The sequence below is a fragment of the Prunus dulcis genome, chromosome 8 (assembly GCF_902201215.1).
Source record: "Prunus dulcis chromosome 8, ALMONDv2, whole genome shotgun sequence".
Lineage (NCBI taxonomy): Eukaryota > Viridiplantae > Streptophyta > Magnoliopsida > Rosales > Rosaceae > Prunus > Prunus dulcis.
In genome coordinates this window covers 18,544,855-18,666,750 of record NC_047657.1, presented here as the reverse complement: position 1 = coordinate 18,666,750, position 121,896 = coordinate 18,544,855, and the positions used below count along the sequence as shown (strand labels likewise).

General features: G+C 37.7%; 16 protein-coding genes across 31 annotated transcripts; 9 read left to right on the top strand and 7 right to left on the bottom strand.

Moving 5' to 3' along the window:
• Positions 1 to 970: 970 nt before the first annotated feature.
• On the bottom strand, positions 971 to 7,195 carry LOC117637825 (lysine-specific demethylase JMJ30). Of its 5 annotated transcripts, none has more exons than XR_004587228.1 (16): positions 7,084 to 7,195; positions 6,891 to 6,968; positions 6,278 to 6,361; positions 6,008 to 6,178; positions 5,700 to 5,768; positions 5,466 to 5,592; positions 5,083 to 5,155; positions 4,789 to 4,905; positions 4,546 to 4,665; positions 4,417 to 4,435; positions 4,010 to 4,094; positions 3,516 to 3,844; positions 2,715 to 2,830; positions 2,534 to 2,627; positions 2,306 to 2,403; positions 1,318 to 1,428 (listed from the first exon to the last, which is right to left on the bottom strand). XR_004587228.1 is itself a non-coding variant. In XM_034372850.1 (16 exons), the coding sequence occupies exons 1-15, from the start codon at positions 7,171 to 7,173 to the stop codon at positions 2,318 to 2,320; spliced, it is 1,662 nt and encodes a 553-aa protein (XP_034228741.1). In that variant the 5' UTR covers positions 7,174 to 7,195; the 3' UTR covers positions 1,318 to 1,428; positions 2,306 to 2,317. The 5 variants fall into 5 exon arrangements, 4 of the variants coding, with proteins under 4 accessions (XP_034228742.1, XP_034228741.1, XP_034228743.1 ...); XM_034372850.1 differs by having other exon boundaries at positions 2,306 to 2,407; XM_034372851.1 differs by lacking the exon at positions 2,306 to 2,403 and having other exon boundaries at positions 971 to 1,428.
• A 249-nt stretch (positions 7,196 to 7,444) lies between these two features.
• On the top strand, positions 7,445 to 8,877 carry LOC117637943 (transmembrane emp24 domain-containing protein p24beta3-like). The gene is made up of 4 exons (XM_034372997.1): positions 7,445 to 7,738; positions 7,984 to 8,170; positions 8,264 to 8,371; positions 8,513 to 8,877. Exons 1-4 carry the CDS (start codon positions 7,511 to 7,513, stop codon positions 8,644 to 8,646), a joined length of 657 nt encoding a protein of 218 aa, XP_034228888.1. The 5' UTR covers positions 7,445 to 7,510; the 3' UTR covers positions 8,647 to 8,877.
• Positions 8,878 to 17,212: 8,335 nt separating this feature from the next.
• LOC117637905 (protein SPIRRIG-like) lies at positions 17,213 to 35,674 on the top strand. 2 transcript variants are annotated; one of them, XM_034372954.1, is made up of 19 exons: positions 17,213 to 18,004; positions 19,014 to 19,083; positions 19,388 to 19,473; positions 20,147 to 20,282; positions 20,364 to 20,420; positions 20,671 to 20,847; positions 22,117 to 22,308; positions 22,449 to 22,514; positions 22,803 to 22,917; positions 23,100 to 24,274; positions 24,538 to 25,237; positions 25,317 to 25,419; positions 25,556 to 26,661; positions 26,794 to 28,444; positions 28,569 to 31,631; positions 32,215 to 32,523; positions 32,674 to 32,980; positions 33,308 to 33,454; positions 33,824 to 35,674. In XM_034372954.1, the coding sequence occupies exons 1-19, from the start codon at positions 17,802 to 17,804 to the stop codon at positions 34,997 to 34,999; spliced, it is 10,839 nt and encodes a 3,612-aa protein (XP_034228845.1). In that variant the 5' UTR covers positions 17,213 to 17,801; the 3' UTR covers positions 35,000 to 35,674. The 2 variants fall into 2 exon arrangements, with proteins under 2 accessions (XP_034228845.1, XP_034228846.1); XM_034372955.1 differs by lacking the exon at positions 32,674 to 32,980 and having other exon boundaries at positions 33,824 to 33,974.
• Positions 35,675 to 36,391: 717 nt separating this feature from the next.
• LOC117637519 (pentatricopeptide repeat-containing protein At3g63370, chloroplastic) lies at positions 36,392 to 39,798 on the top strand. The gene has a single exon (XM_034372424.1). The coding sequence runs from the start codon at positions 36,441 to 36,443 to the stop codon at positions 39,372 to 39,374; it is 2,934 nt and encodes a 977-aa protein (XP_034228315.1). The 5' UTR covers positions 36,392 to 36,440; the 3' UTR covers positions 39,375 to 39,798.
• Positions 39,799 to 48,110: 8,312 nt separating this feature from the next.
• LOC117636590 (calcium-transporting ATPase 12, plasma membrane-type) lies at positions 48,111 to 53,439 on the bottom strand. Of its 2 annotated transcripts, none has more exons than XM_034371165.1 (2): positions 53,009 to 53,439; positions 48,111 to 51,680 (listed from the first exon to the last, which is right to left on the bottom strand). In XM_034371165.1, the coding sequence occupies exons 1-2, from the start codon at positions 53,329 to 53,331 to the stop codon at positions 48,542 to 48,544; spliced, it is 3,462 nt and encodes a 1,153-aa protein (XP_034227056.1). In that variant the 5' UTR covers positions 53,332 to 53,439; the 3' UTR covers positions 48,111 to 48,541. The 2 variants fall into 2 exon arrangements, with proteins under 2 accessions (XP_034227056.1, XP_034227057.1); XM_034371166.1 differs by having other exon boundaries at positions 48,111 to 51,387; positions 53,009 to 53,177.
• A 3,593-nt stretch (positions 53,440 to 57,032) lies between these two features.
• Positions 57,033 to 59,379, bottom strand: LOC117638765. 4 transcript variants are annotated; one of them, XM_034373874.1, is made up of 3 exons: positions 58,537 to 59,379; positions 58,366 to 58,451; positions 57,033 to 57,458 (listed from the first exon to the last, which is right to left on the bottom strand). In XM_034373874.1, exons 1-2 carry the CDS (start codon positions 59,069 to 59,071, stop codon positions 58,438 to 58,440), a joined length of 549 nt encoding a protein of 182 aa, XP_034229765.1. In that variant the 5' UTR covers positions 59,072 to 59,379; the 3' UTR covers positions 57,033 to 57,458; positions 58,366 to 58,437. The 4 variants fall into 4 exon arrangements, with proteins under 4 accessions (XP_034229765.1, XP_034229764.1, XP_034229762.1 ...); XM_034373873.1 differs by having other exon boundaries at positions 57,033 to 57,440; XM_034373871.1 differs by having other exon boundaries at positions 58,366 to 59,373.
• A 533-nt stretch (positions 59,380 to 59,912) lies between these two features.
• LOC117637634 (calmodulin-like protein 11) lies at positions 59,913 to 61,050 on the bottom strand. Its single transcript, XM_034372566.1, has 4 exons — positions 60,898 to 61,050; positions 60,509 to 60,666; positions 60,338 to 60,415; positions 59,913 to 60,239 (listed from the first exon to the last, which is right to left on the bottom strand). Exons 1-4 carry the CDS (start codon positions 60,971 to 60,973, stop codon positions 60,105 to 60,107), a joined length of 447 nt encoding a protein of 148 aa, XP_034228457.1. The 5' UTR covers positions 60,974 to 61,050; the 3' UTR covers positions 59,913 to 60,104.
• A 1,158-nt stretch (positions 61,051 to 62,208) lies between these two features.
• Positions 62,209 to 68,377, top strand: LOC117638825 (peptidyl-prolyl cis-trans isomerase CYP63). 2 transcript variants are annotated; one of them, XM_034373969.1, is made up of 14 exons: positions 62,209 to 62,396; positions 63,390 to 63,473; positions 63,598 to 63,652; positions 64,043 to 64,131; positions 64,557 to 64,581; positions 64,694 to 64,732; positions 64,815 to 64,932; positions 65,100 to 65,260; positions 65,368 to 65,698; positions 65,804 to 65,949; positions 66,158 to 66,353; positions 66,487 to 66,828; positions 66,908 to 66,988; positions 67,648 to 68,377. In XM_034373969.1, exons 2-14 carry the CDS (start codon positions 63,396 to 63,398, stop codon positions 68,000 to 68,002), a joined length of 2,016 nt encoding a protein of 671 aa, XP_034229860.1. In that variant the 5' UTR covers positions 62,209 to 62,396; positions 63,390 to 63,395; the 3' UTR covers positions 68,003 to 68,377. The 2 variants fall into 2 exon arrangements, with proteins under 2 accessions (XP_034229860.1, XP_034229858.1); XM_034373967.1 differs by having other exon boundaries at positions 62,233 to 62,396; positions 66,484 to 66,828.
• Positions 68,378 to 68,497: 120 nt separating this feature from the next.
• Positions 68,498 to 70,782, bottom strand: LOC117638826 (2-methyl-6-phytyl-1,4-hydroquinone methyltransferase, chloroplastic). Of its 5 annotated transcripts, none has more exons than XM_034373971.1 (4): positions 70,672 to 70,782; positions 69,885 to 70,545; positions 69,148 to 69,454; positions 68,498 to 68,875 (listed from the first exon to the last, which is right to left on the bottom strand). In XM_034373971.1, exons 2-4 carry the CDS (start codon positions 70,448 to 70,450, stop codon positions 68,720 to 68,722), a joined length of 1,029 nt encoding a protein of 342 aa, XP_034229862.1. In that variant the 5' UTR covers positions 70,451 to 70,545; positions 70,672 to 70,782; the 3' UTR covers positions 68,498 to 68,719. The 5 variants fall into 5 exon arrangements, with proteins under 5 accessions (XP_034229862.1, XP_034229863.1, XP_034229864.1 ...); XM_034373972.1 differs by lacking the exon at positions 70,672 to 70,782 and having other exon boundaries at positions 68,498 to 68,691; positions 68,722 to 68,875; positions 69,885 to 70,641; XM_034373973.1 differs by lacking the exon at positions 70,672 to 70,782 and having other exon boundaries at positions 68,498 to 68,650; positions 68,681 to 68,875; positions 69,885 to 70,640.
• A 2,027-nt stretch (positions 70,783 to 72,809) lies between these two features.
• On the top strand, positions 72,810 to 74,596 carry LOC117638024 (ammonium transporter 3 member 1-like). Its single transcript, XM_034373109.1, has 3 exons — positions 72,810 to 73,397; positions 73,538 to 73,823; positions 74,055 to 74,596. The coding sequence occupies exons 1-3, from the start codon at positions 72,810 to 72,812 to the stop codon at positions 74,594 to 74,596; spliced, it is 1,416 nt and encodes a 471-aa protein (XP_034229000.1).
• Positions 74,597 to 75,675: 1,079 nt separating this feature from the next.
• LOC117637355 (guanine nucleotide-binding protein subunit gamma 1) lies at positions 75,676 to 78,689 on the top strand. Its single transcript, XM_034372226.1, has 4 exons — positions 75,676 to 76,070; positions 78,021 to 78,073; positions 78,222 to 78,266; positions 78,356 to 78,689. The coding sequence occupies exons 1-4, from the start codon at positions 75,912 to 75,914 to the stop codon at positions 78,438 to 78,440; spliced, it is 342 nt and encodes a 113-aa protein (XP_034228117.1). The 5' UTR covers positions 75,676 to 75,911; the 3' UTR covers positions 78,441 to 78,689.
• Positions 78,690 to 85,558: 6,869 nt separating this feature from the next.
• On the top strand, positions 85,559 to 89,915 carry LOC117637946 (protein LONGIFOLIA 1). The gene is made up of 4 exons (XM_034373002.1): positions 85,559 to 85,958; positions 86,072 to 87,505; positions 87,961 to 88,132; positions 89,024 to 89,915. The coding sequence occupies exons 1-4, from the start codon at positions 85,809 to 85,811 to the stop codon at positions 89,569 to 89,571; spliced, it is 2,304 nt and encodes a 767-aa protein (XP_034228893.1). The 5' UTR covers positions 85,559 to 85,808; the 3' UTR covers positions 89,572 to 89,915.
• A 3,271-nt stretch (positions 89,916 to 93,186) lies between these two features.
• Positions 93,187 to 96,457, bottom strand: LOC117637393 (beta-carotene isomerase D27, chloroplastic). Its single transcript, XM_034372271.1, has 7 exons — positions 96,042 to 96,457; positions 95,796 to 95,935; positions 95,389 to 95,481; positions 94,894 to 94,955; positions 94,546 to 94,652; positions 93,848 to 93,940; positions 93,187 to 93,761 (listed from the first exon to the last, which is right to left on the bottom strand). The coding sequence occupies exons 1-7, from the start codon at positions 96,319 to 96,321 to the stop codon at positions 93,718 to 93,720; spliced, it is 819 nt and encodes a 272-aa protein (XP_034228162.1). The 5' UTR covers positions 96,322 to 96,457; the 3' UTR covers positions 93,187 to 93,717.
• Positions 96,458 to 98,486: 2,029 nt separating this feature from the next.
• Positions 98,487 to 100,211, bottom strand: LOC117637169 (histone H2A variant 1). Its single transcript, XM_034371990.1, has 3 exons — positions 99,983 to 100,211; positions 99,269 to 99,394; positions 98,487 to 99,109 (listed from the first exon to the last, which is right to left on the bottom strand). Exons 2-3 carry the CDS (start codon positions 99,386 to 99,388, stop codon positions 98,813 to 98,815), a joined length of 417 nt encoding a protein of 138 aa, XP_034227881.1. The 5' UTR covers positions 99,389 to 99,394; positions 99,983 to 100,211; the 3' UTR covers positions 98,487 to 98,812.
• Positions 100,212 to 107,976: 7,765 nt separating this feature from the next.
• Positions 107,977 to 110,767, top strand: LOC117637186. Its single transcript, XM_034372019.1, has 4 exons — positions 107,977 to 109,171; positions 109,288 to 109,480; positions 109,610 to 110,424; positions 110,515 to 110,767. Exons 1-3 carry the CDS (start codon positions 108,725 to 108,727, stop codon positions 110,155 to 110,157), a joined length of 1,188 nt encoding a protein of 395 aa, XP_034227910.1. The 5' UTR covers positions 107,977 to 108,724; the 3' UTR covers positions 110,158 to 110,424; positions 110,515 to 110,767.
• Positions 110,768 to 114,602: 3,835 nt separating this feature from the next.
• Positions 114,603 to 120,938, top strand: LOC117638037 (guanylate-binding protein 5). 2 transcript variants are annotated; one of them, XM_034373119.1, is made up of 17 exons: positions 114,603 to 115,011; positions 115,816 to 115,918; positions 116,690 to 116,759; positions 116,892 to 116,930; positions 117,017 to 117,134; positions 117,228 to 117,285; positions 117,396 to 117,460; positions 117,568 to 117,574; positions 117,661 to 117,721; positions 117,883 to 117,942; positions 118,058 to 118,077; positions 118,161 to 118,226; positions 118,750 to 118,917; positions 119,087 to 119,344; positions 119,816 to 120,028; positions 120,136 to 120,407; positions 120,543 to 120,938. In XM_034373119.1, the coding sequence occupies exons 1-17, from the start codon at positions 114,923 to 114,925 to the stop codon at positions 120,682 to 120,684; spliced, it is 1,809 nt and encodes a 602-aa protein (XP_034229010.1). In that variant the 5' UTR covers positions 114,603 to 114,922; the 3' UTR covers positions 120,685 to 120,938. The 2 variants fall into 2 exon arrangements, with proteins under 2 accessions (XP_034229010.1, XP_034229011.1); XM_034373120.1 differs by lacking the exons at positions 114,603 to 115,011; positions 115,816 to 115,918; positions 116,690 to 116,759; positions 116,892 to 116,930 and having other exon boundaries at positions 117,020 to 117,153.
• The last annotated feature ends 958 nt before the right edge of the window (positions 120,939 to 121,896 follow it).

Here is a 121,896-nt window from a genome sequence, read left to right as displayed (position 1 = left end):
ATGTGTTAAGTTAATGGATCATTAGGTTGCAATTATCATTTGTATTTAACTAATCCATTTGTGCATGTCAATTGTTGAACATTTCTTTTTTCAAACACATGATGTAAGCGTTCTTTTCAAACATCTTTGACCTAATTAAAGGAATGGATCTTGTTGCTACAACCCAGTATATCCACCAAGAGAGAGAGAGAGAGAGAGAGAGAACCTAGGGATTAATGAAAGGAAGGGTTGGGTGGTTATGGTATATCCAAGCTTTTAGAAAGTTTATGTATAAGTTGCAGGGTTAAGGTACAATATATGCCATTTGCCTAGTAAAAGGGACTGCATCTTTTTATCTGCACAACCAGACAAACCAAAAGCTTCTCCTCCCTCTTCTATTCCCTCTCTTTCTTTCTTTCACAGCATCCTTATTCCCTTGCATATGTCATCTTCCACCAGGGAATCTCTCCTCAACAAAACCTCCTTTTCCCCTCTTTTAATTTGTCCTTCCAATTCTAATAATTACCCAAACCCCCTTTTCCATGCTTTTCCATCCTTTTTTCCCCCTGTGCTGCCAATTCCCATACAACTCCTCCTTTTCCGCAACCCTCTCACTTCTACTAATTCAACAAAGCTTGTAGAACTTAATACACATTTATATGTTTAGACAAAATGAGATCAAGAATTATTTACCCAAGAAAAAGTTGGATTAAGATTTAAACTTCCATGACAAGAATCCACCCTCCAACTTAAGTTTATGCTTGATTTTGCTCAATTGTACCCATTTCAAAGAAGAAAAAAAGGTCGAAAAATGCTACTTATCCGAATTAGATAATGCCGTGTAAGTTAGAAGAAAAATTTTCTAGAAATAGTTGGCATTGTATAAGCCTCTGAACATTTGCTTCTGGGTACTATACATGGACTGTTTGTTCATGTTCCCAGCACGCCTGTGGTCCTTAATTGATACTACTTTGTCAGTTACAACTAAGAATACTTTAATTGACCCTATCCCATCAATTCCATCGACACATAAAATACAATGTTTTCATATCAAATTAAGAAGGAAAAGGTCCCCTATTTCTTTTCAGCGACAATTTTTAGCTACTCTGTCTGTGAAGTAACGCAACATATAACTCAAAAACTGTAATCCGCAGAGCGCATCAGGAACCTAAAAGTTGCAGAGCATATGTAATCACATAGAATGTACAACCAATGATACAACCATATGCTTAAAGCTAGTGATGACTTGAATTCTAGGAGCCTGTGGATGAACACTTGTAAAGTACTCTTGAGAATTCAAGGGGGGGAAAAAGTTTCTGTAATGAATATGCATCGATTTGCTCCGTCAAGATACTATGGGACCAATTTCTTTAAGAAGTTTTGTCAGACCCCGGGTTTTGGCCCACCCCAATCCACTCCCAAATACTTATCTAACACATTCTTGTATGCCTGCAACAAAGAATACGGTAAATGAGAATTTACATCAATCTACTCCGTATGCATCATTGGGCAACTAGCAACATTTTATACCGTACCGACAAATTTTCCATTTTGCTCATTTACGAAGGGGAAATCAATAGTTGCATGGAGAGTTAAACAAATTCACCAACTCCCCACCTAGGTGATGATTGGGAAATGTAAAGAACTAGGGCAAGAACAAAGGCATTTCAAACGAAAAGTCTAAGAAGGCTGTTTAATTGGGGGAAAATAAGGTTGTCAGTGGGTTGAAAAAGATCACAAAATTCACGAATAGAACGCAAAGTTCTCAAATGAAGTGGATTCCAGCTGTACAACTGGTAAATAAAGGGAAAACATATACATCCAAAACTATCCAGAAGAATTACATACATAAGAAGGCCATGCAGCACGGCATTATTAACATGACAAGGACCCATGGCCCATCAGAAAACTTCCAGTAAAATTAGAAATGCTAAGGTCATGCAAGCAAACAAAATCAAATGATGAAGTTAAAATAATTAACTTTTTTCTTATCTCTGATCATGGAAAAGACGAGATTGAACCCTGGTTCCATATTAACAACTAACTTGTGACCCTGTTCCCTGCCTAGCTATAGTCAAGACTAGGTAATCTTAACAACATAATGGACAACAGCAGAGTGGCTTTCTCCACTCTAGGGACAACCAACAAAGAGTGCTTCAAATTTTGATATTTTTAAACATTTAAAATGACAAGAATATCAAACAGGACTATGTACTTAACTATAGTAGTCCGTGACATCAATTTTAACTAATTTCCAACCATTTAAGAATCTGCATCGACTATTCCAGAACAAACCAGTCTGCTTAGGTTAATCATGTTTTCATACCAGAGATGGTCATCATACAGAAGGTGAGCCAGTGAACATCTTACGCTCCGAATCATCCCCTACCCAATTTTTTCTTACAAACATTATTGAGTACCCACCTACCTAACACGAAAATATGGGAACAAATCAAGAATAATCCGTATGTGCACATTATACTCCACTATTTGATGACAGAAATAGATGTTATCATTAGTGTCAAAAGACATGTTTCAACATGCACAGCATTACCTGGAGTGCAAATAATTCTTTCCCGTTTAGAATTGCATCCATCGCAGCGAATTGGTCGTCAAATGCCCCATAGAAAACTTGGTAGAATCTGTTCCTGAAATGATGAATAAGAATAGCAGATTGAAGCTGAATACAGATCTTCACCTTGTCACAAAAGATTTAACGACAAATTAACAATTACCGATCTTCCTCAGTGATCTGTTGATCCATTTCTTCAAATTTACATGTAAGCACTTCTGCTCCCACTGGTGAAAGCAAGTGCAGTATTAAAGCCTCCAGAGTTCTTGGGAAATTTTTCTGCAAAAGATAATATAAACGTTGCTTGGTCGCTAGCTTGTAAACTAAGTTACCAATATATACAATACATAATGTGGCTGCAATTACAAAGAGATCTTTGATCAGAAACAAAAATCTATTCAATCAGAGCAGCTGCATTAGTCCCCTCACCACTTTGCCATGACGGCGTTACCAAAGGGTATAGCTTATGAAAGTCACTAAAAATCAAGGGTTAAAATGAGAAAAAGGGGGGAGGAGGGGTGTCCTGCCCAGCTGCATTCTCGCACACCCTTTAGAAGAAGAAAAAAACATACAGAAACAAGAGAAAAAGCAGTCAAGCCTCTTCAAAGGAGAAACTACCAAAGCTCACATTTCTGTTAGATGGGGCAATTTTCACTAGCAAAAGCATAGAGACATCATCATAAGGGACGAGCATCCAGAATAATAGACAAAATAGAGAATAAAGACGACCCATAAAATTGAAGGTCCTAGATGAAAATTTTCCCCTATCCAAGTAAGAAGACCTGCTCTTTGCTTCAGCTGTTACTATATCGTATGAAACAAACGCCTACTTAATGGAAAATGCCTTGCTTTATCACACTTTTTTATATTAACAAAGAACATCTCACATGAAACGAAAGTCTAGTAACCTATTACAATTTACTAGTTTAAGCTATATAGTGAAAGTAAAACTGTTCAAACTCACCACCATGGCCAGAAATACATTTCTAAAAGTGCACGGTTGAAGAGCCCAAATAATTTTAGCAACTGGGTCATCTTCCAAACTAAATGAATTTGCTCTCACAACTTTGGTGAATTCATCTTTCACACTAGCTGCAGAATCAGTTGTTGAAGTGGATTGCACTGGTTGTCTTAGCTCAGCGGCATTAACACGATGGTGAACTAAAGAAACAAGTTCATGAAGAGCATGGATAGCGAGGGGTTCCAGTTCATGCGACATGGTTCTTTGCTCTAGTTCCTTCCCTTTAAGATCCTTTCTCTCACATGCCTGATCCAAATCATTGTCATTCTGATCTGGGTGGGTATCATATCAAGTTATGGATGTCAGCAGAAAGAATTTCCAAGGCCATAGAGATTCACTACAAATTTCCTTTCTTTTCTATGATAAATAATTGGAATGAAGCAATACCTAGTAATCTTAATATATGATGATCTATCAGTGAGCTTATAGATACTGACCTACTCCTCCATTATTGAGCACCACACACGTATGCTTTTTCTTGTTCTCCATTTCAGCTAAAGAAGATTTAGGCAGCACTCGGTTCTGTCCTAAAAATTAAATATACTTATAGTGCTCAATTCTAAACTTCCGATTCAAAGATTTGGGGGGGTGGGGGGTGTTAAGGGGAAGAAAAGACAGAAAATATGACCACCATATTAAATAAACAGACAAATATATATCTACCTCCGTGTGTGTGTGTGTGTGTGTGTGTGTGTGTGTGAGAGAGAGAGAGAGAGAGAGAGAGAGAGAGAGAGAGTGTGTGTGTGTGTGTGTGTGTGTGTGAGAGAGAGAGAGAGAGAGAGAGAGAGAGAGAGTGTGTGTGTGTGTGTGTGTGTGTGACAGGGAGAGCGAGAGAGGTATGTACCATTTCTTTATCTGTCAATCTTTTGATGCAGATTTGAAAAGTAAATGAATCACAAGAGAGAAACAGAATCAAGTTAGCTGTTCTGGAAATGCTTTGCCTACTAGCTAAAATAGAAACTCTACAACAAACCTTCTTAATATTATACGCAGATAATATGCATCCATGTGTTCTGACATGTTTGACACTATGTTGGACCGCCACCAAAAGTTGACAGCAATGGTCAGATCATCACTGTCTACCTGGTGGAACCTGTGGCAAACAGAAATAGCCATTAAGAATATTTTATTCAAGTTATATATTACAAAAGGAGGAGGAGGGAAGGAAGAAAAGAGATAAGACTCCTAATGAACACTGATGGATATTAAACCTTACCAGCCTTCAGGAATGAAAAGTGCGTCACCTGCGTGAAGAATAACCTTCTGCGAGTACTCCATTAAACATTGTGCTCTTGGATAATTCGAAAAGTCTGGGTTCTCTAAAGGAATGGAACTGCCAAGAGGCCACAAGAGGGAAAAATAAAAACACTGAAAGGCTGCATATAGATCTCTTTATTGATAGAAAGATAGATAAATGAGTAAATAAATAGAAGCATTGAATTTTCATAATTAAACAATTAGAGAAGACATTTAATTTGAATTCATATAATTAATACAGAAAGTGCCATACCTATGATTTGATGCCTCCCCATATATTGGCATAGGGTATAACATAGCACTTGCTGAAGGAGGCCATAAAACCACTGCGAAGCATACAAGTTTCTTATTGAAAATTATTAAATAAGAAGAAAAAAAAACTATATTTTAGACAAAAATTGCGTGCAACTTCAAACCAAGTTTTCAGGATAGAAATAATCCTTAAATTTGTGGCCCTACAATAATAAGGCTAAACAATCACTTTTCTAGGAATGCAAGTAAACTATAAAAGCAAAGATCACTTCTCTTTCTTTGCATCATTCCGTGAACAAAGAGCACCGGTAATATACAAAACCTAGTGAATCTGAAGTTGGAAAAGACCCTATGCACTAAGAGGGCCATAGAAAGTGATTTGACCTTGTTTGCAGCCAGAAACTATGCAGAGAAGGTTATGGTGTGGATCATAGTGAGTGCTTGATCTAGCTTGAGCATTGTTCATCCACAGGTTTGTAGAAGCTAGTACTTTATCCTCCAAAAATACAGGCTACAGAAAACAATTGGTGTTCATTAGAAATCAAGGATGTAGAAAAGGATTCTTTAGTGGTAGCCTGTAGAGTAAACAGTAAGGACCAGTACAGGAAATTCACAAACCGTTTGGATATCCTCCCTCAAAGATTCTAATTGAACCCTCTCTTCATTTTCAGTATTCATTATTGGTACCTGAATCACACATGACAAAAGTTACATCCCAAAGATGTGAGACTATTACCCTTCAAACAAACCTAAAAAGTCTAACATACTACATAAAGTACATCCTAAAAAATATTCATCCAAATAAGGAACAAAAGTATCCTAAAATGACTAGTCATAGGCATGGCATTAACAACATTAATGAAAAGAAAATAGATTATACTTAAACACAAAGACATCCATCATCTTCAAGCCTTTGAATGTTAAACCTGTGCTAAATATATTTGTTGAGGAGCATCCTCATAGGGCTCACGGTCATACTCAGATACAGGCTCCAGTAGTCCACGCTGTTCTGATTCAAAACAAGCACCAGAACCATCCTCCGAATGACGCATGCGTTGCTTACATAGACCAATGAAGGCAGAAAATGGCAGCGGTACCTACAAAAGGAAGGGGTAGTAAACTAGTTAGGCCCAATGAGATCCAGAAGAGACAAAAATTCAAAGCTCCAGACCATTAGCAAACACCATATAGATTACCCTCTCATGGCTTCTAAGATCACCGTAGAATACAGGTGCAGAACTAGATAGCATAGCCTCCACAACACACAATCCGACTCGTTCCTAGTTTTCCATTCATCAGAATGATATCAAGCACAAAATTCAATTCAGTTAAAGGAAAGAAGTCAATAGTACATGCAATGAGCACATGACTAGAAACCGAAACAAAAATAACAGCTGATCCCAGAAAATATTATGCAGCAGCAGCTAGCTCCTTGAAGCATAATTCAGGAGAAAGAACTGGTTATTGGTTTAGTATATCATTATATGTATCTCAAATACGTTACGCGGAAGGCTGGTCCTCTCGGGTCGCGGGTCGCGGCCTGGTGGTGGTCGTCCCAGGGTGGAGGCCTGGTAGTGGTGGTCTGTCGTTAGAGAGAGAGAGAGAGAGAGAGAGAGGAGGCGACGGCTCGGAGGAGAGAGAGACAGCGTGAGGTTCTTTAAAGTCAGGAAAAAAAAGGACCCGACCCGCCTAGCGCCTAGGCCGATTTTTCGAACAAAGCTATTTTAACTACACAGTTCCTAATTTACTCAAATTTAGAAAACGAAGCAGACTTGAAGAAGAAAAATAAACTTTAAAAAACAGAGAAACCTGCAAATAGTCGAGGCCGCCATTCGATGGATTCCATTTGGAGAAAGCTTTCCAATCCTTAACGCAGCCATTGAAAACCTATTGAGAAGAATAAAGCAAGAACACGCGGAGCAAGTGAGAGCCAGCAATGCTTGTGAATAAGCAGGGCGCGAAGAAATTTGCAGTTTATTATGTGAAATAACAAGAAAATTACAGCGGGAACATTCGTGGATTCGATCCGAGACTCGAAGTCTCTGGCCGAAGGAGCTTCCTCCAACCTCTGAATTTGCAGAGATTCCTCCATTGCTGTTCTCACTGAGCTTCGGTTACTGACCATAGCAGAGAGACATAGCAAATAAATTTATTTAAAAAAATAAAAAATAATGAAAAATAATGTTAATGAGATAGGAAGCTAAGCCCAAGTTCCAGGCCCAAAATAAAGCCCAGTGGGTCAACCAAAATATGAAGCGATCAAAGTCATGGAGGGAACCCACGGATCATAACGAGTTAACCGAAATTTGAGCCCTTTTTATTTCACATTTTAGGAAGCACACAAACTCTCTCTCTCTCTCTCTCTCTCTCTCTCTCTCTCTTCCAAGATTCAGTGCAATGGTGAATTGAATTTCAGGGCAAAGATCAAAATGGAGACAAGAAAGAGATTTTCGTACGGGAAGATTTACGTAGCATATGGTTTTCTTATGAGCCTCATTGGCAATGGGAATTTTGCTACTGCTCTTTCAATCACTGTGACAGACTTGGAATGTGTCTCGGAGCAAGTTTTGTATGAGGGAGATACCGTCTCCGGAAACTTTGTTGCTATCGACCATGACATCTTCTGGAGCTCCGATCATCCTGGTATCGATTTCACCGTAAGCTTCCTATCACTCATTTTTATCAATTTCTTCTAATGTGTTTGTTGAAATTCCATTATGGGACCTTTGCATGTACTTTATATTGGAAAATCACAATATTTTAATTGCTAAATAATCTAATATTATGTTGTCAAACTGTGAATCAAATCAAGACCGTTGGTTAATAATTGAATTCATATAATAAAAAAAATATGCACGATTTGTTTTCAAATGGATGTGCAACTTTTGTGTGGTTTATGCAGGCGATGACTCCAAGAGGTACCATAGTGTTCTCTCTAAAAGGAACATCGGGGGATAAGTTTGAGTTCAAGGCGCCGCAGAGCGGAATCTACAAGTTCTGTTTTCGCAATCCGGTTTCAACTCCGGAGACTGTATCTTTCTACATTCATGTTGGCCACATCCCAAATGAACATGACTTGGCTAGAGACGGTCAGTTAGTTCAACGTGCTTTTTGTACCATGGTAGCAAAAATATGAACACTAGGAGACCAAATGATCTTTGTCTTTTTTATTTTTGGTGCAGAACATATGGACCCTCTTAATATTAAGATTGCTGAGCTGAGGGAGGCATTGGAGTCTATAACAACAGAGCAAAAGTACCTTAAAGCACGAGATGCCAGGCATCGATATAGTAAGCCTCACCTGCCCCTTTGCTAGCTCTCTCTCTCTCTCTCTCTCTCTCTCTCTCTCTCAAATTTAAACAACCCTAAATTTTCTAATTGTCGTGGTTTCTTTCTTAATTAACGTAATCTTGGTTTTGTGCCCTTAACAGCAAATGTTAGCACCAAAAAACGTGTGATCTACTTCACACTTGCAGAGTACATTGTGTTTGCTGCTGCAAGTGCTCTTCAAGTGGTGTACATCCGCAATCTGTTCAGCAAGACGGTTGGCTACAACAGAGTTTAAGCTTCCTCATTTTCCTTGATTAGTTTATTTTTCTTCTTATAAATTCATAATAACTATCTTGTTCTCTCTTTTTCTCGGTAGCTTTTGAAACTTCAGCTAAATAAGGCAAACTTTACTAGCACATTTCAAACACTTCAATACACAAATTTTCCTTTCCGTTTCATTTTCAACTATTAGAGTATGGTTGTATCAGAAAAAAAAACTTACATGAAACGGGTGTATATTGTTTAAGAGAGATGCACATATATAATACATATATATACCCGTGATAACTAAATTTTTCTCGTCATTCCAATCAAAATTCAACCAAGACACCTTGTATTGAATGTAACACAAATGAGTAAATGTTTTGAAGTTTGCAACGTTTCAGTCCAACTACCACTAGTACTACAAAGGACACAAAGAAAATGCCATAATAACAATCCTTGCATGTGTTGTCCTACTGGGACTACATGACTATATTATAGGAGAACATATACAACAGCCCTGCCTGCTTGAGAAAAAGGCAGAAAGCTGATTTGAACTATGATTGAGCATGATTTGAATGTACTAGCTCAGTAGGCATTAATTGTTTCTCAAATTTACCTGACCATAAGCACAGCAAAAACGAATTAATTTTATCTCAGGCACAAGAGATAATGATGCCTTAAATATTAATTTGTTGAATGCTCAATTAAGTCGTTGTGCGTTGAGATCATTTTAGCACTTCAATTGGGAGAGGCCCCAACAACGAAAACTTTAAACCCAGTTATTTCTTACCGATCAGTCAACTGGTCAGATCTGTAGTGTTCAACTTTGGCAAAGCCTTCAAGAAGCCAATTGCCACTTTAATTAGTAATTATATTTCAATTATTATTTATTTAGTAAATAATTAGTATTTGAAAAAAGCTAAGATATTACTTAATTACAAAAAAAGATAACAATATTGCCGTATAGCCTTTCGGCTATACTTTTAAACGTAAAGCCGAGCTGCCACACTGTCAAAATATTCGAATATATTTGAAAGGTATAGCCGCGCGGCTATACTAAAAAATGGCTATACTAAAAAAATTCTGATATATTTAAACTGTATGGCCGGGCGGCTATACTCTCATACTCTTTAAATATTCAAATATAGTTTACGAGTGTAGCCGTGCGGCTACACTGTATGATAATATATTTTATGCAGTATAACCAACCGGCTATACACGGTTTTTTCTTTTTTAAATGAATAGTATATAACCGACCGGCTATACACGGTTTTTTCTTTTTTAAATGAATAGTATAGCCGCGCGGCTATACTCGGTTTTTTAAAATGAATAGTATAGCCGCGCGGCTATACTCGTACACCATCTTCAGCCCAATTGGCTGATGAAGTTTCGGGAAAGGACAATCATAAAGTTAAAGAACTTGAAGCAGTTAAGATGTTGCAGGACATTTTCCTCAAAGCAGATAATAGGGAGTTGCAAGCAGAAGTTCTAAATAGGATGTTCAAAATATTTTCAAGTCATCTTGAAAACTACAAGTTGTGGACTGTTCCACTTTTCATCCTAAATATGGCCGGTTTTCCTCCATCTTTGCAAGACATACTTTTAAAAATTCTCGAGTATCCTTTGACCAGCAGTACAACAAGGTCCTCCGAGAAGTTGGTGTCCTGGAAATTTTGTTGGATGAGCTGAAGCAGCACAAGTTACTTAGTGTGGACTGTGAAAAGCAAGTCATACAATTATTGTTTGAACTAGCTCTTGAAATCGTGCTTCCACCATTCTTGACATCAGAAAGTGTTACATCCCCAGATGTTCTTGATTATGAGTCATCAAGTTTTTCAATAATGACTACATCAAGTTTTTCAATGCTGGTGCTGTTAGAGTTCTTATTCGTTGATTGAAAGGCTTGCTCGTTCAATCAGGAAAACCTCACCTCTGTAGCTACGAATCAAATAATTCAATGCTTAGGTTTCTAAATTAATCTCTAGTGTTCTCACTTTCTACTTTCTATTTTTTTTAGGTTGCATAGAACTGCTGTTGGAAACCAGTCAACCCTTTCTTTTGAGCTCATCACCAATACTTAAATATGCTCTGGAGATTGTGGAAGTTCTTGGGGCATACAGGTAGGAATTGCGTCATGTATTGGACTTATTTACTTTCTCTTTCTAGTTCTCAATGTGGGAATTGAGTTTTAGCAATTAAGGGTGGTGCGACTTTGTTAATTTTGTATAAAAAGGTTTGTTATATATGTGGTGGCAGGTTATCTGCATCAGAACTTCGAAATGCTTATTCGTTATGTGTTGCAAATGAGGCTGATGAAGTCAGGTCGTATACTTGTTGACATGATGGAAAGGTTAATTCTCATGGCGGATTCAGAAAATATTTCTCTGGCACCATAATGAACATGAGCAAGATTGGTCATGCTTCAATTCAGGTCTCTCTGGGAGAAAGATCATGGCCTCCAGCTGCTGGTTACTAATTTGTCTGCTCGGTTTTTTTCAATTTTTCAAAAAAATAGTATAGCCGCCAGCTATACTTATTTTGACACATAGGAGGTCCAGATTTTTTCCTTTTTTTTTTAAAAAAAAATAGTATAGCCGCCCGGCTATACTGAGTTTGACAAGTAGACGCCCAACAGCTAGGCCTGTCCCATATTTTTAAAAAAGTAAATAGTATAGCCGATCGGCTATACCATTTTTTTATTTTTAATAAATTGTATAGCCACCCAGCTATACATATTTTGACACGTGGACGCCTGACTGCAGGTCCTCCTTTTTTTAAATGAATAGTATAGCCGCACGGCTATACTCGGTTTTTTACCTTTTTTTTAAAAAAATCGTATGGCCGCCTGGCTATACTCTGTTTATTAATGTTTCTTAAAAATAGTATAGCCACTCGGCTCTACCCTATTTTTTCTAATTTTTTTTTACATAGTATAGCCGATCGGCTATACTCTTTATATAATTTTTTAGGATCCTTTTCTTCTTTTAAATTTTTTCCCCGATTTTCGTTTATCGATAAGAGTAGTTTAGAGCATTAATATTCGAGTATATTTTCGTTTATTATTTATTTGGTTAAATATCTTTTTGGTCACTGGGTTTACACAAAAATTCAATTTGGTCATTGAGAAAAAAATTTAGCCAAATTGGTCACTGTGTTTTCCAAAGTTTACAATTTATAGACATTTCATTAATATTTTGTTAAGTGCAGTTTTTATTTTTAGTTTTATAGAAAGAATGTTCAATCTTGTTCCCCTATTATATTTTGGTGCGATCAAATTTCTATATTTTGGTACTCTATATTGAAGCCTGAATAGATTAAGTGAGAACCGTATTGCGACTTTGGATGACAAGGAGACATAATCAAGGTGATAGAGCACCAAAATATATTGATCATAAGTTGTTGATTTCATTTTAATTTGGTCTAACTTTTTTATTTTCCTTAGGAAGAAGACTGAAGGTGTTTTCTAAAAAATAAAAATAAAAACTACACTTAACGGAAGATAACATAATGTCTATAAATTGTAAAGTTTAAGAAACACAATGACCAATCTGACTACATTTTTTTTCTCAATGACCAAATTGAATTTTCCTGTAAAATCCAGTGACCAAAAAAGTATTTAAACATTATTTATTTAGTGAATAATTTGCATTTAAATACTTTAATTAATTTCATAAAGTACTTAATAAATAGTAATTAATTATATTAAATTATCTCAAATAACTTTTTGGACTTTAAAATTATTTTTAATTTCTAAAATTATTTTAAAAATAGTTTCAATTATTTAAAATTCCTAAAAAATTTATTTTAGTATTCCAAACCCTAAATCCAAGTCTCGAACCAAAATTTCTAGCTTCCAAACTTATTCTGAAACCGTTCGCAAACCTCGAAACCTAATCCTAAGCCTAAGCCTTTGAGTAAAAGGCAGAAAGCTACTTAGCATTATGATTGGCCATGATTTGAATGTAATAGGTCAGCAGGCATGTAGGGCGTAGCTAGCTTGGCATTATTTCTCAAATTGACCTGACCATAAGCAAAGCAAAAAGGAATTAATTTGTTGAATGCTCAATCAAGTTGTCGTGTTCCTACTGTTCTGTTTATTTGTCGTGGGTTTATGCAATTTTCGCTTTATTAGCACTTCAATGCAGAGAGGCCCCAACAACTAATAATTTAAGCCCAATTATTTCTTACCAATCAGTCAATCGGGTTGGTCAGGTGACGGCCCAGATCTGTAGTGTTGAAATTTCCCGAAGCCTCAAGGAGCAAATAAGAAAGTTTGGGATGCAATTTGTCCAGGCAAAACACCAAGAATTGAACCTTATCCACTTATCAGCTCGGATAACTTAGGCTTCAAGTATTATGCATCATACAAAGTCAAAAAAAATAAAAGCAATTGAAAGATGAGTAACGCAGATTCTTTCTTATTGAAAAATAAAAGTGACCCAAAAAAAAGTTTCAGTCCACCTTAAAATTGATGGCTCTGTCAAAGGTTTTTTGGTATACACTTTGAATAAAAGTGAATTTGAAATCCAATATTTTATGTGGTAACAATAACCTTAAGAATTGTGAAAAAAGTAATTAGTATTTGTCATTCTTTCTTAAATGGGATCTCATAAATGTAAGATGTGAAATGCTAGATGCACAGACATACTCTGGTTTATTACGCTTAAATGAAATCTTATAAATGTAAGATGTGAAATACTAGATGCTCATACATATTCTGGTCTATTACGCTTTCACATCGAAATCCCGTCTAAATATCAGCATACTTTCTCATAAAATAAAAACCAACATATTTCAAATGTGAGATAACATAATATTGTTAGAGGCTAATTAAATGTCATGACCCTACTAGAAAAAGTGAAAAAAGAGGCATGAGATGTGATGGAAGAAGACGATGCATTTCAAATTTCAAGTATACATATCATGTTTTCTTTTTAATTTAAAAAAAAAAAAGAAAAAGATAGAAGAAAGAAATTTCAAAAGTCAGCAATTGGGAAAAAGCAAGGACCCGTACTACTACTACTAATATCATAATAATCGCCAAGTCCGCATCTCTCTCGCGTTTTATCGCGTTTGATTGAGAGATCAAAATGTGGGAGCCACTTTCACGCGGTCTGCGAGATGGCGGAGCCCACCACAATATCTGACTTTCTTTTTGGGCTTTTACTCTTATCCGCAGCCTACACGCGCGTCTTCAGTCGCAGCTTGTAGGCTCTTCTTCTTTTTGAAGTTTCAATTTTTAGAGTAACTTTTCTATTTAGAAGGGCAATAATATATTAAATTTATACATTTAGACTTAATATTCATGTCATGTTTATAGTATTTGTGTCAACTTAATTTTTTTAATGGGTTGACAAGACACGACCCTTTAAGAAAACGAGTAGAAAATATCAAACACAAATACTACTCATTATAATTCACGAATCACAAAAAACAGGTTGACACGAAATTAAAACTGAAATAAATAAAATGAAACCAAGCACAGAACCAACCACTGCGCAACCCCCTCTCCCATTTCTCTCCTCCTCTCCTAATCCTAATTACTCAATCAATCAAGAAGAAGAAGATATGGCTACTAAATCAATAAAAAATGCCCAACTCACACCATTAATCCCGACCACCCTCCAACCATCACCAACCCCACCCCAAAACTTAGTAACTCTGCCCCCATCCCAGCCTTCTTCACCAACCACACCTTCTCTCTCCCCAAAACTTATCATAAGCATGACTAATGTTCATCATAATTTCAAAGTTTCATATTTGAATCCCAAGCTGCAAATTTATTTTAAAAAATTAAATTAAAAAGATAAAAAGAAGAAGAGTATGATGGGGATTTTCAAAATTGAGTTGGTGACGGGGTGGTGATGTGACTGGGTTTGGCGATGAGGGTGTTGCTATCCGGAGCTCAAATATTGAAATTTTTTTCGAATTCATATCATGTTAACAAGTCGTGCACAATATTGTCAGGTCTACACACACTTTGCATGGATACTATAACTCAAATCCTAAATCTTATTTAAAAAAACAATTACTCCAGTTAATTGCTCTAGACCACTACATTAGTTGTTCTTTTACTTTCAAGTTTCAACTTAAAAACAGAAAAACAGTAAAATATGATAAAATGGTAGGAGATTAGTCTCGAATTTGATTGGATGCCGTTTCGGCCAATATTCCTATCCTTACTAGCAGGCAAGTAGGTTTGACCAAAAAACAAACAGGCGAGTAGGTTTGACCAAAAAAAAAAGGCGAGTAGAATGAGGACAGTTTAATTTAATTGTCTAAGCAGAGGACCAAATCACGGGATTGGCGGGAAAAGATTAAAACTCAAGCATTGTGCAGTTCTCGACCAATATTTTAATTTTAATTTTTAATTAATTAAGGTGTTAAAAATCTATTTGTATCAGGGAAATTATTACCTATAATATTTTTTTATATAATGATTTTGGACGGTGAAAATGAAAATGACACAAATCTTAGGTTCATTTCCACTTGCAAATTGTCTTATTTCGACTGCTTCCAAGCTATCATTAAAAGACTTATTCTACTCTCACCTAACTACAATTATTATTAATTTAATCACTTCGATAATCGATTGAAGAAAATATAATGTCAATCACGGTGCTGTAAATTGACCCAATCCTTTCGGCATAAAATTCTTGCACAATCGAGGAGGACAAAAATAATAAATAAATGAATATATGTATATATTGTCCCAAAATTAAAATTAAAATTATTACAATAAAGGAATTTACTCCCCAATTTATTTATTCTTTGTCTTGCATTTACCTAAGATTAGTTGCTATGTCAGAGTCCAGTTCACCTATAATATTCATTCGGTTTTAATTATGGATGACACAATTGTAGCTGGTGTATAATGCAAGCAAGACTGCTTCTAAAACAATTCTCATGTTTCCAACTCCAGAAGAATCAAAGGGCATGAAAGCCTCCAACATGTGCCAATTGAGCCATAAATATATTCAAAAGTAGACCAAATCAACAAATAATTATTTGGTTCATGTGCATAGTCTATATCTAGTTAGAGGAGGTTGTTATGCATTTAAATCGTATGAATAAATATTTATTATAACGTTGATTCAAAATATAAAAATAGAGAACGGACAATTATAATAATGGAGATTTTGGTAGTTCTAAATGTTAGTCCCACACAAATTCGAACCACTCCGTCAATAAAAATAATACTTCTAGAATAACAATTTTCATTAATTATTTGGTCAAGGTGACGCGAGCCAACATGCAAATTCTTTTTAGTCACGCACAATTTAACAGTGGCAACTCATTAAGCATGTTGTCATGGTGATGCTGTCCCCTTATTAGTATAGATTTGGTAAACGCATTAATCTCCTCTTACATACAAACCATATTAGAATGGTCAAATTAAGTTCCGTTTGAATATGAACATGAAACATGTCGAATCTGCGTTTCTATATGAGAATCATGCATAGGAAGATGAGATTTGTTATGTGATTTGGTATTTATATCACACACTCAAAAGTCTCACACAATACATCATTTAATGAAATACCTTAAAATCAGTAAATTTTTGAATACCATGGTACATTTTCTTATCTTTTAAAAGTCCTAATTGAATGAATGCCACACATGACATGCCTTTTATTCCTCCCTTCTAATGGAATGAATTCAACCTTTTCAAAAACAAAAAAAAAGTCATAATTGAATACCACCGGACTTGTATTGATTATTTAAAAATCTAAATTGAATACCACTAGATTTTTATTGATTACTTAAAAATCCTAATTGAATACCTCCGTACTTTTAAGCTTCAAAACAATCCATTAAAATCACAATTGAATACACCCCCCTAAAATCATGAGTAAAATCATATAATTACAAATCTGACTGAAATCCATTACATTAAAATCATGTAATTACAATCTATTAAAATCTCAATTGAATACACCCATCGAAACATGTTAGATCTGCGTTCCAATCATATCATAAGTTGTTAAGATATACCATCAAAATGTTCCTTTACAATCTAATTGTTGTATGGTGATTTTATCACTATTTTTATTTTCAAATAGAAATAACTTGATATTGAATTCAAGCAAACGCTAATTACGATTTATTTTAAGAATTATTCTAACCTCGCAATGAAGAGATATATGGATTCTTTCTTTGCCCATGAAGTAGTATTATAAGAGCAAGACCACACTTCAAATCGTAAGGGTAAGATCAAAAAGCTTGAAAAGAAAATCTGAAAAAATAAAAGAAAAGGTACACCATGAACACTTAAAAAAAAGGCTTACCAAGCTATACCTTTGCCATTAAGGCACAAACAAAAGCTACATCAATAATTAAATGCTTGCAACAATAAACATAAAAAAAATATAACAACCAACCTCTCAAAAGCGACTATTATTTGCAAAGCAAAGCTCCCATTTGTTTTGCTTTGTTGCACTCTGAGAGAGAGAGGAGAGGCAGTCACGTCTTGCACGTAAATCTCAAGACGCCACGTGGAAGGCTGGGAAACGTGGATCCCACGCTGACGTGGTAGAGGAGTGTATAAAATATACTGTTGTTTTTTTAATTTGTTTGAATATTTTAGAGAGAGAGAGAGAGCGAGAGAGAAAGAGAAAGGGTGAAGGATATAGAAAGGAGCGACGAACAAGGCGCGGAGAGGCCGTCCGAAAACAGGCACAGCACAGACAGAAAAAGAGGAGAGAGAGATATTCATTTTTTCTTGCCTTTGTTTCTCAACCAAAGTCCGCGATTCCGCGTTTTTCGTTTCTCAAACCCAAAAACCAAAAAAAAAACGAAAAAACAAAAAAATCCCGAAAAAGAATTGAACGAAATCCCGAAAAAAAAAAAATCCATTGCAGAACAGAAAGAAACGCGCAAGAAACCAAGAAGAGCAGCGAACACAGGATCATCAAGCTCAGAACCGAAATAACACGAAATCAAATTCAAGTTTCCGGATCTTGCTGCTCCGATTCCTGACCCGACTTCGATCGCTCCATTTGAATACATTTATTATTAGCTTCCTAATTATTTCATTTTCCGGGAAAATATTTTCCTGGAATTTGGGGTTGGATTATTTGGTGTTTTTGTGGAGGGAGGAATTATAGTGGGACCGGGAGGTTTTTGGCTGGATCAGATCCTTCTAGAGGAGCTTGGATCTGGTGCGGCGGATGAGAGAGGAGGTGCATGTTTCAGGGATCGAAAGGGAAAACAATGAAATGGGGAACATTGCTTAAGGACTTAAGAGAGAAGGTCGGTCTCACTCAATCGCCGTCGTCTTCTTTTTCTGCTTCTGCCACTGCTTCTTCTTCTTCTTCGTCGTCGGCGGCGGCTCTCTCTTCAAATAACAATGCTAATTCAGCTCTTCACGGCTCGTATTCTCCTTCAAGGTCTACTTATTTTCTCGTTTTTCAATTATTAATTATTTGAATTGCGGGTTTTGTTGGTTAATAATAATAAATTGGTTGGTTTTCAGTACGGCATTGGCTTTTATTTATTTACTTTTTTGTTGTTAATGTGGGGGGGTTTAATGGGTTTTAGGTGTTAGATTGAGTAATTTTTAATTTTGTATTATTTATTTTGAAGTTCAGAATCAACTATGATTATACTAAAATGATAATGTGCACTATAAGGAAGCTTTTAATTTATATATATTTTTGAGTAAGTGAGCGGCGATGAGGATTTGCTGAATTAAGGATTGCAGCTTGGTGTTTGATCAATTGCTTGACTGTTAGATTTGCCTCCTCTACCCTCACCCTTTGGCTGGTCTGCCGCTGCTGTCCATACAAGTTTTTTCTTTCACAATTAACTTATAATGTGCAGGAGTGGTAGCCTCTGGTTGCATTGCCTTGGCTATTGTTATATTGATGTCATTTTCATCACATTCATGGCACTATGTTGGCAAGTTCTAAGTCATTATAGGTTTTCCTCGTCTTGATGTATGATCAGCCAATGTAGCCGTCCTTGGACGTGTAGAACATAGCAGATAGCTTGTGTGCTAACAACTGGGGATTCGGCGGGTAGAGAAGCAAGTCTACACACACACAGAGAACATATATATGCACATAAGCTCATAAATAGTTCCTACGAAGTCCTATAAAAAACAGTATGGGTGAAGGATGCCACTGTCAATTTCTGCTTCCCACAACATGGTTGGATTGGAATAAGAAGTAACAAAAAGTTACTGCCAGCTTCTTGGACCAAAGAAAAGAGTTAATGATATCTTTTTCTAGCATATATATGACAGGGATTTTTGAGGGTCAGCACTAACTTTTTCTGACTTGCATGTTTTTATAAATCTTAGAACAAGGATGCCATGGTATCAGTTGTTTGTAGATTATATTTCAATTTGATACTGGAACATTAAATGATAATTAACATCCATGCCTGTGAAAGCAGAGACAAACATGAATTGGAATTGGACTTCAAGAGATTTTGGGAAGAGTTCCGGTCATCCAGCTCTGAAAAGGTTTGCTCTTCATTATTTACTCCTTGTGTTATCTTCTGTTTTACTGTGATGCACAACCAATAGCGAGAGAAAGAGGGGAGAGAGAGAGAGAGTGTGTGTGAAATAGAAGAGGGAGGAAAGGAGAGAGAAGAGAAAGAGCAAGAGGGAGTCTGGGGTTTGAAATTATATATGATAGTTAAGTCTGTCCTCAAATAATTACATCATGATCTATTTATAGGGCTGCTCCAAAAATAAAATCTATAATTAACTCCCTCATCAGCTTAAAGTTATGGGCTCTAATGTTTTTTCTTAATTGTACATGCAGGAGAAAGAAGCGGCCTTGAATTTAACTGTAGATGTTTTTTGTAGATTAGTAAAGCAGCATGCAAATGTAACTCAATTAGTTACCATGTATGTATTCTCTTCTCCTTTTCTTATCTGCTGCATTGATTAGTAGATAATTTCTCGGAAAAAATAACAAAAAAGATGTAATTTTATGATTCATATAGTTGCGATAACATTACCTCTGCTGTGGGTCAATTTTCCTCTGTAATAGTGATGCAAATTATGTACAAAATAGCTCCTTTAATAAGAATCAATTCCTGTCGATTACTTGTTAATCTCATTTATTGTTTATGTGTGTACTGAATTTGCTTCCTGGTGCCACTGCAAATAAAAAAGATCAGTTCCAGCATTTACCAGCAACTTTGTGTTGCTGAAGTTGGGATGGAAAATTATTGGCTGTTTACTCCACTTTATTTTCCTTGTATCACTGGTGCCATTTTACATTTGTTTTTCTCAATTCATTTCTTGGATTCCCTTTACCAAAATCTCTTTATGTCTAGTTGGAAACCTCTATTTGATTTTAATTTTAATTTCATGGAGATGCATGGTTTTGTTTGAATTTTTTAAGTAGTTTCTAACCTTAGATAATGAATTCCTGTTATAGTTAAAATGAAATTCTGCCACTTATATAACTGTAAGTTGCAATTTATCTTATTTTGAGTTTATTGAGCTTGTATCCTGGAAAAAAGAAACACAATTTTTGTTATAGACTAACATTACAAGTTTTGATGACTCACAGGTTAGTTGAAACACATATATTCTCATTTGTCCTTGGAAGAGCATTTGTAACAGATATTGAGAAGCTAAAAATTAGCAGCAGAACAAGATATTTGGATGTAGAAAAAGTACTGAAGTTTTTTTCAGAAGTCACAAAGGTTAGTTTTTAGATGTTTTAGTGTGTGCTGGCATTGTTTTTCCGATCTGTTTCATGAAGTCATATTCTTACTTCTGTGCAGGATGACATCAGTCCTGGTTCAAATTTGTTAACTGCTTTACAAGTCCTTGCTTCTGGGGTAAATTTTCTTAATTTTCACTAGATTGAGATATAAATCTTTGGTTGTGACGTTCTTAAATGATTTTTTTGTCTTTTCATGAACCCTGTCCTCAGGATGTAGTTGTATTCTTGGAGATTTTGAATACTTGTTAAATCGTTATTGTAAATTTGTCATAAAAATTTGTATGTGTTGGCTATTTAAAGGTTTGGGATCTGTTCATGCTTGTTTCCTTTTATTCACCACTGTACTCTATCTTTGGTGCTTTCAGCCTATTGATAAGCAATCTCTCCTGGATTCGGGGATATTGTGCTGTCTCATTCATATTCTCAATGCCCTTCTGAATCCTGATAAAGCCAATCAAAATCAAAAGGCTACTGATCGTGAAGAACCAACTTTAGCTGAGAAAAAATATGATTGTGATGCCAGTCAAGTCCGTCGGCTTGAGGTAGCTTTTACTTAATGGTACACTAAACCATGCATGTTTATGGGTATAAGTATATGCATGGATGTATGTGAATGCAAAGTTCAATTTTGAATGCACAATATAATAGGCTTGATCGCTGTTGTGCTGTGTTTGGTAGAAGTAGAACCTTGTAGCAATTTCAAGCATCCTGTTTTCTTGAACCTGCCCTGGTTTGTTGATGTTACTGAAATTTTCATTTTCCCTGTTTGAGGTGTATATTGCACATTAGATTAGAAGAAGAAAAAGAAACTACAACCAGTAGAGTTTTGCTTTACAATAAGCATAAATGCATCATTAGATTAGAAGAAGAAAAAGAAAGGAGATTTTCATTCATCCTGATTAGAGGGTGTTATTTAGCTGTTGTGTTATTATCTTTGGTATATGAAATAATAGTAGTGGCTTAATTTTCATCATCCTAACGAGATGTGAGACATCTGATTTGGTTTGGGCGTCTGACATTGTGTTCCAACAACTGAACTAAACCTCACCTATGAGTTTCGAGAAATTGTTGTCTTTTTACTTAATGTTGGACCTTTGGCTTGTGTAATGTCCCGATGCATCAAATAGTGCTTCAGAGTTCTGGGCAACTGTTTTGTCCTAGGCATCCCAAAGCAAGAAATTGTGATTATTAAGGAGCAAACTTGGACATGATCTGTCTTAATATGGTATTCTCTTGAGGTTTACTCCTATTTATATTGAGACCATAATTTATTACTCTTTCTAGCATCTGCTTCATTTGTGAGAAATTAAATAGTCAAGAACTTGTTATCAATCTGGTGTATAGTACAGCTTTTTCTGAAAGTGCTAAAGTTGTGACTTTCTTGGTCTTGTTCTTGAAGCAATGTTTCCTTGGAAGATATTACAAAAAATATATGTCCACGTTCTAGTCTTACTTTCTTTATTGTTTTGTCAAATCTGATCTTTGGACATCTTTGGCCTGCTTAATATCGTACCCTTTTCCCTTGAATTCTGAACTTTCAGTTCTCCTACTGAACTTACAGTAGTCTTGCTTGCTTGTTAATGCGTTGTTCATTATAAGTTACCTTATTAGCCCAAACCTTTTATTACGTTATCAGAACAAATTTTGGACTTTTTAATTGCGTTGCACCGTATATATATTTATGTTGTTTTAGTTTTGAAGTTTCTCATGTAAGTTTGACTTGGGGTTTCAACCCTGTTGTATTTGTTTTGCTATCGATCCATGTTACATTTTGAACATCCATTTTTTGTTTCTAACCTATAATTATGCAGGTAGAGGGGAGTGTTGTGCATATTATGAAAGCACTGGCAAACCATCCTTTGGCTGCACAAAGTTTGATTGAGGACGATTCACTTCAGTTGCTCTTTCAGATGGTTACGAATGGCTCTTTGACAGTCTTCTCTCGATATAAGGAGGGCCTGGTTCTGGTGCACATCATACAGCTTCATAGACATGCTATGCAGGTAAGTGCATTGCACATATTTCCTGCTCTATTTGTAGAGACATAGTTGCATAACAACATTTTCTACTAACAGAATATTTAATTAGCTTTGGAACCTGGTATTTGGATTTTAATGTTGTTAACTTCTGGTTATTGTTCTAGATTCTTGGTCTTCTTTTGGTCAATGACAATGGGAGCACAGCAAAATATATTCGCAAACATCATCTGGTATGGTAATTCTTAATTTACATTCATTGTCTTGGTACATATTGTCTTGGTACATGGTTACATATGCTGAACATGCCTTGTCAACTGACCATACATGCGTCCCACATACCACTAATGTTGAATGAACATATAGTTTAATATATTTATCGGTAACATAAGCTAGTGGAGGACGACTAGAGAGGTCATCCTGACTTTTTTTTATATTAATAATCACAGCTTGATCCATAGTTTTCTTGTTATCCTTTTAAAATTATTCTGACCTTATGATTCTCTGTTCCCCCTGTGCAGATAAAAGTTCTTTTAATGGCCGTTAAAGATTTCAATCCTGATTGTGGTGATTCTACATACACTATGGGCATTGTGGATTTGTTGCTTGAATGTGTGGAATTGTCATATAGGCCTGGTAATTGGCTTATTAGTATTCCTTCTTTGGTTGAATTAGATTAATTAGATTAGCAGGGGGAATTGTTATTAGTCCTGGGAGTTGAACTAAATATTTCTTCCTTATTCTGTATTTCTTTTATTATGATTTCCTGTAGCTTAAATATTGTGTTGGTTCTGATTTGATACAATTTTGGCCTGTAGAGGCTGGTGGTGTCAGGCTTAGGGAGGATATACATAATGCCCATGGTTATCAGTTCCTTGTTCAGTTTGCTTTAAAACTTTCCTCGATTGCTAAGAGTCAGGGGTTCCATTCTGTTCAATTTAGATCTTCAGACCAAAATTCTGCTTCAGCCGGTTCCCATGCACTGGATGCTGTAGACATGCAGGATGCCATGGGAGAAAAGGACCCCTTAACCCAACAACTTTCTCCCACTTTGTCTCGATTGCTTGATGTTCTTGTTAATCTAGCGCAAACTGGCCCAACTGAATCTCCAGGATATTCTGGCAAAGGTTCGAAATCTTCTCATACCAGGTCTGGTGGCCATAGCAGAAGTCGTACACCATCTTCAGACAGATTGGCTGATGAAGTTTGGGAAAAGGACAATCATAAAGTTAAAGACCTTGAAGCAGTTCAGATGTTGCAGGACATTTTCCTCAAAGCAGATAACAGGGAGTTGCAAGCAGAAGTTCTAAATAGAATGTTCAAAATATTTTCAAGTCATCTTGAAAACTACAAGTTGTGCCAGCAGTTACGGACTGTTCCACTTTTCATCCTAAATATGGCCGGTTTTCCTCCATCTTTGCAAGACATACTTTTAAAAATTCTCGAGTATGCTGTGACTGTTGTGAATTGCGTTCCGGAGCAAGAATTACTTTCACTTTGTTGCTTGTTGCAGCAACCAATATCATCAGAATTAAAGCACACCATACTTTCTTTCTTTGTTAAACTTTTATCCTTTGACCAGCAGTACAAAAAGGTCCTCCGAGAAGTTGGTGTCCTGGAAGTTTTGTTGGATGAGCTGAAGCAGCACAAGTTACTTTTGGGTTCAGACCATCAAAGTGGAAATTCTAATCAGTTGGAGAGAAAGTCCAGCTCAAGCAGCTTTAAAAAGCACTTGGACAATAAGGATGTCATTATTTCATCACCCAGACTTATGGAATCTGGTTCAGGGAAGCTTCCTATATTTGAAGTTGATGGTACAGTTGCTATTGCGTGGGATTGTATGGTCTCATTACTAAAGAAAGCGGAAACTAATCAATCGTCTTTCCGTTTGGCTAATGGTGTAACTGCGGTTCTCCCTTTTCTTGTGTCTGATATACACCGTTCAGGGGTGCTTAGGGTGCTGTCATGTTTGATCATTGAAGATGGTACCCAGGTTTGTGAACTTATTTAATCTTGGGTAACTCTAGTACAATTTTGAATTTCTGTGATTTTGCATTCAATTCTTGCTCCTTCATATCCCTGATTAACTTTTTATTCACACTTTTTTGAAATAAAAATTTGTGGCTAATCGAGAACTTTCAAAATGTGGAGTCTCTGGATGTCATGGTAGAAGCTGTTGTCCAGAATAGTAGTTGCTTTCGCTAATTGTTTGTGCTCATTATTGTCCAAATAACTACGTTTCTCATTTTCCACCAGGCACATCCTGAAGAATTAGGTGTGATTGTTGAAATTCTAAAAAGTGAAATGGTTACCAGCGTTTCGGGATCTCAATACAGGCTTCAAAGTGATGCAAAATGTGACACTATGGGGGCTTTGTGGCGTATTCTGGGAGTTAATAATTCAGCTCAGAGAGTGTTTGGTGAAGCCACTGGGTTTTCTCTTCTGCTTACCACACTCCATAGTTTCCAAAGTGATGGAGAGCATTCAGATCAGTCTTCTTTAGTGGTCTACATTAAGGTGTTTACGTATTTGTTGCGTGTTGTGACTGCTGGAGTGTGTGATAATGCTGTTAATAGGACAAAGTTGCACACAATTATATCATCCCAAACTTTCTATGATCTTCTATTGGAGTCTGGCTTACTTAGTGTGGACTGTGAAAAGCAAGTCATACAATTGTTGTTTGAACTAGCTCTTGAAATCGTGCTTCCACCATTCTTGACATCAGAAAGTGTTACATCCCCTGATGATCTTGATAATGAGTCATCAAGTTTTTCAATAATGACTACATCAGGTTCATTTCATCCTGACAAGGAACGAGTGTTCAATGCCGGTGCTGTTAGAGTTCTTATTCGTTCATTACTGCTCTTTACTCCAAAGATGCAGCTTGAAGTGCTGAGCCTTATTGAAAGGCTTGCTCGTTCTGGCCCCTTCAATCAGGAAAACCTCACCTCTGTAGGTGCGAATCAAATAATTCAATGCTTAGTTTTCTAAATTAATGTCTAGTGTTCTCACTTTCTACTTTCTAAATTTTTTAGGTTGCATAGAACTGCTGTTGGAAACCATTCAACCCTTTCTTTTGAGCTCATCCCCAATACTTAAATATGCTCTGGAGATTGTGGAAGTTCTTGGGGCATACAGGTAGGAATTGCGTCATGTATTGGAATTGTTTACTTTCTCTTTCCATTTCTCATTGTGGGAATTGAATTTTAGCAATTAAGGGTGGTGGGATTTTGTTAATTTTGTATAAAAAGGTTTGTTATATATGTGGTGGCAGGTTATCTGCATCAGAACTTCGAATGCTTATTCGTTATGTGTTGCAAATGAGGCTGATGAAGTCAGGTCGTATACTTGTTGACATGATGGAAAGGTTAATTCTCATGGAGGATTCAGAAAATATTTCTCTGGCACCATTTGTAGCAATGGACATGAGCAAGATTGGTCACGCTTCAATTCAGGTCTCTCTGGGAGAAAGATCATGGCCTCCAGCTGCTGGTTACTCATTTGTCTGCTGGTTTCAGTTTCGAAATCTCTTGAAGTTGCCGGTTAAAGAACCAGAGTCCAAAGCTGGTCCTTCTAAGAGGCGGAGCAGTTCTGCTGGGCAACATCACGAGCGGCATGTTCTACGGATATTTTCTGTTGGTGCAGCAAATGATGAAAATACATTCTACGCAGAACTTTATCTTCAGGAGGATGGTGTTCTAACCCTTGCAACCAGCAACTCTTGTTCCTTATCATTTTCAGGATTAGAACTTGAGGAAGGCAGGTGGCATCACCTTGCAGTTGTACATAGCAAACCAAATGCTCTTGCTGGACTGTTCCAAGCCAGTGTTGCTTATGTGTATCTTGATGGAAAGCTGAGACACACTGGGAAACTAGGATATTCTCCATCTCCAGTTGGAAAACCTTTGCAGGTAACGGTGGGGACCCCGGTTACTTGTGCAAGAGTTAGTGACTTGACCTGGAAGGTCCGTTCCTGCTACCTTTTTGAGGAGGTGCTCACCTCAGGTTGTATTTGTTTCATGTACATTCTTGGTCGAGGATATCGAGGGCTCTTCCAAGACACAGATCTTCTTCGCTTTGTCCCTAACACAGCATGCGGCGGCGGTAGCATGGCTATCTTAGATACATTAGATGCAGACTTGACCTTGGCTTCTCATACACAGAAACTTGACATAGCTAGTAAGCAAGGAGATTCCAAGGCAGATGGCAGTGGAATTGTTTGGGATTTGGAGAGACTAGGTAATCTCTCTTTACAGCTCTCTGGAAAGAAGCTTATATTTGCATTTGATGGAACCTGTGCAGAAGCTATTCGAGCATCAGGGGATTTATCCATGCTCAATTTAGTTGATCCAATGTCAGCCGCTGCTTCTCCTATTGGGGGTATGTTTAAGACAGCCTTGCATATTGCATCTAAATTTGTACATCAATATGATTGTATCTATGAAAAGACAGAACTCGGATTTTAGAATTCTTTTGTCTATTTTGTTTGTTCTTATTTTTAGTTTTCTGCAGGTATACCCCGTTTTGGGCGTCTTCATGGGGATATTTACCTATGTAGGCAATGTGTAATTGGTGATACTATTTGCCCAGTTGGTGGGATGACAGTTATCCTGGCCTTAGTTGAGGCTGCTGAGACTAGGGACATGCTGCACATGGCCCTTACTTTACTGGCCTGTGCTCTTCATCAGAATCCTCAGAATGTGAGAGACATGCAGAAATGCCGGGGATACCATTTATTGGCTCTGTTTTTGCGTCGGCGAATGTCACTATTTGACATGCAATCTCTTGAGATATTTTTCCAGATTGCTGCCTGTGAAGCATCTTTTTCGGAACCAAGGAAGTTGAAATATAATCGTACTAATTTGTCGCCAGCTACAACTATGCAGGAAACCAGTTTTGAGGAACTTCATTTGTCCAGGTTCCGGGAAGAATTTTCTTCAGCTGGATCTCAAGGAGACATGGATGATTTTTCTGCACAAAAAGATTCATTCAGTCATATTTCAGAGCTTGAAAGTGCTGATATGCCCGCTGAAACCTCAAATTGCATCGTCTTGTCAAATGAAGACATGGTTGAACATGTCCTGTTGGATTGGACATTGTGGGTGACGGCTCCGGTTTCAATTCAAATTACACTCCTTGGTTTTCTAGAGCATCTAGTGTCCATGCACTGGTACAGAAACCATAACCTGACTGTTCTGCGCCGAATAAACCTTGTTCAACATTTACTAGTTACTCTACAGCGGGGTGATGTTGAAGTTCCTGTTTTGGAGAAATTAGTTGTATTGCTTGGTGTCATTTTAGAAGATGGGTTTCTGTCATCTGAACTAGAACATGTGGTTAGGTTTGTGATTATGACATTTGATCCACCTGAACTGACACCCCGACATCCAATAACGCGCGAGGCCATGGGAAAGCATGTAATTGTGAGAAACATGCTGCTTGAGATGCTTATTGATCTGCAAGTAACTATTAAATCAGAAGATTTGCTTGAGCAGTGGCATAAGATTGTTTCGTCTAAATTGATTACATATTTTCTAGACGAATCTGTTCACCCAACAAGTATGAGATGGATCATGACTCTTCTTGGTGTTTGTCTTACTTCATCCCCGACATTTGCATTAAAATTTCGCACCAGTGGAGGTTACCAAGGCTTGGCCCGGGTGCTTCCAAGTTTCTATGATTCCCCAGACATATATTATATTTTGTTCTGTCTGATATTTGGCAGGTCTGTCTATCCTAGATTGCCGGAAGTTCGCATGCTAGACTTTCATGCCCTTATGCCAAATGATGGAAGTTATGTGGAACTGAAATTCGTAGAATTGTTGGAATCTGTTATTACTATGGCAAAATCTACGTTTGACAGGTTGAGCATTCAGTCAATGCTTGCTCACCAATCTGGTAATCTTTCCCAGGTTGGTGCTGGCCTTGTGGCAGAACTTGTGAATGGAAATGCAGACATGGCTGGCGAGCTTCAAGGTGAAGCATTGATGCATAAAACATATGCCGCCCGCTTAATGGGTGGGGAGGCATCAGCCCCTTTTGCTGCTACTTCAGTCTTGAGATTTATGGTTGATTTGGCAAAAATGTGCCCCCCTTTCACTTCTGTTTGCAAACGAGCAGAATTTCTTGAAACCTGCATTGACCTATATTTTTCTTGTGTCAGGTTTGTAATGGGACTGAGAATCTTCTCTGATATATTGATATGTTTTGACTTATTTTCCTGAATTTTACAGTTTTTTATTTTCAAACCTTTTCTTTTACTCAACTCATTATCCGGTGTCTTGCAGAGCTGCCCATGCGGTAAAGATGACAAAGGAACTCTCTGTAAAGACAGAAGAGAAGAACTTGAATGATTGTGATGATACCTGTAGTTCACAGAACACATTTTCTAGCCTGCCACATGAACAGGATCAGTCTGCCAAAACCTCCATTAGTGTTGGAAGCTTCCCTCCTGGTCAGGTAAGTACAAGTTCTGAAGACACTGCTGTTCCCCTAAATTCTGGGGCTGATGATAGAGCAGATACCAAGGTTACTACAGCCCAGGAGGGATTACACAAGTCAGTGCAAGACGATGCACAAGCTGTTCAGAGCTTAGATGGTGACAATGCTGACCAGGTGTCTGCCACCTCCAGCACGAATGAATTTAGCTTCCGTAACATGAAAATCACCCTGGAGCCCATTAAACCAACAGAGTCTCAGAGTTCTGCATCTTTTACCATGCTTGATTCTCCCAATTTATCGGAGAAGTCTAATTATAGACTCCCACTCACACCCTCGCCTTCTCCTGTTCTAGCATTGACATCTTGGCTGGGGAGTGCAAGCCCTAATGACTTCAAATCTCCCATAGTTGCCTCTCCTTCCATTGATTCTTCTGCGACTACGACTGAATTTGATCCATCTTCAGAAATGAAGTCTCCTTCTCAAGGGCCTTCTACTGCAACTACCTTTTTCGCAGCTAGTCCAAAACTGCTTCTTGAAATGGATGATGCTGGCTATGGAGGTGGTCCTTGTTCTGCTGGAGCTACTGCTGTTTTAGATTTTATTGCAGAAGTTCTTTCCGAGTTTGTGACCGAGCAAATGAAAGTATCACAGATTATAGAGGGCATATTGGAAAGTGTTCCACTCTATGTTGATGCAGATTCCATGTTAGTATTTCAGGGCTTGTGCCTTAGCAGACTGATGAACTTTCTAGAGAGACGTCTCTTGCGTGATGATGAAGAAAATGAGAAAAAGCTGGATAAAAGTCGTTGGTCCTCAAATTTGGATTCATTATGCTGGATGATAGTAGATCGTGCCTATATGGGCGCTTTTCCTCAACCCTCTGGTGTATTAAAGACGCTGGAGTTCTTATTATCTATGCTACAATTAGCAAATAAAGATGGGCGGATTGAAGAAGCTACTCCCAGTGGAAAGAGTCTCTTATCTATTGGAAGAGGGAGCAGGCAACTTGATGCTTATGTACATTCAATTCTTAAAAATACAAATCGTATGATACTGTATTGTTTTCTGCCATCATTTTTGTCTATAATAGGAGAAGATGATCTCCTTTCGTGCTTAGGTTTGCTCATCGAACCAAAGAAGAGACTGTCCTCTAACTCCTCATATGATAATTCAGGAATTGATATCTACACAGTGTTACAGTTATTAGTTGCTCACAGGCGAATTCTATTCTGTCCCATCAATATGGATACTGACATAAACTGTTGTCTTTGTGTGAATTTAATATCTCTGCTCCGAGACCAAAGGCAGAATGTACAGAACATGGCAGTTGATATTGTCAAGTATCTCCTGGTGCATCGCCGGGTAGCTCTAGAAGATTTACTGGTCTCTAAACCAAACCAAGGGCACCAACTGGATGTGCTACATGGGGGATTTGACAAGTTATTGACTGAAAATTTATCTGCTTTCTTTGAGTGGCTTCAGAGTTCTGAACTGATGGTGAATAAAGTACTTGAGCAGTGTGCTGCCATTATGTGGGTACAGTATATTACTGGATCATCAAAATTTCCCGGAGTGAGAATTAAAGCTATGGAAGGTCGTCGCAAGAGAGAAATGGGGAGAAAATCAAAGGATACATCAAAGTCAGATCTAAAGCACTGGGAGCAGGTGAATGAACGGAGATATGCACTGGAATTGGTGCGCGATGCAATGTCCACCGAGCTGAGAGTTGTGCGTCAAGACAAGTATGGTTGGGTTCTGCATGCTGAGAGTGAGTGGCAAACCCATCTCCAACAACTTGTTCATGAGCGAGGAATATTCCCAATGCGAAAATCCTCTGTTACTGAAGATCCTGAGTGGCAACTTTGCCCAATTGAAGGTCCATACAGGATGCGCAAAAAATTTGAGCGCTGCAAATTGAAAATTGATACTATCCAAAACGTTCTTGATGGACAATTTGAAGTAGGGGCAGCAGAGCTGTCGAAAGAAAAAAATGAGAACGATTTGGATGCTTCGGATAATGATTCCGAATCATTCTTTCAACTTTTGACTGATAGTGCCAAACAGAATGGCCTTGATGGTGAGCTGTATGATGGATCATTTTTTAAAGAACCGGATAATGTCAAAGGTGTTGCTTCTGTTACGAATGAATGGAATGATGATAGAGCTAGTAGTATCAATGAAGCAAGTCTGCACTCTGCACTTGAGTTTGGTGTCAAGTCTAGTGCAGCATCCGTGCCCCTTGATGATAGTGTACAAGAAAGATCTGACCTAGGGTCCCCAAGGCAATCTTCTTCTGCAAGAATTGATGATGTCAAAGTTACAGATGATAAATCAGACAAGGAACTTCATGATAATGGGGAATACCTGATCAGACCTTATCTGGAACCTTTTGAAAAGATACGATTTCGATATAACTGTGAACGAGTTGTGGGTCTTGACAAGCATGATGGTATATTTTTAATAGGCGAGCTTTCTCTGTATGTTATTGAAAATTTTTATATTGACGACTCCGGGTGCATTTGTGAAAAGGAATGCGAAGATGAACTCTCTATTATTGATCAGGCTCTGGGTGTAAAGAAAGATGCTACAGGCTGTATGGATTTCCAATCCAAGTCAACTTCGTCTTGGGGAGCAACTGTAAAGTCAGGGGTTGGGGGAAGAGCGTGGGCCTATAACGGTGGTGCATGGGGAAAGGAGAAAGTGTGTACTAGTGGTAATCTACCTCATCCTTGGAACATGTGGAAACTCAACAGTGTTCATGAGATTCTGAAGCGTGATTACCAGCTGCGTCCTGTTGCTGTTGAAATTTTTAGCATGGATGGATGTAATGATCTCCTGGTGTTCCACAAAAAAGAAAGGGAAGAAGTTTTCAAAAATCTAGTAGCCATGAATCTTCCCAGGAATAGCATGTAAGAATTTAATGCCCAATTGCCTCTATATTTTCTCATTGTTCTTTTCGCTTTTACATTGTTGCAGCTGTATGTATTTGCATGATTTATTTTAGTCTACCAAGTGTAAGTGTGTGTGTTTAGTCTACCAAGTGTAAGTGTGTGTTTAGTCTACCAAGTGTGTGTGTGTGTGTGTGTGTGTGTGTGTGTTCAGTCTACCAAGTGTAAGTGTGTGTGTGTGTGTGTTTAGTCTACCAAGTGTGTGTGTGTGTGTGTGTGTGTTTAGTCTACCAAGTGTGTGTGTGTGTGTTTAGTCTACCAAGTGTGTGTGTGTGTGTGTGTGTGTGTGTGTGTTGTGTGTGTGTGTTGTGTGCCTGTGTTAGGGACTTGAGATGTTGAATCATTGCCAGTGCATATCATGGAACATTAGCATTTAAGATATGAACTGAAAATTTACCTATATATTGGTTTGGTTTATTATGGATTGTTGTCTGTCTCCCAAAAAAAAGTTTATTGATGGTTGTCTTGCCTAATATCTTTTGCCTCATCTTCTGGATTTTTTGGCCCGTAATTTTCAACTTCATGATTCTATTCCTTGCATTAGGTTGGACACAACCATTTCTGGATCAGCAAAACAAGAAAGCAATGAGGGTAGCCGTCTATTTAAGACAATGGCTAAATCCTTTTCAAAAAGGTGGCAAAATGGAGAAATAAGCAATTTCCAATACCTTATGCATCTCAACACACTGGCAGGACGTGGATACAGTGATCTTACCCAATACCCGGTGTTTCCATGGGTTCTTGCAGATTATGAGAATGAAAATCTGGACTTGTCAGATCCAAAAACATTTCGTAGACTTGAGAAACCGATGGGTTGTCAGACATTAGAGGGTGAAGAAGAATTCAGAAAAAGGTCATCCCTCCATCAATTCCACTGATTTATTCTCAATTCACTTTTTAGTTCTGTGTTTTCTTTGATTGAAGTTCTTCCTGTTTCATAAAGACACCTGTTTGTTATCAGTACTGTTTGTTTATCCGTCTTATTTCTCCTTTGCCTACTCAGATACGAGAGCTGGGATGATCCAGAGGTTCCCAAATTTCATTATGGTTCTCATTATTCCAGTGCTGGGATTGTCCTCTTTTATCTTCTACGCCTACCTCCTTTCAGTGTAGAGAATCAAAAGCTACAGGGAGGACAATTTGACCATGCTGATCGTCTTTTTAATAGTGTTAGAGATACTTGGTTCAGTGCGGCTGGAAAGGGCAACACATCAGATGTGAAGGAGTTGATTCCAGAATTTTTCTACATGCCTGAGTTTTTGGAAAATCGTTTCAATCTTGATTTGGGAGAGAAACAATCAGGAGAAAAGGTCAAACTTTTTAATGCCTTAGAAAAATAATTTGTCGGATGTTCAACAGCCACTAACCAACCAAAAGTTTCTTTTAAGTGGCCAAAGTGCATTTACCATTTTTGTCGATGTGTACAACCTTTTTGTCAGCAAATAGAATTTTGAAACTGCACCCTCGTAAGTGACTGGAACATTTTAGAGGAAAGTTGGTGTTCTGTGTGCAGCCCCTCTAGCCTAATGCTGACCTGCCAGTGCTGATTTTGAATATAGACCATTCACTTTTCTTTCTTTTTTTCAATTTTCTTTTATTTTGGATTCTAAACACGTGTCTTTATTTTCTATTTTTAGGTTGGTGATGTTGGCTTACCTCCATGGGCTAAAGGCAGCACTAGAGAGTTCATCAGGAAGCATAGGGAGGCACTGGAATCTGATTATGTTTCAGAACATTTGCATCATTGGATAGACCTCATTTTTGGATATAAACAGAGAGGGAAGGTCAGTAATATTTCTGTGTATACTGATGAATTTATTTTTTCGCATTTTATTTTATTTCCAAGATATTGCAGGGAAAGAAAATTTGCACCTAACCTAAACCATTGTACAGTGAAGTCTTATCATTATGTGTGTTTTTGTTTGCAACCAAACAGATATTACATGGTCAATTAAATAAAAAAATTGTTGGTTGAAAATTATGTGAAATACAATACTACCTGAATGGTTTTATTTATTTATAGATTCTGGATCTCATTTTGTGAGCACTTGTGTTCTTATGTTAATTGTAGTTCTGTTCCATGACTTCGTCTTCTACTTTACTTTTTCCTTTTTGATATGCTTTTAATTATAAATTTTCTTGATAATTGACAGGCGGCTGAGGAAGCCGTGAATGTTTTTTATCACTACACATACGAGGGGAGTGTGGACATAGACTCAGTGACAGATCCTGCAATGAAAGCTTCAATTCTAGCACAAATTAATCATTTTGGGCAGACACCCAAACAGTTATTCCCCAAACCCCATGTGAAAAGGCAGGTCGACAGAAGGCTTCCTCATCCGCTCAAGTACTCGTATCTTCTTGTTCCGCATGAGATACGTAAGACTCCATCTTCCATAACTCAGATTGTTACTGTCAATGAGAAAATCCTAGTCGTAGGAACAAATTGTTTGCTTAAACCAAGAACATATACCAAATACGTAGCATGGGGTTTTCCAGATCGTAGCTTAAGATTTATGAGCTATGATCAAGACCGACTCCTCTCCACACACGAGAATCTTCATGGGGGCAACCAGATTCTGTGTACTGGTGTTAGCCATGATGGTCAGATTCTGGTCACGGGGGGTGATGATGGCTTAGTTTCTGTTTGGAGAATCAGTAATTATGGTCCCCGTGTCTTGAGACGCTTGCAGTTGGAGAAGGCACTTTGTGCCCACACATCAAAAATTACATGTCTTCATGTTAGCCAGCCTTACATGCTGATTGTGAGTGGATCGGATGACTGCACCGTTGTTATATGGGATCTCAGCTCGTTGGTTTTTGTTAGGCAGCTCCCTGAGTTCCCAGCACCGATTTCTGCAGTTTATGTGAATGACTTGACAGGGGATATTGTGACAGCAGCTGGAATTCTACTTGCAGTTTGGAGCGTTAATGGAGACTGCCTTGCAATGGTTAACACATCTCAACTGCCTTCTGATTCAATTCTGTCTGTGACAAGTAGTTCATTCTCTGATTGGCTGGATACAAACTGGTTTGTAACGGGTCATCAGAGTGGGGCGGTTAAGGTGTGGCAAATGGTTCACCACTCCAACCATGAGAGTTCCCAACAGAAGTCAACAAGCAACGGAATAGGGGGTTTAAACCTCAGTGACAAAGCACCAGAGTACAGGTTGGTCCTCCACAAGGTGCTCAAGTCTCATAAGCATCCTGTTACTTCCCTTCACCTTACAAATGACCTCAAGCAGTTACTAAGTGGGGATTCTGGAGGGCATTTGCTGTCATGGACAGTGCCAGATGAGAGCTTGAGAGCTTCAATGAATCAGGGGTGATGATGCAAAATTTTGACTTAAATGTGATAACTTCAGCCGTTGGGGCTGCTATCGAATCTAGATGAGACCCGAAAAAGGATTTTACAAGTCCACCCTCATCAAGAAAAGGATGGAGGTGGTGCACATGATACATGGAGAAATGCGACAGCAGGGCTGGCCTGGACTGGACTGGAACAGGACAAAACTATACAGGATTGATAGGATTGACAGGAAAGATGAAATTTCTCATAAGCTAATGTTAGGTGTTCAAAACCACCCATGCATGCGGCCTATCAGGATCTTTGCTACAGCAGGTTGAGCATCTGGTCAAGAAAGGCAAAGACTTGGGGCCATCGTTTAGGATGAATAGGAGGATGCTCTCCATTTCTGCACAAGGAGCATCCAAGTCTACTACAGGTGTTTGTTTCTTTTTTATGTAAATAGATGGACTAACAGTGTGTGATGAAGTTGTATAGCGGAAAAGTGTGTCAAGAATATGGGACGTTTGGGCGAGAGTCCCAGTGTGAATGTGGCACGGTTAATTGGTTTAGTGTGCCTTGTGGCTTGGCTACCATTCTTTTTGAAATAGTGCATTATGGGCGCTTATTGCCCATTTCTTTTTGTGAAATGTATCATCTCTCTCGGATTTTGAGCCTCAACATTTAAAGATTGTACATTCACCCGCATTTGATTACATCTCGATCATTTTTCTTTAGTTTTGGGTAAGGAGAAAAACATCTACATCCCACTTCCTAATCGATTATAAGACTTTATGGTGTGTTTACTAATCAGAAATTAGAATTCTCATCAGGAATTGAATTCCACTTATGGAGGATTCTTGGGTTTACTTCACATCAATGAATTGAAAAGTAAGTGGGGTTTACACAAAATTAGGAATTGAATTCTTGATTTTTGAGGAATTCAATTCTTGGGTGGGAGGTGGTAATTCATGGAGAATTAACTCATTATGAATTCATTTTTTTTACCCATTATATCCTTGCACAATTTTCAAATATGTCATATACTTTAACTCAATAATGAGGATATTTTAGTAATTGATATCATTTTAACCCTAATTTCATATGGTTTAGTAAATAACTTCAATAGGAATCTGGAATCTAACTCTCCTCAATTTATATGGTTTAGTAAACAACTTCAATAGGAATCTGGAATCTGGAATCTAACAACTTCAATAGGAATCTGGAATCTAACTCTCCTCAATTTATATGGTTTAGTAAACAACTTCATTAGGAATTCAGAATCTAATTCTCCTCAATTCAATTCAATTCCTCATAATCCAAAGATTAATAAACATGCTATTAATGTAAAATTTATTACCGAATGGAGAATAACAAAGCAAAATATGAGTGGTTTCCATTTGTTCACTCTCGTTGAATTTATGGAGAGAAAGAGTTCATCGTTCTAAAACGCGCATGGTGCTGGCACAGCCTTTACGCTCCTTATGTGCTTACAGTATTGTCCCACGCAGCGCTTGCGTTTTCCATGTACGTCCTCTGTGATGGCTGCTTCAGCCCAACACTGTTACTTCACTTCTTCGGCCGTACAAGTCCACCCCGTCCCTATGTTGAAGAAAGCTCAGGCAAACCGAGCTCTCCAATTCTTCAAAGTTTCTCAAAACCCCATTAAATTACCTTCCTTGAAGGAAGTTTGCGACCAAGGAAGCCTCAAGGAAGCTTTTCAGTCACTGGGCAGTTTGCTCAAACTTAAAAATTCATCGCTTAAGCTTTCTCTAGATGGGGCTTATTCTCCTGTCCTTGAGCTCTGTGCGAACAAGAAAGCTCTGTCAGAAGGGCAACAAGTTCATGCCCATATGATAAAATCTTGTGATTTATATGATTCTGTGTTTCTCAGTACTAAGCTTGTATTTATGTACGGGAAATGTGGCTCCCTTTTGAACGCCGAGAAGGTGTTTGGTAGAATGTGCCATAGAACCATTTTTACTTGGAACGCAATGATTGGTGCTTATGCTTCAAATGGGAAACCTTTAAAAGCTCTTGAGCTGTATAGGGACATGCGGGTTTTGGAGGTTCCTCTTGATTCTTGTACTTTCCCTTGTATACTGAAAGCATGTGTTGCGCTTAATAATGTCTGCTCTGGGACAGAAATTCATGGTGTGGCTATCAAATACGGGTATAATAAGGTAACATTTGTTGCCAACTCACTAGCTTCTATGTATGCAAGCTGCAATGATCTTGATGGGGCGAGGAAGTTATTTGATAGCATGAAAGAAAAAGAGGATATTGTGTCCTGGAATTCTATTATTTCAGCATATTCAGCGAATGGGCAATCTGTTGAAGCATTGAAACTATTTCGAGAAATGCAAAGGATGTGTCTTACGCCAAACACATATACTTTTGTCGCTGCTCTTCAAGCCTGTGAGGACTCTTTTTCTGACAAACTTGGTATGGAGATCCATGCTGCTGTTATGAAATCGGGTCACTGCTTAGATATTTACGTGGCAAATTCTTTGCTTGCTATGTACCTAAGATGCGGTAAAACGGACGAGGCTGCCATAATCTTTAATGACCTGGATGCCAAGGATATTGTCTCATGGAATACCATGCTCTCTGGTTTTGCCCAAAATGGTCTATATAATGAAACTCTGCAGTTGTTCTATGATATGCAGAGTACTGATGAAAAACCTGACCTGGTTTCATTAATAAATATCCTTGCAGCATCTGGTCGATTAGGATATCTATTGTCTGGAATGGAAGTTCATGCTTATGCGATAAAAAATGGATTCGATTCTGATTTGCAGCTCGGGAACACACTGATAGATATGTATGCTAGGTGTGGTTGTGTGAACTTCATGGGCCATGCTTTTGAAAAGATGCCAAACATAGACTTCATTTCTTGGACAACTATTATTGCTGGCTACGCTCAGAACAATTGTCACACGAGGGCCTTAGAATTGTGCCGGAAGGTGCAGGCAGTAGGGCTGGATGTTGATGCAATGATGGTGGAAAGTATTTTACTGGCTTGTGGTGCATTGAAATGTGTTTCTTTGGTAAAAGAAATACATGGTTACACTATGAGGAGAGGTTTATTCGATCTTGTCTTACAAAATGCAGTTGTCAACGTATATGGAGAGTGTGGATACATAGAATATGCAAACCGGATGTTCGAATTGATTGAATCCAAAGATGTTGTGTCTTGGACGAGCATGATATCTTGCAATGTTCGTAGTGGGCTTGCAAATGAGGCCCTTGAGCTCTGTCACCTCATGAAAGAAACAAACGTTGAACCTGATTCTATAGCACTTGTTAGCATACTATCAGCTGTTGCTGGCTTATCTGCTTTGAAGAAAGGGAAAGAAATTCATGGTTTTCTTCTTAGGAAGGGCTTCATCTTAGAAGGATCTCTTGGTAGCTCGCTAGTGGATATGTATGCCCGCTCTGGAACTTTGGAGAATACAGAAAAGGTATATAACTGTATTAGAAATAAAAGTCTAATTTTATGGACCACCATGATTAATGCGTATGGAATGCATGGTAATGGCAAGGCAGCTATTGATTTATTCAAGAAGATGGAAGGTGAAAGAATTGTTCCTGATCATATTACATTTCTGGCTCTTCTATATGCCTGCAGTCATTCGGGCTTGATTGATGAGGGTAAAAGAATATATGAAATCATGAGATCTGAATATCAATTATTGCCATGGGCAGAACATTCTGCCTGCATGGTTGATCTTCTTAGTCGTGCTAATCGCTTGGAAGAGGCATACCATTTTGTGAACGGCATGCAGAGTGAACCTACTGCTGAAGTATGGTGTGCTCTCCTTGGTGCTTGCCGGGTTCATTCTAACAAAGAATTAGGAGAAATTGCAGCAAAGAAGATCTTAGAGTTGGGCACGGAGAATCCAGGAAATTATGTGCTTGTATCAAATATGTTTGCTGCTAGCAGAAGATGGAAAGATGTAGAAGAAGTGAGGATGAGAATGAAGGGAATTGGGTTGAAGAAAAATCCGGGATGTAGTTGGATTGAGATTGGAAACAAGGTTCATATATTCACAGCAAGGGACAAATCTCATCCTCAGTCCAATGAGATTTACCAAAAATTAGCTCAAATGACTGAGAAGTTGGAGAGAGAAGTAGACTATGTGGCTCAAACCAAATATGTTTTGCACAATGTGGAGGAAGAAGAGAAGGTTCAGATGCTCTATGGACATAGTGAAAGGCTGGCCGTTGCATATGGTCTGCTTAAACCCCCTGAGGGAACCCCTATCCGAATCACAAAGAACCTTCGGGTTTGTGGCGATTGCCATCATTTCATTAAACTAGTTTCAAAAGTTTTTAGGCAAGTGCTTGTTGTGAGGGATGCCAATAGATTTCATCATTTTGAGGATGGGATTTGTTCTTGTGGCGATTTCTGGTGACGGTTAAACATTGTATTGAAATTGAACTGTCTTGGAAAGTATGGACGTCTTTGAATTACTACTGCTGTGGTGATCATTGAAATAGTGATCAGCAGGAGCTTTGGTTTCACCTGAGAGTTCTCTGCTTTCCGTCTGCGCAGAGAGAATGAGCAACGTAGAATGGTTGAAAGATGAAACTTAAAGTTCAACTTGCATTAAGAACTTCTCCAAAACCATATTTGAGTCCAACCTTGCATCCCAAGAAAGAGCTGTTGGAGTTGGTTATGTTGCTTTTAAGCAGCCATCGAAGGAGAGATTACAATGGGACAAAATAGTGAGAATGGGTTTCAATGTAAATTCAGAAACCTTATACTTTCAAATAGTAGGAAAATGCCAGAGTTCATGAAACTGTACAGGTAGGTTCTCATATTCATCAAAATCAACCATATTTCTAGTTGATCGTTGGTGGGGGGGGGGGTGGTGTTGGTTGTTCAATGTCACTATTTGTAATGTTTGATTGCTTGTTATGCAGTGTGGGATAATCTTATGAGAAACAGAAATAATTGTGGATTATTTTCCTCGAAAGTGGCAAATCCATAAACATGTGAAACCAATTGTTGTAGCTAACTATATTGGCTCTGCTGTTGGCTTAATGAGGGCAGATCTTGTGCAGCCAAAATAAATGTAATTTTAGCATACCAAGAGAAATAAAAAGGTTACTCTATCTTCTTCTTCCCTCACTAAATATGCAGCAGGCTAACAGGGCAAGCAGTGGGGACCACCACCCTACCCTATATGCAGCAGATCCAGACTGGATTCTTACAGCCAACCCAACTCATGCATTTACTCCCATTTCAGATGTAAACACCAGGAACTAGGAGAAATTTATGTTCTTTTCGTTTGTTTATTGATTGATCAGTAAAGTTGAAATTATTTTGACCAGAGAGGACTTATTATTTTTATTTTAAAAAAAAGTAAGTACACCAAATTAATTGGGATTAGACTAGTCAATTCGTATCGAACCCAAATTGTATTTTTCATTTTGGGGGATTGCAAAAAGAAAAAAGAAAAAGGGAGATGGCAAAATTTTGTACTTTTCGAAGCCTGCATATCTACTACAAGCCCTAGCCTTCATAGGTTTTCAGGCAGCTTTGATCTCCATTTCCATCGAAACACGCACTGATGAATCAGATCAACGGCTTTAATTCACATTATTTTTGTTGTTGTTTGTTGTCTTATTCACATTCACCAGCCTCCTCCACCCAACCCTCGTCAGAAAATAAGACCAATGTCAAATCTTTGGCAGTCACTGCTCACAGCCTCATTATTCAGCGTCGGATCTGTTGACCATGGTGCTATGATCCTCCTCACGTTATTGGATTTCTTTAGTTTTTAATCGGAGGTAACTGGTAAGTGTTTTACTGTTAAAACTATTCAGTTATTGTTAAATTTGTTACTGTAAAACGTACAATTATTATTATTTTTCAAATATCACAAACAAGACCATGATATCAATTTGATTGTGAATTCCTTTTGTTTAGAAGAATTTCAACCTTAAGATTTCTACCATTTACCTTAACATCTCAATTTACAGTTTTTTTTCATAGATGTCTAATCAAAATAAATAAAGTTTTTAACGCTTTATATGAGAAAGAAAGAAAAGATGCAGCAGCAGTGACCTGTAATATCAAAACATAACGGAAAATTTAGCATGATCAATTGACAACTGACTACTCAGTGCCATCGAATGGAGAGACATGTGTAAATTATTGCGATGGCCCTGCAAATCCAAAACAAATAAATACAATGAAAAAAAATAGTTGTATTGAAATTTTAAATCCAAATTCTTTTGTCAACCCAATAATTGCAGTATAACAGTGTCTTTGAATTGTGTTTTGGACTTTTTAGTGTAACCCTTCTAGCCCACAGTCTACTTCTGTTTGTTTTTTATTTTGAGAGAGAGAGAGAGAGAGAGACTCAGGGCTCAGAGTCCTTCTCTGGCCACTGCACTGCCGCCCTATATTTCTTCCACCTGTGACCCTAGAACACTGCCTTAGCTGTTATAAATCACATCTAGCTAGCTAGCTACTGCCTACATAGCTCTGCAATTGTTTGCTTCTTAGCTGTATATCTCTTTCAGTCTTTTTCTCCTTGGCCCTGTCCACATGATAATGCCTCTTTAATTCACTGTTTCACGAGAGGAGGAAGGGGGGGGTTAGGTTTTTATGAATCTCTTTATGTGTCTCTTTAACATCTGTCTCATTTTCCCCCACTATATATATTAACACATGCCCTCCTTAAGTTTGTGTATAAAGCCACTACCATTCTCCTCTCCAACATACATCTTCTCCTTGCCTCAGCTCTATGCTGTTCTTCCTCTCTCCTCTTTGTTTTAATCATGTAGAGAAGGGTTATGTTTTTGTTTATTTTTTCTTTGATTTTAGTTAGCATTTGCAAAGATTGGTTTTTTAAATATTGGATTTCTTTGGGGAAGTTCATGCAAATATTTCATAAACTTGTACTTTCTTTTTCTTCTCTTCCTCTTCTATGCTCTACCCCTTGCTGTAGATTCATTCTCTTTTTGTTCATCCTCACAATCATGAGAACGGGAGTTGATCTAGTCTCTGTGCAAAGAAATAAAGTCACAAGGGAAAAAGTGAAGCTGCCAGCATGATCTAGCTTTGGTTACAGATATCATACATATATCTATATAGATAGTTCATTAGTAACCCTAGCTAGGTCATGCTCTGACAGCCTCACTCCTTCCCATTTGGGACCCAAAATACATAGTAGCCAACCACTCTCTTAACTTTGAAAGAAGAAAGCAGCATAAAGTAGGCACGAGAAATCACTGTAAGTATAGTATATTCCCCTGCTCTAAGATCCATTTTGTCATTCTTAGCATGCGTTCTAACTTTCTCTTTTTGCGCCCAGCTTTTCTCTTTGCTTTCCCTTTTTTAACTTAATAAACTGCTCATTAACCTAATCCCAAGTAGTGCAAATGACCCTCCTTGAAAGGTATGTTAATATCCCTCAACCAGATCCTAAATCAATCTTCTTTATTTGTTTTTTATAATTCCAAACTGATGCTTGTAATTCAGATCCTAAACTGGTTAGATGATAGATTTGTAATTTGGAACATACAATTTTGAAAGGGATGACCATGTGTTGTTTGTGTGATTGGAAATAGGGAACCGACCGCCTTACAGTAAAAGGAAGAAGGACAGCAAGAGAAAATTATGCTGAACAGGGATGTGAAGGCAACCGCAGGGAATTTATTAATGCACAAACATTGTAAATATTTGATATACATTCTTTTCTATTTTTTGCACAAACATTGTTAAAATTTGGAGGCGGCTTCGGCCCAGTCAATTCACAATTAATTTATCCTGGTTCGACCTTTTTACCAACTGAACTTGATATTTCTTTTAATACAAACGATAATCTAATTTAAAGAAGATGAGGTTTCTAGAACACACATATCTGAAGTTGATGATATGAGACAGAAAAAAGTGATGAGGGTGGGGTTTGATACATGAGTAGTATCATATATAACCAGAAAGATCCTTATACCAACTACAACATCCCACTAGCTTTAACTGAACCAGTTAATAAATAAAAGTTCCAAGTTGCTCTTTCGACGAAGCCAACAAATATTTATAAATTTTGAGACCAATGAAAAGCTGCTTCCTCGCAATTGAGATATATTTTTTTAAAAGAGAATGCATAGTTAATCATGAGACCAATGTAAGTTGTATCCGAATCAAGCCAATATGTTGGGAACTTTTTCTTTAGAATATTTGGTTTTTCCACTTTTCGATACTTTCTCACTTGGATGACTCTGCATGCGTCTATTGGTTCCATCTGCCCCTAAACCTACCAAGGGGATCAAAACAAATTCAAAGCAACAGAATGTCAATGTCATACCCAACTTTATCAGATCATATAAATACAAATCGTTTTCCTATTTGCTGGTCTCAGATTGTTCACTTTACACATTGGACTCCCAAACATTACCTAATTCATGGCATTGTCATTTTTCTACCTTGCTTTTAATGTGCAGCTGACACCAATTATGTTCTCAAGGTTCAAGCATTTCCACAAATCACATTCCATTTTCATAAAGTAAAGCTCCATGTTCTATTTTAGGGAAAATCTCACTATTTACCATAGTAAATACGTGTAATCATTCGCAAACTGCGTATTATTGTATATATTTATATCATGTTAATGCATTTATGATTGTAAGTTTTGAACTAAAATATATTCGAATTTACAACTTATCTCATACTCATATTCATATTTCATTATTAAACTGTTCGTGTGGGATTAGAATGTCTAATTTCACCCTAATTAACAAAGGTAAGATCACTTAAAATGCATGAAACCAAGTTGGGGGGAGAGAGAGAGAGAGAGAGAGGGTGGTCACATGCATTTGTTTTGGTTGAGATGCTTCCTTTCCTTTTCTCCTAAATTTGCTAAGAAGCGTGCCAATGGTCCCCATTAAACTCATTGTGTTTTTAACTCTTTTTTGGTTCATGTATGTTGTGAAGGAGATACCCACTTAAAGTGGATAAAAGCTCAAGGTGAAAATTACAAGAGGTCACTGCCTTGTCTGCATGGTGGTGGCATAAGCCTGATAATATTCAATTTGTCTTACTTTGGACCACTGCCATCTGTTCTGATCATAATTAAATTGATCACAATACTAATTCTATTTTCTAGTCCCCTAATAATTACAAAATCACCACAAGACTCAACACAGGAATTCTTTGGCCTCTATTTATATCACTCTCTTCTCCTCTTCTCCAAACACATCCCAGACCTAAAGAAAAACCAGAGACCTCTGCCCCTCCTCCTCCCCACTCTCTCTCTCTCTCTCTCTCTCTCTCATGGATATGGTTTTGCTTGCTTCTCGCGGACCACCAGCAGTTGAAGCTGCCAGCATGATCTAAACTTCCCTTTTGGCCAGTCAAGGAAAGATCAGATCATGTGGTAGCTTCACCTGTTGACGGGATCACGAAAACGAACTTTACTTTCACAATTCTGGCCCATACACTACCAGGCTAGTCTCTTTATGTGATTTTTCTCATTTGGGTAGTCCTTTATTTTGCTCTAATTTGCTTTTCATTTGAGTACCATGGTACTGTTCCATCGTTTTTTTTTCCTCTTCCCCTGCCCTTTTTCTTTTTCCTCAGTATTGTTTGGCTTCCTGTTGAACCTCCACTTGTAGGATCTAACTTTATGGTAAGTTTAATTTTAATCAGGCATTTGTTTTTGTTCATCTTTTGGTTGGAATAGTTAGTCTAAGTCTAATCCACATGTTCTTTCGTTGGCCAATTTCAGCAGAACTTTATTTTGCAAAAGAAAGTCTTGACTTGACCAATGAGAATGATCTTGAGCTATGGAAGTATGAGGGCATGCTGGGGAATCTTTCCGACCCAAAATTGTTAGGGTTTTGAGTGACAGAATTTCTCCAACCCAAAAATGTCTGGTGCTTTTGAGATTCCAATCTTATCTTAATAAGTACTTATTCTGCATAATAAAGCCTTTGATTGCATTGCCTTTTTAAATTAGTTTAATGTATTGGTTTTGTGCAAGAACAATTTAAATGGTGACATCTGTAAAAGAATGCATAACAAGGGGGGAAAAAGCACTTGAATCTCTGTGCATGGCTGTCTGCAACTGCAAGTACTATTATAAAGCTTCTGCTGTTCCATCACGTATACACTTTTAATAAGTCTCTTGGATATCTTTGTTTAATCTTTTCAAGAATTAAAATGCTTGTGAAATTTCTGCCCTACATGTTTGTACTTATTAGTGTCTAACTCGAGCAAGGGTTGCCAACGAGGTATAATCTAATGGAAAATAATTTTGATTTGAAGATTAGTTGTCTTAAATTCAAATTTTTTATCGCTTGTATCATTGGAAATGTATATTTCTATTATGAATTTTTGCATATGGCAGTCATTATTCGATCACAATATTTCTTTTACTATGTGCGGAGAATGTGTAGCTAAAGTCTCTACCAAAAAATATATATATATGAAAAATAATGAACATAAAAGATGGGCCTATAATTAAAGAAGAAATATGAAGAAGTAAAATAAAAGTGGGTCATGACTCATGAACGTGGACGTTGTTAGTGATGGGCCCATAAGGTACCGGGCCGGGCAAGGAAAACCCATATAAAGATACAAGTACTGTGTGTACGTGGCAGCATCTAAATGTATTTACATAATCAAATATTTGTCCTCAACCGAAAAGCTCCAAACGGCAAATAATTTCCAATAAGACAACAATATTCCATGGGGCCAATTCGTGAATAATGCAAAATAGACAATGTCGTTGTTACCCTTCTACATGACCAAAGCGGGGGTATTATTGACTTTTCGGATTGCAGTTGTGTTTCAAAGGGTTTTGCCACGTCAGCATATTTATCCTTTGATACAATACAACACCACGACGGCTTCTTTATCTTCATCGCCGGTCCTTTCCTAATACATACAATCTGTTTATTTGGCGCCCAATCTCTCTCTCTCTCTCTCTCTCTCTCTCTCTCTCTCTCTCTGGGTTGCTTCATTATACTTGAGTGGAAATTCTATAAATATAACAAAGAAGCTAATTTTTCTTAGTATCTTTCTATGAGAGCGGCAATAATATACTAAACTTACGACTCGAACTTATAACCTTTTCTATAAAAGCAATTACTCCAAATTACTTACAAAGTTATTTTCAAAATTGAGAGCTGACTCTGTTGAAATGACATTTAGCTTTGTATCTATCTGCTGCTATGCTTTGTAAAACAATCAATTGAACTTATAAGATATGTGTAAGTTTAGAAAGATAATAATAATAAAGAGTGATTGTTGATTGTATTGAGCCTAAGCTCTCTCTTACATCTCCTATCAAACGATTACAGCAAATTTAGGCCAACCAACATACAAAGAATCTCACCTTGGAACTAAAGTATTTTCTACTATGAAGATACATATTTTTATGTAAACCTTTGTTCAATGGGATGAAATGGAATGAGCATTCTTATAGGTGAATAAGCATTTAGTTCAATACTCATTCCAATGTTTCAGGTTTGGGAATGAGAATGCAATGAGAATTTCTGAGTAGAGGTGAATAATGCTCATTCTAATCAATTGGAGCCTAGGACTTTAAGGTCCTATTTGAAGGGTTGGCTTGGACCGGTTAGGATAGGCTTTGAAGCATTGGATTGGACTGGCTTGGATTGGCTAGGCTTTGAGTCCAATACTATTTATTTTTGCACAAAAAAAATAATGGAATAAACTTTTTTTTAATAAATCAAAATTTTATTTTATTAACAATAATCAGATGCAAAATTCCAACTATCTTTCTTCCTCTTTTTTCAGTTTTTTTCTTTTTTACTCGAAATTTCAGTATCTTTCTTTATCAAATAAAATTCATTTTTTTTACCAGACTAAAATCTGTCTTTGTTATTATACAATATTTATAAAGAAGATAATTACAAGAGAGAGAAGATTGTAGACTAAAAACAATATTCCAAAAAAGAAAAGAAAAAAAGATGCAAATTCTGGAAGGGAAACCAGATCTGAAAGATCTTCAATGCAAAGTGAAAACTAGAGGGAAAAAAAAAAGGTACTCAACATCTAACCTAAATCTTCCATGTCTTCAATTCTAGAGGGAAACATAAAGATGAATGATTTTATTTATTTATTTAAAGATATCAAAAGAAATCAAAACCACACTAAACATCTAACCCAAAAAAAAAAGGCTAAGAATCATCATACATCTAAGCATTTATCAATAAAATCGAAAAATAAATTGAAAGAGAGCCAAGTAATCCAGAACAAAGAAATCAGTTATTAAAATTTTTATATATTTAAAAAAAAATTTAATTAATTAATTAAAAAAAAAAAAAAAAAAAAACCAGAAGAGAGAAGAGATGAGAGACGAGACCACGCAGAGCAGGTATGTTGGATTGGTATCTGGAATTTTTTTTGAGTCATAACCAGTCCGTGATCCATTTAAGACCACACTGGACTCATATCCATTTTAATTAAATTTATAGAAAGTAAATAAAGGTCCAAAAATCCAACCAATAGTTGGGTTTAGTCTTCGAATTATTGTTTGTTGATACAAGTCCTTTGACTAGTTTGTCATGTACATTACATTCCAGTTTTGACATGCTAACTCAATCTTTTGTATTTAACTTTTTTGTATTTAAATTTTTTGTTCCTATTATATCCATATTGTCTAAAATAGGTAAGATGAGGATTTATAGGCTGTTAATGATTAGATTTGATCATATAATTAAACGGAATAATTACATTTTAAATGTAAATGTCGGACCTGCACTTTTTTCTTGTGCTTGATTTCTGCAAATTCCTGTTTAACGTGGATTTTATTAATGTACATATTGTGCAAAAATATGTTAATCCATTGCCACTTATTTTATTGTGTACTCCTTTTTTTATTCTTTGATAATACAATTGCCCAGTCATATACTATTATTGTTTTTTTTTTTTCTTCTCATCTTTGATGTTTGTTTTAGGTTTTAATTTCATTGTTGTGTAGCTTTTTGTAGTATAATGTTTTTTTTTCCACTCTATGTACCTAAAGATAATAATGATTAAAATTTTCAATTGTTTCTCTCCAATTGGTTTAATCTGTGAGCCATGTATATATCTGAAATTTCAATTAAATAGGTTTTTAATCTGTGAGCCATGAAATCTTCATTTAAATTGAATGTCATAAGCTTGATTGTAGGAGAAAATTGATATTTAAAAGTGGTATTTGCATGTACTTGTCATTTTCAACCAATGTCATTATTGTAAATGTCTCGAACATTGTGGCTACAAGGTTTGCTTACCTGGCCATACAATTGCTTGGGAGGGCTGCAATTGAAGAGAGTCCAATTAGTGTTCTGTAAATGAAAATGAATCCATATCTAAGAAGCCCTTAAATTTATCCAGTCCAGTCCAGCTCATCAAACATGACCTGAAAGCCCCAAGCATTGGCCCTGGGCCTCAAACCTCAAACACTCGATCCAGACCCGGACTCTGGATGTAGGATATGAACCTCGAGCGCGGAGGTCCAAATTTAGAGACTCGAGCTCTATAAGTTGGACCTGTAGCCCTAAGTTCACGCCCAGAGCTCCACGCTCGAATACCAGACGTCTTGTCCTGGTCTCCAAGCTATGCTCGCATATTTCTTTTGAATGTGACTATTGACCTCCTGATAATTTCGAAGACTGGTTCTTCCGGGACAGGTATACACTTCACAATCCAACCAATTGGCCATGACACAGCTGCAATTAAAATACAAGTCACCCATTGAAACAAGTTCAACTTCTCTGTATCTGCAAACTTTTTGAGGAACTCCACCATCACAACTTGAAGAAGAATAGTTACCCCGACAATCCCAATAAACAGTCTGTTCCTGTGAATGCCTTTGAACACATTCTGCTTCTCCATGCTCCTCGAATTGAACTCGTTGAAAACTTGACAGAGCACAAAAGTATTGAAAATCAAAGTATCGTTCACCCCACCAGTGACATTGAAGATAGACTCTCCCCGGAACTGCAAGATCAAGAGGACAGCTATTTGGTACAGAGCTTGAAATAAAAGGTTTCTCCACATAATGTTGGTTATGAGCGGCGCGGTTCGGCCAACAGGCTGCTTCTGCATGAGCTCATTGGTAGGTCGCTCGGTTGCAAGAGCCAGAGCACCAAGAGTGTCCATGATGAGATTCACCCATAATAGTTGAACTGCTGTTAAGGGAACATCTCCAGCTGAAACTGCTGCAATGAAGTTGATAACCAGAGCTGCCACATTGACAGTAAGCTGAAATTGTATGAATTTCTGTATGTTGTTGTAAACGCATCTGCCCCACCTCAAAACTGTGGCCACGGAGTTGAAGTTGTCGTCCAATATGATGATGTCCGAGCTCTCTTTCGCCACCTCGGTGCCCTGGATCCCCATGGAGAGTCCGATGTCAGCTTCTTTCAATGCAGGTGCGTCGTTGGTGCCGTCTCCTGTGACTGCAACCACGTGATTTTTCTGCTTCAAGCATTGCACCATCAGAAGCTTGTCGAACGGGGAGGATCTGGCCATCACGAGGATGTTATCAACCTTTTCCATTCTCTCTTGGTGTGTATAGTTTCGAAACTCGACTCCTTCTATCACTTGTTCACCATAATTTGCTTCGTCCCCAATCTGCAGTATTCCGCATTCTGTAGCTATGGCTTTTGCTGTGAAAACATTGTCTCCCGTTATCATTTTGATTTGCACACCTGCAGACCTGCAGATCTTCACGGCATTGAGGACCCCTGGTCGACATGGATCTTTGAGACCAACTACTCCTAGCAAGATCAGTTCATCTTCTTTGAGCCTTGGGTGAATCTTCTCACCATTGCTATATTCAACTTCTTCCTCTAAAATTTGTGTATGAGCAAAAGCAATGCACCGGAGGCTGCTGGCTGCCATGCCTTGGATTATTTTCTCAATGTTAGACCTACTTTCTTCATCCAACGACTTTATAGCTCCGTCGGTTTCATAATAACTTGAGCACATGGCAACTATCATCTCAGCAGCTCCTTTCCAGTGCACATGGATGGATTTATCTTCCTTTTTCTTTATAAGAACTCCGCTTCGTTTCTTTTCTGAATTAAAGGTTTCAACATGAAGAATATCATAACTAGGCTTCATTTTTTCCATGTCCATGCCCAAATCTGAAACAGCCCAATACAGAATAGCTTTTTCTGTTGGACTGCCAGAGATGTTAGGTTTGGATCCTGAGAGAGGTATGTAAACACTCCCAGTCGTGTTCAAACCAACTCCTTGATGGAATAATTCAGAGACATATTGTTTGATTGAATTATGTTTTTCAATAGGTTCTTGGCCAAGCCAAAACTTAGTGACTTCCATTTCATTTTTTGTCAAAGTACCTGTTTTGTCTGTACAAATAACGGTTGCTGATCCCATTGTCTCACAAGCTTGTAGTTTTCTGACCATAGCCTGATCTTTCATCATTCTTTTCATTGAGTAAGCTAGCGTTAGTGTGACCGCCAACGGCAAACCCTCTGGGATTGCCACCACCACAATAGTGACTGCAGCAGAAACAATTCGAACCACTCCGTTCAACACATTATCTATGTTTTTGTTGCTACCACTATACTCCTTATTTCCGTACTCATCTTTTGTGTTACCGGTGAAATAACGAATCAACAAGACTACCAGAACTAGGAAAGCAACTATAAGGCCTACTTTTCCAATAGTAGAGGTTAGTTTGTCAAGCCTTGCTTGTAATGGTGTTCGTTCGTTTGTGTCCTGCGATATTGAGCTCATCATTTCGCCCCACGCCGTGTTCATCCCAACTGATGTGACGAGCATTTGGGCATAGCCGTCTACCACCTTTGCACCAGACAACAGGAAGGGGTTCTTGGCAGAATCAACTTCTACATGGTCACTCTCTCCTGTCATGCTCGATTCGTCCACTTGTAAGGAACGGCCGTCTAGGAACAATCCGTCTGCAGGTATTTGATCTCCCAACTTCAGAAACACAACATCTCCAACTACAATATCGAAAATGGAGACTTGTTGTCTCTGTCTGTCTCTAAGTACCTCAATTTTGATGTTGCTACTTATTTTCGACAACTTGTCGAATTGCAATTCTTGTCTAAAGTTACTCAGAGCTGAGACAACAATGACAATAAATACAGCAACAAAGATACTCCCTCCCTCGTACCAGCCTTCCTTCGCCCCATGCTCTTTGATTCCAAATCCAAGAGAAAGTGCTGCGCAGACACATAGAATCAGAATGGTTGTGTCTTTTAAAGCGTCCATCACAAAATAGAGCAACCCTTTTGGAGGCTGCTTGTGGTAGGTGTTTGATCCATAAACTTCGCGCCGCTTGTTGACATGTAAATCGTTTCCATAGATTCCGTTTTCAGGGTTTGTCCTGAGAGAAGCAGCAATGCCTATAACACCTCCAGACTCGTTTACAGCACCCAAGTCCCTTTCCTTAACCATTGTTGTGAGCCCTGCATGGTCAAAGTCAGGGTTGGGGACAAAACCGTAGGCATCAGTTAGAGATTTTGTTCTTGGTTTCAAGTCCAAGGCAGTGCCTAGTTCGATGTCCGGTGCAGTGTGAGAAAAAGAGTGGAAGATCTCGGAGTCGTGTTTGTAGTTGTTTCTCTTGGCTACAATCTCTTTGGGAAGCGAAAGCATTGCCCTGACAGCGTATATGGCTGCAAAGGCCATGCGCCATCTCTTCTTGGCTCTGGTGAAGGTGATTGTGGTGATGTCATGGAGAAATTTTCCATAATCATAATGGCTGCTTAACATGGTTTTTCACTAGTTAGAATTTTGAAGAGTTCACAGTTAGGAAAATAAAGTCAAGAAGAGGATCCTAGTTCAGAGAAACTAAGAACTTAAATCTAATATGCATCTTGCTATGCTTTCAATTTTATGGCCAAATTCAGTCGGTGTTCTCCATTCTCATTTTGCCTATTTGGTCAATGAGATATGCTTGCAAGCAAAATTCTTTGGTCAATAAATAACAAAAGTACTGCGAAAAGACAAAATCATGACAAGAGTTTCTTGGTGGAGGGGAAAGGCTACCTTCCAAAGTCTAGCTCGGTGGGAAATTTTAAGGTCCATAAATTGCGTGGTCAGTTGGTCATTCAACCAAATCAAAGGTTTCTTGTACTACTACATGTGCCGAAAGGGAAATGTAATGGAAACCATTTCCTCAATGTGGTGGTTCTATTCTGTGTACTTAATGAGACGTTTTAGCAAAAGATTCACTAGTATAAGGGTCGAGTTCTAGCATTCGTGTAGTGTGTGTGAGTTTAGTATATTATCGTTCATCTCAATAGAAAAGGTCTTCCAAATAAAGAAAAGAAAAAAATAGAGAGAGATGGTTTAATGAAATGACATATTTCTTATCTCAAGCTATTTTCATTCATGGTAAAAATAGGGTTGGGGCGGGTCGGATTTGACCTTCCGATCCTCTTCAATGTAAAAATTCTTCCATTTGTGGTGGATTCCCATTGAGAAACAAAATAGCCTTCTTGTTAATTAAAATTTAAGTTTTATTTCAAAGAAAAGCCTGTTTGAGTAGTAAAATGGGATGATTACCCGTTTCATCACCAAAGAGATTATCAAAAAGTGAGGATAAACATGGGGTTATACACACATTGATTATTGGTGGCTCATGTGTCCATTTTTCAAACCCCTATCTTAACAAGTCTGGCAAAATCAAAGATCAGGATTCCTAACCTAATGTGAGGCCCACATTACTTTTGATTGCACTAAGTGGGGTCTACATGACTTTGGATCCTTTTAGTGAGGTCTACATGATGACTTCTATTTGGGTCAACAGAGAAAGCGTGTTGAAAATTCTGCTTAGATCATGTTCCCAAGCTTTGCAAAAATGGTTCTATTTCCTTCTTCTTCTACTAACGCCATTGCAGTTCTTGTTATGCATTTTTTACAGTCCGAATTTAAACTCAATACGAACACATGAAATCTCGTTTATCTTATGGTATTAGTTTTATCTGTATAACAAATTCCTCCTAGGATACAGTAAAGTTCAACAAAATTGTTTTAACAGCGTGCGTCTGCAACAGTAAAAATTTAACCAGGAAACATATGCAGTACCTTTTGGTATAATCAGAAGTTGCAAGGCCTGCTGTAAATACTCCTCCATGCTCACTTAGACCAGTAGCCGAGTCTTTTTCCTTGGCCATTTCTTTGAGGCCTGCATCTTCATCATCCTCAATGTTGGGCACAAAACTATAGTGAACAATCTCATCGTCGCCTTCATAGTTGCTTGCCCTGGATATAATCTCTTTAGGAAGCTCTAGCATGACCCGAACAACACGTAAAGCCAGATACGCCATGCGCCATCTCCTCTTTGCTCTGAGGTTGATGTCAAGCTCGTCAAGCAGCGATGTGCTACAATCACTGCTTCTGCTTAACATGACTTCTTCTTTTGTTCTTGTTTTTTTAAGTAGAAGGGTTTTATGGTGGCAAAAGATAAAAATCAAAAAGATGAACCCTTGATAAATAGAACTTCATTCCGATATGTATGTTGGGTATGTATTTATAGATGACTTCAATCCGTCGTGTCATCTCAAGTGCATGTCGGCAATTCGTCAGCTTGCGATTATTTTGGTCAATAACAATGTGTATACAGTTTTTTTTTTTGGTTTTTTTAAAATGCTAGCAATATTTTCTTTTAACTCTCTCTTTTAAACTTTCTCTCTTCTTCTCACGATAAGTGTCACTTTTCTTGCACTTAAAATAATATCATTGTCATTAATACATCACAAAAGTTAATTTTTGTATTTCAAATTTATTCTTATTAAATTTTTTATTTTTATTTTTTGATGTAACAGCGGGGACTAACTCCCAGGGAAATAAGACAGCCAATTAAAAACAAAGAAGACGGGCCTGGAGTCTCCCCTTGTATAAGTAGCCAGGATGTCAGTAATGCAAGGTGGCACCCCATCAAAGATATGCAGACCTGGATTAAAATCAAAACTTTTAGCAGCCAAAGCATCAGTTGCACAGTTCAGTTCACGAAAAATGTGTCTAACTGAGCAATTCCAATCAACTTTCATTTTTAATTTGCAGCAATTAATGATGCTAAACAGGGGGTGGGTACAAATAGCGAGAGTATTAAGAAGAGTCACTGCAATCTTGGAATCACTTTTCACTTCCACAGTTTGAAACCCAGAATCCCAAACCAGGGAGAGTCCCCATAAAATACCCCACAATTCAGCCTCAAGGACAGAGCCAATACCCAAATTCACAGAATAGCCCTTAAGCCAAGCACTAGTTGCATCTCTTAACACACCTGCAGCGCCAATATGACCGGTAATGTTATTCCGACTGCCATATGAGTTAATCTTATAGACTCCAAGATTGAGACTATCCCAGAACAGCTAAGTCAAAGTTTAATTAGAGCTTTATTAAATATATTGGCTTTTATATTCCTTTAATTTATCTAAATTTTATTACAACTTCCTTAACACATTGTTACAAATTAAATAATAAAAAACGCCATTTTGCTTTTGTGTTGTGAAATTGGAGGAGCCAGAATGCACTCAAGCCTTTTTAAACATTCAATTTATTTATTTATTTATTTATTTATTTTTTGGTTGCATTGGAGTTCGAACTGTCATGGGCGAAGGTGAAGCCACCGCCACTATGATGGGAACCATTGACTAAAAACAAAAAAGAAATGGAAGCAAAAGAGCTATAAAGCAATGACTTGGGTTGAGGTCTACTAAAAATATCGACAAAGTTATTCCAGCTCGATTGAAACGAAATGCTTAAGATTTACTCTTAAGGATTCTGTCGAATTGAAAGTAAGAGAAGTTCCAAAAATGTACTGAGAAGAGAGCAGCTGGCATTGATGTTCTGGGACAAAAATCTGTTTCTTTCCACTTTTGTGATAAATCAAACATTTTGTGTGGGATCGGTGCAATAGAAAAGTCTGTGATGAACGGTAATTTGAACTTAAGACCTCTCAAATAAAGTGAAAATATGTGTTATCGAAAAAGGCAATTCTTTGAACAGTAATTTGAACACGAATTTGGAAAAGGCAATTTTTTTTTTTTCTTCTTCAAACCTAAGCATTTTTAATAAAGCGAAGACGATGTGTTATCAAATTAAATCATTGTAACATATGGGTTTTTTTTTAACTACTTTATTAAATACTACTCGACCCCATAAAATGGGAAACGTGTTATTGACCTTTCCCATTTTAATTGTTTACATTGCCGGTGCTTTTTTTAAAGTTTTACACGAAGCCTCAGCATTCTTAGTTTCTAACCTTACCTTTCCTTCATTGCATCTAAAGAGTCCAACATTTCTAATAAGATTAACGTTTCTTCCTTCTTCTTTTTCTCGTGTTTCTTGGGTAGGTTGGAAATTGAATTGGTGTGGGGGGCGCTTAGGTTTGAAGCCTCCTGCTCCCAGCTCGAGGAAAAATACTTGTCTATTCCTATTTTATTGTCTCTTTCTCCGGCTCGAGGGGACCATAAGTATGCCCAAGCTCATCGTACTTTTTAATGTCCTAACTACCATTATAACACATTTATTTCTGTATCATTTACAACTTTGAATTCAAACTATAACACCCAAAAAATAAAAAACATTCAGCTTCAATATAAATAAATTTCAAGTAGCCGTTGGACCCAATGATATTCGTCCGCTTTTGTCCTTGCATGTTTAACGGTTCGAGGAAAAAGAATTGCCGCCAAGCCGGACTTCAGTTTGTTTTTTATGAACAAAAATTGCAATGATGTTTCCTCAACAAATAAAGCACTCATATATCTAAAGACTTAAAAACTACGGCCATTGTTTCTTGTTTAATTTTTTAATTTTCTTTAGTAATAGAATCTTCTTCTTAAAATCTAAAGTGCTAAGTCGGCTGATTACGATTGGTTTCGGCCTAAAAAGATCGTATTTTGCGGCATCTTTCACATCTTTCCTTCAACAAATTCTATTTTATTTGGTTTTTTCGGTTTGTTTTTTTCAATCTGAAAGCTAAAAAGCACAAAGCAGCAACCAGTAAATTTCTGCAACAAATTCCGTCCTTCAAACTCCACTCCCTTTCCACATTGGATCCCTATCTTGCGTCCTTTCAGTTGGTCCAGTAAACTTTTCTTTTTGCAGAAAAAGTACTGACTTTACAAAAAATACAATTGACAACTAGCAAGAAACGCAATTTCCTGGTGATTTCCTCGTTAAGGTGATGAGGACACAAAGCCAACCAGTCGGACAAAATGGTCTACCTCATAAATCACGAGATTGACCGAAAAAACCAAGTTGTACACTTTGTCTCCTCCCCTCTGGCCGTCATTGCAACTTCCCAGCAACTTCCAGTTAATGCTTGAAAACTCAATGCTTGATATTTTATGCATCTTTCCTTCCGCGGCTGACCCGTGTTTGCTTTGTTTACAACGATGACAGCGGTAGCCATGATGTTAACTTTTCATCGGTTCAAAATCAATAATTATATTTCCATATTTGCCCTTGGTTGAAGCTAAAGTTGCTTTATCGTTCAAAAGAATGCTCCCTGCCTTTTCAACTCTCAACCACAAAATGCACTCTTTTTCTGCTTCTCTGTACATGAATTGATTGACTGTGTTAATAAAATTTCTATTCAACCAACTTTGTTCTTTGCCAATAGTCTTGTTCAGCTTCTCTTGCTCCAAGTCTAAGGCCAAAGGTATTGTTTTTTCATTTCTAAAGTATTATTGTGCTGAAAATTGATATATTTTAAAAGTATTTGCTATTATTATGTGTTGTTTTGTTTCTACTCAGATCTGGGGGGTATTTTGGTTTATTTCGTAGTATAAGAAATGCAATTAAGAAATTTCCTTTGAAAAAAAAAATGTTAGTTTGTAAACTCTGTACCATTGGGATGCTTACGGATGTGAAGGACTTTTTTTTTTCTATATAAAAATAGAAAATTGACATTTCTTTTGTGTTTAAAAAAAGACAGAAGATATTTTATTTATATATATAAAAAAAGATGATAAGAAAGTTGTAAATTTTTCTTGGATAAATTGAAAACATTTTATAAGGATAAACTTGGAACGCAAAAGTTAGATTGTATAATATATTAATGACATTGTTTTTAAATGTAAGAAGAATAACAAGTCATAAGAAAAATGGAGAAGATCCAAAAAAGAATGTTAAAGAGAAAGTTGCAAGCATTTTCATAGAGTTTTATACATATAATATTCCACACACTACGGTCGGTGTAACTAATCATATACGTATTGTAAGGGAAGCGCCATTCACGCTTTCAGTCACCCTCAGAACTCCAGTGTTATTCGTTGTGCGGGGGCAAATGGCGGCGAATAGCGCTCCCTTTACCATAAATGTGACCCACAAGATGAGATATCCAACAGGATAGAACAGATATACTTTTTTCCATTGTTTCATGTCAGCAGACCATAATGCAATCCAGCTTGGTACTGTGTCAGCAGCTAAATGAAGCAGAAATTTCCTAGTTGAATAGCTTGTAAGAATTTCCAAGTTTCATGTGAATCCATAAACCTAGTGGTGGAGCCTAAAAGTAAGGAAAGAACTATTCAAGATCACAAAACCAAATCAGTTTCCAAAAGTAATACATAGCTAATTTATATTTTAAAACAAAGAAACTAATCCTCTCAAGATAAATGTTTGCATATATTAAAGGAAGAAGCATAGATATGCAGAAAGTCTATGTAGCTCATTTGTTTTATAAATGAAAATGATGCTTTCAAGAAACTATTTGCGTACAAAAGCATACGTAAACAAAAAAAAAGTCTACACAGATAACCTATAAAAAAATAAATGAATCCTTTGAAGATAGCTATCTGCATATGTAATATGTTCATGATAAGGCATGCACAAACAGAAAGTCTATGAGGAATGACTTCACACCAGGATAGCCCAAAATCATATTTCCCCTAAGAACATGTAGATGCACGTGAAGTACAAGATACCATACCATAAACTTTTGGATGTTTTGGGCCTAAAGATTCTGTTTTGTGTGGATGTTCAACCTTTTTTTGGTCATGGTGTGGATGTTCAACCTAGGTCAACGTTAGCACTAAAAATGAGGGAATAAATGGGCTGTTTCAGCCCAACGAGCACCAAACAAAATACAGCAACAGCAACATTGTGGATTCAAACTCCATTAACTCAATTTCAAAGTATTCGGAAAGTTATAAAGGAAGTCATCAAAAGAGAAGGACAAGATATATTAGATCCAACAAAACCACCCATTAAACTTGTTCAGCTCTACATGCATGAGTCTCAGAGATTCCTAAATAGAACCCAATATGTGCAAAGTTCCTATCCAATTGCAAAAGCATACGAAGCTCATCCAATACTATAACACAATAAGTTTGATATACTCAGAAAATTTCTAATACTAAATTCAAAATAGCTTTGCATCTTTTCTACTATTTTCATGGTAAATCAAAGAATCAGAGTTCAAACAAACATACCTTTGCAAATGCCCACTTCATCAGCAACAGTTTCTACAGCAACTTTAAACACCATTCTCCAAATTCACACCTTCAATATCCCGTTGCTACTACCCAAAACAAGATCAAAGTCACAATCAGAACGAAATAACTCACCAGCCCTATAATTTGTTGCTCCAAATCCATATTTACCCGAACCCAAATAACCCAATTTGTCCAATCCAATCAAACTGAGCCACGTGCTCCGATCCATCACAGTTGCCCAGCAAACCAACCTCTCAGCCTGCTTTACATGAAGGCCAGCAATTCTCGCGTCTCTAAAGGGCTTCAAGCACTTCTCCTTCGCGAACCCAACGCACTTATCTTTCGCCGCAGACAAACACCCCTCCATTTCTCTCTCTTCGCACTGCTCCCTCTGCTTCAAGTCCGGTGCTTTCGGACCAATCAGAGCTCGCCACCACGGGGGCTTACACTTGTCCGATGCGCTGATGGCGCACCCGATCCTGGCGCCGGCCTCACACTGCTCGATGATCTTGGACTCGCAGGCTCTGTACGCGTTTGCCCATGTCCTGGGGTCTCGAAACGCCAGGACGTACGGACCGGAGGATGGGTCATCGGGTGGGCCAGCCCGAACTGGTCCTCGGAGCAACGGGATCGGTCGGTCGAATGTTATGGTTGTTGAGGCAGCTGAATGCTCGTCGATATAGTTCGATTCCGAAGCTGCCATTTCTAGGGTTGAGAGAGAGAGAGAGAAGAAGAAGAAAAGCGGTTTTTCTCGAGCAAAGGGTAAGGTTTGGCGCAAACTGTTGTAGTTTCAAACACGTGTGGAAATTATTATTATTTTTTTTTTTTGAGAAACCACACATGAGAACGTTAAAAATGAAGTTGCGTTGGTGTGTTTTCATTGCATTGCAATATGTTGCAAAATTGAGTGATTGAAAGGCAAATGAAAAGTGGGGGAAAAACAAAACCGCAAATGAAAAGGGTTTTAGTTGGATTCGTTTAGGTTTTTCGTGCGCTTTCAACTGCTCTTATGTCGAAGCTCTCATGATACTCGTGTGCGAATTTTTTTCCGTTCTCTACCTAACTTTGAGGGAAAAAATAAAAAATGCAAATGAAACCTGAATAGTCAATAATGTCCTTAACGTTATTGGCAAATTATTGCCAATTGGTCCTTTTGCAGTTGAGGACATAACTCAGAGTTCGGGCTGAGCTTTAAATGATTAGGCCTGAGAGGAAAGATAGGGATGCATGCTCTACAAGCGCCATTGGGCTTGAATTCTGGCCCCAATTTGTATTATTAGCGTTATAATTATACAATGCTTTGAAATGTGAACACTTTTGAAAAGATTATACAACTGCAATTATGCAACTGTAATTATAAATAAATAAATAAATAAGAGCTATGCCTCAAATAGCTCTTTTTCACAATTTCTATTATACAATTCTTTTCTCATGCAGTGTTTCTTTGTTGTCCTATTTTAGAATCGGAGTTCTAAAAATGATCATTTTTAACCCATTTCACTTTATAAAAAAATGCAAACAATTATGTAATGATATTTTACACATCTGCAAAAATCCAATGCAAATATGAGAATTTGCTTCATTATGTTGTGAAGAATGAAACTAAAGGAGCACTTTCTATGTGTTACAACCATAATTGCAGATTGTGGGTTAATGGCTTCCTAAATGATGGGTTTAATTTAAACACATGATTAAATTTGACCAAAAGTTCTATTTCTACGACTCCAGTAAAAAGATCAACTGAGCATCATCATCCTTGCAAATTCTTCATAGCTAACAAGACCATCACCATCTACATCAGCCTCTCTGATCATTTGCTCAGCCTCCTCATCACTCAATCTTTCTCCCAAGTTTATCATAACTTGCCTCAACTACCAAATAAAAATAAAAATAATTTATAATATTGGCATTAATTTTAACAAGGAGGCCAACCGAAAAAAAAATTTGAAAGTCAAATCAGTATGTTTACCTCATTGGCTGAAATATAGCCATCTTGGTCTCTGTCAAATACTTTGAAGGCTTCTTTCAGCTCCTCAGCAACATTTTCCTGTGATGAGATTTACAGATTGATTAAACCGGTTCCGAAAGCTTAATTAGCCAAAAAAAACATGTTTTGTTTATATTATGATGATTAATTTACCTTCATCTTTCTTGCCATAATATTCAAGAACTCTTCACAATCTATTGTCCCATTTCCCTCAGCACCAACTTCGTTGATCATGTCTTGGATTTCTTCTTTTGTGGGATGTTCGTCCAGTGATTGGATCACTGCCGCTAGTTCTTCCAAGGAAATTAGCCCTGCATATGCCAGTTAATCACTTTTCAGAAAATGAAATATATAGAAAAACTACCTCACATAATAGTGCTTCTGCGAGCAGTAATTCTCAATACAGAAATTGATGTCTGCCTAAGTTATCGTCTCATAATCAACTCAACTCATCGCACGTGCACAACACGAGGATGCGATGGATAGTTGTGAGAGGATTGACGTATACAATACGATGACAGGAACTTGTAAACATAACTCACCATCTGAATCCTTGTCAATTAGACAAAAGGCTTCCTGGAACTCAGAAATCTGAGCTTCTGTTAATGCCTCTGCCATTTTCTTGGATCAAAAATTGGGGGAACAAGGAATCTTAATGAAATACTCAAAAACTGAGTTTGTGAGGGATTATGATCATTGTGTGTACACTTTATAAATCGGCAAGAAAAGAGGCTGAAATTATTCATTGAAATCCCAATGAAATAGTCAAAAACACGCTTGTGATATTTTTCCATTCAAAAGCCGCAAATTTTCTAGAAGTGAAGACTTGCTGAATCAAACCAACCCTCTTGGTCTATTTTCATCTCTCTCTCTCTCTCTCTCTCTCTCTGGTCAAGAAGGCCATGACTTTGATGTTCTCTCTGCGTTGGAGTTGAGGCAGAGGGTCCCCTCGGCCTTTGATGTACACTTTTTAGCGTAGTTTTTACTTGGCGTTCTTGACATTTGCAACCCAAAATATAACCAATCGACTTGAAGTCTTCCAAAGACAGCTATATCATTTAACATAATGTATTTTTCAGCGACTCTAATAGTCTAACAATATAACGTTGCTTTGCTCCACTAAGATTTAGTGTCATCATCTGAAAAATTGTCTCCTATTGAATAACATAACATGAATAATCAACAAGCCTTAAGAATCAGATTTCAGCTTTAGTTGTTAGGATGTTACGTCATCTACCACTGTGGTTTGCATTGGAAGATGTTTTTTTTTTAAAAAAAATTTAAATAGCGGGGGAACGAATTCAAGTGATTAAAATCAATTATCCTACAATCGAGGTCGTGTGTTCGAATTGCCATCCTCTTTTTTGCTTATATCAAATGCTATGATTGAATCTCACTTTCATTGCAATGGGCTTATAGTTTATGTGGTTAGCCTTCTCCAAATCTTGCTTATATTAAACTGCTATGATTGAATCTCGCTTTCTTTACAAGAGACTTGTAGCTCAGGTAATTAAGAGCATTAACCTTTGCACTCATAAGTTCTAGGTTCGATTTTCCCCACCCAATATGGCTTATATAAAAAATAAAAAAATCCTTTACTCCTGATTTTCCCCGCCCAAAAAGATATTAAGAGAAAATAAATTTAGGAATTTTCTTTTCATTTTGTACTTTTTTTGTTGGTCAAGATTTTAATTTATACTGAAGGCAAATTGTAAAGATTGTAAAGAGAGAAGGGAAGAAAGCAAAAAACTTTGACCCATCGTACGAGTCGGTGAGTACAGCAAAGGATCACCACTCATCAACCAAAATGTTAAAACGTGGCGAACAAGATGGAGAGCAAGGATGTTGCGCGTAGTAGGAGATTTTTCCTCAGCCCAAGATAGGTATCTGACGGCTTTTTGCGAAGTGAAGCCAGCAACAGCAAACAGAAGCAAGACTTCCGTCTCTTCACTCTCTTCTAGCTTGCCGCCGCCGCCGTCGTCTTTTCTTGGTTTCCGAATTCGAAACCGAGTTCACTGAGCCCGAGTCACACTCAACCCAGGTAATCTTGAATTCCTATACTACCCTTCTCGTAAAGATTCAGGAACCGACAGCACAACTAAGACACTGCATCATTATATTCTGCTACTGCAACACCTTGTTTTATGGTAGCTGGTGGAATTAAGGTTTACAGGAATCGTACTCGGACTATTAGGGTTTAGTCTTGCGCATCGTGTTGAGGGTCTGTAAATTTGGTGAAGTTTAGCTTAAAGAACAGAGTTTTGAGTCTCAGCCAATATTGGGGCACATTTGGCATTCGAATTGTAATGCCAGTGTGAAGCCCTGTGACCGAATCCAAATTATGGGTTCGGCGTAGGAAGGGTCAATGTCTAGATCGTTGCCAAACCCGTGGAAGCAAACAGGAGCTCGCATTTCTTTTTCTGATTTATAGGGTTCTAAGCTTCAGTGTTCGTTTTTGCTTTATTAGGTTTATTATGTCTGTCTTTTCAAAAACTTTTCCTTCAATTTGTGGGTTTTCGCTTAATTTTATAAAGATAATTTCTTGAGCTGAAACTGAGCCATAAGGAGAAATTAAGGTTTAGGGTGTTTTGGTCACTGGTTCGTTTTTCCTTTTTGTGTTTGTTATTGCTTTAGTTTTCATAAACTTTGGCTTCAATTTATTTTGTTTTGCTGAATTTCACGTGAAGATAATTTCTTGAGCTGAAACTAATCATCAAGGAGAAATCAAGGTTTAGTTTGTTGCGGGAATTGGTCCATTTATTTGTTAGTTACATTAGATTTTTCTATGCTTAACTGAAGTTTGAATAATTTGTTTGGATATTAGGGTTTTAAGGGTTATGCTCTAATGCACTAGGGAGATACATGGATCAATAATGGAAACTTACACATCCGTTTTGGTTGGATGTATGTAATAGATCTTAAGTGATGTGATTTTGATTTAATTTTGAGAGATGATATGTATTATTGTTACGTAGGTTTGCACTGTAATTGCATGTGTTTATTTACTTCTTTTCCTTTGATGTCCTTGAAACAGGAAGATATGAACAGGAAAAAGAACCCTTGTGTCTTCTTAGATGTATCAACTGATGGGGACCCAATGGAAAGAGTTGTTATAGAGGTACGTAAAATCAGTCACACCTCATTGTTTGTTTGAATTTTTAGCTTGCATCACCTTTTATAAAAGCGAACTTTTAGCTTGCATATAAAGATAAGGATGCACTTGTTTCCCCTGAAATGTGCAGCTTTTTGCTGATGTTGTTCCTAAGACAGCAGAGAATTTTAGGGCCCTCTGTACAGGTATTTTTTTTAATTTCGATTGCGCTCATCAATAATGAATTAAATGTTATGTATGTTGGGAAAAGTGTTCAGTTTTGATTTCTAAAAAGTTTGAGGAGGCAGATTTGGTTTTTTTTATGGATATATTCGGTAGAATTACAAAGACTGTAGGATTTGTCAGCATAAGAGCTACATTGGCGTGGCTGAAGTAAATTAGTTTTGTAAACCTCTGTACTGGTTCTTTTATTGGATTTGTAATTCTAGTAAGCAAATCCATGATTATAATGTTTGGTTCCTAACTTTTTAATCTTCTTGTTATGAGTTATCTGTTACCTACATTATCTGTTACCTACATTTGTCATCGATTAAATGATCTATAGTGTGACATTTTTGTGTTATCTTCTGTTATAGGTGATAAGGGCATTGGAAAGTCTACAGGCAAACCTCTCCATTACAAAGGATCACAATTTCATCGAATAATAAAAGGATTTATGGCCCAAGTATGTTGTTTTGTTTTTTGTTGAACCATTTGCATTATCAAATTTTACTTATCTTCCTGAAAGGACAAACCACTCTTGTGCCTGGCACAAATGTGTTATGGACTTTTTATTTCCTGAGTGTCCATTTCCTTCCTTTAAATGGCTGGTAATTGTGTTTTATGTACAGACTTTGCTATGCCAATACTTAATCCTCTATCACAAAGCTTGTATTAAAAATGCCTAAAAACCAGTTTTATCATTTGCTGCTTTGAGTGATATAGTTTTCAATTATCTAGATGTGGAGGATGATGATGTTATAAGTGGAGATGGCGAGTTTTTCTGTTCTCTCGTCTATGATTCCAGCAAGTTATTTATTTACCTTGTAAGTACTAACATATACATGATTGTTCATCTCTCTCTCTCTCTCTTTCTCTCTCTCTACACAGGGTGGTGATTTTTCAAATGGAAATGGTATGACTTTCTTCTTGTAAATCAATTATTTTGTTTGATGAATGTAAATTCTCTGTTTGACTTCTTAATTCATGCCCAGACATGTAAGGATCGACCTTTGATTGGTTTGCAGGCACTGGTGGAGAAAGTATTTATGGAGGGAAGTTTGCAGGTAGATTTTGTGCGTATGAATTTACACACTTGCATGCGTCATAAATATTTAATTGTGCTTATGGTTTTCATTTCCCTTGCAGATGAAAATTTTAAATTGAAGCATGATGGACCTGGTCTTCTGTCTATGGCAAATGCTGGTCCAAACACAAATGGGTCCCAGTTCTTTATGATCTTCAGGCGCCAGCCTCATCTAGATGGGTAATTTATATTGCTTCTTTTATTTGTAGTTTGAGGTTAGATGCTAGATTTACTCATTACCCTCAGCCATAAATCTTGTGTAATTTCCATTGTTCACCATCTTTGAAGAGAATATTTTATGAGGGTCATTTTAGAGATATTTGTTTTTAATTTATCTTCTTTGTCAGGAAACATGTTGTTTTTGGAAAGGTTGTGAAAGGAATGGATGTAGTTGAGAAAATTGAGCGAGTGGGATCAGCGGATGGAAAACCTTTCCAAACTGTGAAAATTGTAGATTGTGGTGAAGTCTCTGAGAGTAAAGTCCTTGGTGCAACAGAGAAAGAGAGAGGTAATGTGTGCATATATAAGTGCTCATACAATAATTTTTTATGGCTTATAAATACTGTATGTAGTAGTTGCACAATGCATCTGACATGTGATCGGTCTTTCTTTCAGTTAAAAAGAGGAAATCAGGAAAGGTTTCATCATCTGAGGATAGTTCTGATGGGGAAGCAAGAGGAAGGCATAAAAAATCCTTGAAGGGAAAAACAAAGAGAAGGAGATACTCTTCGTCTGAATCCAGCTCAGACATGTCTGAGTCTAATTCCTCAGATTCAGATTCAGATTCAGATTCCTCTCTATCTGACTCAAGTCCGCCTAGTGGCGGAAGGCGTAGGAGGAGGTCTGTTAAAAAAGGTAAGCACCAGCGTTCAAGGAAAAGAAGAGATGGAAAAAAAGAGCGGAAGAGAGGCCGGCATGCCAAACGATCAAGGCGCAAGACAAAACGGTCTGATTTCTAGTTTCTTCAAACACAACTTCTTCTTTTTTCTTTCTGTTTTTCTGCCTTAGTCTCCTTAATTTTTTGGTTATGATATTTTGTTTTCTTTTTCAGGAGATTGGAAAGTTCAAGTGATACAGAAAGTGAGAGTACTAGAAGCAGCACAAGCAGTTCTGATGATGATAAAGATGGTCCTCATGTTGCTTCTCGTAAAACCAGTAACCTAAAGCGTGCAGAAAAAAATCTTTCAACAAATCTTGGTATGTCATCTATTTCATAACAAGATGACCTCTATTACCTGATAATGGTTAATGTGATTTATTTTTTTGTTAGCATTTACCATATGTACATATATTTGTTGTGTGTACGCAAACGTGCAAGACAGCAAGGGTTTTAAATAGATTTGTTTGAAATCTATCCTTCATTTTATAGTCTAGTGTGAACTTTTGGTTCGTCATGATGTTACAGATGTGGGAAAGGAACCCCCTCCTCTAGTTAAAAAAACTGTTGTTGAACAGAGGAACAATCATGATAGGGAGAAAAGTGAGGACAACTCATCCCAAGAAGAAGGTGAATTGTCTCCGAAGAATGATGCCCGTATAAATAACGGGCATAATGCAGAAGCCAAAACAGCTAATCGGAATTCCTACTCAGATGACTCCAGGTTTCTACTGTTAACTTGCTTCCCTTTTATTTTTATTTTAATGTATGTATGGGTTCAGTTGGGCAGAATATGCATAATTGGTATTTAATACTTCTTTGATTGCTTGAAATTTCTGTGCATATTTAATCAGCAGAAGTCCGACTCGCAAAAGGAGGTCAAGAAGCAGTCCAAGCACAAGTCCTAAAAGAATTTCAAGTGGAAGTTCGCCAAGGAATTCTGGTGAGCAAAACAGAGGAAGGCCTTCTAGGAGTCCATTGGGCAGCCCTGTCTACAAAGGCCCTGAACCTTCTACCCATGACCGGGGTTTGTCAAGAAGCACTACTCCAAATGGCACTCCAAAGCGTGTTAGAAAAGGGCGTGGCTTCACTGAGCGCTATGCCTTTGCACGTCGCTACCGCACTCCATCCCCAGAGCAGCCACTTCGTAACTCCTATCGTTATGGTGGAAGAGACATGTATAGAAATAACCGTGATAGGTAATTTCAGGATCATGCGATTGAATTATGAGTAAGAATGCATGAGCTCAAAATAATTCATCTTTGGTGTTTTTTGAAGGTACTCAAACTACAGAAATTATTCTGAGCGCTCACCACGTAGACGTTTCCGGAGCCCACCAAGAGGCGGGAGCCCTCCCAGGTTCTCTCTCTCTCTCTCTCTCTCTCTCTCTCTCTCTCTCTCAACCTGCCTGAAGAAATTCTGAGCCATTGTATAAATTAAATATCAACTGTATGCTGGTTTGCATCAACTATGGACTTGTAGGCCTCATCAAAAGATGAGGAAAAGTCACAGCTAGAATGATCCTTCTGTTTAGAGGGAAGAAGTAAAACCATTGTGATTTTGTTTGAAACCCATTAATTGGAGTATGCCATAGGGAAAAATCGGTGGCATCATCCCCAAGTCCTGTCAAAGAATAAAGGGAAATTGTTACGGTGCTAATAATTCAGAAGCATTTATCCTGTCCGTCAATAAATGAGTCACACTGGATGAAATTAAACTTGTTGAACTTTTGAGAGTCTTTATATGTGATGACTTGGGAACAATGGCCGTCACTGATACTGATAGTGGCTTTTGTATGGATGTGTGTACTTAATGTCACATGTTTATAGAAAGTGCGAGAAGAAAACGTTTGATTTGATGACTGGATTATATTACCTGGTGATTTCAACTACTGGGAAGAGGATCTTGGCTCCTTTAGTATTTTAGCCAGAACTGTAGTTTTACTGCATTATGATCCTGCAATTAATTGGATTTGTTGGTTTTTTTCTTGATATTGATTGGTTTTTCTGTTTATATAGATACAGAAGCAGGAGAAGTCGAAGTAGGAGCAATTCCCGCAGCCCTGGTGGTTATCGTGGCCGTAATAGGGACCGCAGCCGCAGCCGCAGTCGCAGCCGTAGTCCTAGTCTAGCAGATCGACCTCCTGTAAGTGAGAGACTAAAATCCCGCCTTGGACCCCGAATTGGTGATCAGCACTCTCCAGACAGAGGTAGGCCCAAGTCCAGGTCAAGGAGCCGAGGGCCCTCTCATTCCAGATCTCCAGATGCTACACCAAAGCGTCGTAATAGAACTCCTAGGTCTCCCAGCAGGTCAAGATCAAGCTCCCCATCTGGACAAAGGGGTTTGGTTTCATATGAAGATATCAGTCCTTAATCTTTATTCCTGATACTGGGACAAGGGTATGGCATCTTGAGCAAGGAGAGAAGCAAATGATATCTTGCACCGGGACAAAAGGTAGTGGCATCGTGAGTTCATGTATCTGTATGCAGACAGAACGGATCAGTAGGCATTCTAGGTTTATCTGTCTCATTGGATCTTTGCTTTCACATGGCAATGTAATTTGAATGTAATAATGTACTTATTTTTTAGGATTTTGTGTGGGGTTTTTTACCCCCTTTTTTCGTGCCATGGTGCAAGATACCGAGGGATTTAATTCCGAGACAAACAGCGATGCCGACTTTGAGCCCTCCAAAAAAAAAACATAATTTTTTGTAGGGGCATGTGATGCCCCAGATTCTTACAAATTATGTGTCCATTTTCATTTCTTAGAAGGATAGAAGGGGAATAAATCAATTCGTTGGTGAAAAGAAACCTACACATGGAAGCTTCACACAAATTTAATTTTATTGGAGATCATCAGACGGTTGATAAAGAAAAATTTTAAATGTGATTGGAACTTTATTAGCGCTCGTCAACAATTCAGTCTCATCCTGCATATACACACACTGGGACAACTATGCCTGCCTACTAGGAGTGAAACCAACCAAAAGCACACGAAAAGATGCTGAAATATAATGTTTTTTCTGACTCTCTCTCTCTCTCTCTCTCTCTCTCTCTCTCTCTCTCTCTCTCTCTCTCTCTCTCTCTCTCTCAGATTGGTTGACCTTTGGGTACAATTTGATCCTTGAGCCACATGTATATAGGCACCAGAACAAAGTATGTTGCTGCCATGACACCCAAGATGAACCGCACAAAGAACGACCACGGATTTACAGGCTTTGTGACATCCTCTTCTTTTGGACCAAGCTGCATCCAAACACAAAGACAGATGAAGAGTAAATAAGATAGAAAGTAGAATGAAGGAACCACACATTACAAAACAAGATCAATATCGTTTTTGAGTTGACAGGAACTTCCAGTTCAAGTAATCATTGTAGTGCAAGTATAACCAAACTACTACATAATTAGAATCCACTAGTTTCATCAAAGTGATTGGCTATAAACCGATAAGAAATCGAACCCAGAAGAATAATAATCATCAAGACATAGGTCAAACAGAGTTCTCCATGAGAAATTACCTGTAAAGGAGAATCCCCGGATGCTGGTTTAAGGCCTGTTACAGAACATCCCATTATCAATCCATGCCGGCGAACCCCACGATACCATTTTGGGCCAATTCTTTTCAGTTGGACATCTTTAAACCCTGCCTTTTGGAACCATTCAATGTACTCTTCCTCCTTTGGGAAAAGCATCCACACATCAGCAAAGAAGCGAGATAACCAAAATGTTGGGTACACAGGACCAATTAAGCATGCTTTTCCTCCAAGTTTTAAGACCCTGTATGCTTCCTTGATGCCACGCTGTGGGTCTGGCCAGTACTCAATGCTGAGAAAATGCAATCATTAGAAAGATTCTAAGAAAGTTAGAGTGTATGCGTAGACTCAGGATGAATTAAAACTGAATATCATCCTGCAGATTATTACCACATATTTGAGTTCAATCATTCAAATGAAGTGTGCATTTATAAACCCAAAAAACTCTTGCATGTAGATGCTCCTATCAGCCATAATGAAAAGGGAGTTTAGGAAACACAATTCAGACTGATACTTTCTTCTTAATTTCACATTAATGCTTAACTCTTCCTTTAATAACACTCAAATTGACAGACGTGGACACTGATAGCATTCTAAATAGGCGAAGACTTCTTTCTAGCCTTTAAATTGACATACAATCAACAGATTACATGACAACTTGCAATTTCAAGATTAAGAAAAGCTAGAAAATACACCAAATGAAAGAAGTATGAGCAACGTACCTTCCAGCAGATACATATCGATCAGCGTAATCAGTTCGAAAAGGGAGGTCCTCAGCATCACCCTCAATAATCTTGCAATCCTTCAAGGGCTCCTTCTGCTTTGCCTTGGCGAGCTGATGAGGGGACTGGTCAAGAATGGTGACATTCTTGGCATCCACATGCTTAACTATACCCAAAGTGGTGAAGCCAGTACCACCACCAACATCTACAACAATCATATTCCTATTACTGAGATCAGCTGGTTCAAGTGCCTCATCCCTCATGTCCTCAGTCCAATGCCCAGGGTTTATGACATGATCATACACAATTGAGAGGAACCTATAGAACCAAAAAGCCTCTTTCTTGTGCTGAATGAACCTAGGCTGGGATGCTGGCCTAGAAGCTGAGAAGCTGCACTTGGGCACAATGGTTCTGGTGCAAGACTTGGAAATTCTTGTACTTGAAACTAAACCCATCTTCAGAAATTGCTTCCCATGAAGATCTGACCCCATGAAACCCAACCCGTTTGGGGTTATGCCTCTGATGAGTGAGAGGTTCTCAGCCCCATTGAGCATTGCAGAGACCATGGTTTAATTTGATCAATGATCAATCAGAATAAACCCACAAAGAAAAGCTAGTAAATTTCACTTGGGTTCAGTAATCTGATGACTGCAATGAAAACCCACATGCAAATTTAGCAGCTTTTGGGTTATTTCTTGCCACTCTCAGTGAATCAATGTGCTTTCTGTGTTCATTTTTATCTCTCTTGAACTGGAACAACAGACAAAAAATGTACAGTGGAGCTTACCAGTTGAGTGAGCTTGAAAGGGAGAACCTTGTCAGCGTTGAACGCACACCACAAGTTTTGGCCAAGAGGTATATACAAACAAAAAGCTTGTGATTGAACTGTGACTAAGCGTTCTTGTGGTGGTACTTGCAGTTACGAAACAAGATTAAATGTTTATTTTTTCCCTACTTTTTATGGTTTAATTCCTATTTTTTAAGGCCAGAATATTCCAAAAAACTAGAAGCAGAAAAAAGCTTTTAACTCATCAAGAACGTATTCTATAAATTAAGGCATATCCGTCCAAAAAAAATATAAACAAGGGCAAGTACTAAGTACTAACAACTGAATTCTAATTTTCAAGAAATTTTATTTGCATTTAAAAAAAAGAATCTAACCTCACTTTTCCATTTTTGTTTGTTTAATTGGAGGTGATAATAAAAAAAATTTAAAAAAAAAAGTGGAAAAGGAGAAGATAGGTGATACCAGAGAAAAAAGGAGAAAATATCATCTAAACAGAGTTCACAAGAGTTCAATTTTTTCAGTTTTAGTTTTATATATTTTCTCTTATTAGTTCCTTCCTAATCTCTTATACATCTCCTCCCTCCCTACATAACATTTCCTCTCCATATCGTTCTGAAAACTAAGCAAAAGCAAAAATCTTACTCAACCACATTAATACGTTCTTTTCTTTTCTTTTTAATTTAACTGCTAGATTAAAAACTTGAAATAAATAAATTATACTATTTTTCATGATAAAACTGATGTCTTTTCAATAACACTGATGTCTTTCGTGATAAAATCACTGCATGTCATATCAATTAACAGTAGTATGTATGGTCCCGTTTGGTTATTAGCGCATTGACTTTACACTTGCATAGAATTAGGTGTTAGTTGAGATTCAGATATGCAAATAGATTACTTTTTTGGCCACGCATAAAGAGTACAAACACTATTCAAGATATATATATATTTTTTAAATTTATTTATATAAATCAAATAAAAATTACATTAGATAAACTTCAACGATAGAATCAAAAATATCAATTTAAAATACCAATCTCAATAGGGCAATCAACTAACATGCTAAAAGCAAAACTAATGCAAACAAAAGTCGCATTTAAACTACTAGCTCACATCACAACAATTAACCATAAGTCCAAATAAAGCTCACAAATCCAATATAACCAAAACCTTAAAACAACTCATGAGCCTATACGAATCCTATCACCACCACATGAAAAAGCGTCGTCGCGGCCACACCAACCACTGCATCTGTAACAGATCTTGAGAAAATATGATTTCCAGCGATTTACCTGTGCATAAGATCAAACAAATAAATGAAAACAATAACCTTGCCAGAAAACAATTGGGTGATTTGCAGTAACTTCCGTCAAAGATGATATATATTCAAATTTAGAGAATATGAGCGGTATTAAGGAGTGGGTTTTGAGAACAATATTTGATTGAGAACATAAACTAAAAGAGGTGATAGGAAACTTCAATCTAACAATGGCTCAGAAGAAATCATCACAAATGGGCTTTTTATTCAACATGCCCTAGTAAACTTATTAACTGACCTAAAAGGAAAATACGAGAAGAGAAGAGGGGAAGAAGGGCAGTGACGCTTCTTACTCAAGATTCAACAATAGATTAACTAGGTAATTAATAACTTTAATTTAAATACTATATTCCTTCTTAGGAACCATCAATCATTGGCCAGAGGATTTCGGCGGGAATTCCTGTGGCTTAACTTGTAGCCGTTGGATTCCCCGTCATTATAAAAAGACGAGATATCAAACATCTTAGAATCTTTTTTTAACCATGCTCAATGAATCTCATCTTCATAATTTTAAATTTAATATCTGCCAAATTTACAATTTTAACCATTGGCATATGTAGCAGTGAAGCTGAAAATTATAAATATACCAGGGACGTATCAGTAATTACACAACAAGACGGCTTTTTTCAGATCTATTAATCACAACAAATCACGTAGAATTAAAATGGTCCAGACATTTTACAGCAAAGCTCCGAACAATACACAGAAATTATATATAAGTGCACCTTGCCATCCCATTCAAAACTCAAGCTTCACTTCACTTTCGATCATCCCACGCTAAACTCTAAACTCTAAACTCTAAACTCGTTAGTTCATCGTGATGGAGCTTCCCGAGAACCTCCGCCCTGACCAGGCAAGCCCCGAGTGGTTGAGCAAGGGCGACAACGCTTGGCAGCTCACGGCCGCCACGCTTGTCGGCATGCAAAGCGTGCCGGGCCTCGTCATCCTCTACGGAAGCATAGTAAAAAAGAAGTGGGCCGTGAACTCGGCCTTCATGGCCCTCTATGCCTTCGCAGCTGTCTTGGTCTGTTGGGTCGGGTGGGGCTACCAAATGTCATTTGGGGATGAGCTCTTCAAGTTCCTGGGCTGGCCCCACGTCGCCATGAACCAAGAATACCTCCTGAAACGAACATTCGTTGGGTATTTGCCAAACGCGACCATGGTTTATTTTCAGTTCGTGTTTGCGGCGATCACGTTGATTTTGATTGCTGGGGCATTGTTGGGGAGGATGAACTTTCATGCGTGGATGCTATTTGTTCCCCTTTGGTTGACATTTTCTTATACAATTACTTGTTACAGTATTTGGAACCCCCATGGGTGGTTGGCTAAGATGGGCGTTATTGATTACTCTGGTGGCTTTGTCATCCACCTCTCCTCCGGTGTCGCCGGTTTCACAGCAGCTTACTGGGTATGTAACATAATGTATCCATGTTATATTGGCCTTAAAAAAGGCAGGCTTAGTGTAACACTAAAAGTTTTATTAATTAATCAGGTGCTTTGAGTTGGTTTTATAAAAGAATTACAGGTGTTGTCTTTTTATGGGTGCAGGTGGGGCCAAGGGCAACCAATGACAGGGAAAGGTTCCCGCCAAACAACATCCTGCTTATGCTGGCAGGGGCAGGCCTACTGTGGATGGGGTGGACTGGATTCAACGGTGGAGATCCTTACATGGTGAGCACAGACGCATCTCTGGCCGTCCTCAACACCCACGTGTGCACTGCCACTAGCTTGCTAACGTGGCTCTTGCTTGACATTGTTTTCTTTGGGAAGCCCTCTGTGATTGGTGCCACTCAGGGCATGATCACCGGCTTAGTTTGCATCACCCCGGCTGCAGGTATATATATTAGTCACTTCACATTTTATATACCCTTTTGCTATGATTTGAAAGTATGATTAAATATCATGTGTACTTAAACATAAAGGTGTATAGTTAGGAGAATGAAATTAATTCTGTTAATTTGGTTTGCGTTAGCATATAGAGTCGGTTCTAAAATTCTGGGGTCCGAAACGAATGACATTTACATAAACCTTTTCAATAATTACTCACAAAAATCTATTGTTATAGGTGTGGTGCAAGGTTGGGCAGCAATGATCATGGGAGTAATGTCCGGAAGCATCCCATGGTACACCATGATGGTCCTCCACAAGAAAATCAGTATCCTAAAGCATGTGGATGACACAATGGCTGTGTTCCACACCCACGCCGTGGCCGGAAGCCTAGGGGGCATCCTCACCGGCTTCTTTTCCCATCCGAAGCTATGCCGAATCTTCTATTTGGTAGACGATTGGCAACACTATATTGGCCTAGCCTATGGATTGAAAACTGGCCAGTTTAAGGCAGGGTTTAAGCAAATGGGAATTCAAATCCTTGGGATATTGTTTGTCATTGTTGTGAATGTGATCACCACTAGCATAATTTGCTTCCTCTTGGGGCGCTTTATCCCCCTGAGGCTCAACGAAGATGAGTTGCAGATCGGAGATGATGCAATTCATGGAGAGGAGGCTTATGCATTGTGGGGAGATGGAGAGAAGTATGATGGTTCAAAGCACAATTCAGTTTATGGCTTGGAAGAGTTTGCTCTAGTGCCGCCTAAAGCTGAGGCCTGAAGTTGAAAATGCCTTTCTTTTAATTTTGTTTTTATTTTTATCTTTATTTTGGTTGTGTTGTGTGTTTCTCTAAAGAAAAATATAATGTATTATGTACTCAGCGTCTAATGTAATAAGAAGTTAACCATATGGACAACAAACAGGTTGGTCATTCGTTTGAAATGAACCTCTCTTGCCTTGTTTGTGTGAAAACCCTCTGCATTTATTTAAAACATGGATCCCTAAAAGAATTATGTGCAACTTCACCCAAGACAATAGGCACATGCTCTAGCCATATGACCTAGAGCACAACTAATGTTTCCTGAAAGGCAAGTTTCGTCATAAATTTAAGAATTGGTTTTAGTGACAATATTGCACCTATATTAATACTAATACTTTAAAAACGGAAAACCTTAGTGACATTATGCACTCAAATTATAACACGTTGAAAGATTATATTATGTGACTGTATTTCAATACTAAACAATAATTTGTCGGACAATTTTGTTGATCAAAAGTCTTCACAATTGGCATTTAGCAAGTACAGTCTTGGTCATCAAAAACCCATTTTGCATCCCAAGCTCATTGGCCATGGCAAAGTCCAAATCTACATTTGGAAATTCATTTAAAAACACTTGATGTTGATTTATTTTAATTTTTTATAAGGATCTTTTATATTGAGATGAGCGATAATATACTAAATTCACACATATTACATAGATACTAAGACTCGAACTCATAACCTTTTATGAAAAAAAACGATTACTTCAATCTACTACATTAATAAATCATTTGCCACGTGTTACGTATTTAAGTTGAAAGAAACATAAAAGATGTCTATGGGAAACAGAAAGAGACACACACCAAAAAGGCAGGCACTTTTCCAAGTGGGAAGTAGCTAGCTGCTGTCTCTGTTCCACTAGAAAACACATCATCAAATGTACATTAAAATAGAGATCAACGAATATTAATAAACCGAAACACTCTTTCCACAAGGCTTCAAATTATTTTATTAAGGTATGAAATGAAATGAAAACAATGAAGATTGTTAAAACTTAAAATAAATATACAGAAAATGTTTCGTTGTCAAAGAAAAAATCCGAAGGACAAACTGGGAAGTGAGAGAGCAAAATTAAATTAAAAGTCCAGATATTTATTTAAGTTTTTTTCTTTTTGGGTTGGTGAAAGCTTGTTACTTGGAATATAGGGACGAGGGAGAGAAAAGTCGAACTTGTACGAAAATTCTTTCTCGCCCAACTCTCTGAAACACCATCCACCAGATCTGTGTGCTGATTCTGAACATGGGTTTGTAATGTGTGTGAGTCGGCAGTGAAGAATGGCGTCCGATACGGCGTCGTCGGTGGACGAACAGGCACAGCTGGTTGCTTCAGTTGGTTCACTTGCAGGAGGAGGAGGCGGCTCCACTGATAACAGAGGAAGGCATCGGATTCTCGCTGAACTGAACCGTCTTGAACAAGAACTCAAATTCTTGCAGGTTTCTTATTTTCCTTTCTCTCACTCTCTCTCTTTTCTTGGGTTCTTATTGCCACTTGCTTGTTTTCTCTGAATGTTGTTTGTTTCCCGGGAAAATTCTTCCGTGGAAAACATTTCCCACTTCTTTCTTTTCTTTATTTGAGGTTCCAATTATAAGGGTAAATAAAAAAGTTCTCTGCTTGGCTGTTAAAAGTAAAGAAAGGAACTTTCTTTCTGAAAAAGAAAAGTCATATGGTTTATATTTGCCAAGACATTGCTTCTTTAAGCTTTCTAGAAATCAGAGTTTTACGGAAAAATTTCTTGGGTTGGAAAATGGGCTGACTACATATTGAATTTGGAGCTTCGAGTGGTCAACCTTGAGGGCTTGTGATGCAGTTTGCTCTGACTTTATAAGGTATCAATTAACGAAATTTGATAATAGGGAGGTAATTAATCATCTATATAATCGGTGAGGTTAGCAGATAAGCTGCAGACTTAGTCAACTGCACATTGGCAAGAGCAGAGGGCTGAAGAACTGTAAACTCATTGTTCTACGTGGAAACTAAATGTGACTAGAAAACTAAAGAATGTTTTTTTAATTCTTCAATAGTAAATAGAAAGTTGGCCTCTTTCACATTGGATTTATTAACAGCTGTTTTAGGGGTAAAATCATACTGCTCGAGTTTACTATATATAACTTGTTGCAAATCAACGGTGCGAATGGCCTATCTGACCGGCAAGTTCTTTGTTGATCTGAACAGATAATCATTTGGCCCTTGATGTGGCTGTGTTCAATCACCTTTGCATGCATTTTGTGTTATCATGTCGTATCATAGTCGAGCTATAAAACGGACGACTTCACAGCTCAGGTCTTAGAAGGTGTATCCAGACCTCTTGTATTTAGGTTTCCAAGTGAAACGTAAAGTTTTTTTTGCCTGTTCCAGGGCATTGATCCTGTAGGGACTTTCCAGTCTTAGAACTTGTACCAAAGACTCTTGGGATTGCTTGTGTAGGAACTTTAAATTGCCAGCTTTGCTTGGTTTCTTTATCTTCTGGGGATGTTTATATTTCATACTCCTTGCAGAATTCTAGGTCTTGTTCTAATAATTTGGGGATTTCTTCAGAGATTCCTGTGTATGTAGCTACATTCTGTGGTCTTCATAAATAACTAGCAAACAGACTTCTGGTGCATAACTACACCCTTTTAGACGGAATAAGCGCTTGCAAGTTGCATGCTATTAATCAGTTAAATGTATCATTTCATTCATGGCATTACCCTATTAGGCGAATAGTAATTTGATCAATGATGAAGGGGAATTCAAAGACCTCTTCCAACCTTGGGAAGAGAAATACCACAAGATTAAGAGCTAATTGGTCCAATTGTCAAAATGGTCATGGCCTGTAACAGGAAGAGGGCCAATGTTCTATGGGGTTGTCTTGTTCATGCTGTATTCTGGAACATTTGGTTAGAACGTAACTGGAAAAAATTTCAGGAAACCGTGGGGGTGGACTCAGACGAACTTTGGGATAGAGTGAAGTTTGGGGCCTCTCTTTGGGCGTCCGTTTCTGCTGAGTTTAAGGACTATCATTATTCTACCATTCTGCGAGACTTTAGCGCTGTCTTAGTTTGATTATGTCCTTCTCTTAGGATTGTTCGCTAAATCTCTTGCTGGGGTTTATTTTCTTACAGTCCTGTCTTCTTTCTCTTTGTTTCTTGTGTAGTCCTGTCTTTTGTTCTGTTCTGTTTGAGGAGGATTTCTTATCCCCTCTTTATCAATACAACGTTTCTATTAAAATAATAATAATAAAATAGGTCCAATTGTAACTTTTTTTGTACATTCACATTTATGCCAAGATACATTATTTTATCTCTATCGTTGTCATATAAAAAGTACTGCAGAAAAGTCACTCGTGTGTTTGTTCTTCACACTCAGTTTACATTCTTATGTTACTTTCTTGCTTTGCATATCAGGAAGAGTTGGGAGAGCTCGAAAGGACTGAGAACGTTTCGACCATATGTTCAGAGTAAGTATAAGCAACGATTCTTTAATTATGAGCAAAGACCTAAAGGATAATCATAATTCTCAGAAGTTTTAGTATATCCTGTCCAAACATGGTAAATCTGATAAACTCAATGATAAATGATGATCTCTTTTTCATTCATGCTTCTTAGATTGCTGCCCTACGCCGAAGGCACGGCGGATCCTCTACTTCCAGTGTAAGTTGCATAACCAATCTCCTCACTTTGAAACAACCAAAATTGCTTATATTTATAATGCTCTATCCTCTGATTTATTCTGATTGCAGAACAAATGGACCTGTAAATCTATTATGGGATCGATGGTTCGAAGGACCCCAGGATTCACAACGTTGCAGTTGTCGGATACTCTGATTTGATGCAATCTAACATTGCTAGCACCATTCTTAATTTTTCGTCTTACGTTCAAAGTTTTGTACCAGGTCTGGTACAAATGGTCTTTAGGTTGACGGTATTGAATGTAGAATTTACCAATGACTTCGTATGAAGTTTGTACATTAAATTCACCATATGTAATTTGTTGCTCATTTCCACTTCATTTTGAACTGGCGCTCATGTACTGACCATAAAACAAAAAAATAAAGCAAATGTGGGTTAGGTCAAGATATTGTGCTCCCCTTTACATCCCCTTTGCACTCGGGTTCAATCTCCCTACCTGTACATTGAAGTATTTACTATCACTTGTTAAAAAAAAGAAGAGGGTTGTTGGTAAGGGATTAGTCAAATTGAAGCCAACTTGAACTTCATCCCAATCAAAAGTCGTGAAATTTGTTATAAGATTGTAGACATGGGCTTGGGTGAAAATCCTGCATCTGTAACCATATGGGGTTGCTGGTGTTGAGACTTTTTAATTAACCCAAAATTTCAGGGCCGACTTTTGGACAATCTAAAAGACTTGAAACTGTTTGTCCAACACAAAATGTTAGGCTACCCAATAAAAGATTTTGTAACCCAAAATTCCAGGCTTGAATGTTCCGGTCAGATTCAGATCAATCGGATGGAGGCCTTTTTTTTCTTTTTTCTTTTTTCTTTTTTAGGAGAGGGGGAAATTCACACACAAGGGTATTATAGGGGTTTGAACCCACGACCAATTGAGAGAATACCAACGACTTTGAACTAATCCAACTAACACTCCATTGCTAACAAATAAATACAGCAAGAAGTTGGGTAAATTAGTAAAAACGAACAACAATCAACATCACAAGAAAACTGCATCAACAATACCTGGCAATTAATTCAGAAGGGGCTGTTGTTGTCGAACTTGATGAAACCCTGTTTCACAGTTTGCAATTTGCAGATTCAATTCAAGTACTGGGCCAGCTCATAATTGACCATATTTAACATAATCATGATTAAAGAAGCAGTTAAGTTAACCTTCCAAGTGTAACATATTAATGTGATTATAAAGTATTAATCAATCATGTGTTGTTTAATCAATGTATTATAATATACACACATGGTCTTAGTCAAGTTCATTCTGGTCGTATGAGAGGATAAGATTTTATAAAGAGAGACAGAATATAATTTGCTATCAACTAATTAGACCCCATTTTAATAACCTAGTCCAAATCTCATTCCTATACATTGCATCATCATTACATTACATATAACTTATAAGAAAGATGCATTGGTGTTTGAACTTAAATAAAAAATTAACTTTCATAGGAAAGCTAAACAACATTATTAAACCCTTAATACTTGATTATGTTAAGGATTCTCTTAACACCTTATCTCACCATTTGCTTGCTTCAATGGAATTCCCTCTCCTCCCTGTACTTTTGAGGAGAGAGAGAGAGAGGGATGAGGGGGCCATGTGAGGGCACAAGGCATCATCCATCGAAATGAGAAAAGCCCAATACTTTAGGCGGATTGGCTACGCTTCCCAAGCGAAGTGGGAAGTGAGACCCAACCAATAGCAACCAATCGTCACTTAGTTTTTTTTTTTACATTTCATTTTGTGAAGTGAGAAAGAACCTAAAAAAGACCGTTAATTATAAGCATCTCTAGCTTTTACTGTCACTTTCACTTTGTCCTCCTGTTTGGAGCCATTAGTGAATAATTAGCCGTCCTAATTATAATCCAAATATGTCTCGGGAAGATCCTGCAATGCAACTTATACCCACCAATATTTTAATCCCCAATTAAAAACATTATCTTTCATCTCAATTAAGCAAAGTAAATTGACCTATAGAGCCAGTAACTTAGCTGCTTTATTCATCTGCCAGCCATCACATGCTTAAGATTTGCCAGCACAAAAGACTTTAAAAACAACTAGCTATATGCAGCTTTGTGGCCGGGCACAGGAGAAAGATAAACGGATGTAGTACTATTTTATTATTTTCGGTCAATAACGCTACGACACGCATAATAATACTTTCACATCACAAAGTATTATTGGGACTTTGTAGCTCTAACTTTGATAAATAATGGAGCAATAATACTACAAATTAATGAATTTTGAATAAAATGCAAATTGTTAGTATTAATTAATGTGTACAGTATGTGGATATATCTTGCTTTTAATTCAGACTGCTTGACCTTGACATTTAATCCGAATGTTTATGAATGATTTAGGAGAGATAAGAGGCAAGATCTAGCACAAAAACATTCAAATGTAACGTAGACGTCATTGTCATGTGCATGGCTTTATCTCCCTCCCTTTTTTTTTCCTTAATTAAAATCTAAACGTCTGAAAAGAGAAGATAAATATGTCTTCTGCATGCACATGTCGGGAATTTATTTTTTTTAGTAAAGCGATAGTCTAAACTATAGGGGAGAGAGTTTTTCACACACATACAACCAAAATGCCATGAGAAATCTGAGACTTCTTATCTACAGTGAAAGCCTTTTTCCACTAAACTAGACCAGTTGGCCTTGGAAAAACTTTGTGCTTTCGCTTTTGGATATTTGTGAAATTTTTGGCTCGTCTTCTTTCTTAAATGACAGAGACTTGGGAGGAGACTGACAATAGAATTTACAATACAAAGAAGAAGAAGGATTGGCGATTTAATTAAAGCTAATAAGCCTTCCCTGCTAAGTGCCAAATATGCCAACCCTATAATCACATGTCTTTAACACATGAGGAATGAGGATTCTCCAATTCAAAACTTGCACTGAAATATCTCATGTTTGAATTTGACCCACGAGGAGAATCCTGCGAAATACCCAAAAAAGAGAGATTAATCAAAACCATAATGAAGCCAAAAAAATATATGCAATGATTGCAAATTTAGTTTGATTTTTACCAAATAAAGTTAACAATTCATGAGTCAGGTCCATGAATGACCCCCATCCCCCTCATCAATTGCTTCAATTGCGGGTGCAAAAATACAAAAACTGGGTGTGTAGATGCAGTAAATTTGGTGCAGAAAATGCACCTATTCATTTTATGCATACAAATTCGATCCCTCTCTTCGTACATTAGTTTAGAGTATCGCTTTTTTAATAGAAATGGAAATAAAATAAAATAACATTTGTCACCATGTGGATGAGCTTTAGGAGGTCACAGTATGATTCTCTCTCTTTTTTGGTCGAACACAGTATGATTCTCAGAGGTCCGTCCAACTAGTACCGTGGCTGGAGGGAGGAGGAGAGTCAGGAATTCAGAAATGCCATCTCTTTTCATGATTGATTCAGCATTCCCAAGTACCCATTTCCTCCAATCAACTCATTTGCAGACTAAAATATATGTCAGGAAGCATATTAAATTAATAGATACAAGGGTACGTTCCATTATTGGGGTGGGGATCAGCTTTGAATATTCAATCTTATTAGCTACCAGCAAACCTAGTTGGGCAGCTCTCATATTCCTCACCTAAATAAAACAAACAAACCCTCATGCATTTTAAGATTAAAATGGTCTGCAAATAAAGTAATTGAAATTTGCTTATAGCAGAAGGCGGTATTTGTTTTCTTATGAGATGCTAGCTATCTTCTTTGCATGGAAAGGGATGGATAGAGTTATTAAGATATAAGGCTATGAGGAATGTGTGCAGAAGAGGAGGGTCGGTGAGAGAACATGGGATTTTCAGGTTGGGGAACTGTGCTATCTTACCACATTCATATAACCAGAACATGGGAACTTGAAAGAGGAAGCTGTGGGGGTCCCACTGTAAACTAATAATCACATGAGGTGGGTTAGTAAAAAAATATTTATCTATCTCGATTCATTGTCGACCTCTTTTCTATTTCTCTCATTGTTTTGATAAGATAGATAAATAGATGGAGATAATGAAACGGGAATATGGAAGTTTTTCTCGTCAATCAAACCGTTTCTTTTTAGAAAGAACAAAAACAAGTTTGTAACTTATATTTATTCATATAGTAAAAATCTCTTTAATTATGTTGTGTGGTATAATTTTGTGTGTGTTTTTGTGAGGGAAAAAAAAACACAAGTGGAACTGTGGAAGAAGAGATTTGCAGATCTGGATGCATGTGGATTAAATGGAAAGAGAAAGATAAAGGTAAAAAATAGGGTCTGCAGTATGCTTATCTTTAATATGATATATAATAATTGGTGAGAGGACAAGAGAGAGAGAGAGAGAGAGAGAGATGTTAGGTTGAAGAGAAGAGAGATGAAATACATAACAGGTGGAAATGCTCAGAAGCAGCATGTACACAGAGTAATAGGGTCACATGGAGCAACCAGAAAGCCATGGGGTCTTTTGCCTAAAGACAATACACATGGGGTTGGCAGCCTGACCCCAATTTTGTTCATGATTGAAACCCCACTTATCATTATCATGAGCTCTCTCTCATGCAACTGATTATACACAGTGCAACTCCAAAAAACCCTCTTGTTTGGCAATCAGGGAAGTGATTTTTCTGGTCAAGGAGTTATTGTGCAGTCCAATAATGAAGGGATATGTTATCCAGATACACAAATTGCCACCAATTTGGATAAATTCGTTTCAAAAGGCACATATACACCATAAAACTATCCTTCTCATGCTACTATACGATACAACTATGTTCTTATCTTTCTCCTCACGTCACAATATATCATTTATGTTCGTATCTCTCCACACGTTACGTGACTAGAGAGGTACTGTACATTGATGATATACTTATCCCCCTTATACGTTCACATATTATATATGAATGTCATACAATGTGTGTTGTGTATAGAGAGGCTGACAGAAAATAGAGAAGCTTTTGATACCATCTCCTTAAAAATATTGAGTTCAAGTAACCCCATCTGGTTGACCAATTGACTCTAAGCTCTCCATTCGAGTCATAATCGACCAAACACAAACTAACTTTGCACTTTATAAGCTGTTTTGCCCAGAATTAATGATGCACACACAAAACCCAAGATATAATAGATGATAGATTAACTTAACACCATTAACCATGGCCTAATACCTAATCAAACCCAAGTTGAGAATTCTAGCGTTTAGTGTTTGGAGTTAATTATAATTAACAAGCTTGATCACTTGGGTTATGTTACTTTTGGTGATCGATTTTTCATGCTACATTTTGCCTTCTAATTTAAGAAAGGTCATCGAATTCGAAAGATTGCATTCGTTTTTATCAAGACCAAGATTTAAAAAAAAAAAAAAATATCAGTAACCACTTATAGTAATATTATGTGTGTTATATTTGTGCGCATATTTAGGCACACATTTGCTGTAACCTTAAGCAAATACGCCTGGAGAATTATTTTAAAACCTTTTTTCCCAGATAAGCAAGTGTACCGTTACTCGGAAAACTAAAACCCTAAATTTAAAATGAACACGAATTTATGGAATTCAGAACAGATATTAAGGAGGGAAAGCAGAGAACCCCAAATGACCTTTGTTCAAGTTGGGGTTTTGGGCACTCATATCATGGCATGTTATTGGTAATTAATATGGTGTGTGTATTGCGTAAAATGCAAGCAGTTGATCATAGAGCGTGGCATCTTTAGCATATCACCAAATGATTGTGGTCTCTTCTGCCTTCTAGCATCTTAAAAAGTTTGGTTGTAATCAGATGAAACGAATGCGAATTCACATTTATCATTTTCCTTTTTAAATAAGACATGATTTCAACTTAAAATTCACTACTACTTCAATGGTAGCTAAAATTCCAAATCTGCTTCATTTTTCAAATCGGATGAAAATGACATGATTGATATCGGATTAACAAGGAACGCATATTGCTATTAAAGAAAACAAGAAACACATACACAGGTTAGGCCAGTTGATTAGGACACTAAGTACGTCTCATTGCACTCAAATTCGATGTTTATTTTTCGTAGAATATATTAATCAGCTTAGCTAAATGCTTTTACAATAATTCAACTCGATGTGGTGTCGATAATTGTCATAATTCCCTTGATTATTTCAATCAATCTCTATCAATGTATGTTATGCCATAATCACTTTTTGTTTATCGATAGTTCTAGTCCTTCAACCGTCAATCATTCATTATGCTAATTGTAAGGATCAAAACTTCACAATTACCTTTATGCGTGTGAGCAAAAACACATAGCTGTTGCCAAATTTATAAACCCAAGTGTCCCAAGACCTATTTTGCATGATTTGATTTGAGTCATCGACCATGTTTGAGGAAGAATGTCGATTTTGTTTGGGAATTCTCACCAAGCGGTGAGCCCTATCCATCCTCTCTGTATTCCTCATCCGTGCCAAACTAAATAGCCACCCTTACACATTACATCATCCATGTAGCAAACCCTGTAATGTTTTATGTCGTCCTATTGCTTCCTGCCCCTTGATTCTCTCCAAGACCAGAGTCAGTGGTCCGTTAAACCTGTGTCCTTACGTGGACTCTGCTCCACCTGTAACTTCACACGCCCTCCACGTGGCCCTCAATCAGGTGGGTCCCAGCCGAGATTGAGTTGTCACGACGTCCCGTTTTGGCGAGCCATGTTGCCGTCCAATTGTGATGAGATTAAGAAACAAAGTAAAGTATTTACTTGTGGGAGAAAAACTTCGCCTATTTTCGTTTCATTATCCTCTTTTCTTATTCATCTATTTTTCCAAAAGAAATAATAAAACGGAAATAAAAAAGTATTTGAAAAGAACTGAACGGAAATAGAGAAGTATTTTTTTCGTGATTCTCGTTATTGTCTTTCTTTTTTATAGTTTTTTATTTCTATGTCCCACTAGCCGGCTATAAAGTGGAGTAACTGCAGCAGGCACTCACTCCATCTCCACGGTCCGCCTGATTGAGGTGAATCAACGGCTGAGATCTTCCGCCGTAGAGTGGGTCAAACGGGTGGCCGTTGGGTGCGCAACTCGAGCAAGTGGGTGCATGCAGAAATCATACCCACGGAGGAGGCTCGAGTGCGGTGCGGGTCCAGGGTCCGTGCTCTCTTGGTGCAGGCAGCCAGTCCTCTCTCACTTCTCAAAAATTAGAATCCCAATTTTCATAGAAGCCCGCCCATTGACCCCTTGACCTACAAGGGCACAATTGTCAATTACTTATTACATTGACTCATTTGACATTTTGAGAAAAGAACAGGGAGATAATTGACATTTCGATGTTATTACATCACTCCTGGCCTTCCATTAACTCCGCCAACCCCTTTAAAAGAACCAGAAAAGCGGGAGACACTGATAAAGGCGTAGTCAGAGCGAGAGAGAGAGAGAGAGAGTTATGGAGAAATGTAAGCTTAAGAGTGGTAAGTGAGTGAGGAAATTAACATTAACGTTAACATTTTGTTTGGAGAGAACGAAAGTTGAAGGTACAGGAGAGAAATATTTTCCGGGAAAAAAAATGACGACAGGCATGGTGCAAGACCAGAACCTGGAGAAGCACATAGAGAAACAAATGGGGTGCATGGCTGGCTTTCTCCAGATCTTCGATCGCCACCAGCTTCTAACCGGAAAACGACTCTACTCCACCAAACGCCTCCCTTCCTCGGCGGTGAGTTTTCCATTTTGCTGTTTGGTTCCCAGGAAAATGTAAGAAAATGATGGAGTTCCAATCTTTCTAATACTTTCTGTTTGATTTGGTTTATAATTCATTGAAACTCTCAGGCCGTGGTCGCGTCACCAGAGCCAGAGTCAACCACCAGGTCGCCGGAGATATCCAAAGAATTGGAAAAACAACCGCTGAACATAACGGCGCCGTCGCCAGAACGATCGAAGCAAACGCCTCCGTTGACGGAGCTCCGATCTCCGTCACCGAAAATTCGGATTCCGTCATCACCCGAAGCTAATCCCAAGTCTCCTCTTCCTCTTCCCGTTTTCGAATTCAAAGAAGGCACGAGGGCATCATGGAAGTTCTCGAGAGAAGCGCCGAGACTCTCACTCGATAGCAGAGCCACCGTCGACGCAAAGGGAAGCCTTTACCCGAGGGAGATCCGTACGAACGCGGCGATATTGTGCGCCAGTCGAAACTCAGCCGATGGAGGAGCCGAGAGCGACAAGCAGCACCGATCGCCGAGCGTCATTGCGAGGCTAATGGGACTCGAACCGTTGCAGCATTCGGATCCTGAACCGATCAAGCTCCGGAGATCTGCGTCCGAATCCAGAGTGAACCGAGATCTGAATCAGTATCGGTTCGTCGACGGCAATACTTTTCAACAGAAGCAACCGCAGCAACAGAATTTGCAGAGTAATAATATTTCCAGCAATGTAGGTAAAGAGGACCGGAGCTCCAATCGGGGCTCCAATGCGAGGCAGTTGGATCCGAAGGCGCTTAACAATGCGAAGGCTCAAAGCAAAGGAATGGGGCAGAGGAAGAGCTTCTTCGATTCGGCGGACTTCTTTCCGGAGCCGAAACAGAGCGTCTCTGTTTACAATGAGATTGAGAAAAGGTTGAGGATGAGAGGTATCGACGAGCCGTCGAAAGATTTGGAAACGTTGAAGCAAATCCTCGAAGCTCTGCAACTCAAAGGCCTCCTGCACTCCAGGAAAGCTGCGAATCAGATTAATTCCAGAAACTTCGTCTACGATCGGAGTTTTGGTTCCAACGAATCGCCGATTGTTGTGATGAGGCCGTCCAGGTCGCCGAGTTCGAGTCACCGCGCTGCGAGATTCGGAAACGAGTCGCCGCCGAGTTCGAGTTTCAGGTCGAGGCCCGGAGTTCGACGGAACGGTGAGGTCTCACCGGCGGTGAGCCCGAGGCGTGACCGACCGGAGAATGTACGGGGTCAGAGCAGAGGAAGAAGCCCGAGCGCGCCAACTCGGAGAGAGAATGGCGTGAAAAGTCCGAGTCGGAGAGGACCGTTGGTGATCGAAACGCAGAGGAAGGGGAATGATTCGGTGGAGCACAGGAGGGTATCGCCGGTAAACTCTCCTAAGGTTAGTGGAAGAAAGGTGGGGTCAGTGTCAGATCAACCATCCACGAATCGGTCACCGAGGAACATCAAGAGACCAACGGCTGAGATGAGCCATCCAGCGGAGGATGAATCATCCACCACCGTGTCAGAGAGCAGCATTAGCACCTCTTCACAAGCCGACACCGAGGTGGGGAAAAATACCTTAATTATCATAATTAACTTTGATTAAACCTGAAAATTTGGTTCTTCAATTTAATTATTAATTATTGTTGACGCTCAAAAATGGTTCGACACTTTTGAGCCCAACTTAGTGATAAACATACATAAGACAGGATATACGTAGTCCATCCTTAATGAATGGGCTACGTCCACGGAAAAGTATATTCTCATTATTAATGTGTATTTACATTTGTACATGGGGTCGGATCCAAATACAAAAGGTAAGAAGGGAGAAGTCCTTGACTAAAGATCAAGTGCAACCCAATCCTCCTTCTCTTAGTGGAGAGTGGTCTCCTTTTATAGATGAGGAGGAGTCTACACATCTTGTAATATTCCAATGTGAGACTCTTTGCCTTGCCTAGAGTTGCTTGGTGAGATATGGTATAAACAATTATTAATGCCGTGGTTAAATTAAACCTGCAGAGATGGAAGGTGGAGGAAAACAAAGACGGGAGGAGCTTATTGGAGAGGTGTGATAAGCTGCTTCACAGCATAGCGGAGCTGCAACCGAGCCCAGTCTCGGTTCTCGACGCGTCGTTTTACAAAGAGGAATCTTCACCTTCTCCAGTGATGAAACGCAGCATTGATTTCAAAGGTAAATTGGCCAAACCCAAATTCATTGTTTTTCTATTTCTTATTTAAGAGATATTGGAGAATAGGAATTCGAAAACATGAACTTAGTGCAAGAATAACTACAAATCCATTGCGGTCAAACGATATTTAGTGATTCGTTTGTTATTGTCCAGAGACTGCCATCATAACTGCCAACTTTCTTTATTGAGCACAAAGCACTGGGTCTCTGTGGTCTTCCAAATTGATATATTCCACAGAGAGATATTTGATTGCTAGATTTTAGGTTTTACTATAGTGACGTCTTTGTTCTCAAATATAGGCTCTGCTTTTAGCCTTCTAGGTTTTACCAGTACTCTGGTACACTCTGTTTTTTTCAGTTGAGAGGTAGGGCTCCTCTGCACTCTGCTCCCCAGTGAATATTTCTAGTAATGTCATAACCACCAATCAATAAGCGCCACGAAGCAGGACCCTCCAAATTTGGTAACTTCTAAAGTCACACGTGGAGGGATTTGATTGGTCTTACCATTTTAACGAGAAAATACGTGGGTACAGTCACGGGGTTGTATTGTAGTGTGGATCGTATTTTTGTGCTATGTGATAGTGATGCTGTTTGTTTTGGAAACGACGGCGTATTTCAGTCAAATGGAATTGATGAACCTCCTAACTGTAATCGATGACAATGACCCATTTATTAGATAAATGAATTAAGAAAACAGCTGCAAATCCACCAACCTCTGCAAAAAAATTTGGCCCCTACTAAATTTGCTTTGCCCCCCTTGGTCGTACGTGTCTGCATTTTAGGCCATCAGAGTCCTTGTTTTGATATAACTATGAATGAATAGCAATGTAGTTGGTTGGTTGATTGTTTAATTTAATTTTGATTTCTAATTTAACTTGTGTTTTGATGAAACAGTTGAAATAGAAGACATATGGGGGCAGGCAATGTGGGGGACCGAATCGGAATTGGAAGACTGCGATTTCGTCTACGTATCAGAGATCCTCCAAGCTGCCAATTACTTACCGGAAGAATCCGATATTTTCCTATTGCTAGAGAAGCAGCAACATCTCAAAGGAAAAGACACCTCCAGAGTTTCAACACTCGAGAGGAGGCTCATCTTCGACACCATCACTGAAATTCTAGACCGAAACCTGCAACTGCCTCCGTGGAAGGTGGTTTCTAGTCAGGCTTCCTTGCCCGAAATTTGGTCCGAGTTTCGGAGAATCCGGAAGAGGGACGAATCAGAGGACTTGTTCGAAGTCATATGCGGGGTGCTGAAAAAGGACCTTGCTGGGGATGCATTCAACAGATGGGGAGACTGTTCGATCGAAATGTCCGATGCCGTTTTGGACATTGAACGGCTGATTTTCAAGGACTTGATCGGCGAAACAATCCGAGATCTCGCTACTTTTCCCACCAACGCTGGTAAAGTATTGGCGCCTTGTAGGAAGTTGGTGTTCTAAAACCGAGGGAAACATAAAGTTTTAAATTTTCGCGCGCTTTTTTTTTCAATTAAGATTAAAATATGATGTTTAGTTTTAATTTTTGTTTTAGATTAGAAATTTTGGGAAATATTCTTCTACGTTTTGATAAACCAGGCAAAGTAAATCTAACGATCCGCTTTCGCAATCTGTAAAAAAGGAAAAAAGAAAAAAAGAAAAAGGGTGTCTGTTCTAAATTCTAATATTATTTGTGGATTACATTTGGAAATGTTGCGAAAAGTGCATGGACAGAGCATGTGCAAAAAGCGGTAAAAAAAAGTGAAAGTAGCCTGAAAAAGGGACAACGTTTTCAGCGTTAAAGCAAAGATTGATTCCTGTGTTTTGTCTCCAAGTGATGAGTAAACATTCCATGGCTGCTGCTCATCATCATTCCACCCCCACCTTAGCCTAAATTTTTGGATCTCATGTTTCGAAATCCAATGATATTTCCTACAATAGTATTCTCTCACAAGTGAAATGCTAAGAGCACCAGTTGATGCGCACATGAGTTGCATGCATCATATATATTTTACGTGTATTAACGATTGAAAGTTAATTTTTCATTTTCATATGACCGATTGACTCGAGTACGGTTTTTTCTCGTAATAAATATCAAGAGAAGGTAAAGGTAAAATTGGATGAGGGTGTCAGTTGAGGTGGCTCCATCTCAAGATCCATTTGACATGATAGAGAAGGAAGTGAGTTGAAGTGAAAACCCAAATTAAATTGGCAACTGCATATTGTGTGAGATGCTCCCAGCAGACTATGCGGTGAGTAACAAGCAGCAACTAGCAAACCAGCTAAGAGCCTAGTTTTGCCTACGAGAGCCTATGAACCAATCAGCAAAGGCAATGTGTCTCCAACTCCAATTAATCTTTTCAAGAGCTGCAGAAAATAGTCCTCTTATTAGATCGGCTTCATGGTCCTCAAAATTTTATTTTTCTGATCACATGCCTTTCCTCAGGATTTTCATTATTATGATCACTGTTTCTATTCATCTGCCAGTAACAAAGCCGATGCCCTATTCAATTTTGTGGTCCGACTTTCAACTCTCTCTCTCTCTCTCTCTCTCTCTCTCTCTCTCTCTCTCTCTCTCTCTCTCTCGTTTTGCTTTGCAAATTTTGGACTCTGTTTTCCTTCTCTCTTTCTTGCATGAGGAATAGTAAACTGCTGGGGTCATAGTTGTGCCCTTTATGATATATCACTTGAGCAAGAAAGAGTTCAAATTTGGTGGGGTTTGCTAATAGATAAGGAAACCTCAGCATGCTTGTCTATTCAAAATTAGGTTTGCCCACTTGGTTTTTGATCAATAAGAGCGGGATAGTTTCCAACTTTTCCTGTATTTTCACCGTAAAAAAAGATGAATCACTAGATTAAGAGCTAATTGATGCCGCTTTTAAGACTTATGAAACATGTCTATCTTCTCTCTTAAAGGTTTTGTATGTGCATGTTATGAACTCTGTTTTGTTTCATAATTTCATAACATGAATGTGTATCTACTGTTATATGTGATGGGTTGTCTCTGACCACACACAGATATAATTAGTACAAAGAGTTTAATTGATGCGTTAAAGCCACCTAACAAGGCATTTCCTTCATTCCATTGAATTCTCATGCTCCCTTTCTGAGTAGAAATCTTCCAAGAAAAAAGAAAAAAAAAAAGAAAAAAAAACGAAGGGTTACTCAAACAAGGAAAAGGTGGGGTCTTTGTCATCTCAAAAGGGCACAAGCTTATCTATGAATGTGTAAGAGATGTAGATGGGTGCACTGGCACTAAGCACATGCCCATCTCTCATGGACTTTTCAATCATTTTTCTTCTTTTTTTCTTTGGGTTTTTTGGTTTTTTGGTTTTTGAATGGTGGCTCAATCAAGTTATAGGTGACCACATTTGCCCAAAATTGAACTTAAATTTGTGTCCTAGTCTTGTCTTGGTAAGTTGTCATCATCGTCCACCCCCATCGTTGTCTCCTCCACAGGGTTCTTTGCCAGGATGAAAAATTTGACTAAACAACGTGTGTTCATTATTGGCTCTCTCTCTCAGTTGTATTGTACTACTGCCCCAGTGAAATTAATCAAACCAAACCAAAGGGTCACAGTCCTTTGCAAAGTCACTATAAAAGGTCCTTTGGAATTCATATATGGGCAATCATCTAGTACCTTATTTGGTGAATGTATCCCATTGTTATCAATTCAATTGTCTCTACAACACATGTTTTTATATCACACCCCCCACATCCTAACTACTTCATAACTATTTGCCTATGAACTCACGGATTTTCCTCATCCCAAGATTTTTTTAATTTTCTTTGAAAAGAAAAACCCACATACCCAATCGTTAATTAATAACTTGTAAGTCAAAAGGTTAAGATCAGTTACCTTACATCCGAGTACCCGTATTCCCTGCTCAGAAATCACTTGTATACGAAAAAATGAAGAAATTTCTTTCCACCCAAAGGAAAATTATGAAAGTTTGAAGTGGATCGGGCCGTGTAATCTACAAGGCAAGGATTCCTTTGCTTTGCCTTTTTTTCTTCATTCTGGGCCTTATCCATATGAGTATAGGCTCTAAAGTAGAATATGAACGTTTCAAAAACTACCGAGGTCTACTGAATTATGGGCCAATTAATTGCTCCTCAACCAGTCAGCCTTGGAGGGCCATGGACATCCGCCCCCAACTTCTCACCTCCGATTGGAGAAATAACCAAAAGCCAAGCTGCTAAGGCTTCTACTTCGCCTTGCCCATTTATGAGTATGCTTTTCTGTCAAATTCTCAAAACCATATTTAGTATTTTCTTGAATTTGTGCTTGTTTATGTATGCTATTGGGGAATAATTTGCACACAGAGCCTTCCAGCCTATGTTCTGCACAGATTATTTGAGACCGTTTGATTTTCATCAAGTTTGGATGATGATTATGGTGATGATGGCATGTCCCCAATTGTCATTTGAAGGAAAACCCTTCAAGTCTTTAGCTTTTTATATCACACACACACACACAGAGACACACACCAAGCATGATGGCATTACAGTGTTTATGAGCAAATGGAGAGGTGAGAGAAAGTGAAAATGCTGCTTACAATATGAACTCAATTAAGGGACATGAGGACACTTCATACTGACTAGCTAATGACATCACAAGGGTTTTGTGGGAGGATAAGCACAGAATTTAGGTGTAGTGGCTATACTAAAAGCCTGTAAATATCTTCATTGGAGAATTTGAGGGCTCTTTGCCCCCCATCAATATTTTTGGTACCAATTTGATGGTTTTCTGATCTGAGATTTTTTTTTTTTTTTTTTTGGGGGGTACAAAATCCGAAGTTGTGTTTATTTTGTAGATTAACTTGTGTTGCTTGACATGCAAAGAAGATGCGTATCTGAATGATGCTTGTTAGAACTTAGAAGAAGAGCAAAAAATTATTCTTTGCTAGTTGTTTTTGTTTTCCTAGACTGTGAACATACTTAAAATATCCAACACTATCTCTGCTATCTGAACACATGAAAAACTTCAAAGTATTTTCATTATGGAAGAAATCCACTTTCATAAGTTGAATATTTTAATGGGTCAAAGTTGGTCATAGCACTTTGTTACTCTCTTGGTGAGACAGAAAAGACCGCAGAGGGGTCTCTGAACTTGGTCATTTAGCAGCAAACTGATGGTGGGAGACATTGCTGGGCCACCCTCTGCTGAACTTATACCCTACATTAAATCTCAGGTCAAAAACCTCTTTCTTCTCACAAGAAAACCTAATTGGCTTTTCAATTAGGGAAAAAAAGAAGATTTGAATTATAATGCCTTGTCAATTGTCATATGTACATCATCATCATTATTATTATTATTATTATTCTTTTTTCTCTCATGCCTCATGAACCATATTTTCAAAACAAATTTGTTTCAACTAGGATCAACAAGTTCCTTGAGTTGACACACCATAATCTTTCAGTTGCTTGTTGGAGCTGCAAGTTTCATCTGTTGTCCAAATTTGTATCACAAACTTTCAAGTCCAAGAACCACATATTGAGCATTGAGCTTTGTTGTGATGACATTTCTTTGACATTCTATAGCAGCTTGAGTTTTTGCATACTTCATCCAAAATCACCTATTTCCCCCTTGGTAAGCATCCCATGGTGTTATTTGGAGCAGTCATTAGTGTTGTGCCTCTGGTTTACTTTGCCTGCATAAATCATGATTTATAAGATGCTGCAATTATCATGATAATTAATATGAACAGAGTAAAGCAAATGTATATTGAATCATTACATAGTTTGAAGCACGGTTGCTTGAGTGCTGGATCATTGGATAGCTCTGGAGGGTCCTGACCAAATATCATCTCACAGCTCATATCATCAAAATCTGCAATATTCAATGATACAGTGGAATTACATCAATAATTCAACTCTATTTCACTGATCATGGATTTTGAAAATTTGATTTGCTACGCATTACTATAATTAGCCTCCAGGTGGTGTATGCGGAAACCGTTGATATTGGGTGCTTGTAGTGTCATTATGTGTGGGGCAAAGTAAAGATGATTGGTCTCATGGAGGAAAAGGAGAGTTCAGAATTAGCTTGGAACAAATCATGAAGTTTTGTATATTTGATATATGGCTAGGAATTCAGGCCCCAGAATCTCATGTTAGAAGTTTTGTGTTTCATATGGTACTAATCTATATATGCTTGGGGTCCTCACCTGAATGTTGGGTCAACTTGCAATTTTGCACCCTTTGTGGTTTATGCATGGACCCTCCATTGACATGATGAGCATGGCCCTCCACAATTAAGGTGCCTATTACTTTAATAGATTTACTTCTGTCCATTTTTGTTGATCCTTAATTAACTGTTGCAATAGAAGATTTACTAAAAGAGGTATTTAACATATGTTTTGTTGCCAGAAGTTTCTCTTGCATTAAGATCCTGAAATACTCTGAATATACTCCTGTTTAATTCTGGAAACTTACTTGGGACCATGTTGACTGGAGTTCCAAGGGAAGATTTGATAAAGCTTTGAGATGGCATCTTACACATATTAATGCACATCCCCACACAATTGGTTTCCTCCAAAAACCTGCAAATTTTTTGGACAAATGACAGCAGAACAACTTAGATAATTATCCCAGAATGAAAAATCTGAGAAAGGAAATTGTTAAGCTCAGATTATGTGATAATTAGATGGTTATGATGGTAATACAGAAGAAAGAAGTCCACAATCATGGGTGCAGATTGTTTTCAAGCAGTGAAGGTGTCTTAGGTTGGTGAGGTGGGTGGGGTCCTTTTGGGGTTAAATGACGAAGCTAAACAAAACTCACCTGCATTTCTTTATATAGACTACATTTTTCTCTTTTCTTCCATCGAGCTCCGATTCCCTTACCTTCAAGATTAAATCACTGTAGTTAGATTCCCATTTCAACTCCATTTAAAATGCTTGCTGTCTCTGTCGCTATTGAACATCCGAATAAGTGTATTTTTTAAGTCACGTGATAAGAGAGGTAGACTCATAAATGCATATAACCGATAATATGGCAGATTTTCTCGTGCGAGCGAGATTGTGTATGTGATTGACCACTAATGAGTTGTGATATTTACACATTTGTTTGGCACAGAGATATCACACATGGAGTTGTGTGCTCCACAGATAAATGCATGGATGCAATAATTCGAAGAGCAAGGGATCTATCTAAGTAATGATATGCTCCTGCGACAGGCCAAATGTAGTCTTAAAGTCACTAAATTCAAAAGTGAAAAAAAGTACTAATAATAAATAGATTCACATAAAATTAAGAAGAATACTTTGTTCTTCTTACCTCACAGGGCCCTACCAACCAGGCAAAGAAGATGGTGGTGAAGATAGCAAAGTATTCCCTTGCAAATTTCGATTGTGGAAGTATTGCTCTAAGCTGTCACAATTTATCAGACAAATAATGAAACCTATGCAAACGAAGCTCGAAAAACCCAACAAAATGGCAGCAAACAGAAAAAAACAAAGGCACCGCAGGCAGCCCAACAACCAAACATATCTTGATAGCAGCAATAATTCTGTCATTCCTCACAATGTTCCTCACCAGTTAATTGGATTTTTTTTTTCCAACAGAATTTCATTAACAAAGTTGCCTTGCAACATTGAAATCAGATAGTTTTGAAAGAAAACACAGGAAAAAAAAAAAAAACAGGAGTGGAATAGCTGAAGAAGACAATGGTTATATGAACTTGCCAGGGAAAATATAGGCTTTGGGAAGGCACTATCTAGAGCTTGAATAACTAGTTCTCTCTGTTTTGCTGGATTGAATTTTCTTGATGCAGCTGTAGCTGCCTCTGCCAAGCTTTCGAAGCCACTCTTGTTGTTCTTCAACCCTGCATAAAAACAAAACAAAAAGACTCAAACAATGTCATTTGCGTGATTTTTGTTTTAGTCCCTTCCTTGAGAAAATGAAGATGAATGGAAGAACAAAAGTGAAACCTGTTGCAGCTTGAACATTCTGAGACAGATGATTAATGGCCATCCGATCAAACCAGTTATCATTATAGACTCTGCTCTTTTCTTCTGCACCAGTTACTACATCTGCTGGTGTTATTATAGTTCTGCTTTTGCCTGTTGCTATGTTTATATTTTCCGCCGGCCGCGTTAGCACTGCAGCAATCGAACAGTGTCTTAGCTTATTGTGTTCATGTGCATGCCTTGAGTGAGCCAGAGTTGCAGCAAAGCTCCTTCTGCTTTGTAAAAAATGTGATGCTTCCATGTTTGGCAGAGATAGAAGGAGAGAAGAACTATACAGTTATTTTTGTGGAGAGAGAGAGAGAGATGGAGATGGTAATGAATGAGAACAAGGAGTGCATGGTGAGCATTTTAAGGAAAGCCCATATCAGATATCCTGTAGTTTTGGAATGATGCCAACTTCAAACTCTTGAAAGATGCCTTTTGATTATTCATTTGTTTGTATTGGTGTATTGGGAATTTGGTCGGAGCCAATTTCCAAGTGGAAGTAAAATAATAAGGTATTTGGTAAAAACAAAACCAAACATAAATTGAGAATGAACGTCAGCGGCAAAACATTGGTTAGCCTAGTGGGTAACATCAACGGAGTTGCTATGTCCCTTGTGTAAATTAACTTGTTAATCAATTTGTAATTGTTGGGAAAAATAATTGGCTCACCTAAAAGATGCAAAGAAGTTAAGTCTAGAGCAAAACAGGAGCAAAACAAGGACTTCTCTCCTTGTGCTTTGCTTCTCTATTTCAATGCAAGTACCACCTAAGTCATTTATGAGCTCTAAAAAGGTTGGCAATTTGTTGGGAGAGTTAGGCATTTATGGAAGTTTGTCGATTTGTTTCATGATCTCCCTACTCTTTGGCTCCAGGTAAGGTGGCTGAAAGTTGGGTGTGCAGCTGGAGGAAGCTTCCTCCTAAGTTCAAAGGCTTATCTACACCAGCATTATAAAGAGGAACTAATGCAAGAGAGCCAAGTAGCTGAGAGCTAGTGAGTAAGAGAGAAAACCAAGTGTGAGAGAGTTCACAAGTGCATCAAAAGTGTTGAGCAAGGGGTGTGAGAGAAACAGATTGTGAAGGTAGTGTTCTAAAGAGGGTTTTTTATTGGTAAACCAAAGTTGTAATCTATCTTTATTAGTGAAATTTTTCAGGGAGATCACCAAAGAGGATGTAGGCAAATTACTGAACCTCTATAAATTGTTGTGTCCTTTGTGCTTGGTTATTTCTCTCTGTGTGTGTGAGTGTTTGACACATTCATTGTGTGTTTGTCTAAAGTCCGTTCATCAACAACAAGATTATTGGGAGTTTTCTGCACAACAGTAATTCTGATGATAACTTGTTTCAGGTTCTACTTTTTTTATGATTTAACCCATAGAAGCTCAAATTCCAGCCATTATAATCATGTGGGACATATGAAACAATGTTTGAGGATTGAAAATATAGTTTCCAAATTATGTAGCAGAAACTGAAATTTAGGGTCAACTACATACTGCGAGTATCGATCTACACATGTGCACATCGATCCGCCTACCCATTGTAGCTTCCTGGCTGTTTTTTGTTTGTTGCCAAGTCCAAGCATGGAAGGATCGCATAAGCATCTAACTTATATTTAATCACAATTAGATGACATTTCCCATGTTGTCACAAGAGCATCCAAATTGTATTTTATTACAATTTATGTCATTTCCCGCCTTGTCAGCTCTCTCATTGTTCATCTATTTGAGCTATTTGAATGAAATGGGTTTGATGATTGTATTTTGTGAAGAATTCAATAGTGAGAGCGATATATATGGCCTTTAGGTGAGACCTTATTTCTCAACCGTTAGATCAAATTGATTAGCAGTTAGATTAAATTGATTAGTCTAATCCAACAATTAAGAGATAAAACTTCACATAAAGGCCATATATAAAATGACTATTTTATTGGTCGACAATAATGCAAAGTTGGGCCGTGAAGAGAGACTAAAACCAAAAGTCAAGCCCAGAAACATAAACAAAATGGCTAGTGAAAGCCCACATAAAATTGAGATCAATTCACAAGTATTATAAAAAGGCAGCTTGGATTGTCATCTCCCCATATCTAAAATCCAACTAGCAAATATTTAAATCAGACAGGTGACTTGGCAAGAGGCCCCAAAAAATTAGGAAAGGGAGACTTGGTAATCAATATATAATTGTCAAATTGTTGATTTTGCATTCATAAATAATTCAAGCGAAAAATATCCCAGATGTAATTGAAATGGTAATCTCATGTCCTAAGCTAGCTATATTCATCATCAATGGCTATTTCAATTAGCACAAAGACAACCCAACTGCCCACTGAGCCATTGACTAGGATCAAATGCCAAACATACAGAAATTATTGGTTCCTCTTACTTGTTCAATTGCCTGCTAATGCGTCAATCACACATTACTGAAAGATTTGATGTCTAAACTACAAATTAATCTTTTGCCTCAGTACAAGGAACTTTCATTTGCAACAATCATTTAACAACCACCAAAAGCAGAAATTAAAAGACACAGAATGTTCAGTAAAGACAGAGATGAATCCTGGCTAAAACTGAAAACTATCCAACAAAACACATAAACATGAACAAAGTGCTACCAGTTCAAAAGGACAAACAACCAGATTGCCCATATGTACTACTACTAACAAACCCAGCTAACCTAAACAACTACTAAAATGCCAAACTAAAACAGAGTCATCATATTAAACACGAACATCAGTGGAGATACCATCAGCTTCATCACTCCTTGGAGGTCTTGTTGATGAGGGACTTGTGAATGTGAGGGATGACACCACCACCAGCAATGGTTCCTTTGATGAGAGTGTCAAGCTCTTCATCTCCCCTAATGGCCAGTTGCAGATGCCTTGGTGTGATTCTCTTCACCTTGAGATCTTTGCTTGCATTTCCAGCCAACTCGAGAACCTCAGCTGTCAGGTACTCAAGGATTGAGGCCAAGTACACGGCAGCATTGGCTCCAACACGGCCATGTGCTGCAATTCTGGATTTCAGCTGCCTGTGAATTCGACCCACCGGAAACTACACATACCCAATTGCAAAAGCAACACCAACAACACAAATTAAACTAACCCAATGCAACTCATGAGCAATAAACATGATCACAAGAAGAATTTTGGTTCAGATTCTATTAATTTAATAAATTAGAGGATTTAATGAATTGAAAATTTAGAGGAATACCTGGATACCAGCACGAGATGAACGGGAAACAGGCCTCTTCTTGTCCTTCTCCTTCTCCTTGTCCTTGTTAGCTGCTGTGGTTTTCGCTGCCAAAAGCCCCTTCCCGCCTTTGCCCGCCATTTCTGCCTGTAAAAATTATTTTCAAAATTCACAAATAAAAAAATAAGAAAACCCAAAACGATAAGATAAACAGGAGACCAAGAAAACTAAACCAATCAGGACTTCACAGCAAGTTGAAATTCTGATTTTAATAAACAGAAAAATATTTAGGAGAAAGTTATGCAAATCTGACACTGAAACACCGTCGGTGAATAAAATGAAGGCAAATCTAGACTAAGTATTTACAAACAAAAATAAATAAATATCCAAACTCGGTTGATGAAGCGAAACGAGAACCAGATCTGTAAAAGTATCGCGGAGATCAAAGTGGGAAAATTCAGAAAATTCAAGTTTAAATATAGACTACAAAATTGTACAAACCACAAACTTCAAACGAAGAAAAGGGTCTAGATCTGGGCTTAGCTCTGCTCGAATAACCCAAAAATGAAATTTTGGTAAAGTCAACAAAGCAGTATCCAAAGAAAGTGAAGAAAAAACCCTAATCTAGAAACACAATTGTCAACGAGAGCACAAAGAGAGGTTTAGAGAGAGAAATCTAACACAGATTAACAGAGAGAGAGAGAGAGAGAGAGAGAGAGAGAGAGAGAGAGAAACCTGAAGGGTTCTCGGGAAGCTGAAGAAGGAAGGGAACTGTAGAGATAGGAAAATTAAGAGGGAAAGAGGTTTTGGAGGAGAGTGTGCGTATTTTATCCAAAGCGGGTCATGAATATGGAGCGGGTTTCGGTTTGTTTTAAATGTGGTCAGACCAAAAGGCGGTTCCTTTTGGGTGGGAAAGGGAAATTGGAAAATTTCCCAATTTCGATTTCAAATTTTTCCCACTTTACCAACTCCACCCCTCCCTCCCGAGCTCACCAAATCTTTTACATTTTTCCCGCTGTTGTCTATTGCCAAGCCTTCATGTCCTTTTCTTTTTTGGGGGGTAGGAGGTTGCATCTTTTGTATTATTAAATAATGGATTGCATCTCGCACGTATAGACTTAGTTAAGTTGGCTAGAGCGTAAGTGCTCCTCACACTGCAACTGAATTCCCTCTCCGTAATTTAGAGTAGAATATTGATTATATAAATAATAATAATAATAGGTTGCAATCCAAATTTTAGTAAATAAATGGGATTATTTTGTCTATTCTTGAAATTTTAAATTTATTAAAGAGAATTAAATTGGGCAAAGCCCAAAAGGATTGGAAACCTAGCAGGCCCGGCCGAATGATACCAAGAAGCCAACACTCGCAGAAACCGAGCTCCAAAGACTTAATGGTAGGAAGTTAGCAATCTGGGGTTGTTTTGGGCTTAGTTTTTGGGGTTTGTTGCTCCACACTTTGGTGGGGTCTAGTTTTTGTATGTTGGTCTCGGGGTTAAGACCTTCTCCTTTGTTTGGGTTTTCTTCTTTTTGTTCCCTTGTGAGTTTTAATGAATTTTTTCTTTTTTCTTTTTCTTTTTTTTTTGGGTTTTTTTTAGAGATATTTAGTGATATACCCATTTCTAGCACTAATATTATAAATAAACCCTACACAATTGAATTCCTATAAACAAACCCAAAAAAAACCCAAAAAATGATAGCTAGCCTTATTGAATTTAATATTGATTATTAAATTACTTTGATGCCCTATTGAGTGCTTTGGGTATTTTTATGAGATTTTGGGGTTGGGCTTGTTTTAAGAAATTGATGGCAGTTTTGTAATTTATAAGAAGTTAAAAGCTTTTTTGTTATATTGTAAATGGGCTTTGGGTGTGTTTCTAAAGTCCATTTTATATATAGTATTTTTATAATTTGGGCCCCCATATTGGGTATAATAGTGAATCTCCCTTTTTTTTAATGAACTCTACACTCATGCTCTCTCTTTTTTTTTTCTTTTTTTCTTTTTTTAATTTAGCTAAATACACACAAAAGTTTTTTTTTATGAGCTCTCTATAAAATTTGAACTCCAATGATACTATCTAGTTTAGGAAGTTATAAATACTATAATTATTTTTTAATTCAATATAATTGATATAAAAAATAGTATTTAAAAATAGCTAGTGTTAATTACAAATTTAAAATATGCATAAAATAAAGCATCGATAAATTATAGGGAGCCACTAAGAGTATTTTCTCTCTCCTCATATTTAGGAGCTCCTAGAGGTCTCCCTAGTTTAATAGGTGAATATGAAACATGGTTGAAATTGTATTTTTCTAATTCTTTTTTAAATTTGTCTAAAGATATAATTTAAAGAGCCCATTACGAATGCTATTAATTGAAGAGAATTTGGAAGATATGATATTTGAAGGGCTAAATGCATTCATTTTTCACATTGCTTCTCTTTCCCATTTTACTAGGTTTGCACACTTTACCTTAAAGTATAAATAAATTAACCTTGAGTGTGAGACTTTCTATGTGTATAATGAATGTGTAGGGTCCTAACTTTGCTGCAATCAATTGGTAATTGAAAATTCTTTAAGCCTCATGCATCCTTGTGTAGCCACCTGGCTCCAAAATGAAGAAAATCAGGAAGATGTCTCCCATGGATGTTTTGTGGATAACAAAAGTTAAAGCAAAAGAATGAGTGGAGATTTTGTTCTGGTTTAAAAAAGACTTATTGACCCCAAAAGACAATATCACAAAGAAAAATAATTAATGGTGCTTTTGCCTGGCACCCTTTTTATTTTTTGGTTTAACAAAAAACCCATAAATTAATGAACCTTTATAAAAAGTCAAAAAAGTAAAAGGCCATTGCTTTCGTGCCTAATAAGTGACTGCAAGAAATTCAGAGCTGTAGAACTTGTGACTCAGATTTTTCCACCGTGTGTAATTTTGAACATGGCAATTCACTGTTTTACTGCAAAGAAGTGCCATGTACAATGGATCAAAAAATATTGTCACCTAATTTCTACCCTAGTTTACCTTTTATTCACTAGCTTTGGTATCTTGTACCTAAACTGTCAATGGGTTTCTTCAGAAGAAAGTCGAAACTAAAGAAAAAGGTGTTGTGCAAGAGGAAAGGGATTGAAAACCAAGGAAAGCAAATGCATGGAGAAAAAAGAAAATGAAAAAAAAGGATAGGGTTTCATGACGACGATGATGATGATATGGACTACACTTCGCAAACCATAAGAATTGACTGAATTATTAGTGTAAATTATTATTATTTTGTTTGGTAGAAAGTGAGTTTTATTCGTGACTTGGTAAGCTTGAATATTTCGAAGGGATTTGCTTCGTAAGATAAATTTACAAAAAAATTTATAAAAAAAAAGATTTCAAATACAGGCCACTCCAAAAAGAACAACCAACAGAATTAAAAAATTAGAAGAAACATAAAACTCAAGATAAGTCTGATTATGACTTGACATAACATGTCACACCATAAAATGGCAAACAAGTGGACGACACATAGAGCAAACTTCATCTTAATAGTTTCGTACATAAAGATGCCTCATGTATATTAAAGGTTTTTAAATTGGATTTGCATTATTCTTGTTGTATAAAGATATTATAATATGATTAATAGGGTCTAATCGAGTGAAAAAAGATATTGATTTGCATATCAGTGGTCTCAAGTTCGAACTACCATGACACATTTGTAGTGTGTGAGTGTGTGTGAAAAACTCATTCATTTGTAGTTTAGACTATCGTTTGTGTGTGCAGTCTTGGGTATATAAACCAAAAATTACTGAGAAGGAGAAATGACCTTACTGATTTTTCTTTCTTTTTTGAAATATAGTTGGTTATTTTCTGTGGGCAATATTAACTTTATTCTTAAATGAAATCTGGTATGAGACTTAAGGTGTGTGTTTTTTTTTTAATGGAGTTTTGCTTTATAGGGATGTATAGGTATATAGTTTTGCTTTATAGGATTTTCCCTTTTACATGGTGGAGATTTGTTGTGGAAACCAATTTTACACACAAGTTTTTTCAATGAATCACTGTTGATAAAAGTTATTTAGAAAAAAAAAAAAAAAACTATAGTAAGAATAAAATTACGGTCCAACCATCTACCACCACAATTTTTATTTTAGCTTTTCACAATAGGCCCATTTTAATATGTCATTTTATACAAAAATCCTTAGAAAGTCTATTTATAAAAATAAAAAAAAGCATTAGACTTAAAAGGTTTTTTTATATAAAAAATGTCTTGTTAGATTGTGTCTAATTATGAAAAGCCCATTTTATTTCTTCACACATCGGCCTATTTGGAAAAATAAGCCCATTTGACACGGCATGTCCTTTTAGATGGGTGTTTAGTCCAGACAGCATTTTATTTTGGAGGCCCACCAAGAAAGGACATAGACGTGTGTGGGGCCTACTGACCCTAAAGCGGTTCTCCATCCTTCTATGGGGGCCACAACTGAAATCCAGCCCGAGAGGGAGGCACTTGTGTGTATGTGTTAATTCCTGGTGCTGGTCGACCAGATATTGACTCACACAAAAAGGATTCGAATTTTAATTTCAAATCACTTTTGTTTAATACGTATAAAAAACAAGGCTTTGACAAAGCATTCACTATTGTAGTGGTTTAGAGTATTTATTCCCTCAGGTAAGATTCTGGATTCGAATTATAGTATTCGTGTATTGTGTGAATTTAGTATACTATCATTCATCTCAATTAAAAAAATCCTTAAAAAATAAATTTTTTTTTTAATTAATTTGGTTTTCTAATCAAATTGCTAGATATTAACAAAGTTTTGTTGTCAAAAATCACCACTTTAGATTTGGTAGTCTTAAAGGGCAACCATGACTCTGTCAAGTTAATGACACGTATAGGGATTTTCATCTTTACAAAGTGGTAATTATTCCGACTAAGTAATTATCACCTCAAAGCTAGCTTCCAATTTCGTTATGGTAAACAGCTAGCTTTCGATTTCAAGCAGGTGTATGCACTTTGTGAGTTGTTATGCAAAGAGGAAATTATGTAACATTATTAGGATATTGTTTGTTGGTTTGCTTGCTTCGTACTTATTTTTTATGCAAATCGCAATATGTGTAGAAATAATTTATTAAAAATATAAAAAGAAAAATTTCCGCATGCATATCATACTGCTATTCGCATAAATGTATGAGCTTTTACTTATATGAAGAGGGAAGTATTTTTCATATTATTATATAAATAAATTCAAAATCATGATTTTCAAGAAAACGATGAAAACCCAATTGCTTATTCATAACAAAACTAAGCAAATCATGCCACGTAGAGGGCATTTGAACCTCAAAATGATGAGAAACCCCATGTTGGAAAAGCAAAAATTTGGTCATGTCCATAAAAAAAAGAAAAATCAATTCTTTTATAAAGTGCTAATATCTGGAAATGGGAGGTAATATTTTGTGCACCTTCCACGCACAACCAAAGAAAAGCAAACAAATTTCTGCCATAGATGCTTATCCTAAGCAACTAAATGATAACAGCTAAGGCAAAACCTGACTTTGAGAAATAAGCATAAGCTTTCCCATACCTTTAATTATGGATCATCCACTCAGTCTTTCCATGCTTTCGAGTAAATTCCTTATCGAGGAAAAATACAAGGATAGTGCAACGCCATATTTGATCATGAATATGCATAAAGTCACATAAAAGATAATTGGACTTTTTATTATTTGAATTGTGTAGATAATGATAGTATGACTATTTTGGGACCCTACGGTTCCACTCTTTTTCCTATTCAAAAATCAGTCTTTTATCTATGTGTTTTCACATCGAGAATTCTTTGCAGATGAATATATGTCAAAGGGGCTTCTTACTTCCCAAACAGATCTTCCTACATCTATATATAAACGCTGATTTATCAAGAATACACAAGAAAGGTACTTCGAATTATTTGCCAATACATTATCCTCATTTTGTTCCGGATTATAATCTCTAATAAAAAATATAGCTCCATGAGAAAAAGCTCTTACATAGACGGTAGTTGGAGTCTGCGGCTCTCCTAGGGTTCCCTAATGTGGTATCTAAATCCAAAGTATTTAGTCTCGTTAATCTTTCTCAACTAACTTCTTGTCTTATACATATATACTACAAAAGATTGAACATACTTAATAGAGCATTTAGGTCACAACCCGTACATCTACAACAAGATTTCAACTCTCACGTCCATTATCTTGAGTTTATATATATATATATGTATATTTTTCGACCAATGTATGAGAATGATTGGTATCATATTGAGTATTGACCTCAATAATTTCATTGAAGTAGTGGTAACTTGTAATGTGAAACCCTAAGATAGATGGATATCATAGATTAAGAAGAGGATTAATAAGGCACTAACCATTTCATCACGTCATAATTATAATTAAAGACCATAGAGCATTGTTTTATATTACAAGCCTACAAGATGTAAAAACAGCACAGGGAACGCTTGACTTCTCCTTAAGGCATCGCATTTCTTTATAACGAAGTTGACCAAAACCCCAATTAACGTTGTGTTTTCAATTTGGGTGATTAATTATTGTTTTGGCAATGCTTGTGGAATAGTTTATCATTTTAAGATTTGATTTGAATGCACCCTCCTCAAAGCAAGCATTAGTCTAAGAAAAAACCCTCATTTATCAACTCAATAAACTACGATTATCCACATTATACCTTATTCAACCCCACAAGTAACAACAAAAGGAAGAAAAAAAATCGCCATTGATGCTCATTCGTTGTGAATCACACATACAAGTGTGAGCCGTGAGATCGTAAGCTACTATAACTAGCATATTTGGCATGATAATACATTTTGGAAAACACTTGCCTCCTTCCTTGGAAATAAAAACTTCTACTTTCATGCCTATCACAGTTTGATGTGTATGCATATAGTTTTCTTTTTGATGAATTATTTTTGAATATGTATCAAATTGTAATTTGCAGGAAGTAAAAATGTCTATTTCTAGAAAAGGAGAGAAACAGTATCCATACATTTCCTGCTATTTCTTGTGGATCCTTCAAAGTCAAGGCAATGGTGACCCAAAGGATGTTCAATAATTTTGAGTTTTTGTGTGGATAAAACACAAAGGACTTGTACTCGTCATAGGGTCGCATCAAGTGGCGTTATCACAATAAGTGTAAACATTAGGGACCATCTAGAGAGTACGTAATTTCAGTGGGGCATATTGTAATTTTAATAGTGTACTTGGGGACCATTTTTACCTGAAATTCTAACACTTTATTTCTCTTTTTAAACCCACAGTACCTTACTTTTGTCCGCATGAAATCAATGGGCTACTTATCTGAACAGGCTTGAAATCTGGACTTATCCAGACCCAACTTTTTTCTCTCCACTTTCTCTCGCAAACGACAGCAATGGGATTTAAATTTTGAACGGGGGTTACTCTGATGAAGCAATCTAACGGCTCTCACCTCGACGTACAGGACACGTGTCTGAAGATCATAGAAACGACATAACGTACATTACACAAACCAATCGCTTTTCATCAAGAAAAGGAGAATGCCCCTGCTTTCCCAAAATAAGCCCTGCTTCCGGTTTCAGCAATATCCAATCCAAGTTTCCTTTTTGGAAAAAGAAAAATAAAAGTAGCACCAAGTAACCAACGGTCATTGAATGTGGACCCCATCACCTCTCTTTTTATGATTTTCTTGGCCCCTGCTTTCATTTTTTTTTTTTACTTATCGTTTTTCTTCCTTTATAGCTTTCACCATCACTTTGGTTTCCCAACCTTCTCACAAATTTTACCTCATTATCGGAGACATACTTAATTGCTACAAGAATAACATTGTTTTATAATTTTTGATCAATAATGTTATGTTATATAGAAGTATTGTCACGAGTGTCATAGTATTATTAGTCGGAATAACACAACCATTTCATGAAAATATTTATGCACAATTCTTACATAGTATTTGATTTATAATCCAAATTATAGTGTATTTTTAATATACCCTTTAAAAAAAAAAGAAATTTTATAATTTTTATGGGGGCCAATAACTATTTACCATGTTTGACCCAAAAAAAAAAAAAGAAACACTACTTACCATTACTACACCTACTTCTGGAAAATTGGTTAAGAAAAAAAGCTTCCAGAAAATAAAGCAAAAAAGTTACTACGGAAAAGAAAAAAGGAACCGTGTTAATTTCTGGTTCACCAAGGGCTTTTATGTCAAAGAAGGCGCGCCAACCACCGCAATTTTAACTTGGGAGTTAGAAGGATGAAATGCCAATACGACCCTAGTGCGCGTTCCGCCATGTGGCCGCAAATTTGTCCCAATTAAACTCTCATCTGTCCCTGGCAGAGGATATTTCCGTCAGAACACAATCTTAAAAAAATAAAAAATAAACCATAACAGATGATGGTTTTTGGAAATTGAGGCGGTTTTGGGATTTTGGGAGCCTCCGTATCACGAGGGGGCAAACCACCCCATCATTTCACCAAAATGCTGAGGATGTTTTCGTCATGGAAAATGCGGACCCAAGTCGCCACGTCGCAACCAGACCATAACGTGTCACCCGGGGCCAACGACAGCACAACGAACCGGGTTCGCGACGAGACACGTGCCTCACCCACGACGGATTAGATACTATGCCACGTAGGATTTACACGTGGCAGTCAAGTCCCAGTCAGCAGCACCCGCCCGTCCTCTTTTTATAGCTCACACCATCTGCTCTGTGGACTCTATAGCTCTTTAAACAAGAGGAAGCTCTCATTTCATTTTCACCTTTCACCTCTCTCTCCCTCTCTCTGATTTTTCTAGTTTCCGTCGCCGGCATACAAAAGTTGATCTCGCCGGGAAAAATGGAGTTTCCGGCGGCCGATCGTCTGCCTAATGACGAAAGCAGGATAATCAGCAGCATCATGTCGTTCTCGCGCCTTCGCGTATCTCGGGAACCCTAACCGTATCAGAGAAAATCCTACGCAAAAGCGACTTTTACTTGGCAGAGTTTCGAAGTTATTCCATGCTTTGTTTCGCAAATTGGAGGCAAGGAAACTATATAATAATCGGAGATTAAAAGGTACTTGTTGTTCTCGCTTAAGAGCCTCGAATTTAGCTAATCAGCATTTATTTTTGACAAAATGTTCTGGATTTCTGGGTCGATTCCGTTCATCGATCTCAGTCGAGAGAAGATGCTGCAGAGTTGTCAGTGAAGGTTTTTATCGATGTATCGGCATTAGAACCCTCTGCCTTTTTTGTTTTGGAGTTTGAATTTCTGCTTTCTGTTTTTGGTGCAAAATTTTAGTTAAAGTTTCTTCATTCTCGAATGAGAAAATAATTGATGGTATAAGAACTAGAGAATTTGGTGTAATTTTTTTCACTAGGAAACTCAAGAACAAGCTTTAGCCTAGTGGAAATGGAGAAAATACTGGTTTTTGAAGATCGGAGATTCTGAGAGAGAGAGTTTTTTTCTTTCCGTGAATTTGATCGCACTGATCATGCCTTTCCCAATGAAAATCCAACCAATCGATTTTCGCACGAATCCTGAAGACGCAACCAGGTTCGAGGCGGTCAAGCCGGTGGCCAAGTCTCGGCTCAAGCGGCTCTTCGAGCGTCCATTCACAAACGTATTGAAAAGCTCCGCGGCGGCGGAGAAGGGCGGCGCCGGAATCGGCATCGAGGAGCCTCATTTCAACAAGGACGGCTTCGGCGGGGGCGGTGGGTCGGGCGAGTTCGAGCCGAGCTCGGTGTGCTTGGCGAAGATGGTCCAGAGTTTCATGGAAGAGAGCAACGAGAAGCAATCGGCTGTGGCGCGGTGCAGCCGGAACCGCTGCAACTGCTTTAACGGAAACTGCAACGACAGCTCCGAAGACGAATTGGAGGCGTTTGGCGGTTTCGGTGATTCCAACTTGGCCTCCTCTGGCGAAGCGTGTGAGCTGCTTAAGGTAAAATATCTGATTTTCTGTGTTTAACAACTTCAAAAACAGAGACTTCGTTTGTTATTGAATTAAAAAAAAAATTAAAGTAAAAATAAAAATTTGTTTCCTTTCTTGGACGACAGGGTTTGGTTTCATGCCAAAGTGTGAATGAGAGGAATTTGCTAGCGGACACCGCGAAGATCGTTGAGAAAAACAAGGTGTGCAAGCGCAAAGACGACATCTGCAGAACCGTCGTTACTGATCTTCTGTTTGCTCTCGGATACGACGCGTCGGTCTGCAAATCCCGCTGGGAAAAAACCCCTTCCTATCCCGCCGGTACTCTCTCTCTCTCCACACCTTACAAAAATATCAATGGATACGGCACCGTTTTACTGCGGAGAAAATGTAGGAAGCCAAAAAGAGTGATTTTTTTCTTCTGATTTTACGATGCTGATGATCTTGCAGGAGAATATGATTACATAGACGTGATCGTCAAAGGAGAGAGATTGCTAATCGACATCGATTTCAGATCGGAGTTCGAAATTGCTCGGCCGACGAAAAGCTACAAAGCGATTCTGCAGACGCTTCCGTACATCTTCGTTGGGAAGCCTGATCGGCTGTGGAGGATCATCAAAATCGTATCGGAGGCGGCGAAGCAAAGCTTGAAGAAGAAGGGGATGCACATTCCGCCATGGAGGAAAGCAGAGTACATCAAGGCTAAGTGGCTGTCTCCTCACACCCGAGCTTCATCTTCACGGTCCGATTCGATGACCGAAGAAAAGACTGAGCCTTTGATCGAGACCGGCGAGTTTGAGCTGAGTCAGGGCGGGACGAACTCGGTGGTTGAGACTGAGTTGGACGAGTCGGTGTTTGAGCTGTCAGAGAGTTCGGGTGAGGAAGAGAAGGCGATGGTGGCGAAGGAATGGAAACCGCCGGAGCTGAAGCCCAGGAGATCGCAGACAGGGGTTAAGATGGTGACTGGTTTGGCTTCTGTCATGGAAAATGAGCCATAAAAATTTTGATATAATATTTTTTTTAATTTTTTGGGATGTTTCTCTCTGTTATATATTTTTTTCTTTTTTTGACCGTTAAGAGGAGCTGAAAGATAGTATATGCCTGTATATGCCTATATAAGCGTTTGATCCCTTCTATGTTTTTGATGTAAGGGTCGGATTTACTGATAGCAATAAAAACTCAAAGAAATTAGCTTTAAAATATTTTGTCCTCTGCTTGTTTCAAGTTGATATTAGTCTCTGTGAAATCAAGGGAAAGAGCAAAAGGTGAATTTTTTGTCTGCTGTTTTATGTTTTTTTTTTAAAAAAAAAAAGGGGTTTATGATGTTTAATTGTTTAATTGTTTATTGTTTACAGGAGGAGAAGATGAGCAACAGAATTCGATGATGAAGACTGAAGAGAAGTGAGAACAGACTCGTGCTGTCTGGGGAGCTGTGAGATTCTCCTCCCAGCATCGCATCATCCCCCCATATTGTTCTTGAATGTGGCATATCTTTACTTATATTCCCAATTTTCATCGTTAAATTTTTTGAATTAGTACTTGATGGGTTTTGTCTTCTTTGCTTATGCAGAATTAAAACCGGAAGAGAAACTTCCTGTTCTCGTTTCATTGCCCTCTTTCCATCCTCGTGTCATTTAGCAGTAGAGGAAAGGATAGAGAGAGAGAGAGAGAGAGAGAGAGAGTATACAATCAATGAAACGGAAAGACAATGAAACAGTTATAGGGAAGTATTTCGTCCAAAAGAGCTCGAGTTAGGAAGGCTTTGTAATATTTAGTGGGTTGCTACATAATTCAACCATGAAAAAGAGGAAGAAATTGCCACAACAAATAGAAAACTAGGGCAAAATGTCAACACAGAAGATCAAACTAGTCGGTGTGGTGGTGCCAACTTTACGCATTAATCGCATAGAAAACGTCCAAAACAAGTTAAAAATCCCAAACACGTTGTTTGGAACTGCTATCTGTTCTAATTCTAATCCTTCAATTCAACCACACACAATACATTTCACTACATGAAACTGAAAACCCTTTTTATTACCAAAAAGAAAATTACGAAAACTGAAAACCCTTCTTCTAAACCCTAACACCAAAAATAAATAAATATTGTCGTTTATGAGCCTCGTACTGAACCATCTCGGGTCCACAAGTTTTATGGGAAACTGCAATTAATTTATTTATTGCGTATTTTGAGTCACAGAACAATCATTGCACTGCGTCCATAAAATTTAGTAACATTTCTGGTGTATTTAAAATTTGATAGCTCCTTCTGTCCATTTCGCTATTATAATTTGCATGGGATGGGGTCAATTTCGTAATTATATATACTAATTATTCTTTAATTCGGATGTCTACACGTTATTATTGTGCGAATGCCATTGTAAATAGTAAGAAGAGCATGGATAATAGAAAGTACATTGTGTTCGTACCGTAATAATGTCCAAATACCCACATAAGAGAATTTCTAGTTAAGCTACTGTCCATAATGCTTGAGATCAATGTTTTACTTTGTGAAAGCAACCCCCCACCTACTTCAGTTAAACCCGATCGCAAAACACAAATTTGGGTAGCTTGTCCTTGAAAAACTGGGTTGCTTGTTGTGGGATATAAAAATGAGAAAAAAGAAGAAGAAAAAAGGCCAGTTTGGTGAAGTTTGCAAAAGAGCTTTGATTCTTTGCTTTACTATAATTGTTTAATAGCATTTAAAACTCTGCTTTATCCGAAGTTTTTTTCTTCTAGCTTATCCACATTGCACGTGTATTTTATTTCATTTTGGTTTTTTTAAAATAAAAAAAAGGGAACAGGTGGCCCATTTTTTGCTGTGCCCTTATTCGCTTCTGGACCACGAAACTAGGCGTTTTGATTTTTGGTTCCTTGGTGAGAGGGGAACGTCAGTCTGCATTTACCAAATGGGATTTTCATGGTGCAACAGATGGCTCTTTCTGAAGCATTCATTTGGGAAATGCAGAAATTAAAAAAAACAATTAATTTTTGACCTTGGTAGGAAGAATTGCATGCTTGAGAAACTTGTAACGCAGAATGGCTTTCTTATAAAGTAGTCAGCCTTGTTCAGCTTAGTGGACTGCTCAGAGTCTCAGACGTTGGGATTCTGCTGTCTTGGGAGGCAAAGGCTCCCCCTGTGAACAAGTCCATGATTTTGTCCTTGCCTCTCGTTACTTTTATTTTATTCACCAGATCTGCACAAGGATATGTTCCAACCACTATTGTGTTACCCTTCTTGTAATTCTATTTTGTTTTTAATAATTTTTGTTGTTGCAGAGAAAGTCTCCAAATCGTCCAATTTGCTAATTATCTTGATTAATGACATAATAACAGTCATATATACGTGCACGTAAACATATTTTAATCATTTATTAATTGTAGATACGCTAATGTTTTGTTAATGTATAATAACAAAGCACTTTGACAATTAATGTTAGCATAACTCTTGTTCATTTTGATAAAGAAACAAAAAATGGACAACTCATATACCAACAATGATCTCTCTTTTTTGGAAAATAACAAATCAAAGCCCTGGCACTGCCACTTTTTGCCCTAGCTAGCTAGGCCAAGCTAACAAGAAATTAAGAAGGTCGAGAAGAAGAAGGAGAAGGAAAAGTTGATTCTTTCTTTCTTTCCCATGTGTTTTGGTGACATTCAAAACTCTCTTTTGTCTGTCGGTGCAAGGGACACGAGAGTTTCGTTTCATGTCTGATGATCCAAACAAATGACATGACCTCCCTCCCCTACGCTTGTGCTGTGCCTCCAAACTAAACCAATCCACTCTCTCTCTCTCTCTCTTGGACCACTTCGCAGAATATAATCAGAAAAAATGTGTTATATGATGATGCTATGGTTTGGCTATTTTTTTACCCCCTGCCTGAGCTGCAGGACTTGTCAAAAGTGGGTTCCTTTTGGCATTAATTCAAAGAATGTGTACAAATTTCCTTTATTTTCTGTTTGGTTTTGCAGATGAAAAATTTGTCAAAATGGCAAAACTAAAGGAATGTCCTACCCATCAATCAACCATACCCTTCTGGCATTACAGCTAGTTAGTGCTATCAGTATATGATGCCATATCCCTGCTGTATGGGAGTGTGAGGTAAGAACTAGACCTACCCTAACCTCAATCTGACCGCGTCACATAGTCCGCATTATGAGCATATGCGTGAGTCATTGTTAGTCGTCGATGTACGTGACACATGAACAGTTGACAACTACTCACATGTACGTAGACAATGATATAGTGGTGATGCTTGATTCATGCTTCATATGTCAACATTAAGGAGATGATTCGCATTTAAGATCCCAACAGCAAAGTAAGGTGGTGATGTCAATTTTAGGTACTATATGTAGTTAAATTCAACACTGTTATAAAATGACCTTAACCTAATTTAACACGTCTAACCAAATCTTTCTGGCTATATAGCCGCCTAACCATAACCAGAGTGGCTCCTAGCTTCCTAGAATATTTATCACCCTGAGAGTTGGCTCGAAGCCTCCTATAGTAGCCCACCAAAAGAAAAAAAGAAAAAGATAGAAAAGGAAAAATCTAGCCCACTTCATGTATGGGCTAAAAACTCTAAATCAAATCCTTGCTTATATCTATGCAGATATGGGTAGGTGCCAGGAGCTTTACTGGTTGGGTTGGAATTAAGACAGGCCCCAATGCTAGATGGAATTTATTTGTTGGTCCAGGTGCTAGGACTAGAGAACTTTTGTCGAATGCTTATTTGATTTGATTTTGTATTATCTTTTTCTTTTTTTTTTCTAAGTCAAAGTTAGGAAAGGTGATGGATTTTTCACATACATTGTCAAAGTAACATGAAGGTTCGACTACGAGATCACAGATCTGCAAGTAAAAACTCTTTTTCACTAGGTTAAACCCTAAGGTCCCGTGAAAAAAAATAATGATTTTTCTTAATTACTTTCCCATAATTACGAAATATGGAAAAAGAATCTTCATTACCCATTCTTTAGGAAACAACATGGGAAGTGATTTTCCCTCAAATCAGTTTCGTGAACCAAACAGAACCTAATTGATTTTATTATGTATTATCTCACTTTGTTACAATTTTATATTTATTATTTTGATCCGTGTGTGAAGATTGTCTTTTAAGTTGTTTTAAAATTACATAAGTTACAGGGAAAATTGAACTTTTCAGACAGAAACTGGATTGGCGTAGATTGAAACCTTGAAAGCTTCACCGAAACAGTTTACCGTTGAAACACTTCACATACCTCCTAAGTTAACGTAGGAAGAACAACGGACACAAACCAATCAGATTTCCTTTCAATTTCAGCTGCCAATCCTAGGCGAACACATATTCGAATATTGACCCAAAAAAATAACCCTTGTCGAACGCATCTTCGATTTTACTAAAATACCCTTCTCCTTCCGCCGAAGCCGACTCCAAAATTGGAACTCATCCGTAAATTCGCAGATAAACCCCATCAGACCACTTCCTCTCTCTTAGGGCAGGAATCCTCTGCTTTTCGGGACAAAACCCATTGTCCTGAGCTTTCCTCTCTCTGTGTGAACCCGAAGTAAAAACCGCCCGCATGTGTGTGCACGATTCTTAACGTACAGTTATCTCTGCGTCTTCCCAGATCCCATTACTCAGTGCGTTTGTCTGCTAAACACGATTGCTTATTGCCTTCCTCGCCTTCCTCATGATTGCTTTGTCCATACAGCTCTGTGAACCTGCGTGTAACTCAGCCACATTTGCGAGATAAGGCCTCTCTGCCACTGCCACTGTTTCTTCCATGGAGATTTCTTATTGGGTTTGTGTTGTTTCGATAGTTCTCTGCTTTTTCGCATCTGGGTCTCTCTCAATTGAGAATTTTCACCAAGCGTAAGTGATTTGTGTCATGCAAGTTTGCAGCTTTTGTTTTTGAATCTGAAGTTTGTTTCTTTTTGCTAAGAGAGTCTGATGCCAATGGGATCAACTGGAATTGCTTATGACTTTTGTTTGGCTTTTGGGTAGTAGGAGCTGATTTTTTTATGCTTGACTGTTGTATATGGTGAACAATGTTGCATTGCAGTTGTTATGCTTTAGATCTGGGAGCGCATTTGGTGCCTCTTGGAACAAATTTCAGAAACCTTAAAGTTGCAAAAGTAGTTCCAAACTGCTAACATTATTTATGTCGTTTAGTGGTTGTTAGCATGAAGTATGTGCTTTATATAAACGGTGTATTTTTTATATTATTATGAGCTAATTGATAATTCATTTCATCCAGTTATGTAAATTCACTTTGTGCCAGTGTAAATTGAAATAATACAGTAATATGAGATTGCTCAGCCAAATCATTTAGTATAATATTAAGGTGCTTTAGCTTGTGAAGGTTAAAAAAATATTTTGTTCTTAAAGCTGGTAGGATTTTCCTGATATGGTATAATTGGGGTGGCTATGTGAACTTGAGAGCAAATTAATCAAAGAACTTAAGAAACTTTGTAACCGGAAAAAAAAAAACAGCATAAGAAAACTATGCTCCCTACCTCAATTGTGTGGTACGGTGAATTTTGCGTCTAACACCTATGGCACCCTTTATATTACCTTGATTTTGAGATCAGTAGTTGCCGAACCATTATAGCTGCTTTTCTGCCAATATTATGTATATCATAAGCGGCTAATGTTTGTGTGATATTGCACATACAGATTTCCTATTGTGGAACCAGATCCTGGTCATACAAAACTTCGTCTTTCAAGGGAAGGGCTGGAGGCCATTGAAAGAATAACAACTCCAATTGCAGCTGTTGCCGTAAGACTTAGATTCGTTCTCCTTAGCTTAATTAGTACTCACAATTGATCTTTCTCTTCGAGAAATTTCAACTTATATGCTTGTTTATATTACATAATACAAGCTTTGGATGATTTACATTGCTGAACTGCTTTTCAGTGATAGTCATAGATATTTATATATATGTGGATATAGTTGAAATGTTTTGTTGATCAAGCAGTAAGAGAAGGCTACATGTTATGGAGTAGCCTTCCACGTCCCAAACCCACCACCTGTTGTTTAACGACCTCACCTTTGTAGTAGTATCATGTAGGCTACAGGGCAGTGATTTGCAGTGAGAAGGTTGGCTAATATGGAATGAAACAAGGAGACCTGCATCTGATTGGATCTCAAATTCTTTTGGTTCCACATGTGTGCTTGATAATTGTGGTCAGATCATACATTTCTTTGGGATTGGTCATATATTGGAAACTGAACCTGGACTAAAGTTTTAGACATGTTGCAATAGTATACTTTCTGTCCAGAATATTGGAGATAGCTGCAAAAATAATATTTACAGTCTCCAAATTTTGAATATGTATTTCAATGCAAGTTTACATCTGGAACAAAATGTTTTCAGTCTCCGTAGATACACTCATGATGGAAGATTACAAGAACAAGTTATTGTCCTTAACGAGTTTCATGACATTCATGTGCATAATGTTTTCACCAGTCTTGCTTTTCTATAGATAAAGTATACTTGCTTTGTTTTTTTGGTCCATCTTGATTCTATTTAAATGCTTGTCTACTTAGGTTATTGGGCCATATCGCTCTGGAAAATCATTTTTGCTCAACCAACTGCTCTCCCTTTCATGTTATGAAGGTGTAGTCTTGACTCCTATTAGTTTATACTTTTCCCCCTTCCCTTGTGGATCTTGTTTGATTAATCGTTCTGCATTGCTTGTTTAGTTTGAACAATTTAACAACCTTAAATTTCAAATGCTTTTCCCCTCAGGGTTTGGTGTTGGACACATGCGTGACACAAAGACAAAAGGTAAATTTGGATGCAACCTTGATGTCATGGATATGCTTTACTCTTTGTTGAGATATAAATTTACAATGTCTGTCTGCCTCTTACAGGAATTTGGGTATGGGGAACCCCAGTAGAAATGGATATTAATGGAGTAAAAACTTCTGTGTTTTATCTTGATACTGAGGGATTTGAAAGTGTTGGGAAGTCAAACGTATATGATGACCGGTAATCTCCAAGTCATCATGTAATCTTCAATTTTCCTTTCATGGTCGTTCAAATTTTGTATATTTCGCTAGCTGTCTGAGTATGCTTTTGCAGGATTTTTGCTCTGGCAACTGTCATGAGTTCAGTCCTTGTTTATAACCTGGCTGAGACGGTGAGTTGTATAACTTGTGATGTTAGAAGCAAGTACTAAGTCATTGGTCCATTATTGTTCAAGAAACTTGCCTTATTTGATTTTATCTCTTTGCTTGTCATTTTGTGTAGATCCGCGAAGCTGACATTGCTCGGTTGTCATTTGCTGTTGAGCTTGCTGAAGAATTTTATGGAAGGTTTGCACTTTCTTCTATTCCTTATTCTCGTTGTTTTTAATTTGTGCTTCTATTACCAAAACTGACATGTTTCATGGTTGTTTGCGAATTTCATGTGGCAAAAATAGAGTGAAGGTAATTTCCAATCCTTTAAATCCTTTTCCCTCATGTGTATTATCTTCCAATAAATTACGCATGTGAACGGTCAGATTCTTTTGTAGGGACAAGATGTTGCTTTTGAACCTGCAAAGCTCTTGTGGCTTATCCAGCGTGATTTTTTGCGTAAGTTGAGAAATACGCGTGACATGTTTTTAAAAGTTAAATACGAGGAACATAGAAGTTCCAATGACATTCCACCTAGATTTGTCTTTTCACTATCCACCCATTTCTCCAAGCTTCCAGCAGAATCTTCATGAGCTGACATTCTTGTGCGTGTTCTGCAGAAGGGAAATCTGTGGAAGACATGGTGCATGAAGCTCTCCTTCATGTCCCTAACAGTGATGGTTAGTCTTTTTTCCCCTTGTGCATCCTTGCACAAGAGCTGTTTTTGCATAAAGGTGCTACAATTTATTTATTTCTTATCATAGGTTTAATTTTGGGTGCTTTTGGGCATTGCAGGCAACAAGAATATTGATATGGTATTTTCTCCCTTATATTATCACTTGGCGCTGAGTTATTGCTGTTCAGGGAATGAAAGCCAACATTTTTATGTCTTTATCAGGTCAACCAGATCCGAGATTCTTTGGCTATTATGGGTGATAATAGCACAGCCTTCAGTTTACCACAAGTATGAGTTTTCCTCTTTTCTTGCACTTTTTGCAGGCATTTTGTTTCTGAGTCAGTCACTTGAGTTCATTGTTGCTTAAAAAGTAGTGTCATTTTGAACATGTATGGCAAATGCATGTAATTTTTAAAGATGTTTCCGAAGGTAGAGAAAAAAGTTGAAGTTTTGGGTATTAAGTTGTTTCCAGTTTGTCCTAAGGTTTGTGTGTTGGAGGCTATTTACCTCTGCACACTTGCACCAATTGTATGTCAATTAGATATCCCGTGCCCTCTGCATACTATATTTTGTTTCAGCAAATTTTTTATGATTACAGTTTTACTATTGTAAAAATTTACATTCAGGCTCCTTAGTGGTTATTGCTATCATTGTTAACTCTCTTGGGAGAGGGACGACATCTGTGAAACATGGTTGACGTGGATTGCCAATGCATATGATACGTATTTTATACATCCCTTAACTATAGATGTCTTATTATATTTATTTGTCAAGTAATCTCATTCTGTGGTGATTCTGAACTGTCAAACAGCCTCACCTTCAGCGAACTAAACTCTGTGACATGAAGGATGGTGAACTTGACCCGATGTATGTTAAAAAAAAGGAACAACTAAAACAACTTGTTGCTAGTATCATCCGTCCAAAGATTGTGCAGGGAAGACCTCTAAACGGAAAGGAGTTTGTATATTTTCTGGAGCAGGTACCTGTTATATTATAATGTTGGTTGGTTAAAATCAGCCATAATGTCAGAATTATCAAGCTTCATTAGAGCTGATATTATGTTATGTGGTATCCCATCAGGTCAAGTTCATAGCTATGTTCCTTGTTTCACTATTTTTGTTTCTGCTTTTTATTAATTCATCCTTCAGATTCTTGAAGCCTTGAACAAGGGGGAGATCCCATCAACAGGCTCTCTGGTGGAGGTATTCAACAAGGGTATTCTTGAGCGATGTTTAAAGCTATACAATGAAAGGATGGCAAAACTGAGTTTACCTCTTATAGAGCAATCTTTGCAAGAATACCATGAAAGGTCCATGGAGGAAGTGATGAAACTTTTTGAGGAGCAACATTTTGGCCGTCACCATGCAAAGAAATCAGTCGAGCAACTAGAAGAAGAAATAGAAAAGGTATAAGCACTTTCTAATAACAGTAAGCAGCCTTGGATTATTTTTGGTAGATCAGGTCAGTGGCTTGGTGGAAATTGAATTAACAAGTATAAAGTGAAGTTATATTTTAGTATGAGATTTCTATAAGCACTTCAGTCACTGCATTGCGGCTTGCGAGTGTGTTTATAGACAGTCTTCCTTGGACCATCTGGTTAGCATTTTCTAGAACAGGTCTATAAAATCCTTGGGTAACTGTTAACAATGAACCTATCCCGAAGTGTTATGGGTGGCCAGTGGTGCTCAGCATTGGGCAAGTGTATTAAGTGTACAATAGGGGTCCCTCTAAACCCCTCTCCTGGTCATGTGTCTCTAACATTAACTCAACATACCAAATTGTCTTAGATATTTTGTTGGCGTCCTCACTTGCACCAGCTACACATCCTGCAATTTTCGAACATGACCTGTTCTGTTTAAACTCTGGGATTTATCTAGGTGCATAAAAATGTGATCATGACAAATGAATATCGGTCTTCAAAGCTCTGTGAGGCATTGTATACCAGATGTGAGGATAAAATGGACCAACTTCAAGTTCTCAGACTTCCTTCCATGGCAAAATTCAATGCAGGATTCCTGCAGTGCAACCAAAGTTTTGAGCAAGAGTGTGTTGGACCTGCAAAAACAAACTACGGGCATCGAATGATGAAGGTTAGGCATACCTTGTGATGTCAATTTTCAACCCGTCTTCTTCTATCTTCATTTATTCCCTTAGGGTGCAAAAGCTCATATGTAGAATGTATGATATTAATTTGCAGATGTTGGGGAAGTCACGGTCTCTATTTATAAAAGAATACAATCACAGGCTCTTCAATTGGTTGGTCGCCTTCTCCCTTGTCATGGTGGTCGTTGGCAGGTTTATTATAAAGTTTATTTTGATCGAAATCGGGGCCTGGGTCCTCTTCATCTTCTTAGAGACATACACCAGGATGTTTTGGTCTGCAGAATCTCTTTACTACAACCCAGTTTGGCATGTTATAGTGGCCACTTGGGAAACACTTGTTTACAGCCCCGTCCTTGATCTGGACAGGTAATGAAATCTTTCTTCTTACTTCTTTCTTTCCATTCCCCCCCAAACATCGGTCGAACGCCAGTTAATATAAATCAAGATGTTGCTTTGCTTGCAAGTCAAACTGTGTTCTACTTTGTTTTTTGTTTGAGACAGATGGGCTATACCAGCTGGTGTCATAGTAGCTCTGTTTGTACTATATTGGCGGTGTAACGGAAGAAGGAAACACGGGTCTTCATGGTTATTACCTCTGTACAATAATAACAAAGGCGGTCCGAATCGGCCAAGATCAGACTAAAGAAGAAAACTGATGGCATGCTTCAAGTGCTGGATATATCATATACTTGTGTTTGGATCATTGTCTTGGGCGAGCTTTGTCTATTTTTGTACACAAAGCCCTCCTGGCACTTGCAGTTCTTTTGGTTCTCAAATGTCAAAATAGATGAAAGATCATATGGTCAAGGGCTACTCGTATACGTCTAACTGTAACAATTCCAAATTGTTTGTATTAAAATTATTTTTTTATTAATTATTTCAGTCATTTCTATTGAATTTGCCGGTACATTAAAATTGGAATTGCCTAACACTAGTGTTTCAAAGAAAGAAGGAAACAGAGAAATGTAATGAAATGGAAGCAAATGTTCATTCCATAATATTTGTAAACTGACTAGCCTATTTTCAAATAGAATATGGTATGAGGGAAGAGGTTCGAAACCCCAGGCATCCAATGAATATTTGTGTAAACTCTCCTTCCCCAATCGCTTGTACTAAAAAAAAGTTTTCAAAACTGACGGTTATAGCAGCATTTCTTTTTCTTTTTAGTTTTCCTTATTTATTTTACTTGCCATTTGTAATGGCAAAAATGGAAACATAATAAGGTGTGTCTGATACACCACATGCTAAATTATTTGTACAATACCATACTAATAATTATGCATTTATTAAAATGGAATTAAAATATTAATGAATTGGATCTCCACGTTGTCATGCAATTTATTGAATACATACAATAATTAGTTGTAAATAAAAATAAAAATAAAAAAAATAAAAAACTGACACAGATATTGGATAAATACGCTTGAATTCTGAAATACACTTGTCACTTGTTAATTGGTTTTTGACTTGAATTTACATCCTCAACAATTTGGAAGAAAATTAATTTGGTCCAAATTTACACCAATTCAACTAAATAAATAAATGAGTAAAACTGTGGGTACAAAAATTAATTAAATTGCCAGCTCAGAAATACACAGCACCTACTACAGCGCAACCGTCCTTCCTAATCGGACTTAGACCACATGTCGTCTTCGCATACATGCCAAGTAGGACACACCTACCACGTCCGACCCTGACTAAAAAAGAGAAAGCAAAGAAAAAGCAGAAAAGGAAAAACCACCTCTGCCACGTGTCGCTCATGGGCGCATCTTATATGCGTTTCACTTAGAAAGGAGCGCTGCCCAATGCCATATTTGGAAGCCAACTTGTACCGGGATGCTTAACTGGGCAACTA

Coding starts and splice junctions, on each gene's coding strand:
- LOC117637634 (XM_034372566.1), bottom strand. CDS start 60,973: ATGGCAGAGGCATTAACAGAAGCTCAGATTTCTGAGTTCCAGGAAGCC. Junction 60,667..60,897: donor AATTGACAAGGATTCAGATG/GTGAGTTATGTT, acceptor TGGCATATGCAG/GGCTAATTTCCTTGGAAGAA. Junction 60,240..60,337: donor GCTATATTTCAGCCAATGAG/GTAAACATACTG, acceptor TTTATTTGGTAG/TTGAGGCAAGTTATGATAAA.
- LOC117638825 (XM_034373967.1), top strand. CDS start 63,396: ATGAACAGGAAAAAGAACCCTTGTGTCTTCTTAGATGTATCAACTGAT. Junction 64,933..65,099: donor CGCCAGCCTCATCTAGATGG/GTAATTTATATT, acceptor CTTCTTTGTCAG/GAAACATGTTGTTTTTGGAA. Junction 65,261..65,367: donor TGCAACAGAGAAAGAGAGAG/GTAATGTGTGCA, acceptor TCTTTCTTTCAG/TTAAAAAGAGGAAATCAGGA.
- LOC117637825 (XM_034372850.1), bottom strand. CDS start 7,173: ATGGAGGAATCTCTGCAAATTCAGAGGTTGGAGGAAGCTCCTTCGGCC. Junction 6,969..7,083: donor AATCCACGAATGTTCCCGCT/GTAATTTTCTTG, acceptor TCTTCTCAATAG/GTTTTCAATGGCTGCGTTAA. Junction 4,906..5,082: donor GGGGAGGCATCAAATCATAG/GTATGGCACTTT, acceptor GCCTCTTGGCAG/TTCCATTCCTTTAGAGAACC.
- LOC117637169 (XM_034371990.1), bottom strand. CDS start 99,388: ATGGCGGGCAAAGGCGGGAAGGGGCTTTTGGCAGCGAAAACCACAGCA. Junction 99,110..99,268: donor CATCTCGTGCTGGTATCCAG/GTATTCCTCTAA, acceptor GGGTATGTGTAG/TTTCCGGTGGGTCGAATTCA.
- LOC117637946 (XM_034373002.1), top strand. CDS start 85,809: ATGACGACAGGCATGGTGCAAGACCAGAACCTGGAGAAGCACATAGAG. Junction 85,959..86,071: donor AACGCCTCCCTTCCTCGGCG/GTGAGTTTTCCA, acceptor TGAAACTCTCAG/GCCGTGGTCGCGTCACCAGA. Junction 87,506..87,960: donor CTTCACAAGCCGACACCGAG/GTGGGGAAAAAT, acceptor TTAAACCTGCAG/AGATGGAAGGTGGAGGAAAA.
- LOC117637186 (XM_034372019.1), top strand. CDS start 108,725: ATGCCTTTCCCAATGAAAATCCAACCAATCGATTTTCGCACGAATCCT. Junction 109,172..109,287: donor AAGCGTGTGAGCTGCTTAAG/GTAAAATATCTG, acceptor CTTGGACGACAG/GGTTTGGTTTCATGCCAAAG. Junction 109,481..109,609: donor AACCCCTTCCTATCCCGCCG/GTACTCTCTCTC, acceptor ATGATCTTGCAG/GAGAATATGATTACATAGAC.
- LOC117638826 (XM_034373971.1), bottom strand. CDS start 70,450: ATGGTCTCTGCAATGCTCAATGGGGCTGAGAACCTCTCACTCATCAGA. Junction 69,455..69,884: donor CGATATGTATCTGCTGGAAG/GTACGTTGCTCA, acceptor GCATTTTCTCAG/CATTGAGTACTGGCCAGACC. Junction 68,876..69,147: donor CCGGGGATTCTCCTTTACAG/GTAATTTCTCAT, acceptor GTTTGGATGCAG/CTTGGTCCAAAAGAAGAGGA.
- LOC117637355 (XM_034372226.1), top strand. CDS start 75,912: ATGGCGTCCGATACGGCGTCGTCGGTGGACGAACAGGCACAGCTGGTT. Junction 76,071..78,020: donor AAGAACTCAAATTCTTGCAG/GTTTCTTATTTT, acceptor TTTGCATATCAG/GAAGAGTTGGGAGAGCTCGA. Junction 78,074..78,221: donor GTTTCGACCATATGTTCAGA/GTAAGTATAAGC, acceptor CATGCTTCTTAG/ATTGCTGCCCTACGCCGAAG.
- LOC117638765 (XM_034373871.1), bottom strand. CDS start 59,071: ATGGCAGCTTCGGAATCGAACTATATCGACGAGCATTCAGCTGCCTCA.
- LOC117638037 (XM_034373119.1), top strand. CDS start 114,923: ATGGAGATTTCTTATTGGGTTTGTGTTGTTTCGATAGTTCTCTGCTTT. Junction 115,012..115,815: donor ATTGAGAATTTTCACCAAGC/GTAAGTGATTTG, acceptor TTGCACATACAG/ATTTCCTATTGTGGAACCAG. Junction 119,345..119,815: donor TAGAAGAAGAAATAGAAAAG/GTATAAGCACTT, acceptor GGATTTATCTAG/GTGCATAAAAATGTGATCAT.
- LOC117637905 (XM_034372954.1), top strand. CDS start 17,802: ATGTTTCAGGGATCGAAAGGGAAAACAATGAAATGGGGAACATTGCTT. Junction 20,421..20,670: donor TACAAGTCCTTGCTTCTGGG/GTAAATTTTCTT, acceptor TGGTGCTTTCAG/CCTATTGATAAGCAATCTCT. Junction 20,848..22,116: donor GTCAAGTCCGTCGGCTTGAG/GTAGCTTTTACT, acceptor ATAATTATGCAG/GTAGAGGGGAGTGTTGTGCA.
- LOC117637943 (XM_034372997.1), top strand. CDS start 7,511: ATGGAGACAAGAAAGAGATTTTCGTACGGGAAGATTTACGTAGCATAT. Junction 7,739..7,983: donor ATCCTGGTATCGATTTCACC/GTAAGCTTCCTA, acceptor TGGTTTATGCAG/GCGATGACTCCAAGAGGTAC. Junction 8,171..8,263: donor ACATGACTTGGCTAGAGACG/GTCAGTTAGTTC, acceptor TTTTTGGTGCAG/AACATATGGACCCTCTTAAT.
- LOC117638024 (XM_034373109.1), top strand. CDS start 72,810: ATGGAGCTTCCCGAGAACCTCCGCCCTGACCAGGCAAGCCCCGAGTGG. Junction 73,398..73,537: donor GTTTCACAGCAGCTTACTGG/GTATGTAACATA, acceptor TTATGGGTGCAG/GTGGGGCCAAGGGCAACCAA. Junction 73,824..74,054: donor TTGCATCACCCCGGCTGCAG/GTATATATATTA, acceptor CTATTGTTATAG/GTGTGGTGCAAGGTTGGGCA.
- LOC117636590 (XM_034371165.1), bottom strand. CDS start 53,331: ATGTTAAGCAGAAGCAGTGATTGTAGCACATCGCTGCTTGACGAGCTT. Junction 51,681..53,008: donor ACTTCTGATTATACCAAAAG/GTACTGCATATG, acceptor CATGTTAAGCAG/CCATTATGATTATGGAAAAT.
- LOC117637393 (XM_034372271.1), bottom strand. CDS start 96,321: ATGGAAGCATCACATTTTTTACAAAGCAGAAGGAGCTTTGCTGCAACT. Junction 95,936..96,041: donor GAATGTTCAAGCTGCAACAG/GTTTCACTTTTG, acceptor GTTTTTATGCAG/GGTTGAAGAACAACAAGAGT. Junction 94,956..95,388: donor GGTTGGTAGGGCCCTGTGAG/GTAAGAAGAACA, acceptor TTAATCTTGAAG/GTAAGGGAATCGGAGCTCGA.
- LOC117637519 (XM_034372424.1), top strand. CDS start 36,441: ATGTGCTTACAGTATTGTCCCACGCAGCGCTTGCGTTTTCCATGTACG.